General features: G+C 42.9%; 2 protein-coding genes across 4 annotated transcripts; both read right to left on the bottom strand.

Annotated features, from left to right (window-relative positions):
* Window positions 1-8,946: 8,946 nt before the first annotated feature.
* On the bottom strand, window positions 8,947-58,302 carry SCG5 (secretogranin V). 3 transcript variants are annotated; one of them, XM_004751043.3, is made up of 6 exons: window positions 58,188-58,297; window positions 56,508-56,740; window positions 24,723-24,872; window positions 20,508-20,617; window positions 13,155-13,208; window positions 8,947-9,524 (listed from the first exon to the last, which is right to left on the bottom strand). In XM_004751043.3, the coding sequence occupies exons 2-6, from the start codon at window positions 56,731-56,733 to the stop codon at window positions 9,429-9,431; spliced, it is 636 nt and encodes a 211-aa protein (XP_004751100.1). In that variant the 5' UTR covers window positions 56,734-56,740; window positions 58,188-58,297; the 3' UTR covers window positions 8,947-9,428. The 3 variants fall into 3 exon arrangements, with proteins under 3 accessions (XP_004751100.1, XP_004751098.1, XP_044923673.1); XM_004751041.3 differs by having other exon boundaries at window positions 20,508-20,620; XM_045067738.1 differs by lacking the exon at window positions 56,508-56,740 and having other exon boundaries at window positions 20,508-20,620; window positions 58,188-58,302.
* Window positions 58,303-61,010: 2,708 nt separating this feature from the next.
* LOC101684416 (rho GTPase-activating protein 11A) lies at window positions 61,011-85,219 on the bottom strand. The gene is made up of 12 exons (XM_004751045.3): window positions 84,330-85,219; window positions 80,735-80,805; window positions 78,657-78,753; window positions 77,442-77,695; window positions 76,675-76,838; window positions 76,331-76,477; window positions 70,781-70,855; window positions 69,865-70,032; window positions 67,348-67,477; window positions 66,168-66,276; window positions 63,922-64,060; window positions 61,011-63,522 (listed from the first exon to the last, which is right to left on the bottom strand). Exons 1-12 carry the CDS (start codon window positions 84,456-84,458, stop codon window positions 61,928-61,930), a joined length of 3,078 nt encoding a protein of 1,025 aa, XP_004751102.1. The 5' UTR covers window positions 84,459-85,219; the 3' UTR covers window positions 61,011-61,927.
* Window positions 85,220-144,179: the final 58,960 nt, after the last annotated feature.

Genomic DNA, 144,179 nt, shown 5'->3' on the forward strand with positions numbered 1-144,179 from the left:
ACTCTTCATGTGTTTGGTTGCCTCTGCTAAGAGTTATTGAAAACATTTTTAGGTTTCCTGTGTATACATTTTTGGTTTCTGTTGGTTTCTGTTTCTCAACAAGGTCTACTGCCATATTATTAAATTCATCAAACAATGGAACATTCAGTCTGTTAGGATGAGCTCTTAGGTCTATCCCATTCCAATTTTCAGCACTGCTTTTCCTAAAAGAATCTTTCCTTCTAACTTATAAGTCAGTATTCTGAAACCCAAATTCAAGGACCTATGTCTATTAGAATCTTCATAAACACCCTGTCTTTGCTCACAAGTTTCAGAAGCCAAGGTGCACCATCCACATATCTCTTACCAAATTTCACCATGGCTCCTTCTGCGCCCATTAGCAATCAAGTTTTCTTTCAGGAAATAGTTATGGTAACTTGGGCCACCCCCTTCTCGCAGGGCTGGTGGCCACCAAATCTGCTATATTTGTACACATTTTATTTTAATTGCCAAACTGAAGTGTATTTTAGAAGGAAATTTGATCCATATGTTTCTGATTCATCCACAGTGAAGTCACCAGACTCTTTGGAGAGAACAGCCCGACAGCCACAAAGTCTTTTCCTTTAGAAACAGTAAGTTAAGTAGGTAAAGAGCCAGCATCTTGAATCTCACCATGTTTAGGCAGTTGGTAAAGCCCAGGCTTCAGGGAATATTACTTTTTTAAGATATACGCCCCTTCAAATAGGTCTGGCTTTCAGTGGACCTCATGAATGCCCTGGACATTCTTTTGAGGAGCAATGGAACTGACTCCTTTCAAGGACTTCTCCTTGGGGCTCTCTTCCAGGGCTCTAGGAAAGCTCCCCATCGACAGGCCAAAGTTTCCCAAAGTTTCTTTGTTCTAATTCCCAAAGCTGTTACCAGAGCACTTGATATAGTTCAAGGCGGCGTATGCCCCATTTGCTGCCGACATGGTTCCCAGATATTTCCAGGGTCAGAGGTCACGAGCAGATGAAAGCCTGTGGTGTAACCTGATGTGGAGCCTGCCCACAGATTCACCCTCAACGTAAGCAGGACCACTATAGTGGTCCGGTCCCCTTCGCTAAGAAATAGGTCACCCACAGCACTCCCTGGGGTGCAGCACATTAAGATATTTGGTTAGAATTCTGAATTCTGTGCCCTGACACTTTTTAACGGCTGCCATCGGGCAATGCCTCAGGAAAGAAGGGAGACGTTCTACTGGCTGGGTCTGGAAGGATTTGAGAACCGTACACACAACTCCATGCCCGTCTGTCAACCCTACCGAAGTAAGAGGTGAAAATACCACCCTTCCCTCTTTATGCATACTCTACGTGATCAAACTTCTACGACTTCTTTAAAACATCCCACAGAGTTCATTCTCAGCAGCTACTGCTTTTGTCAGGCCCTTAGCCAGGCCCCCGGAGAGAAAGAAAAAATGGGCAGAGTGAGGCAGACATGTGATAAGCAAATAAGGATCTAGTCGCAATGTGTATAGGTGGAGGAAGAGTGTCCAGGAGACCTCAGGGTCAGTTCCAGCTCTGCCCCTTCCTAACCGCGGGGGTTTGGTTAAGTCATGTAACCCTTCAGCCTCACAAGCTTCATGGGAAAAACGTGAGGAGGGAGGATGATATGAACCGCGTATATGAAATGTGCCCTGTGTAGATAGTAACACTTCTTATTATGGCCTGTTCCAGAGAGTGTATGGAAGCGTGTGTAAGATCTCCCAGGAACACGGAGGAGAGTGCTCAGAGAGCCAGCGCTACCTGAGTGGGGGGAGAAAATGACCTCTGACCTGACTGTATGTCTAGGGGAAAACTGCTGGGAAGGATATCTACCCACTGCATCGGGGTTCCTATTCTCCCAGGATTAAGCTTTGGTACACAGCGAGACAAAGTTGGTAGATGCACCCAACATCAAGTCTGTCTGCTTCGCAGGTAGCTTCCAGGGCTCATAAGACGGGGAATTTCTCTGTGCCCTGAAATGTCAGCATTTCGAGTTCCCTGGCTCTTGCCTTTCTATTCTTTCTTGTCTAGATGACAAACTTGAACAGCCTTCGGCCTCGCCTGCACACTGTCCCTAGGGATCTTTCTAAAATATGAACTTGATAATGCCCCGACCCCTTACAGAATCCTCTTGGGACTCTCGTCCTTCTCGATAAAGCCCACACCATTCAGTATTACCCATTTGGCTCTCATAATGCAGTCTCTGCCTCTATCACCAGACTTACCCCACAGCTTTGCCCGACCTATTACCCTTTACATGACCACCAGACTGAACTCCCCCATGTGCTTTCGTCTATGGTTTTGCACGTGTGCATGTGTTTATTTGCCTTAAGCATTCTCCCTCCTGGTTTTGAAAAACTCTTGGAGACTCAGCTTGGGTGTGACCTTCTGGCTTCCTCTCCCGATCCATCCATTGTGGGTCAGCTGCCCCTTTTGTGGGTTTTCGTTATACCTGCACACATCCTACTGTGTCTCTTGCTACTCTACTGGGCTCTGGCACTGTGGGTTCCTTGGGCTCATAATTAATTTTTTCTCCCCACCTGGCACAGCCATGATGCCTGAGGTATTAGTGGATGAATCACAGAACCTCAGAAAGAATCTCCGCCCTCCTCTCCACCCGTGTGTGCGGAAATCCTCTCTGCAGAGAGTCAACTGGGTGCCCCATGGAAGGGCTCTTTCCAATGCCAGCTTCTCTAGTATCGTGGATCCCAGTGTCCTGAGAGAGGGTATAACTAGACCTAGTTTAATTATGAGGGGTCCTTGGAGGGAGGGGGACGGAAGAGGCTGGCAGGATGGCACATACCAGAGCAGTTCTGCCAGCTTTCAGAACTGGATTGTCCTCTAGAAGGCAGCTGTGACTGGGCATTCAGCATGTTTTAACTTCACATCAGCCATCCGGTGGACTGAGTCTGGCATCTCACTAGATAACTGTCTAGACATTAGGCAAGGCCAAGTTTCAGTGGTAACGCTATGGCAAGAAATGCCTGCGGCGGCTGACGGTGCTCAGGCAATCCCCACTCCCCAATTCCAGACTGATGACCTGGACCCTGGGGTTCTTAGGCAATTGTTTGGAGGAGCCCTGGGGAGGGAGATTCTGGACCACCTGCCGGGGATATGCTTGAATAACTACTGAATACATAAAAGACTGCTGGGTTTATGGAGTACTCTTGCTGATCGCACAGTACTGAGGAAACCAGTAGCCCACCAGGTGCTCCTTGCAGCTTGGATGCTCTCATGGATAGTTCCCTCTGCCCCCTTACAACAGGTGTTTGCTGACTCCCACCACCATTGCTAGAAAAGGGCTCTAGGTAAGGTCTGGCAAAACAGGTGCTATTCTTGGGTGTCAGAGAAAGAGCAGTAACTATTTCGTTTTCTTTTGCTTTAGTTTTGTAGTAATAATGAGACTAGAAATGGGGGAATGGGGACTTTCACAGATGAGGTAATAACTAGGCTTTGGACGGGAGCTGCTGCAACATTCTGCCCAATGGTGTGCCAGCTTGGCACCCTCTGCCTCCATCATCTTTATTTTACCCTCCATTGGACCCCACGACGCCACCCCTGAAACGTTCACTTTTGCACACCACACTGGCTTCCTTGGTCTAGCTTTACTGCCGCTGCCTTTGTATCTCTTCTTCCCACACACTTACCTTATACCTCCATCAGTATTTGCTACAAATCATTTAATGAAAACCCCCCAGGATAAGTATAATGGTCAACCACACCCCTCCCCCACCGCCCCCTAAGGATTCTGACAACTGCCCCACAGTTGTCCCAGGAGGACTGACTTCCTCTAGCCATCTACCTGACATTTGCTGTTTGCAATAAACGTTTCTGTTTTCTTGGCTCCCTTGTCCCTCTGGGCCAAGGCGGTGGCACCTTAGTGATCACCCTGTGATGCTGTGGCAGATATGGAAGAACTGGAGACTTCTGGTCCCAGGGCCCCATGCCTCTGGCTGTGGCTGTTATCTATGACATTTCTCAGGGAAGCTTGGTATCTCTGAGAGATTTCAAAGGAAGGGGGAGGAAGAAAGGATGGTTCTGCTGCCCTTTGCGTCTACCTGAGTAATTGGAAAAGTCCTCTCTCTCTCTCTCTCCTGGCAGTCAGAATGGAGGTAATTCTCTTCTAGAACGCTCCCATTGTAAACTCCTCCAGTGCTAGGGTGGCCTGCCCTCCCCATGCTGTGTTAACTGCTCCCCGAGGTCTCCCGATGGTTATGCCCACAGTGGGAGTTCGATCTGATGGTGATGGTGCTAGCGCTTAGGCCTTACATTCTGGCCCGTGTTAAGTATTCTTTTTTCTTCCTTCTTTCATCTTCTTTAGTTCACTGTGTATGTGTGTTGGGAGCAGATGGGGGGAAGAAATAACAACCTTCCTGACTTTTAAGATCTTTGGCTGGAGGGGCACCTGGGTGGCTCAGTGAGTTGAGCCGCTGTCTTCTGCTCAGGTCATGATCCCAGGGTCCTGGGATTGAATCCTGCATCGGGCTCTCTGCTCAGTGAGGAGCCTGCTTCCTCCTTTCTCCTCTCTCTCTCCGCCTGCCTCTCTGCCTACTTGTGATCTCTGTCTGTCAAATAAATAAATAAAATCTTTAAAAAAAAAAAAAAAGATCTTTGTCTGGAGCATGGCAGAAAAACTGACAGATCCCAGAGGTTAGTTAATGACCCAGCTCCCAGGAGAATTGATGGGTTTCTTCTGTAGATGCAGCCCAGTCTCCCCCAGAAAGAAATGGCCCTTTTGAATTGATCAGTCTGATGAAGGTCTCCCTTCTTTACTGCTTCAAGTCACCTTCTGCTTTCTATGAAACTCCCATCTCCACCCAGGGACTCTGACCCTTCACCATCACCACCACCAGATTTTCTCTTCTGGGAAGACACTGCTAGGTCCCTGCACAGAATTTCCGGGGAAGTTCTCTTCATTAATCTTCCTGTTTGGTTCCTCACTTTTTCCATAGCCTTCTCTGGTAAAGCTTTATACCTTATTCTACATTGTTATTTCTAGGTCAATGCTTACCATACATAAACTACTCTTATATTTAAACCATTAATTGTGATTGTATTGTAGAAACTTCCAAATAATCACAGATGTAGGACAGAAGTACGACAAATCTCCATGTACCATGACCCAACCTCAACAGTTATCACTTTATGCCCAAACTTGATCTATACCTCCAAAACCCCTCCCACCATCATTACCAGTGACTTATTTTAAAGGCACTCCAAGACAGCTTATCATCTATAAATAAGTCAGAATTTATCCCCAAGAAATGAGAGCTCTTTTAAAATGTATATATAGGGGTGCCTGGGTGGATCAGTGGGTTAAAGCCTCTCCCTTCGGCTCAGGTCATGATCCCAGGGTCCTGGGATCGAGCCCCACGTCGGGCTCTCTGCTCAGCAGGGAGCCTGCTTCCTCCTCTCTCTTAGCCTGCCTCTCTGCCTACTTGTGATTTCTCTCTCTGTCAAATAAATAAAATCTTTAAAAAAAAATATATATATATATATATATGTATATATAAAACCATAATATTCTGTATTACCAAATATTCAGTCTGTCACTAGTCAATTGTCTCTTCAATGTCTTTTTAATTTGATTTGAGTCGGGATACAAATAAGACTCACACATTGTATTTGGTTTGTTATGTCTCTTAAGTCTTGTAAAATCTATAATAGCTCTCCCCACAACTTTTTGTTTCAATTGCTGCCATTCATTCATTCATGAAAGCTAGGTCCCTTGTCCTATAGTCTCCCCCATTCTAGATTTTGGTGACTGCTTCTCAGCGGTGTGTTTACCATGTTTTTCTACTTCCTGTGCTTGCTATTGGCAGAGACTTCGATCTAGAGGTTCGTGATAAATTGTAATGGCAAGAGTATTTTGTTGACATTGCTTCTCATTAGTCAATCGCAGGAGGCACATAATCTCCACCTCTCCTTGATTTGATTTTCCGGTGGGTTCAGATGCTGCTGGCCTGATCTAGCCATTAGGAATTGATTTCTTGGTTTTTCACCCACTGTTGTAGAAGCCATTGATAATGATTGACCATGACGATGCCCTTTTGAAACCCACATGAGAGAAGTTATTCTGTCCTCTTCTTTCTTTCTCAAGAGCCCCTCATGACAAATTTTTATATTCCACAGTGACTGCCAATGTGGCTCACACCATGCTACTCTTGATAGTGATTTCTAACCTTTTGAGGGTGACAGATTCCTTTGAGAATTAGAACTTTATAAGAAGAAGAGAAAGAACATATATGCATGGGCCCTCAGGAGTCCAATTACTGGCAGAATATCCTGGATCTCAAGTTAACCCTGCACTCTACAAACTTGTGGTACAGCTTTGACTTTGTACAGAACCTGGGTACCTTGACCTTCCCCTCTCTAATTTGACTTTATCTCTCGCATTGATGATTCTGTCTTTTGTTCCCTGACTTCATGGTTTTTCCACTTCTTCAAGTCCACTGGTCTTTAGTTCCACTCAATTCTAACTACTTTTTTGTAGTTGTCTCTACTGAGACATCATTTATGGTCACTTGAAAATTTTCCTTTGTCAAGAATCCAAACTTCCCCCCTCCACCCCTAAATGCCAACTCCTTGACTTGACTTTGGTCCACATGATTTCCTACATTCTTTTGACTTCTCAAATCATTGGTCTCTGCCCAATCCATAACAAAGTCTCACATCTATGACAGGGCATCTCTGTGTGGCTTTCTCTGGGGGTTTCAGATCTGTGAATTATTTACGTTTTACCATGGGGCCCACTCTCTTGTCTGCCATCTGCTTTTCTTCCAAAGGTGTTGAGAGTGGCAATGCTGACAGGGTCCTTATAAATTCAGACTAAGTTAAACTGGTCTCTCGGAGCAGTTCACCTTCTTCCAGTCATCTTTTCCTACTCCCCTATTTCTGTGCTACTCAGATGTTGTTCATGGACCATCACGAACATCATCTCCTAGCAGTAGCATCAGCATCTCCTAGAAACTTCTAAGTAATGCAAAATCTAAGGCTTATCCTGGTTCTATTGCATCAGAGTGTATATTTTTAAGAATAGCCTCAAGTGAATCCTATTCACATGAACAATCAAGAAGTACCATCCTATCTGTTCTCCACCTTGGTTGTTCAGAATTTTTCTCACAGTACTTAATTCTTGCCCCACTGGATGACTCTATCAGGCAAGGTCCAATCAGGAAAATGGAAAGCACTCTAAAGGTTTCAAACAGAAGGAATTTAACATAGAAAATGGGTCACAGGGTGATGGAGGGGCCAGGAAGCCACACAGGGTGGGGTAAATAACCCGGGGATGACCAATATGGCAGAAGCCATGGCCTCCTCCTGCTGCAGGGGACCAGGGGAGGAGGCAACATGACGGGAGCCCGGATAACATGCTCACCTAGCAGGAGATGCGTCCTTAGAGAAGATGCAGCTCCTGGGAAAGAAAGCACAATACCTTGGTTCCTTACACTCTTTCACCCTCTCCTCTCCTCTCAGTGACCTCACATTAGACGTGGACAGAGCTCTGCCGACAAGAGAGTCTTGGAAACCCAGCCTGCCTTTCAGAGAACAACAGGGCACCTCTGAGGGCAAACAGGCCAAACACAGGCACAATGACCTCACCTCCTCCTGCTTCACTTCACTTTCGTCTTCCCGGTCTCAAAACATCTGCTTTTAGCCATTTTTCTTTCCTTCTGTCCCATCACAGAAAAAGAGATATCCTTTGGTTTTTCTGTGAGAGTTAAAACTGGTAGGAAAAAGTAACTAAATGCCAACAAAACACAAGATTCATGGGGTAAGGCCTCCCAGCTCCGCAGGGCTCTAGGACACGCGGGAACGATCTTTGGGAATCCAGTGGCCAGGGCACTTCAGAAATCATGCTGTGAAATGTGGGGAAACTGCCTGCAGAAGCTCTCTAGAAAAAACGTGTCCTGCTATGAAAAAGATGCCAGTGCCTTTCTTGATTTTTATAAATGATCATAACAGACTCACATGTTAACCCACATGTTAACTAAAGACAATTTAGGCTCTTCCTGTTAGATAAATCGCCAACGTTCAGACTTAATGTGCACTCATTAAAATTAAATCAAGAATGATCCATTTTCCTCCCTCAGTGCCTCCTCACTGCTGTCTCCCTCTCAGAGACCAGGGGGCTGAGACCAGTCATCTCAAAGCCTGAAACTGTTGTCGTCTTTACAGTGAAGCGTGGTAAAGGACACAGAAGTAATCTCATAGGTGCGCTGAATCCTGCCAGCCTTCCACTAAATTGGCTTTCTGACTTGGGAGGACTCAGCTGAATGAAAACTGCCCACCTTTTCAGAAATAGGCTGGGGAGGGACACGTGGGTGGCTCAGTCTTTTAAGCATCTGCCTTCTGCTCAGCTCATGATCCCAGGGTCGTAGAAACGAGTCCGGCATCAGGCTCCCTGCTCAGTGGAGAGTCTGCTTTTCCCTCTCCCTCTGCTGCAACCCCTGCTTGTGCTCTTGCTCTCTCTCTCAAATAAATAAATCTTAAAACAACAAACAAACAAACAAACAAACAAAAACAAACTGAGGAGCCCACTGGTCACACAGACTGACCAGCTCTAAGCTCACCGAAAGAGGTTTTGGGACCCGGATTGTAGGCTCTGCTGCCTGAGAACCATGACAGTGTCAGCCCGAGTCCCCTGTGTGCCCGCAGAGCCCAGCCCTGTGCCTGGCATGTGGCAGAAGCCCGATATTTGATGAACAGACACAATAACTCAAAGTCAAAGACCTCCATCCTCATGTACTGACAAGTACCGGTTCCAGCTTCTCACGGAAGCCAGGAGTCTCGGTCCCGCCATCTGTAAAATGAAGACGTGGTGCCAGCCTCCATTCACTTCACAGTATGAGCGTTCAGACCAGATAAGACCGTATCTGGGAGTTTGTTCTCGTAAGCAAATAAATTGTTTTTATAATGCTCTAAATAAAAAAGGTTCCCACACCAGTGCTCGCATACACATTTATTAAGATGTAGCCAAGTGAAATGTGTCGGCTCCTCCTCTCGAGTGCAGTCTCCTTTACTGACGGGTAACGACGCCCAAGGGCTGGGGAACTACATAATCAAAATCAAATGCCAGCTTTTCACAGACTCGGCCAAAAGAGTGTGGCCCAAAACACCATTTTAAACTACAAGAGTTCCGAGGACATTTCATTCATCGTCTTTCTCTTTACTGTTGGTGATATAGACACTTTAATTTTAATGCCCACTACAGATCCACATTTAAAAAGAAAAAAGCTCTTCTTCTAATTTAGTAGAAAGCAGAGCTGTCCGCGTGAAGGACAATGCAATATCAAAATACAGCTGCTTCTCATCCGTACTAGTCTAAATTAGAAACATGCTGCCGTTCACAGGGGCTCTAATCACACGTGCACATAAGCCATACCGAGGGCTAACAGGCAGTGTGGGTTTCTACCCAGCATCTTCACTTTATTCTGTGTCCTTATCCTCTTCGGAAAAATGGGGGACTGACTTCTTGGCGACCACATTGTCCAGTCTCTGTCCTTGTAGGTATGGATTGACACTCTGAAAAAAAAAAAACGTGGTTTTGTATTATTCGTGAACGTCAGAGACATCTCACAAAAGACGTGAGTGAGAATTGCTTCTGGCCTATTGGGTTAGAAACAAGGGAACAATGGTACCTACCACCTACCTAGTGATTACTCCAATACATCTATAATACCTCAGCATCTGACAGATGTGTCTAACTGTTTCCTTCACACAACCAAGGAGTTCTTTATCAGATGCAATATGTCTCGCTCCTGCTTCTTGGCACAAAGATTTGGCGTGAACCAGCTAATAAGTTCTCACTACTTAGATGCCAAGCCCCATTCAAAATAACATTATTATTCTATGGCCTTCTTTAGTGGGAGAGAGCATAGGAAACACATTAAATTAGAAGAACGTTCTAAAGAAGACTACAGATCAGAACCAAGTGGGAATTAGCATCTGCAGACTGGCCATAGGATATCCCGTTGCTGTACTGGTTCTTCTGCGCCAGTGTTCCACCCCAAGAGGACTCAGCAGTGGCCCAAGCAATCACTTCCACCTTCCTCAGTCAAGTTCTAAAGCTAAAGAAAAGAAGTAAGCTAAACACAACGTGCCTTTTTTTTGACTAAAGACTTCATGGTCTGAAATCTTTCATCTGTTGCTTCTCTGAATGAGTCAAGGTTTTTCCAGTCCTCCTCTAATACATATCTATTTTTTGAGGTTTAGATGTGAACTAGTAATTGGAGCTTTACAACATAGTATTTAGCAAGCAGAAAAAATTTCAGAAGTTATGGACGATATTTGTTTATTGAAGTCACCTTCCGGTAACTGAACAATAACATAAGGAAGAAGCAACGGTTGCAAACGGTCAGCAATCCCAAGTCCCCGTGAATGAAGGGTGGCCGTTCACAGGTGGGTCTCTCTTGCCAATGGGACCTTGTCTGCCTTGGTTTTTCTGAAGGGTGAGCAGGTCATTCTCCAAAAAGAATGGACCCTGAGTTTAGTATTTGTAAATGTCTTCCCACATTCTCACAGCTAAAGCCATGCATCATGAAAGGCCCTACTCACCCAGCAGAAATGCATTACAAACAAGCTGAGATTTACAAAGTGTGGGATGTCTTCAAATCTGAGAAAGGATACGTCACCCAAACACAGTACTTTACTGGGAAGGCATCTTTAAAATCCTTAAAATAAGGAAAATACTTTTTATAGCAACGATGGTCCGCTAGAATGGCTTACTCCTGAGAGTCATGTAAGAACCTCTGGGTAGATGAAGCAAGTGGAGACTGGAAAAGTGTACTCAACGCCATGAATGTCTTCATTGTTTTTTAATAATAATATTTATTCTGAAAATTCCAAGATATTAAAAAGGGCATGAGATTTTCATGTTTATCAAGTATGGGAATAAAATGTTGATAAACCCTTTAAATAAGATCAGTAGTAGATTTCAAATATTAACAAGAGACATCTTAACATGAGTTTGCAAAGGTGATCATTTTTTTGTTTAAAGAGGAATTGACCTTTTCCTCATGAAGCAACTCAGAATTCAACTGGGTTTGAGTGAATACAGAAAGTTACATAAAACCCACTGAGGGGTCTGTTGTAACTCCAGGGAGGATACCTCTTGGGAAAGGGACTTTCACAGGAGGAAGTTCTTCTCCCAGACCTAGAAAATGACAAATATTGGAGGGCAGGGGAAGTAAATTAATGAGGAAGCAAAGGGAGCAATCACTTGAGCTTTTTTGATAAATGTTCATTAGTACTGAATCCTATACATAAGAGGAATAATAGTAATGATACTTGATCCTCTGAAGGAATCAAGACACTTATATATTTGTCTTCTCTCCTGGGTGAGAGAAACTGGCTAGGTTACAGAGAGAACGTTCTTTCCATTTCCTACCTAGAAGAACCACTACGATCAGATGTTTGATCCTGATGTCCCTTGGAAATCACTGGAGAAGGCTTTGGTGATTGGTGCACTTGAGGAGGTGAGTAAATTCTTTAGTTAAGTGGAAACATCACCTGAGGCTTTCAGTGAGGTAGAAGTATCACCTGAAGTAAGTTCTGTTACCCCATGGGTCCTGAGAGGGTCAGGATTTATGGCATGGCCATGAGTTTTTATTACTGTCTGAGAATAGGAAGAACTTGATACCACTGGGTCAAAATGACCCTTATTTTCATAATTTCGAAGCCTTTCCTATGTGGAGGAAGTTGAGGCCAAAGTACAATCTTTTATAACATGTGTCCTAGCCAGAATTCTGAGTTTTGGTAATCATGGGTCTCATGGAAAAACGACCTAAATCCTGACCCATGGTCATTAACCAAGTCAGGGCAAAAGGAATGGTGAGCCAGGAAACAGAGACAATTAAAGCTTCATGCTAAGTTATTCATTTTGGGTCCGTCATTGGTCTTATTTGGAAATGTTCTTGTTGTGCCACGGGGAGATATTCAAGCCGTCCTACTGGTAAATTATGTGTATTCTGAGCTCCTGAAATAGAATTTCTTGATGTTCTCTCAAGACCACAATATACCCTTTGGACCCTCTCTGCCACCACTGGCCATCGGAAACTGTGATCACCAAGAAAAACCCCTAATAATCCTATGAACTCTGGGGAAGAAGATCTGTCAATTAATGTTACAACCAGAAAATCGACACCTCCTCGAGTACCCTGACCGGATCCAGCAAAACCATGCAGGACAGCCACAACTACCGTTGTCCGGATTCCCAGTTATTGCCGGGATCCAGGCACTTGCTGTTCTAAAAAATCAGTCAGTGGCCTTGGGTCTATGGCTTGGTTTTCGTATCTAACATGTTACTCTCTGGCAGCACTATGCCACAGAAAAACAGATCTTGAACTTTCTCCTCCACCTGATCAGAAGGCAGGGGACCAGGCACTTCTGTCCATGAGGGCACCAGTGGATTATCAGAACAGACACTGACCACTGATTCAGTCTCCAGGACATAAAATGCACTGGAAACTCAGAGCAAACTTGACCTTCAGCTCTACAAGAAGCAACACCACAGCAACTCGATGGGCAAGACCCAGACCGACGTGCCACCCTGGGCAGCCCCAAGATGGTAAATACCTAAGCCTGCCAGCAAATTCACCAGCCAGCAAGCAAATACAGCAGATCTCATGGACTGGACATCAGTCTGGCTAGGCGAAGAAAAAGGTATGCAGGAGGAATGAGGTTTGGTCATCTCATCTTTTGCCCCTACATTCCTTCAGAATTACTGCCTGGAGCTTGCAGTGCAGCAAGTGCTTCCTTGTTCCTGTCTTGTGTTTTTATATAATTGGTGCAGATGTATAAGCAGTTGCCCCCAGCAGCCGAGAGCCCCTCTGAGGACAGACCCCCTCATGGGCTCCCTGAACTCCCACAACCCAGGGGCTGGATGCAATCCACATTTCGCAAATGCAATGGAGGTGGCGAGATCACCACCAAGGAGGGCTCCTCGAGGAACCATGTGCTAAATCGTGGGCAAGCCAACGCAGGAGGCAAGGGCATGGACCTTGCTCTCCGGGACCCCAGTCGTGCCCTCCCAGGAGGGCACATGAAAGGTTTCGGCTATTTTCCAACAACGGAGAGCGAGTTACACTCCGGGAAAATAACAGCTCTGGGAAAGCTCCAGGTGTCCCAGCAACGGCCCCGCCAGGCACACGTTACCCTCCGCTTCCGGGTCTGTCTTCCCTTCTTCTTCTCATAAAGGAGTTTCTTGTTCTAGAATGGGGGAGAAAAAGAAGACACGAATGCACTAGTATGGATCAAATTTGGTGAACGTCTAGTTTAGAAGCAATACTGGTGTGTCCCCCTGGATATCTGCATACACATATTTTGGAAACAAAGCTAGATGAAAGGAAGGTCGTGTCAGAAAGACAGACCACAAGAGAAACGCTGGTGGTTGTGTAGCTTTTAATAAAGTTCTCTGCAATGCCCCGAGGCACCCCAGTGTCACCAACAATCATATAAACAGGAAAATACGACATTCGAAAACACACAGGGCACGGGAAACTCAGCTCCTCAGTTTGAACAAGACTTTGTTTAAAACAAACAGTTTTATCTCATTTTGCTTTTGTATCCAACGCCCTTTTTATGAGCCGTACACATAAACTGTTCTCTAGAGGAGTGTCTGACTATTAATAACAATCCTCTATGTAAATAAATGAGACATTCTGACTTCGGCAACCTTTCCTCCTGTGGCTTCAGTCAGTGTGTGCCCCCAGTCAAGACAATCGGAAAACCATTTGGTCTATAACATTTTTAATAGAGTGAACCTTTTAAAAACTGCCAAAAAACTTCTTGGCAGGAGGAAAGCGATGTTGGGGGAAAAAAAAAAACCAGGCTCTGTTACCACAGTTTGTATAAGTGTTTCCACATATTGCTGTATTTCAAACACATAGTGGGCTTAAATGAGCTCTAGAATATCAGACACATGCTCCGCAGATTTTTCTTCTACTGAAATTATAAAAGACAGAACACTTAATCTGAAGGCAGAACAGGAGAAGGGGCATTGGGGGGACATATTTGAGTTGTTTTTTTTAATTTGATTTTTTTCATCAGAAGGGAAATAATGTATAAAAGAGATGATTCATCTTACTCTAAATAAAATATATTGACTTTTTTTTTTTTTTAAAGAGATGACAGCGTTCTGTTAAAGAACAAGTTTTTACAATGCTTCTATCCTCTGAACTGTTTGGATATAGTGTCTTTTTTTTTTTTTTTTAATGGTAGATTTGGAAATGAAAATCACAAATGCCAAGAATGAGCTTCACAATTTTCATGTGCATTAAAATCTACCCCACCCGCAATTTACAATGCGTATCTCTTGTCCAGCCTCAACTGTGCAGGGAGATGACGCCAGGGAGTGAAGGGGCCTCCGCTGCCGGAAAGGCCGGTACTGGCCGCAGCCTTGGTCTCCCGCTCACTTGGGGAACTGGTTAATCTAATACTGGAAGGGAGAAAAGGCAGACGTGCAGATCACACCCTCGAAGAATGAGCACATCGCGGTGAGGCTCATTCTCGTCGTCTGCAGCTGCTTTTCCGGGGACGTAACCACTCCTATTGCACAGAGAATGTCTGGGAGCTTGTGCCAAGGCTGGGGGTGGGTTGAGGGGGTGGCAGATTGGGGGCGAGGACAGAGGCTCTTCCTGTGTCTCATCAGGGTCCGGGCCCGAGTGCGTGGGAGGGCATGCAGCCTGGAGCCAGGAGGATGGGTGGGGCAGCCCCTCTGCCGGGCCTGAGCTCCACTGCGCCACCAGCAGGGCGAAGGCAGCATCGTTGTCGTTCATGTCCTTTAGAAGGTCCTGGGGCAGATGATACCCAAGAAGAGACTTCCTTCTAAAAGAAGTGCAAAAAGTCTAGCAAGCCTTCCTCTCAGAGATGGTCCCTGGATTTGCCTAAGAGCCAGGGTTAGGATTAGCTGGGATGAAGCTTTCCCACCCGTGCATGGAAGGGCTTGGGGCATTCCTGACTAGCTCTGCTATTGAATGGTTTGGAAGGTGAAGACTGGCAGGGCTCAGCCCCCTCCCCTGACAACCATTCCTTGTAGGTGAGGTGGAGTTGGGGGAGTGGTGAGCCTGTTTTCCACATGAGTAGCAGGTTCAAGTTCACAAAAAGGGCTTTCCATTGTCCCATCAAGATTTTGGACAACTGCCCAGATCTTGGTTTCAAATTCCATACCTAAATGGAACCAGGGACACTTCTCCAAGGTCTGATTCCAGGGCTAAGGCAGGGAAAGTACGAGGATCAATGAAGCTAGAATATCTATCTAATTGAGCCATAAAGTAAGAACATGCTCAGAAAGTGGTGAGTCACGTTAAAAGGAGAGAGAAGCCAGCTAGGAGACTCCCACTAACTAAATCTAGGATAGTCTGAACACCAAAATAAGTAATAATAGGAATCCACGAATCAATGTTGATAATAAATAAATAAATAAATTTTTAAATACATAAATGAATAAATGGGGGAGTAGGGGGGACCCTTGCTTAGAGCAGAATGCCAACCAATAAATGTAGAATGAGTAACAGAGTTGAAAAATCACCAATTGACAACCACCATGATTCTGGCGGGTATCATCAATGGAGACTAAAATTGTTGACTGTGAGGTTCAATGGGGAGAGAACATGTATACAGTCTGAAAGTATCTCCCAACAGATTATTAATTTTAAGGGGGGAAAATAGTAATTTTACACTTGAGAAACCTGGCCGACATCACTTAGACCAAGTCACTACCAAATCTGGGACAAAGTGGCATCACGTGTCTTCTGATGTCAACAGTAACAGCAATTATCCCAGAAAGGCATGACTCAAGGCTAATCACATGAGGAAAACCCTAAGTGTAGAGGGTGCAGCTCTTCAGCCAGGCTGAGATCCTGAAAGACAAAGAAAGGCAGAGAGGGTCCTTGTTGCCACTTCTTTTTTGGCTCAGGCTCTGGCCGTGATCCACTGCTTCCGGGAGGAAGCGACCCTATTCACCCCAGCGGGCTGATGAGAAGATATGAAAAGCACTTGGAAAGGAGAAACATTTGCTTTTCAAGAGAACCCTTTCCTGAGTAGCGGTGAGCAATTACTGGGTGAAGGAGGGGGTGACTGCTACCTACAGTGGCCAGTCTTTGGGCATAGCCTCTCAACACTGGGAGCACACACACTGTCAAAAAGGCAGTCAATGCATTATGAGCCATGAGTCATGAAAGATAAGGGACCAGTTGTTATTTTTTTAAAGATTCTATTTATTCATTAGGCACAAGCAGGGGGAGAGGCAAGCGGAGAGGGAGAAGCAGACTCCCCACTGAGTAGGGGGCCCGATGTGGGACTCAATCCCAGGATCTTGGGATCATGACCTGAACTGAAGGTAGACATTTAACCATCTTGGTACCCCAAGGAATCAGTTTTTAAAGGACTCTAGGAGTCAGGTGGTCCAGTTCGAACCCAGCTCTATTGATCATCAGCTCTGTGCTGTCAGGCAGGCTACCCATGCTCCCTAAGCCTGGATTTTCTCATCTGTAAAATGGGAGTGATTGGGATGGGCAGATCAAATGAGATAATTCATGTACAGTATTTAGTACAATGTCTGGCACACAGTAGGTGCTCAATAAATATTACTATTCACCACCATACAATAAAACCAATGACTATTATTCTTCGTCTTCATTCCCATCATCAAACAGAGGGCCTGGAAGGCATGTGATGTGCATTTGACCAATGTGTCTTGATGCATTAACAAAGAGAAAGTAATGCAGGAAACAAGACAGACGCTGATATTTGTAATATATGAATCACTGCTAAAGACCTAGCTGAGCTCTAGCTAATGTCAAAAACAGGCAAATGTTATTAGCATATAAGGAATCGCGGTGTTGTGTGCCATTCTCTTGTGCAAGAACATTACTTTGTTAACTTGCAATCTCCTGGAGCTTAGGACAAGCTTGAGACCATCATTCTATATAAACAGTGAGGAAGGCCTCTCAACCCCAGTGTAGAAAAGCAAAACATGCAGTAGTTCCCCTTTATCCACGGTTCTGCTTTCCATGGTTTTAAGTTACCCGTGGTCAACCACGGTCTGGAAGCAGATGATCCTCCTTCTGACATACAGTCAGATATTAGTGTTACACCACAATGCCTACATTATGGTATAGTTACAATAAAGATATTTTGGGAGAGACCACATTCATATAACTTTGATTACAGTATATCGGGATAATTGCTCAACTTTATTATTAATTACTGTTGTTAATTTCCTACTGTGCCTGATTCATAAATTCAACTTAATTGTGTATATAAAGGAAAACACACTATACATAGGGTTTGATACTATCTGCAGTTTCAGCAATCACTGGGGGTCTTGGAACAAATCCCCCTTGGTTACAGAAAGACTACTGTACTCAATTCATACTTCCATGTGAAGATCAACCAAATCAGGGCACCTGGGTGGCTCAGTCGGTTAAGCGGATGCCTTCGGCTTAGGTCATAATCCCAAGGTCCTGGGATCAAGTCCCACATTGGCTCTCTATTCAGTGGGGAGCCTGCTTCCCCCTCTGCCTGCTGCTCCAACTGCTTCTGCTCTCGCTCACTCTCTCTGACAAATAAATAAAATCTTAACAACAAAAAACAAATCAAGCCAATTATGTTTCACTGCCAGGTGGTACTGAGAAAATAAATGAGAGAAAATTCAGTTTAAATAAACACATAATTACCAATGATAAAATTGTGTAAACATTGTTCCTGGTCATCAATCTGTAATACCAGTCTGTCCCGGTTTTCAAGAAGAGGCAACTAAAGTTCTCAAGAGAGAAGTTTCCACCTCTCCCGCTTCCTCAAAAGGGCTCTCTGACCTCGCTCACACTTTTCTCGGTCTCTTTCCTGCTTCCTTTTGCTCATTGCCATTCTTTTGCCTTCAGCTTCCTCGTGGGCTGTTGTACAGTGGGCCGTGCGAGGCCTCCATCTTGGATATCCCTTGGCCGTTCTCCTCCCCCTTTGCCAGTCATTGCACCTGGTACTCATGGGATGGCTCGTACATGAGGCTGGACGGCACGCCATTGGGCTCATTGTGATTTCATGCCTTTCATCTCAACCACGCAGCGGTAAGTTTGTTGAAGACCAGCTCCACGTCTTGAAGACTACTGTATATCAAGCATCTAGCACAGCACATAGAAAAAAGCAGGCTCCGCATCTGCCACTTGCTCTTTGCTGAACCTGGCCTTTGCTTCTGTTTGGCCACACTTTGCCCCTCTGTTAGGAAGTCCTTCTCAGGGTTCCTCTGTCCTTTCCTACTTTCCCGCACCTTCTCTGCTCCCCTCATTCTCTCCTACCTCCCTCTCTTCTTCACCCCGTCCTTTAAAAACTTCCCTCAGAGGAAAAGTTTCTTCATGCTGTCTATTTCTAGGTAACTTGACATGGCTCTTCTTTCCTCCTGCTATATTTACACCATATACCGTTCTAGCCAGCTCCCCAGCCGCCTTCGAAATGTCATAGGTTCTTATCACATGGGGGTGGTTCACTTGAATCCACTATATCCGTGGCCTTTGTAGCTGCAATGACTTCATATATTTTTTTCTTGCCTTTAGTCTGTTCTTTCTCTATTGCATCTTTCCACATGCCACCAGAATAACCTCTTTTATAGACTTTCGTGAGTTCAGTCTCCTGTTCAAGAACCTATAGATGTTTGCTTGTATTAGTCAACATGTTCAAATTCTACTAGGAGGCCTCAGAATGGCTCCACAAACAAGTCTCCCTAACAGAACCACTTATGAAAAAGAAGAGAAATAGAATTAATGCATTTTGGAAGAAGCAAAATTAAAGTTGCTGTGGTGTTTTTGGATGGGAAATGTGTCCAGGTCAAGGGTAGAGAGAATCAATTCAATGCAACCTTAAAACAAGGTAATGGAAAAATGAAAGTGAATGTTCATGGGGACAGACATCTCTCTCTAAAACAGTCTAAAAGGAAAGGAGGGATTTTAGTCCTAAGACTACAGTGGTCTTCGTCATGTAGGAAGCAAGGTCAGCAGCAGCCATAAGCTGAGCAGGGACGGAAAACTCTAGAAACACTTAGGCAGGGATATCTGCTCATCCATTCATGCCGTAGATGTACTGAGCAGCTACTTCTACATAAATTAACACTCCTTGGTGTTTCCCACTTTTCCCACAGGGCTTTTGCCTTTGATTACATAGCCCCAACCACCAGAGCACAGCTATATGGCCAGTCCGTTGTGATCTTGTTGCACTCATTGTCTGAGCCTATCGGGATCTTCTTGAATCCCGATTCCAGTCACTCAGTGTTCTCCCTTCCAACTCTGGGTCACCCCTCGAGAAGCTCATAAGTACGTGTTCTATATTTTCTATTACAAACATTTCTAAAGACGTGGAGCGGGGTAGGGCCACGACATGCAGGATACCACGTGAAGTCTCTCTCCCTATTGATGAGGATTCCTTTCCAACCTCCCTTTGGGTGAGGTTCTCTTGCCGAGTGATCCTGCCTCTCTTTACCTATTCCAAGAGGAGATCATGAAAGATCTCATCAGGTAGTTTGCTGAGATCCAAGTGCACCACGTTCACTCCATCTCGCTTGTCAAGCTGACAAGTAAATGAATGACACTGGTGAGTAGAAGAATATAGTCAGATTGACAAAACTTGCTTTTAACAACCATATGCCAAATGGTGATGATTTCTCTTTCCAAGGGCCTACAATCTCTTTAATGGACAGTTAAGAGACTCTTGCCTAGTACTGACAGCAAGTTCACGGCTCTGCATTTGGAATTTTTTCTCTCTTTCCATAGAGCAGAATTACATACGTCTGTTCCTAAGTTTCAGGTTTTTGTTTTTTTTAAAGATTTATTTATTTTAGAGAGAGAGAGAGAGAGAGAGAGCATGAGTAGGAAAAGCAGAGGAAGAGGGACAGAAACTCAAGCAGACTCCACACTGAGCGCAGAGCCTGATGCAGGGCTTGATCTTAGCACCCTGAGATCACAACCTCAGCTGAAACCAAGAGTCAGACACTCAACCAACTGAGCAACCCAGGTGCCCCTGTTTCTATGCATCTGACGTCAATTTTTCTTGGTCCTGCAGAGATCATCTCCCTCAGTCTGGAGAGAGAATTCGCAAATTTTCTCAGTATCCTTTTCTTTCTTTCTTTTCTTCTTCTTCTTCTTCTTTTTTTTTTTTTTTACAAAAATCCCACCAAAAAATAAACCAACTTATATACTTCCTACATGACTTTTGAGAAACCCTGGCAAGACTTTAGGATGTGTTATGACACAGGCTGTGGAGGAGACCAGAGTTGAAGTCTCTGGAGACTACAGCTGCTGAGATGGGTTTAGGTCACTGACTCGTGGGACAGGGAGGCATCTTGCATCCTAGACATGCGTGTGTTTTGGTAATTACATAAGTTCCCTCTCAACCAGAGATTCCTGAAAAATCAGCTTCTAAACAACTTTTCTTCTCTCAAACCACCCACATTGCTCATTCCCGCCATCAGCACCTTCAGAATGCAAGAGTGGACGATCTACTAGTCATTAAGATTGGACTTACCCACTTGCCCAAGCCTGGATAGTCATGTTCTGGATCAAAGAGGTGCTGGTGCAGCTGAAATTCTCGACTGAACTCTGCTGTGTCGGGGGTGTTCTCTAGACATCCATCATCTACTACAAACAACAAAAGGCTTTTGAGGAATGGCCAAGGCATCTATTGTTATTCTAAGAGTGAATTTATTAAAAACAACTAGACATCCAAAGGTCAGCATCTGTCCACATCAGTCACTCTGGAATTTGCTCATCCCAAACCCTCACTCCTCCTCCCACCTGTGGCAGAGACTGGTTGGCTACTCACCAAACCCACTTCCCTTTCCCCCTCGGCACAGCTAATTTCCCAGCCTTGCCTGGCAGGCAGGTGGAGTCATATGCCTGAGTTTGTGCCAGTGGAATGTGGATAGAAGTGATGTATTCAGCTTCCAGGCCTGGCCCATAAAATCCTCCTATGTGATCCCATCTCCTGCCCACCTCCCCCCAACCCCACCTGCTGCTCTGCTCGCTACATGCTGCTGGCCAGGGCAACTGGGACTGTCAGGTGTCAAGAGGAAAGATGGCACTTTGGGGTTGGCAAACCATCCATCCCAGTAACACCCTCACCCACCTCTAGTAGGATGTCACATGGGTGAGAAATAGCCTTCTGTTGTGTTACCGCTATCATCCTTATCTGTTAGAGAGCAAATAGTTCCTTAACGGGTGTATTTCCATTCCACATGACTCGCTGGTGTTTTCTCCTGGGTGAGCTCTTCAGAAACAATTTCAGCTTCTTGGAGAAAGCAACTTATGTAAGAATGATGCCATCACCAGACAGAATCGAGGTGTGTTATGGTGGTGATGGCGTAAGCTTTGAGTTAGACAGACCAGAGCTCAGGGCCCCTATCCTAGCTCATAAGGGACAGACGGTCTTAATTCCATGGGAAGATTAACTTTGTCTTTGACAACTAACAAAGTTGTCTTTGACAACTAACCTTGTCTCTCTAAACCCATGTAACCTTCTGCGAGAAGGGCAGAATCCAGGACTTGCCTTACTGGGTAGCTGTGAGGAAAGGAGATGGTCCCACACAGAACACCTCGCACACGAGAGGTTCCCTCTGCTTTAGTTCCCTTCCCACCATCTCTTTTTAAATGGGAATTGATACTCTGAACCGTTCTTCGGAATAGATCATGTCTTTCGATCAAACCCAAGAAAGGTTATCCCACTTGGCTGCTGCTGTGACCTCAGCCCTATCATTACAAGACACGCTGCTCTAAGATTAAGTCCTTTTTTTTCAGTATCAAATGTGCTTTTAGACAACAGCTTCAAAGGGTTGGGGGCAGAGGAGGGAGAGTGAATGTTGTGATGTCCCGGGGGTGGGGGGGGTGTTGAAAAGAGAAGAGTCCTTTTGCGAAGGGATAATGAGGCATCCAAGTGAATGCTGAAAGGAGTCAGACCAGCCGAAGAGTCTGGTCTCTTGGGATTGCTCTGAAGCCTTCCAGCAGCCTGAAGCCACCCAGTGTCTTCATAGCAAGAAGCTCTCATGGGAGTCATTAGGTTTGAACAAAACCCCTAACGTGGCTCCCCACTCCTCACGGGACTGCTTATCTAACTTCTTCATCTCCAGCAATTACCATGTAGGAAGGAGATAGCCAATCCTGAGAGTTCAGGCCGTCTGCAGACGGCAGCTTAACAACTTCTCATAATTGTTTCTCCAGGATTTCTAAGTGGCCCAGATTGAGATGTAGAGATATAGCCCTGCTCGGGGAACGGCGGTATTTTGGGACCTGTAAACGTGCCCTGAGATTCACATCTTATGTCTGAGGATGCACTCTCTGCGGTCAGCTGCTCTGTCCAGGGTGGCCAGACCGTGATTCAGAAGAGAGCAGGGAAGGGGAGGGGGAAGCCAAGATTGTATTCTTGGATTGCTTGCTCAACCCTGTAGTGTCATGATTCTCACCGATGCTATCTCAAGCAATCTCCTACAAATAATGTCGAAATTTAGCTAGCGATTTCCTTTCTAGAATGAAAATGATGGTTGAACAAGGGGCTTAAACAAGTTTGTGTGGTGGCCAGACAGCAAAGAAAAATGGCAGGTAATGTGCGACGAGAAACGGTCTGGGGGCTGTCACCTGACCCGGCTGCATCAGGATCCCTGGACTGCCCCATCTCAGCATCTGCGTGCATGATTACAGGGATCTGGACTTTCTCCTTTCCCAGGGCAGCCTGGAACCGCATCTATGTTTTCGAAGGCACTCTGTCTTCATTTTACCGATGAGGACACTGAAGCGTGGGAAGCAGGCTCGCATACTAGAGTTAGGACTAGACCTCAGATCTCTTGGCCCAGACTATCCTATCTCCTACAGCAGTGGTTCTCAGACTGCAGTATGTGCCGGAATTGCAGGGAAGGCGGCTTAGAACACAGGTTTCCAGGGTAGCCTACCCCAGGAGTCTCTGATTCAGCGGATCTGGGGGAAAGCCTGGAAATCTGCATTTCCACCAGTTTCCAGGTGATACTGATGCCGCCGGAAACCTGGGACCACACTTTAAGAACTACTATACTGTATTATATCTAATCAGTTTAACCAAATCCCCATGGGGACTGTTGCTCTTCAAACTCTGAACAAGTATTTCCTTCGACCCATCCCAAACCCCGCAAGCACGTAAAAGGTGGCTGCAGGGATTGTTTGTGTGCGGTGATTCAGGTTTTCCCGCAGGTGGCCCTGTATTCCCACCTTGGTTAGGATGCATCCAGCCACTCTGGCTGCCCCACAAGCTCTGTGCCCCAAAGAACGCAGATGCCTACCCCACATGAGAGGACGAGTATCCTTCAGGGAAACCCTCTTTCAGAGAAAGCCCGTGTTGTGTTTAAGAAAATCTGAGGGGCTAATACTGTCAGAGTTTTCAGAGCAGGACACTGTCATGGTGGTTGAGGACACAGTCCTGAATCAGGGAGACCTGGGTTTGAGTCTTGGCTCAGCTACTTGCTAAGTAGGTAAGCTTGGACAGGCTATGCTCTAAGCTTCAGTTTCCATATATGCAAAGTAAGGATAATAAGTGCCAGCTATTGTTATTGTAGGCTTGGGGGAAAAAAACTATTCTGGTGCTGAAAGTTAACACAAGCCCGACAGGAACAATGCATTATTCACTAGCGGTGAAATTAATTCTAATCAGGATGCCATTTAATGAGCCTTTACTTTGTGCGAGGTGTTCTGCTGAGTGCTTAATATGGATCATTTCATTTAATTCCCACAACAGCACCCATTTTGCCAATGAGGAAACTGGTGTGTGAATCAGTCGATTAGCTTGTTCAAGGTCACATATCTTGACTTGGGGTTTGAATTCAGGTAGTCTGGGTTTAGAGCCACTACTCTTAACCACCAAGGTTAACTGCTCGAAGGCCCATGTAAGCGCAGTCCACTCACCATTCATTCTCGCTGGCATCCTAGAGTAGGAAAGTGGGAGCGAGACACAAGCAGCAAAGAAAAGTTTCAAGCTTCTTCCTTAACCAACTTATCATCTTCCCGGACCCACTGTCTCTCATGCCACCCCCTGGACCCCGAAGAGATATTTCAGGATAGATGCTGCTTATGACATGGTTAAAATGTCAATTGTCAAAGGCAGTAAGGAAAACGGCGGACATGGATAATCCGTAAACTGGTAAGTACCAAGGACACTCAATGTGGGCAGCAGTTGTATTACAGAAAAGGCAGAAAGAAGAAAATCTCTCTCCATTTTTATTAAAAGGGTAGCAAGTGCAGAAAAAAAGCATCAATTCCTAAAGAGGGAGAGAGACTGAAGGTAAAACTTTGGCAAGGGAGTCTTACGTGTGTGTATCTAACCGCCAGAAAGCATTGAGGGTTCTAGAAAAATTTCCCTTTCCAATCTACCTACAAATACATGGGTCGGGGGGGAGGGGTCATTAGAATAGAAATACTATCTCTAAGAGTATTTGTAGTGGATGTTAGAATTTTTTATTTTTTATTATTTATTTATTTTTAAAAGATTTTATTTATTTATTTGACAGAGATCACAAGCAGGCAGAGAGGCAGGCAGAGAGAGAGAGGGAAGCAGGCTCCCCGCTGAGCAGAGAGCCGGATGCAGGACTCGATCCCAGGACCCTGAGATCATGACCTGAGCCGAAGGCCTAACCCACTGAGCCACCTAGGTGCCCTGGATGTTAGAAGTTTTAATTTCCTCCCAAAGATTCCACCTTCCTTGAGAACCCTAGGGCATGGCCATTACCTGTTTTTCCAATAGGACAGGGATTTGGAGGGTCTGGGTAGCCTTGATCTTCACTGAAGTCCTTAGGAATGTTGTCACCAGTCAACTCTGCCACAATGTTTGGGATGTTGCCAAAGGGACCCAAATGCTGAAGACCTTCATGAGCTCCACCTGCCAGGGAATCAGAGTCGTTCACTTGAGTGCAGTGAAATTCATTTCAAATAATATGTACTCAGGCAAAGCACTGTGATCTATACTGTGGAAAGAGAATAAGAAATTGAATAGTTTCTGCCCTTTAGGGTTTAAAACTTTAGTTATGAAGACAGACACATGCCCCACACGCACCATTTGCACACAAGGCACATTAGATACATGTCTGAGTAGAAATGTTAATACAGCATCTTGGGAGCATGGTGAAGGGAGAGTTTCATTTGGCTGATAGGATGGGGAGGGCTTCTTGGACCTGCTAGAACTCAAGAGGCACCCGGGCGGCAGAGTAGTGGAAGAGACAGGGAGGTAACTGTGGTCAGGCATGAGAATAGGCTAAAAAACAACACATTTTCACAAAAAAGAAAAGAAAAGAAAAGAAAAGAAAAGAAAGAAAGAAAGAAAGAAAGAAAGAAAGAAAAAAGAGGCGCGTGGGTGGCTCAGTCGGTTAAGCGTCTGTTTCAGCTCAGGTCATGGTCCCAGGGTCCTGGGATTGAGCTTGGCAGGGAACCTGCTTCTCTCTTCCCTCTGCCTGTCTCTCTTGGTCAGATAAATACATAAGATCTTTAAAAGGAAGGAAGGAAGAAAGGACATAAATCACTGTCTTCTTACAATTCTAGAACAACCACTTAAAACTCAGTATATTTACTTCAATCCTTTCTCCTCTGCATTTTTTAAAAAAAGATTTTATTTATTTATTTGATGGACAGAGAACACAAGTAGGCAGAGAGGCAGGCAGAGGGGCGGGGGGAAGCAGGCTCCACACCAATCAGAGAGACTGATGTGGGGCTCGATCCCAGGACCCTGGGATCGTGATCCGAGCAGAAGGCAGAGGCTTAACGACTAAGCCACCCAGGCGCCCCTATGGTCCTATTTTTAATGTCTTTGATTTTAAAGTCTTTTTATACTAAAGTGTTTATTCACTTTTATTTAATATTAAAGTACCAGCATCTCCCCATATGGCTGCACGGTCTCTTCTCACATAGTCATAAATGGCTGTGTTGTTTTTCTAGCCAGTGGCTCTACCACAACACATTAATCATTCCCCTATTGTGGGACATTTAGCGTTTCCTCATTTACTCTTCAGACTTTAATTTTTTCCATGTTTTGGATTAATATTTCTCAGGATAGATTCCCTGAAGTCAAATTACTGGGTCAAAGACCATAAATATTTTTATGGGTCTTTATATTATATTGCCAAGCTGTTTTCCAACCTGGGAAAGGAGGTACCATTTTATAAAATAAGGTCACCAAAATATGAGAACACCATTTTTATAACAGGTCTACCAGCAGTTTTTTTTTTTTTTTTTTAAATGAGGCATTATTTTTATTTGACAGAGAGAGACACAGCAAAAGAGGGAACACGAGCAGGGGGAGTGGGAGAGGGAGAAGATGGCTTCCCACCAGGCAGGGAGCCCAATGTGGGGCTCGATCCCAGGACCCCGGGATCATGAGCCGAAGACAGGCGCTTAATGTCACCCAGCACTGGGTTTTATAAAAATCATTTTTATGTTTTCCTTGCTAATTTAAAAGGTGTTTAGAAAAATTACTGTCTTATTTTTAATGTCTAGAAAAATTATGGTCTTTTTTTTTTAAAGATTGTATTTATTTATTTGACAGAGAGAGACACAGCAAGAGAGGGAACACAGCAGGAGGAGTGGGAGAAGGAGAAGCAGGCTTCCTGCCAAGTAGGAAGCCCAATGTGGGGCTCAATCTCAGGACCCCAGGATCATGACCTGAGCCAAAGGCAGACACTTAACGACTGAGCCACCCAGGTGCCCCTGTGGTCTTATTTTTAATGTCTTTGATTTTAAAGTCAGCTCAAATATATTTCCATGTGTTTATTAGCTTTAATTTCTTTCTTTCTTTCTTTCTTTTTTTTTTTTTTTAAGATTTTATTTATTTATTTGAAAGAGAGAGAGAGAGAGAGAAAGCACAGAGAGAGAGAGCGACTGGGAGAAGCAGGCAAAGTAGACAAGTATGAATTAGCATAGTAATAAATGGCAACCAAACTTTCCGGGCAGGAGAGCAATGTAATAATTGCATGTTACACAGAATGTTAATTTCGCAACAATTTAAAGCCCTTGTTCCCACTTAAGGATGCATATCAGAGGGGCGCCTGGGTGGCTCAGTGGGTTAAGCCTCTGCCTTCATCTCAGGTCATGATCTCAGGGTCCTGGGATCAAGCCCTGCGTCAGGCTCTCTGCTCAGACTGCTCAATTCCTCTCTCTCTGCCTGCCTCTCTGCCTACTTTGATCTCTCTGTCAAACAAATGAGCAAAACCTTAAAAAGAAAAAGGAGGCATATCAGAAAATTCCAATGCCCCCCAGTCCAGAGTCACTGTATCCACGTGTCCTTCTAAAGATTGCTGTAGGAAGACAGACTGGAAGAAACTGAAGAAGTTCTGCTAGAAGGCTGCTGCCGAAACCCAGGGGTGAAGCAAGGAGGAATGGGGCTGGGGTGGTCCTGACATGAGTAGAAAGAAGAGAGATTTCAAACAGTGCACAAGGGGAAGATGCGTCAAAGCCCCTGAGGTCTCTAAAGCATAGAGGCCCCCTGAGTAGGGAAAACAATGCCTTTGGTAAAGACAGAATCTTTCACTGCAGCTTTATGATTATTTCAGGCAATTAATTAATTCTATCCTGTGATGATGCTTTATTTATCTGTTTCGCTCACAGCCCTGCCTCTCCACAAATGTCTCTAGAATCAAGAGAAAATATTCAATTCTGGCCAAATAGGTTTTAGGCTCAGTTTTGCTTATAGAAACTTTGCTTTCTTTAATGCAGTTGGTACCGTGCAGCTGTTTATGCTCAAGCTCTAGGCCACGGGTGGGTTTTCTTCGAACTGTTATGGCCATAAAGTGTCCGTCAGTGGTAGTGTTCAGAGGCAATGGAAGCGGGGAGCGGGAAAGGAGGGAGGAAGACCGAGGTTTGTGCGGTCCAGGCCAGAGCTCTTGGCTCTGTACTGAAACCCTCCATAACAATCTGTTGAGGCACCTTCCCACATCTTGGGGGATTTCTCTAAGAGCGTTCAGCTCTTTTTTGCATTCCCACCCCCTACCTGTGCTTGGATTCCCCGTCCTCTGCATGTCCTTTTAAAATCGGTGAATCTGTTATTTCAGTTGGCCATCTGCTCAACCTCAGTTCTCGCTTTGCCACCCATGGGCTCAGGCAGTCTCAACATGGCGGCTCCCAGCAAGAGTCCTAAGGGCCACCAGCTGGGTCTGTACCTCCAATACTCATTCACCCGGAAAGGGCACTAGCTTTTCTGGTTAACTTAAAACTCTCTTAGTGATTTTGAAGATCAGTTGGCAGTATCTAATAAATGAAAATTACCTATTGACCCAAAAATTTTTGCTTGGCTTCAGTCATGGGGATTTTGTGGTATCAGCTGAGTTGTTTAGTTGTTTAGTTATATAGTGAGTAAATCTCTGGAATGCTGCCTGGTCTTGATGTCATTTGACTCTCTTATATGTAGTGCACTTAAAAAAAAAAAAGAATGAATTGAGTATTATAATTTAATGTAATTAAATTATAATGATATTTCACATATCTCTTTCCTGGAGAATGTGGTTTTCCATATGTACGCACATCCCTGAAGCATCCCCTTTAACATCAAGATTCATTTATTTAACCATTTCAAAGGAAAATTTTCACGATGAATTTCAGGTAAAGACTTGAACAGCAGATTGGGAATACTACGGTCCCCCTCTTGATAATTTGGGACTATTACTGGTGGTATCAAGGACTATGTAGTGTTCCAGCAGTGCGTTCTCACTGTGGGGAAGGGCACACGGTGACATCACCCTATGACACAGTCCCAGCTACGATGGCTTTTATCGTTCTTCGTCTTCTCCCTCCTTGTCAGTTGTTAATCCGAGTCATCCCAGGTCCTTTTCATAATGAAGTACTTACATACATACATAAAGAGTGGGCCTCAGCCTTGCACTCCAATTTGCTTTACTGCACACACAAATCCCATGAAGATCCTGTCAAAATGCAAGTTCCGATTAATAGGTGAGGGGTGGGGTCTAAGACTCTGCCCTTTTAACAAGCTCATAGGGAATGGTGATGCCGCCAGTCCACACACCACACCTTCAGCAGCAAGGGGCTAATAAATGACAGAGCCAAACTTACTCAAATTAGGTATAAAAAAAGGTTAAATTGGGACGCCTGGGTGGCTCAGTTGGTTAAGCAGCTGCTCAGGTCATGATCCCAGTGTCCTGGGATCGAGTCCCACGTCGGGCTCCTTGCTCCACAGGGAGCCTGCTTCTTCCTCTGACTCTGCCTTCCACTCTGTTTGCCTGTGCTCGCTCTCGCTTGCTCTCTCTCTGACAAATAAATAAATAAAATCTTTAAAAAAAAAAAAAGGTTAAATTATCTCTGAGAGATGCCTTGGGGTTATGATCTTGGTTCATGGAGAAACTTGGTTCACGGACCCTGTGACGTCCAGGGTAGCTGTTGAGGGGCTTTCTAAAATTCACTTGCGGTTTCAGATAAAGGAGCTGTGGCTACCACTGACATCTTTTCATTTAAGGTTTTACTCTAATTATAGAGGCACGGGCTCACATTTCACAAGGAAAGGATCCCACTGCACCCTTTTCCATTCAAACAAACCCTGTGAGAATCTGAAGTAAAGGCTTCCATCTTGAAGGTAAGTTCTCACATACAGGTGATGTCGTTCACAGAGCCTGAAGACCTCACCCCATCTAATACAAGAGTCCCTTCTGGCTGGGATGGGTCAAAGTCAAGCTTGGCCAGAAATGAAGAAGATAAATGGGGTCTGGCACCATTGTCACCTTTTGTACTACGACTGTTTCAATAGTTTCAAAGTGCTTTTATATCCTCATTAAAAATGTTTCGTGAGGTCAGTAAGACAAGCATGACTACTCCTAAGTGAGAAAGGGAGTCCTCGGAGGTTCTTACTTGCCTGAAATCACTCAGCAAGTTAGTGCTATCTGGAGACTGGGACCCCGGCCCTGTTTTCATTCCACAGTGGCACCAGGGGAACCCCCAAAACGCTCTACCCAGCCCATCCGTTCCCTTTGTGGCAGGGCGGGGGGGTCATCTTCCCAAGATCAGCTCTAACTCCAGAGCTATCATTGGTAGAATGACCTGTCAGAATAATGGGGGCCTCTCTTATTTTCCAGCTCCCTCTGAGGCCTCAAGCTGTCTATGATCAGGAGGATCAGCTTCCCCCCACCACAGCCGGGCCTCAGCAGGAACGACTCTGGAGTGGAGAGCGGCCATGGTCCCTGCCACTGTGGCTCTGTGGCATCTGCGTGCCAGTCTCATGCCAGAGAGTTAGAGCGTCCAGACCCAGCCCTGGCCCTGTAGACTCTGCCTCACGATTGGGTAACACCCTGATGAGCTCGCAGCCAGCAGTCTCCCCCAGACCCCCACAGCCTGCAGCGCCCCGCCGGGGCTGCCCATGGGGCCACACGACTGGGCAGTCAGCAATAAGGGAGAATTGTGACCGGGAAGCCTGGTGCCAAGGAGCCAGTCAGCCACCTCGTAAAAAGGCAGCTCCGTGAGCAGAGTCTGGCAGGGAGTGGGCACACTCTCCTGAATACCAGCCATTCAGCTGAAGGGAGAGGAGCCAGCAGTTTTCACTTAGGTCACCACAAACAGCCCACGCTAAAAATACCCTGCAGTCTGGGCCTTCGCTTCTCCTGCACGTCCCCGTGCATCGTTTATAAAGGCCCCCCCCCCCGGCTTCTCCTGTGTTCTTGGCCTGGGACCCCGAGACATCAGGGAGGTGATTAGGAAGGACGCTGCCCTGCTCTGTTTTGCCCCTCACACTCTTGAGCCCCAGTGGAGCCAGAGGAAGGCAAGTAAACTGGAACAGAGGAGGCAGGGCCCCGGGCCTCAGAGGCCTCTGAGCAGGCACAGAAGGGGACCAGCAGGACAGGGACAGTGCGCAGTTCCAGTGTGACCACGAGGGGACGAAGAGGAGCCTGCATCCCAGGAAATCCTGAAGGACAGAGGAAGCTCTGGCGGCCCCACAATTTTGTCTCCCTCCCCAACCCGCCACCGGAGGTACACGTATACGCTGTTACACGAAGTACTACCGTTACCCCAAGATGGATGAATCTGTCCCTCCTGCACAAGCTGCACCTCGATTTCTCCTTAGCACAGCACTCGGGGAGTCTGGCTACACGCGACTGTCCGCACAGGAGCAAAGAAGACAGAGGCACAGAGAAAAAGACACACAATTTAGCCCTTATTAAGGGGGTTGGAGGGAACACCTGAAAAAAATGGACAATGTAAGGGTGGGATCTTTTTTTTTTTTTTAAGATTTTATTTATTTATTTGACAGACACAGATCACAAATAGGCAGAGAGGCAGGCAGAGAGAGAGAGAGAGGAGAAAGCAGGCTCCCTGCCGAGCAGAGAGCCCGATGCGGGGCTCGATCCCAGGACCCTGAGATCATGACCTGAGCCGAAGGCAGCGGCTTTAACCCACTGAGCCACCCAGGTGCCCCGTAAGGGTGGGATCTTAAAATGTTCAATGTTCGATATTCATGTTTCTGCCTCCTTCAGGTCAAATAATTTAAATGAGCTAAAAAGAAGAAAAAAAATAGTCATTTTTTTACATGTCCATCCTCAAAATTGACTATATAGGAGGCATTTTTGCTTAGATTCCTGGTAAGAAATAAGAGTCCCCAAATCCAAACATATTATTAAAAAGCAATGAAATTTAAAAATTTTCATTCACTGAGGAAATTTCATTTACTGAGGAAAATTAAAAATTTTCATTTACTGAGAACCCAAAGAAAAGAGTGCATCTTTTATACAGGGAACCTTTTATGGCTTCCTGTCGTTAAGATCCTGGGTTCAAGTCCACTTTCTGCCACACTTCTGAAAACATCCCAATCTCTCTGAATGTCAATTTCCTTTTTCTTTCTTTCTTTCTTTTTTTTTTTTTTTTAAGGATGTTATCTATTTTTTTGACAGACAGAGATCACAAATAGGCAGAGAGGCAGGCAGAGAGAGAGGGGAAAGCAGGCTCCCTGCTGAGCAGAGGATCATGACCTGAGCCAAAGGCAGAGACTTTAACCCACTGAGCCACCCAGGTGCCCCTATGTCCTTTTTCTGAATTTGGGGAATAGTATGCTCACAGGGGGAGGCAGCAGTGCGGGAGAGAGCAAATAAGAGATTATATGCAAAATAGTTCGCAGTCTGGTAGCATGTAGTATGCACACTAAGTAAATATTTGCTCCTTTTATTATCCAAATCAGTTAATTGTGTATATACACAATTAACAGAGCCCCAATTAACAATCCTATGTATTCTTCACTCTGATGATCACAGCCCTGTATTTGGGGCAGTGAGTAACAGGGGCTCGAAACTCTGGAACTTTTTCTTAACAGCAGTGCCTCCTTACACCACTTAACACTAAATAAGTTAATATTTGGACTCAACCTACTCGGTTTTTTCAGGGCAGGCATCCGCCATTCTTGCCCAGGTGACATAATCTGAAGGATCTGTCATCTAGTCGAGGGGGCAAAACACATAAACACATATCCAGTGGAAATGCTGGTTTGTGGAGGGAGACCACCAGCACAATGTGGACGGAGAACTACGTGTCCCAGAAGGAGAGGGTGAATGTAGAATCATTTACCATTAGAGATGGGTGTTAGGGCCTCAACTCTCCTCCGTGGTAACGGAGCTTGGCCGAAGCTGTTTAGAATGGTGAGGACTTATGTTGCAATAGCCACATTCCCTAAACCCATGACAAGTGACCCCAAAGCACACAGCATTTGGTAATTGAGAAAAACAAAGAAATGATTCTATCTCTGCTGAACTGGCTTATTCATTGATTTGCCCCAGGGCAAGGGGGCTGGTCCAGGCAGTTTGCAAGAGCCATCGGAAAGCTCTGAGTGCCAGCCTGGTCCCTCACAGGGACGTCCCCACGCAGCCCGCATCCTCCGCGAGCCCCGTCGTTGGCACGACCCTAAAGGTGCAGGAGAGATCTGGACTGAGTTGAATCTGCTGGCAGATAAGCAAAATATAATGCATTGTTCGGATATTCTGTCTTGAAAGGCATTTGTTTTCGTTCCTTTTCTTTCTTCTTCTGCTTCACCCGCCACCCCCACATCCCCAATACGAGGATCTAAAAAACTCAGGCTCCTTTGGGACCAAAGGCAACATTATCATCATCTACTCGGAGGCACGCAAACAGTGCAGGCAGAAACTCTGAGGCGGACCGCTGCGTCTGTGGTTTTCACATCTACATATGGTCCCAATTTAGGATCACAAGCAGAGTTGTTTATTTTAGAAAAGCTTTTTAGTTCACTTTTAAGGTATTTTGCTTAGGCATTGCTTGCTTTTCAAAAGAAGAAAATGTGTATTTTTTTCCAAAGTGGTGTTTGTTTTGGCTGTTTGCTCATTTGCAAAAGTTCAAATTTTATTCTGCGAATTTAACTAATTCTCCTGCAGCCACCACAAGCCCCACCCCTCCCGATGCAGTCGCACAAAACCCCAAATTAGAACAAAATACATTAATTTGAAAATGAGGCACTTGGAGGATAGCTGCGAATTTTGCAGGTTTTTTTTAAAAAGCCACTTTAATAGGTAATTTGCAGCAGCACTTTTAATCCCTTCATGTAACTTTATTTGTTGCCTAAAGTGAGGTCTCTATATCTGACAATTTGTATGGAGGCCAAGTATGTTTTTTGTACTGAGGTTAAGGCCCATTGGGGGTCCTTTAAAACCTTTATTCTATGATTCTTGCTCCAATTACATGCCTTAACTGGGAGTCAGAGTAGAGCTTGAGTTCAGGTATCACTTATTGGTGAAAAAAATAATGTGATACTTAAACAAAACTGTGGTAGGATGAAGACATGGAGAAAACCATTTAAAAAACCATGTAAGAGGGGCGCCTGGGTGGCTCAGTGGGTTAAGCCGCTGCCTTCGGCTCAGGTCATGATCTCAGCGTCCTGGGATCGAGTCCCGCATCGGGCTCTCTGCTCAGCAGGGAGCCTGCTTCCCTTCCTCTCTCTCTACCTGCCTCTCCATCTACTTGTGATTTCTCTCTGTCAAATAAATAAATAAAATCTTTAAAAAAAAAAAAATAAAATAAAAAAATAAAAAACCATGTAAGAAAAGATTAAAAAAAAAACCATAAAAAAGTGAAGATATACACCTGGGCCCTCAGAACCTGGCCCTGTCTAGAGTCATACTGTCTCCAGCTATTGAAATCTCCCAAGTTCATCTTCGTTTCTGACACTCCACTTACTGATGATGTCCTTTGCGCAGAACAAGAGCCCCACGTCTCTGTTCTAGAAGATGAGCCGAGTCCCATGTGCCATTCCTTTGGGTAAGGCTCTCCACTGATACGGCAGTGACTACTAACTAACGTGGTCCTCTGCTCCTGTGTAATATATCTGCATCTTGGACAATTTCTGGGGTAACCACTGTAACTTAAATCACTGTAATCCCTCACAGGAGTCCTCCTAGGTCCCCTGGTGTAGCAGCTCGAGAGACAAGCAGGACAGCACAGGTTTTTGGGTAAAGAGAAAGGGCAGTGTAGGGTCGGTCCCTGGAGGCAGGCAAAAATCAATGCAGGTAGAACATCAGCGGCCAGACCAGAGCCAAGTAAACGGCCAGAAGGTTTATAATCAGCGATGAGGTACACAAGGAGCTAGCTTCTACACAGGGAAAGGATGAGGGAGGTCTGCAGGAGCCTGGGAGAGCTGATAGATGACATCAACGCCAAGCCACGTGATAGCGGGAGTCATCCCAGCCCCAGACTCACAGCTCTTCGATGGTTTCATCGGGGGGCTGGACTTTCCCAGCCAGCTCAGGTTTTACGGGGAAGTAAGACCCTGGGAACCCACGGCAGAGAAGGTGTGAGTAGGGCGTAGCAGAGACTGAGCCAGGCCCTTGCTACATGGGACAGAGGTGGGAGGGGGTGGAGCTCCGCAGTGCTGGGCCAGCCCAGAGCCCCCTTCCATGAGCTGCTTGTTGTCAAGAATCTCCTTTCCGAGGTTCTGGCCCGGGGTGGGCACTCAGGGATAGCTCAGGGATGCAATGATTTCATACAGCAGTTCCATCTGCTCCTTTGTAGATTAAGACGAGGGGACTTGAGTTGAGTCAGGGAAGGCCTTCTGGACCACAGTGAAGAAGGTCTCCCTGCATTCATGATTGATCCCTCACCTCCCTTTCTCCATCCAAAGTTGCTGTAAATAAGTAAGTATCTTTTATAAACAGCTAGTGTAAACATTTGTTTTGGACAATGATCTCCTTATAGGGCATTCTTTTCTGCTTCCAATTTTCTAGTAGTTATTACCTTCCCCCTCCTCCTCCTCCTTTTTTTTTTAAAAAAATTCCAGCCCCAGGAAGGGAGCGCAGGTGGTGTGCGTGTGTTGGGGGTGGGGGGCCGGGGTGGGGTGTTCACGCCGATGAAATCTTCTACGCAGCTCTGGTACCGTTTTTCTGGCCTGTCGTTTTCCCACTGCACACAAATATCCCCAGCTTCTTCCTTTTGTCTCCCATGTCATCTCTGCCGGGTATTAGTCATTAAGAATAAAACAACATCAGGGCGCCTGGGTGGCTCAGTGGGTTAAGCCGCTGCCTTCGGCTCAGGTCATGGTCCCAGGGTCCTGGGATCAAGCCCCGCATCGGGCTCCCTGCTCAGCAGGGAGCCTGCTTCCTCCTCTCTCTCTATCTGCCTGTGTCTCTGCCTACTTGTAATCTGTTTGTCAAACAAATAAATAAAATTTAAAAAATAAATAAATAAAACAACATCTAAAACAATGAAAACCTGCTGAACTTCTCACCGAGCGTCCGCTAAGTGCCAGGCACCATACCTGGGCCAAGTGCCCAACACCATGTTGGAGGAGACACAAAGGTGATCGGTCACAAGGCTTTGTGGCAAGTGGCAGGCAACTCCTCTCGGTGGAGCCTAGAAGAGGGGCATCCAGGAGCACACACTCGGATAGGCGGAGCACTCCATGTGGGAGACACTGGAATGCTAACTCACGGGTTTCTTTTGAACCTTAAAAATGGCTTTCTTTCTTACCCACAGATGGTCATGGGGGTAAAGAAAGCACAATTCAAATTCACAAATAAACCCAGGCTTCGTGTTTTAACATATACATTTGTAAGGCATTTTTAAAAAAATACCTTTAAAAAATAATTCAAAAAAATTTTAAATGGCTTCAAGCTCTCCACCTACACCCTCAACTAAAATTTTAACTAGAACTACTGGCGAGAAACACTGCTGGCCTGGGGAAAATTCGGTCCCTTGTTACTTGGAATAGTACACAGGAGCCCTGTCAGGTGAAAACAGAACATGAGCCACACCGGTGAGCTGGAATGGCCTAGTACCCTCATCTCAAACAGTAAAAAGAAACAAGAGAAATTAAATTTGTAACTTATTTTACTTACTCCAACATACCCAAATTATTATCATTTCAACATGTAATCAGTATTTTGAAAAAATGAGTGATGAGATATTTTGCATTTTTATTGAACGATGTCCAAAATCGTTTGTGTAGATTGTACTTAGGGCACGTGACCATTCAAATGGGTTGCATCTCGCAGGTCTAGTAGCCCCGTGTGGCTGGTGTCCATGTTGGACAGCTCAGGTACACAGAAGGGGCCTGGTGGGAAAAGTTGAGGCTCTGCGACCCACGTGCCTCCCTGGCCTTAGCTGTATGACCTCATCTCTAACCTGAGGATACAAGGAACACCAATCTTAAGGGGACGCCAGGAGCAGAAAATAAAATAAAATAGTCCTTGTGCGTGGAATCTGGCAAATAAGAAGTGGCTGTCCTTTTACAATGCACGATTCAACACTTGTGTGATCCCGGGCAAAGGGTCTTACCCATTGGGATATTTGTTTTCCTTCTCTGTAAAACACGGGCGATAATAATACTTCATTGAGAAGATTAACTGGTACAAACATAGCACTTAATCAATGTTCACTTCTTTCCCCTTGGATTCAGATGTCAATAAACAGAGAAACAGCCAAAGGGCCAGCGGCGTGAGGACAGAGGTAAATGGGCCCAGATAATGGGCAAAGCCCAGAGTCACGAGTTAACCACGTTGCAGCCAGCATCCAGATGGCTCCAGCCCACCTCGGGCAGTGTGAGTGTACCCACTCGATGTGTTTCTTTGGGAGTCCCTTTATGGGAAGCTGTGGAACTGCAAGCAGGTTCACCGGTCCATAGGCCAGTGGAGGCTGAATCTGCCTCTTCTGCGATCTCTCCCTGCATACACCTAATGCCATAGACAGCCATTCTGTTTTAAAATCTCAGCCACGACTCGACTCCCTTGATGTCAAGAAAACGAAGATGAAAAATAAACTACGTGTTCACTGCAGAATTCAAAATCCCTAATGGTAATGGCCTTGACTGCTTTTCCACTCTGAAGTTTGCTTTTGCATATTTAGCGGCTCAAACAAGATTTTGAGAAGGAACACTTAACAATTTTAATTAAAACCATACCCTAATTATCCTTCTGCTCTTCTGCATATTTGTTTATTTTTTCTTAGGATGGATTTGTTAAGAGTTTTGGAATCACTGGGGAAGAGCTTTTGAGGATGTTTGAAATCTGTGATTCCAAGCAGGGAGGGACCCGGGGGTGACAGGATTGGTTGTGACATCAGCAGTGACAGGCCACTCCTCAACTAGACTGGGAACCCTCTATGCTGCTCTTGAAGAAGATGCCGTAAACCCTCCCAAGGCCTTTAGTGCCCCTTTGTACTTTAATATTCCAGAAGGCTTTTTCCAAATGCCCGTAAGATGGTCATGAAAAATAAAACAAGTTTTGGGTGATCCTGAGGGCCTCAACCATTGCTCCCTCCAACGGAAAGGGGACACAAACAATCCTTGGTTTTTCCCAAAAGGGAACTTATGACCTCGTAGCTCTCTGTTCATCCACAAGAATTCAATACACATGAAATGTGACAGTAAAAATGAAATAAAGCAAACACAACAAAAACACCTTCCACTAAACTCGTCCCACTCCTGACCCTGGATTTATTTCTAGCACTATGTTCTATCTCTCAGAAAGTCGCAGAAACCAGATGTGTGTGTGTGTGTGTGTGTTTGTGTGTGTGTGTGTATATATATATATATATATTTTTTTTTTAATATAGAAACTAATGCAAATGTGATCAGTTAAATTAGCAGAACTGTGTAAAGATGTCTTACCAAAATGGAAATAAAATAAATGTCTCGAGAATATCCATAGAGATTATTTGGGATACTAATGCTATTCTAGTTATTTCAACAGCATTAGGTACATTTTGCGGGAAAGTGGCCCTGATGAGTAAATGGACTTGTAATTCCTTTCAAGGTGGTGATTTGTTATTTAAGGGACTTGGGTGGAGGAGGTGCCCAGCCAAAGGAATGTCATTTTAAACCTGGACAAGTTTTCCATCCATAAACCCCTTAGGGTTTGAGGTCCGTGCCTCATTCAATAGAGGGAGAGGAATGTCCCAGGAGGAAAACTCTCTGAGACCAAAACGGGGACAGAAACAGAGGCTGGGCTCCCTGCAGTGCCCGGGGGCCAGACCACAGCGCCACAGCTGGTGAGGAGGACTGTTACCAGTGTTCACTGTGTGCTCGAGATAAGGTTCAGCCAAACTCCAGCTTCCATCCCCTCTGTGTCCTTCAGCACACTTCACGTAAAACAGACCCTCAATGCGTGTTTGTTTACAGGATGGCCTCCATTCCATGCAACTGGAGGCAGCTAACTGGTTCTCAGCAGGACACACGTTATTTACACACATAAAAGAACCCGGTAGAACACGTATGACTGGGGATCCTGCTAGGACTGCTCCTAGAGGTGGATTTACAGTGAGAAAAAAGATGTGCAAAGATTCCTTTGCACAGATGGCGTCCAAAGCCTTGGACCTAATTTTGCATTTGTAACTTGGCATTTTTTGTCTTTTTTTTTTTTTTTTTTGGCATTTTTTGTCTTAAAGAGGGTTTCTCGATTGCATAAGCTTCACGCCTCACAGAACTTGGATCTGCTCTGGGCTGTTCTGAAAAGCCATCCATGAATGCCATCTTGGATTTTTCATCTGTCATCCTTGCCACTCCCACTCATCCAAAGCAAATATAAATCAATTAGCTCTGTAACACTGGACAAATTAGGCCTGGGTTTCCTCACTTCTGAAAACAAAAGGCAGTTGGGTAGGATTCTCCAGATCCCAGAAAAGAGAGAGGCTGAGAAGTAAGGCATAGTGAGCAAAGAGACAGAGGCCGAGGATCTGACCCTAGCCCTAGTCCCGACTGAATTAACAGCTGGTATACGACCCACAGCGAGGAACCTCCCCTCTCAAGGCCACCATCTTCTCTACATGAAACGAGCAGGTAGACAAGATGCTCTCTAAAGCCCCATGCTGACCTGGGGTTTGGTACCCCACTTCATGCCCTGTGCCACATCTCCCGCTCCTCTCTCACCGGATGTCGCCACGGCCCTTGGGGGCATGCAGTACAATGTTCTTATTCAGTGTTCTTTCTGCTATACCACATTGCACATATTTGCCAGCTGAACAGTAAATAAGGCTGATGTCATTGGCTTTGCTGGCCTTCAACTATGCACTGTTGTCATGCTGAGTCAAAGATGACACTGACATGAGCCAGCGTTGTAGCATGCGACGTGGCAGACGATGAGGGTACAGCTGCTTTCCCAGGAGAGGCATTGGATTTAAAGTTGCAGCTGCTAGTGAGAGCCAGTCTGCAGGGAAGGGCCATGTCATTTCCACGTCTCTGCTCAAACCCAAGGTTCCTTTTCTCCCGGGCTTGACCACCGGTTGCTCACTGCTGACAGCTACGCTATCCGTAGAAGCTCCTGGAGCACCCCTCCCCCAAATCCTAAGCAGCCCAACTTCCCAGAACCATCAAATTTGAATTTCTAGAGATATTGGGGGCCAGGATGTTTTACTTCTAAAAGCTTCCCAGGTCAGAAAACTGTTGTTCTAGGTATTTCTCTCTGTCCGAACGGAACTGGCAATGCTATAGCACTTGAAATCATCAGTTTATCTCACTACCCTGGTGCCTCGTGCCACAAAGTTAACCGGGGTAGCATTGGCTGGGGCAAGCAGTAAAAGTAGCTACAGAAAACAGCCCTATCATGGAAGACCCCCTCTTGCATGTATTATACTGCATATAAATTTGTACATGTATATGAAATGCCCCAAGTAGGCAAATTCTTGGAGATGGAAAGAGGCTTAGTGGTTGCCAGGGTCTGGGGGAAGGGGACCAAGGCATGGGGTAGGGAGGGGTGCAGAGATTGGGGGAATGATGGCTACAGGAATGGAATTCCTTTTCGGAGTGATAAAAACCACACAAACACACATGCACGCACACACACACACACACACACACACACACAGGTGCAGCACGCCAACCGGTGATCACCGGCAGGTTAGTTACAAACACCTAACTGGCAAATGTCCTATGTGTGCAACTGGCCCCTTCTGACCACCTCCCTCACCTAAAGACTACTTAGCAACACGCTTCCCCAGCCAGCTCTTCCGCACCAGAGAAACCGAATCGTCCTGGGCCAATGGCACCACCTGGTGGCCACCATGGGAATTCCCCAAGCAAGTATTTCCGCACGCCTTCATTCACTGTCTGCGAACCTCTATGCAAGCCATTCTCCCCTTTTTGTCTTCCTCCAAGCTCAGGGCTGTTAATTCTGGCTAGGTCATGTACAATTTATACACAAGCATTCCCTTCCATCTCTTCTTCCAACTCCTGCCCTGTGTCTCCCTGTCTCGCTACTTGGAAAGCTTAAGGAGCCTCAGCAGTAAGTCTGAGCTATGAAGAAAGCAGCAGATCTTGAAGTGGTAAGACACACTTGATTTACTAAACCAACAATGCCTCTCATCAACAAATATTTTTGGAGCATAATAAAAGTAAATAGCTATATAATAGATGGGAAGATGGTCAGGCTTTTTTTTTTTTTTTTAAAGACTTATTTATTCATTTATCTTAGAGCACACACAAGCAGGAGGGGCAGAGGCGGAGAGAACCTCCAGCAGAAACCACGCTGAGCACGGAACCCAGTGCAGGGCTCAATCCCATGACCCTCTGACCACGACCTGAGTTGAAACCAAGACTGGGGGCTCAACCGACTATGCCACTCAGGTCCCCCAAGATGGTCAGTGTTTTTGGTCATCCAATGAATGCAAATTTAGACAATGAGTGCTATTTTGCCTGCCAAATGAACAGATTAAAAAAAGGTAATACTCCCAGTGAGGAAGCAAGTTAAGACTCCCATGAACAGATAGGAGAAGGTAGCCAGGCTAGTCCAGCATTTACAGAAAAAAATGTAACAATATGGAGGAAATGGGGCCTAAAAACAGGCATGGAGCTTGACCCAATTTCTCTTTTTATAGAAATATATATATACCCTAGAGAAATGATCAGGAGTCCACACAAAGACGTTTGTGCTGATACGTTCACTGAAGCAATATTTATGATGCAAACAAACTGGAGAAACTCTAAATGTCCAACATTTGGGTAATGCTTAACTGAACTGTGACATAAACATAAAAAAAGATATAATGCAGTTACTAAAAATAATTAATGATTATTTAATGAAATATAAAAAGTTCTTTATATAATATTCAGTATAAAATTCACATAAAAATATGAATATGTTTATAAACATTCAGATACAAAGGTATGATTTGGGCGATACCTGGGTGGCTGAATTGGTTAAGCTTTGACTCTTAGCTTCAGCTCAGGTCATGATTTTGGGCTTGTGAGATGGAGCCCCACATCGGGCTATGTGCTCAGCGCAGAGTCTGCTTAAGATTCTCTCTCTCCCTCTTCCCCTCCCCCTGCTCTCTCTTTCTCTCTCAAGTAAATAAATCCTTTTTTTAAAAAAAAAGTATGATTTTTTAAAACTACATGTATGTGCATAGAGAAAAATACTGGAAGGAAATATATTAAATGTTGAAAGCGGGTCTCTCTAGGTGGTGAAATGATAAACAATTTATTTTCCAAATCATCCACAAGTGGACTTTATTATGGTTATAACAAGAAAAATCACTACAAACAATAGTGAACGGTAGCATCTGTAGTCTTTAAGGGCACCCCCGAATTTCTTTCGGAATGTGCCACAGCAGGAAACACTAATCCCCTGGAGCGTGGTTCTCCACTGCTGACTGGCAGAGGGCAGTATCTAGAGACATTCCTGGCGGTCATAAGTCGGGGGATTCTACCTGCATCTCGTGGGCAGAGATGCAGCCCCCATAACAGAGATTTCTCTGGCCCAACATCAGGAGTGTTGGGGGTGAAAACCTGGCTCTGGAGACTAACTCCCAGGATTGGAATCCAGATCCTATCTCCCTTAGCTGGTCAGTGCTGGGCCAACCGCTCACACACTTTACACCTCAACTTGCCCTTATGAAAGGCAATCATCACATAGGATTTTGAGGATTTTTAAATAACAATATATAAAGCATCAGGCAAATAGTCGATAGATTATAAGTCTTAGTTCTCTTCCCCCTAGAACCACATTTAAAGAAATAACACTTGTACTCAACGCAGTTTTTCTTTTTGTAAGATGTTATTTAAAAAAGTTCCTCCAACTTTTAATCCTTCTCAATTATGCGTTTAAAATATAGATGGGGCTCTCCCTGGATTCTAGACCTTCAATATCCAGGTTGACAGGATAAAAGAAAAAAAGAATTCTTGGGTCTACAATAGCGATTACCAAGTGTAGTTACCAAACAGAGGCAAACGTTCTAAGTTCTGGGGCTAACATAGGGGAAAAGCTGATCTCCGGTTCCAACAGCGCCCAGCTGGGTCTGCCCTGTGGTGGAAAGGCTGAGCTTGCTGAGCACCAAAGGGCACATACACAGGTGTCCTGTGCGCATCTCTCATTATCAGCCAAAGCTACTCATCAGGGATGGGGGCCCGTCCACCCATGGGGGTTTCTTGTACTTTTTCCCTGACACTGAATGATTTGGCTCTCTTTTTAAGTCTATTCGTTGACATTAAAAATGGCCTACGGAGACCAGAAGTCTAGACCCAAGACACCCGCCCTCTTACAGCTTCTACATCAGGACAGTGTCGGCACCGTCTGGGAGGGCTCGGGGACATCCCACCGTTGCCTCTCGCTCCTTTGCCTCAACTGGAGCAAGGCAGTCACCCGTGCACGCTCCTCTAGGCCATCCTGCAGGGACTGAGAGGTGATGCGGCCTCCCCTGGAGCCTGGGGGAACAGAGCAGGGCATCGCAGCCACGGATCTGGCAAGCTGGGAGCACGCCGACCACTCCCTGCCTGCAGACACGTCCTCCTCGTCCGCTGCCCAGACCCCTAGGCACCAAAACTCTGACTGTAAAAAAAACCAGAGGCACTTAACCAGGCTCCAGCGTGCTGTATACAGATCTAGTTAAGGGAGAGCCAACTGCCAAAAATCTCTTCAGTGACCACACATGCAAAAAAAAAAAAAAAAAATACAACTCTCTATGATATTAGGATAATGCATCACTTGCTGTCAGAGTAACTGCTCTTCCCCTTCCCTTCGGAAACATTGCAGACCACAGCACCTGCGCTGCTGCCATGTTTTTGCACACTCCAGTGAGCAGGGCCTCTTCAGCGTCGGCACAACCTCCACAAAATGGTCCCTCCCACCATCCAGGGAAGGACAGAAAAGAAGACGACAACGACGGAAATAAACGAAGAGGCAGGCGAAGAGACGCGCCGGTTCAATTCAGGAGACCGGCGTCTTCCATAGTTTCCAGCAGGGGACTCCTTCCCAGCAGGCCCATCCATTCCCGCTGCTTGAGGGGAAAATGTTAGTCACCCTCCTCGTATCCAAACCACGTAGGGCTTGCTGACCCAGGCCTTCTGAGCTGTGTGTCGTACCAGAGAGTGGCATCGGAAAGGTCCCCTGGGCCAGTCGCCAGGGTGGAGCGTCCTCTGAGCCACGATCCGTCTTGTGCCAAGACAGACTCTGACAGGCTACTGGGGGAAACAGCGGGCGGTGCCGTGAGTGGGAGGGGTCCATCGCCAGGGTCACGCCAGGCTCTGCGTAAGTCTCGCCCTGTCTCGGTCAGGCCACAGGCCAGTGGACCCTTCCCTTCCTGCTGGAAGACTGCCTCATGGAGACCGCCCACTGGAGACGAAGTAGGTTCTAAAGTGCTGGGGGAGGCCAGTGTCTGACCCACTGGGACCTTATGATCAGATGTGTCCCTGTGAAGAAACATGTGGAAAAGGTGGGGCGGGTATGACAAAGGTCCATTTTACAGATTGTACAATCAGTTTATACATTGGAGAGCACGGCAGAAAACATGTTCCCTTGATCTTTCTGACATCCCTACGTGCTGAGTGATAGAAGAAACCCCAATGGTGTTGGCACCAAAGGTGCATGGATTTGTCAAACACAAAGACAAATATCCAATCCCCGCGCCCGCCCAATACCACTGTGACCACCATTCCTCCCGCGGAGGGCATCTCCAGATTCGGGGAGCCTTTCTATCTGCAAAAAGAGAGGACTGGGAAGACACTCTGCGGGTCAGGTGATGGGCGGTGGGTTGGGAGCTTCCTCGGGGCGTCTTAGGGCTCTGAACAATACTGACCACATGCCCTATTCCCCAGATACTCTTAAGTAGAGAAATTCGGTGACATTCTTCAAAGTGTCCAGCCTTTCCTGCTGCTGCCGCCTCTCCCCATCGCTACCCTACACTCAGCACGTACTAGCTAAATAGTGCATTTCTTCCCGCTTCTCGCTGCTGGAACCTGAGTCTCTGTGATCCACCTCCTACCCCTCCTAAAGGAGGCCCAGCTCAAGTTCAGCTCATCTGTAATGTCTCTTCTGGGCCAACACCTTCCCTGGATATCAGTGTTACTGATGTCCATTTAGCCAGTCCCCTCACTAGGGTGAGACGGTACGTGAAAACACAGTTCATCCTTCCTGATGTTTCTTGTGTTGTCACTCTGCAGGTCTGGATGCCTCTAGACTGACACACCAATGGGAAGCCCAGCCAGGGATGGAGCAGTACGGCAAAAAGCAGCCAAATCTTGCTCCATTCTAATTATCTCTAAAACAACTCCATTCCTCCAGAATTTAACCTTTACTAACAGGTTAAAAGAAGATAATGCCTGACTCCTGCTTATTTTATGAAGATCAATGTAATGATTTAGATGGGTTGCTTACTGGTTTCAAAAATGCATGAAGGCAATAATTCCTGGCCGGTAGTAGGCGCTCAATGATTACTTATTCAATAAACAAAACTGGAAATGTGTTAGACGACATTTTGATAGAATGCATGGTTCCAATGCAGCTCTGATCGCTGCCTCCCAGCCATGCCGACACGCGGACAGCCCACTCTCAAGACACGAAGGGCACGGTTTCCAGCTCCCCTGTGCTCACCCCTTATGCTGCCATCCCTGACGTCTCCAGAACCGTGCTTCGTGCTTGGCTTAGCAGCTGACTAAATATACTTCTTGACTTTAAAGATGTTTCTGGGGATGCCTGGGTGGCTCAGTCTGTTAGGCGTCTACCTTCAGCTTGGGTCATGATCCCGGGATCCTGGGATGGAGTCACGTACGGCGCTCCCTGCTCAGCAGGAAGCCTGCTTCTCCCTCTGCCAGCTCCTCCCCACACTTGTGCTCTCTCTGACAAATAAATAAATAAAAATCTTTAAAAAATAAAAAAAGATGTTTCTATAGCCTATCTCATGTTAAAAGACAGTATTTAAACAGCCACAAGGACAAGAGAAGGAACAGAGTGTGGTTGAGTGTGAAGAAGCTGCCCTTTACCAGGGTTTCTGGAAAGCATCCATCCTCAGGACAGTCACGTGGCCCAGACTCCTCAGGAGAACACTGAGAGGGCAGAGCACTTCGTAAGACCAGAGGGAAGCCCATTCATCCAAAGATTCACAACGTTTGGTGGCAGTTTTCCAAGGCCACACTTAGGGGAAGGATGTAAGGAAGAGAGAACACAGAGTATGACCACAGTCAGGACCATCTTCTACCCCCGGAGCCAACCACCAGGAGATACATGTGAGGGAACAAAAGCAGCAGCTCCATGAGAATGAGGCTTTGCATTTGTGTGATGCTCTCTATTGTCCCAAACACTGTTCTATCCATTATTTAACTTGACTTTCCTATCAGCCCCATAAGACGGACCGGATCGCTTACCTCCGTGTGCAGAATGGGAAAATAAACCTCACGGAGCTTAAAGGGACTTGCTCAGTGCCACCCAGCTGGTCCGAGGCAGGACCGAGCCCTGGGTTTCCTGCCTCAGTGCGCATCCTGCTTCACTACCCACGCCACACACCCCCAACACCACGTGCCCCTACCACTACTCCAACTCCATGGCACGCCACGCTCAAAGATGCACGCTTAATTTTAATTGTGGTGCTAAGCTGGGGTCTGCTAAACCCTTCCAGCCTGCTTCAATAGCTTTCTCTCCAAATCATGGTGCCCAAGGTATTTGTACCAATTTGTTCCAAGAGGGCAGTCTGTCAGATAATTTGCTTCCTGAAACTTCGCGTCCCAGAAACACCATCTGCCTGAATCCTCATGTGGTTTACCACGACTCCCAGCATCATTACAGCTTCTCAGCTAAGAATCACAGGATTATACAAGTCTACGGGGATGGAAGACAGCTGCTGGGAGACACACACTCAAGCCTGACACAGCTGGCTTGCCCACCAGCTCGTAAAGCTCAGGCTGTGTGACTGTGGGCAACTTTACACTTTCTTCACCGCTATAAAGGTTCTATCAGATGAGACAGAGTACTGGAAAGTATTTTTGCAAACCATAAAATACTCGTTGCTACTACTCCATTTCCTCCACGTGCGTGATCCACTTTGGTCAATTACATCTGGAACATTGTTCACTTGGCTTCCCTGGGGACGCCGCGAGCTTCTGGCTGTCTCGCTCTTGGCCCAGACTGGGTGTCTCAGGTGATGGGAGACAAGGGCCTGGCTTGAACCTGCTTCGGGCTTGAGACAGAACAGCATGTCCAGGAGGACACCTGCTGGAAGCCAGTTTGCACGAGGACCTGGGCAGCCCCCACCCACTGAAACAGCCCCTCACCCCCGCCCCCAAGGATACAGCTCCTGCTGAAGGAAAGTCAGGTCTGGCTTGCCCAAACCGTGGCAGGAACAAGTCTGGCCTCTGAGGTCAGCGGGAAGGGAGGGATTCTTAGCGCCCCCTGCTGTCTGATGCTTAGATTTCCCTCCCCACCCAACCTCTCCTGTGGATCCTATGAAAAGCACAGAACAGTGAGGAATAAAAGGGAAAGCGGTTTTCCTAAGAAGTGTGTAGGATTTAGGGGCATGAGGTACACTGAGGGATATCCCCAGGCCTCGGCACCCGATACGTGCTAACACAAATCCCTGAGGCTACAACCGCCGGAGGCCACCGGAGGCTGCAGGCTGGCGCTGAGGTGGAACCCAGCTGAAGGAGACCAGGAGAAGGGGGAATCCGGTAAGTGCCCATGGCAGCCCATCAATGCTTTCCAGTCAAGGTCATGCCTGTGCTGGGCTCTGGGATCTCAAGAAATATTTAAGGCATTTTGAGGGGACCTGGGTCCTGAGTGAGGAGGTACAAGCAAAGCCAGTCAATTGAGGATTCTGAGCAGTGTATTCTGTTCTAATGGAATGACTCGGGGGGCGAGGGGGTGGGGGAGGTTCCTGGGGGGCTCTTCCATGAGGGCCAGTCAACAGAAAGACGAGACTGTGATTAGAAGCTTGGGATTTTCAGTCCCGCCCTCATTCTCCGGAGAGGGGTGAGGGCTGAAAACAGAGTTAATGATTGATCCTGCCTATGTAATGAAGCCTCCATAAACCCCCAAAAGTACAGCGTTCGGGGAGTTTCCAGGTTGGTGAACACATCCACATGGGGAGGGTAATGCGCCCCAACCCCATGGGGACAGAAGCTCCTTCCTTCTGGACCCTCCTGAACTCGCCCACTGGCTGAGTTCCTGAGTCAGTATCTCTTCCGCTGGTTGTACATCTCTCTCCTCATCATATCTTTTCATAAACCAGTGAATATAAGTAAGTGTTTCCCTGATTTCTGTGAGTGGCTCTAGAAAATCAGTGCAACAAACAAGGGGTGGTGGGAAGCTCAGATTGACAGTCAGGCAGTCAGAAGCACAGCTGACAAGCTGGACTTGGGATTGGCGTCTGGATTCGGGGAGCCTTGTGGTATCTGACACTACCTCTAGGGAAGTAGTGTCAGAATTGAGTTGAACTGTAGACTACCCAGCCCGGGTCACAGAGCAGCCTGGTGAAGGGAACCTCTCCCTCCCCAGCACATGCGGTTTAGAAGTGTTGTGAGTGTGGTGTCCGTGTGACACAGTAGGGAAACTGAGTTTTTCTAATACAAATTCATAAAACATCAAAACCCGTATAGGCCAGGTGTATGAGATCTCTAAGAGAGCAAAGAATAGAGGTTTGGGGAGCCCACTGCCTTTCCTTCTTGTATCGTTATTTTAATTCTGAGCATGCGGCTTGAAGTAGTACAGAGTGACTGCAAATACTGAGACCCAAACCTCCAAACTTCACTGCACACCGACGCCCCTCTGCCTCTTCCCTTTCTTCCCAGCAGAGGAAGGGCCGGACTCAGGCCACCTGCGTTCTAGGTCTCATTCCGCCCCACCTGCTCAGGAGCTTACACCCCTCGGTTATCTGCTTTTCATGCCACGTCTTCCGAGCTCCCCCGCCAGTTTCTGGCCCATCGGCACGTAAGCAAGTTCAGATCTCTCCCTTCCTGGCACGATAACCTACACAAACACCTTCTTCAGCCCTATGCCCCGCATCCCTGCCATTCCCTCTGTCAGGATGACTCAGTCTTCTGTCTCTTACCTGACCTCCAGGGTCATCTTCCCTGTCTCCTGCCTGACAGTTTCTGCCCGAGGCCCCCCAGTAACTTTGGTGCTGTCCCGCCCATTGAACACTCTACACCAGTGGCCCTGGTTTCAGGTGACCTCTCTGCAGATTTTTACCATGCAGAGCACTCCCCATTCCTGAGACACTCTTCCCTTGTCTTCTGTGCACATCATCATTCTGGTGCTTTCTGACCTGTCATTCTGCTTCCCCCGCAGGTTCCTCTACCTGGCACTCTGGGAGGAGACTTCCAGGCCTCCTTCTCAGGCGCTCTGCTTCTTCTCCTTGACCCTCACCCAGGGTCACCTCCTCCATTCCTACGGCATTAGCCACCGCGACCCTGGGGACGCCCGTGACATATTTCCCTTCGCCCCAGCATCTCTCCTGCGTCATATACAGCTACCCGCCTCCTGGACGCCTGCCTCTGGACGGCCCAGGGTAACGTAAACCCAACACAGAAAGACACCCACTATTTTCATCTTCCTGTCCTGCCTCCACGTCCCCCTCACTCCAAACGCCAAACCTCCCCCTTCTCCTTTTGAATTTTTCATTCTGCATGCAGTTGAGCAAGATGAGAAACTGGAAATCATCCAGGGACTTTTTTAAGGATTTGAGTTGAGGGTGTGCTGAATGCAACCCCAAAGGGGACAAACAAGAAGCCCTCTCTTCCTAAAGAGCCAACCCAGTGTTCTCGATGGCTCGCCCAGGATGAGGGCAGCCTAGACGGATTTTAGTCAGGATATCAAGAGTCAGCCCCATTCTTTCCCCCAACTGCAGAGAGACTAGCCAGAAACAGAGGCCCAGGTGCTGGTCAAGGTTGAAGTCGCTCTCCCGTCCAACCTTCAAATGAGAAGCAACTGCTGCCCCCCTGTGGCACGATGGAGGCACTGCAGTCCTTTACAGAGGTCAAAGGCTGGCTAAAGCTCCTTTAGGATCTGCCCCTTCAAATAGGTTTTACCCTAAAAGGACTCTTTCTCCCTTTGATATTTATTAAGAAAACAATTTTGGTTCTCTCTATTTTGAAAAGAGAAAAACTGAGGTCCAGAAGTGAGCATTGTAAAAAAAATTAGGGCCTTTTTATGCTTAGCAATATAGCTTTAAAATTATTTGAAACCATCAAATGCCAGTGTTTACAAATTTCTAACCGGTGGTTTGTTACCTGGTCTTATCACAGAGCTAGGCATCTGGTGTCCTAGAATTGTGGGGAAAAATGAACCGGTGGCGCTGAGGAGACTCTCTTTTACCTGAGGCTGTTAACATTCTGAAAACCAAAGCATATTTTCTGGTTGGGTTCATCCAAGGCCAAGAGTAGTTTCAGCTGGGAGAGCCACTCCTGGCTCCCAGGAGTCTCTGTCCCCTGGCAAACGGCTCTCTGAATCACCTCGGCCGGCTGGTAGCCTCACTTGTTTCTTGGGACAAGAGAACCATAGTAGCCATTCAGGTAGGTCCCAGGGACATGTGAGCAACTTTGGGCTCGGGGAAAGACCGCCACTGCTGAAACGCACTGAAGCCTATCTGAACGGTACCGCTAACCAGATGAGTCGTCAGAAATCCTATCAGGGGAAAGCCAGGAGAGCCTGAAAATGTGCTGTTAGTAATCCACTGAATGAGAAGTTACTAACAGCACCTGCCAACTGCCCGTGACCCCACTGGACACAAGAGAAGACGAAGGCTCACAGAACTTGCCAAGGTCACACACAACTAGTGAACAATATGGCCAGCCCTCAGCCCCCGTGTTCTGTTGTCTATAAAACCACAAGTTGGTCCTCATTTATTGCAAATGTTTGTTCCCCAGTGACCACTGAACAATTAGCCCATCAACCAGGAGGCTGGTTACCAAGTTTTGGGAATCCTCCGATGTCTGGTTGGCCCTCTGCTGGTTCAGTGCTGGAACTGCAAAACGTCCTTCCTGGGTCTCAACAAGACAGGAATACAAAGGGAACCAACTTTATACACCTCTCAGTCACCATCGAAGTCAACAGACTTCTTGCTCAGTGCATATCACTCTGAGCTCTGGGAAAAACCTTCTAGACAGAGTAAAATAAATAAATAAATAAATAAATCATGGAACAGAAAAGAAACACCTGCCTCGAACTGAAAGAAGAGAAGAAGCCTCAACAGATCCAGATGTCAAATAGTATTTACTTATCTGTTGCTGCTAGATATATTTTCCCCTGATAGTATGTATTCGTTTTTCAAATATTAACTGTGTGCCTACTCTGTGTCTGGATTTAAAGCAGTAAATAAGAGCCTCATGGAGTTTATACTCCAATGGGGAGACAGACAATGGGAAAGGAAACAAATACTAATTATAAATTATAAAAGATACTATGGGGGTTAGAAAAACAAAACAAAACAAAAACCCCAAAAAGGACACCGTGACGGAGAATAGGTGTTACTCAGAGCAGGTGTGGTCACGGCAGCCTTCTCTGAGTAGAGGACTTTGAAACCAAGACCTAAGAGGAAGATCTGCCAGCAGAGAAGGAAGAACACAAGGTGTGAAGCTGGAGTAAGCCCATTGGTGTGACCAGGGTGAGAGCGAGGTGGGTGGGAGTGGACAGCAGAGCGAGGTTAGCGGGAAGAGTGTGCAGGAGGTGTGTATCCTTGCAGGACGTGGCAAGAAGTGTTATTCTTCTTCTTATTATTTTTTTAAAGATTTTATTTATTTATTTGACAGAGAGAAATCACAAGTAGATGGAGAGGCAGGCAGAGAGAGAGGAAGGGAAGCAGGCTCCCTGAGATCATGACCTGAGCCGAAGGCAGCGGCCTAACCCACTGAGCCACCCAGGCGCCCCTCTTATTCTTATTTTATTTATATTTTTAAAGATGTTATTTATTTATTTGAGAGAATGAGAAAGAGAGAGAGCATGAGAGGAGGGGTGGGTCAGAGGGAGAAGCTGACTCCCTGCGGAGTGGGGACCCCCCCCCCCACACACACACAGGCCTCGATGCTGGGACTCCAGGATCATGATCTGAGCTGAAGGCAGTTGTTTGACCAACTGAGCCACCCAGGTGCCCCCTAGAAGTGTTACTTTTAACCCAGGTGCAGTGGGAAGCCATTGATTGAATTTTAACCCTGGAGAGTGACATTAATGGGATTTAAACTTGTATTTTTAAAGTGTAACTCTGCCTTTCCTATGGAGAACAATTTGAAAGAAACAAAAAGTAGAAGTGATGAGGTTTCTCACAGACACTTTCATAAATTCATTGCCAGGCACAATGGTATCTTGAACGAGGGTGTTTGGAGTAGAGCCAGAGGAAAAAGAGGGCAGGCAAATACAGATGTATTTTAGAAACAGAAATGAAATAAATTGCTAATAATTTGGGTATGACATGAAATGGATAAAATGGAGGCTTATTCCAGGTTTTTAGCCTGCATGCATGGCTAAGTGGTGGCACTATTCATTTAGACAGAAAAGACTGACATAAACAGGTTGATGAAAGTGGTGGTAGAGAAATCAGGATTGACATACGGTAATTTAACAATTCACAGGAGTCTCTAGATATACAAGAAACAAGTTTGGGTTGAAAATACAAATGTTGGCATCATCAGCAAAGAAATAGCATTTGGAGTCAAGAGAAGAAACAAAATCCTCTTGACAGAGAATTGAGAAGAATAAAAGAAACAGAGCCAGAACTGAGCCCTGGAGAGCGGATTAACTTAAAGCGGCCCTTAGAGCAGCAGCAGAAAACTGCCAAGGAGACAGCGAAGAAAAGAGTTAATGGGGAAAAGGGCAAGGAGGAAAGCCAAGAGTGTGCCATCTTGGTGCAAAACCCAAGAAAGGCAAGGGTTTTAAGAAGGTCCAGTGTGCTGAATGCTGCCAAGGCTGAATATGATGAAGGCAGAACGTCGGTGAATGTGGCAAGAGAGTGGCCGGCCCTGAACAGAACGGTCTAAGGCATCTCAAAATTCACGGTGGAAAGCTGAACGTGAACTCTTTCCCTGGAGAGGCTCAGTGTGCTCCTCTGGGGAAAGAAGTGTTCCTTTTCAGTTCCTCAGGCCAAAATCTTGGTGTCACCCCTGACTCCTCTTTCTTTCAGTTCCTGCCTCCCACCTACCAGCAAAACCTGTTGGTTCTAGCTTCAAAATATACCCACCAGCTGTCTCACTGCCTCTCTACCTATCGTGCTAGTACATCTCTCCCTTGGATTATCACAGGGGCCTCTTAAATGAGCTCCCCCATTCTAGTCCTCCCTCCCCGTAGGAAGACTTTATTTCAATAGAGCAGATGGAGTGATCCTTTTCGAGGATAGACACTCAGAGGACAAGCCAAAGACCCTGGGAGGAGTTCTGTCTCCCCGTGCCCAGCCTCCTCCCGCCCCAGGCTCCTTCCGACCATGCTCCCCTGTCTTGGGCTCTGGCCACACTAGCCTCCTTGCTTTTGCATGTGCAGCTCTCTGCCTGGGATGTCTTTCTCCACCTACCACCCAGTTCACTCTCTCTCCAGCTCTCAGAACTTAGCTTGTCTTCCCAGGGAGGAGCCCCGACTCCAATTTTGAGTTGTTTCCTCCATCCCCCTCCTCTGCTTTATATTTTTAGAGCACTTATAACCATCTGACTTATTACATATTTTAACTTATCTGTTTGTGTAGGGACTGTATCTCTCCTGTCCCGCCAGTCTTTGAGGTTCATGTTTCTTTCCCCGGCACCTAAAACAGTGCCTGGCATTCAAGAAATACTTGTTGACCTGACAAATAAGGGGCAGGAACCATGGACTAGGAGAGAATGGGTTGGGGAGGAGGGAAGACCATCAGTGCATGGTGAACAGATGCTGGGAAGAGCAGCAGCAAAATGGTACCATAGCTACAAGGGGTATGAGATCAAAGGAGGGCAAGTTTTCTAATGAGACATATGGGTAATTTATACTGATCTTATATCCTATACTGAAAGGCTAGTTTATAACCCTATGTTTGAGAGCTAATATGTATCTTTACTAATGAGATTAATCTGAGGATCGTAAGATTAATTAATCAAAGTAGACAAAAGAAGGGAAAATTATCTTCAACCTGCCATTTGTTAGATACTGAACAGACCTTCCTGCAAGGGACTCAGAGTCCAGTCATAGTCATCTCCAGTGTGGTAGTGATTCATTCAGAAATGATTCCATGGTAGTGCAATTAGGCATGCAAACACCTTTTTTCTGAACCAGAATATTACCAGCTTGCAAGTAATAAATTCATATTCAAGCAGTAAATTCAGGAAATTCAAATTCTATCCCCAAGCTAAATGGAAGCACAGAGAAGTTAAGGAATTTGCTCAACGTCACATCACTAGTAAATAATGGCGCTGGTACTGAAACTCAGGCGTCTTCGCCAACAGTCTGTGTTAAACGTGTGTCAAAATTCACACCAGAATACACGCATTAGGTCTATCCTTTCTATAAAAAATGAGAAAGAAAAACCCCTTTTCTAACTGGGTCCTTCAGTGGCTCACTCAGTCAGTTAAGAATCTGCCTTCAGCTCAGATCATGATCCCAGAGTCCTGGAATCAAGTCCTGCACTAGGCTTCTTGCTCAGCAGGGAGCCTGCTTCTCCCTCTCCTCCTACTGCTCCCTCTGATTGTGCTCTCTCTCCCTCTCTCTCTCTGACAAATAAATAAATAAAATCTTGAAAAAGAAAAAAAAAGCTCCATGCCTTTTCCTTTAGTATTATTCCCTGCTGAATTCCAATTCAGACTTCCAAACCCAAATCAAATGTAGCTTCTCCACAGAAGTATTTCCTTCTAGCCATGCCCATCCACTCCCAAGCAGAATAAATTACTCCTATTCTTCGCTTCCCTGACGGCTGGTTGTCTCGACATCTCCCCCAAAACCTGCCATACATGGTGCAGGGTGGTAACCTCTCCCCAGCTCCCACTCCCAGCCCGAGATTCTCTGAGGACACAGCTGCCCCAGGCCCTGCACCGGGGCTGGCATGGAGTGGGCGCTAAATAATGGGATTCAGAGTCCAAGGAAACGAGGCTCTGGAAAAACACAGGCTTTGCCCGCCCAGGGAGCTGCTCTTTCCCTTCCACACAGATGATCAGGCATCAGGTATTAATGGAAACTGGGAAAGCTTTCTCCATGACGACGGCGGGGGAACGAATCAAGCACTGACTGTGGTAAAAGGGCAGATATCTACTGTCTCGAAAAAGCTGGTCTGAAGTGGATAGTTATGCTAGGAGCGACAGGCGGCGGGTGCTGGGAAAAAGTGAGATTCTCCCTAAAGAGGTGGCAATGATTTACTCCGATTTAAGCCCTGTGCTAGGTTTGCACGCTTGCTGATTCAAATTATCTGTTAATCTGATGCCAACCTACACAGACAACAATCCCACAGAGGTAGCTCTCCTCTTGATGGCTTACAACTACGGGTTAACAAGACAAAAACGAGAATCGTTTATCAACAACATCCACGGCACTGACCAGTCTCCAGGGAAAATGGCATTTGTAGGAAATCACAGACTCAGGAAAAATGATTCATCATCCATCCATACGGAAGAGTATTTGCTGGTTACGCATTTTGACAAAACGCGGAGAGAATTCACATTTTTCCTCAGGACCCACTTACACGGGCAAAGATTTGGAGTGCTCCCTTGCAGTTAACCTAAATTAACCAACTTACTGCTGTTGGCTCCTCCTCACTGGAGAAAGAGATTGTTCAGAATCAGAGAGCATACAAAGCAAGGCATGGAAATAAGGCACCTGCTTGTCACCAACTTGTAAGAAATAGATTCAGATTCTCTCTACAAATAAATCATGAAACAACAAAGTACCGCTTTTTAATATAAGTATTACAGTGACATTTCCGGAAACATCAAAAAAATTCGGGGGGGTGGTCTTGCCACACTAAAAAAATTTAAGTAACATTTGCTACAATTAAAACTATTTCAGGGCACCTGGGTGGCTCAGTGGGTTAAAGCCTCTACCCTCGGCTCAGGTCATGATCTGGGGTCCTGGGAGCCCTCCTTGGGCTCTCTGCTCAGCAGGGAGCCTGCTTCCTTTGCTTTCTCTCTGCCTGCCTGCCTCTGCCTACTTGTGATCTCTTGTCTGTCAAATAAGTAAATAAAATCTTAAAAAAAACCACAAAAAACTATTTCAAAAAACGTTTTTTGACAGAAATTCAATGTCAGTACGTCTTTCAGCTCCCTTCATATTTATACGATATCATCCCTAAGAGTCAAGTCCGAACCCATAGGTCCTGCGTTTTAAGGATTTTTCACAAATGCTGGTTGGCAATGACTCAAAGAGAGAACCAGCTGGACACAGCTCCGTAAAGATCAGTATGGGAGGAGACGAGGAGTCTGGGTTCCAATCTTTCTTTAGGGATAACACTAGATGTTCCTTTATTCGTTCAAATATTAATGTACTGGACTGTGCAAGGTGCTAGGGCTCCAGCTGTGAGTGAGATAGATTAGGTCCCTGTTCTCTTGGTACTTCTATTCTTTCTTTCTTTCTTTTTTTTTTTTTTTAAGATTTTATTTATTTATTTGACAGAGGGAGAGAGATCACAAGTAGGCAGAGAGGCAGGCAGAGAGAGAGGTAGGGAAGCAGCCTCCCTGCTGAGCAGAGAGCCCGATGTGGGGCTCGATCCCAGGACCCTGAGATCATGACCCGAGCAGAAGGCAGTGGCTTAACACACTGAGCCACCCAGGTGCCCTGGTACTCCTATTCTTAATGTGGAAGCATGCATGTATATACTGTTGAGAAGAGGAAGAAATGGGAAACAGAGGGAGGAAATAGTTTCTTCAACATGCGTTATTTTAAGTACTACTGGAAGCTTTGAACTTGGAGAACACAGTAAATACCTTCGATACTCTGTGGGCCCACAAGATTCATGGCCTGGTGAGCTGGATACTCTACCCGTGGTCTGGCAATGCCCAGCTGCTCCATAACGCCATGGAGCAGCCTCTGGATATCTGTTTCTGAGACCCTGTCAGGGGTCCGAGGGCTATATGTGGATGCTGGAGTCCATCCAAAAGTCAGCCAAAATACTAGGCCGCAGAGCATGGTAGAAACCATTGCAGAGACCATTTTTCACCTGCAGAAAAAAAGACCAAATGTGTATCGATTGGCCCCCATTGGCCACTGTGATGATCAATCACGCAGGTGAGTGATTCAAGGACCACCCACCCAGTGGGGGCTGCATCGAAAAATCCTTAGGGGTCTGCGCTTGCCTGAAGTGTCCAGTGTGGGCAGAACATCTGCTGTGGAAGGGTGTTAAAGAAACAGGACAACCCGAGATAGCCAATTCCCTATGCACGTGGCAGCCTTGGGAAGACCAGCCAGGAAAGACGGTTCTCACTCCTTGTTCTCTGCTTGCAGCTCCCTGAAAGGGCTTCATGACCCCTAACGCCACCACCCTCTCTCCTCTCTTAGTAAAGCAAGCAACCCAACGACAAGAACTTGCTTCCATTTTGAAAGCAGGAGAGGAAGAGGGACATGGGGAGTTTTCCCAGTCCCGGGGGAGAAAAGAGGTTCCAAGGAAGGAGTCAGGAGGACACAAAGGGGAAAGGTGCACAGAAAGGTTAGGAGCAGTGGAAGGGAACATCTGAGCTCAGCAGACATCCACTACATTTGAGAAGCTGAAGGGGCTGAAAATGCAGCCAGCTCAGGCCTGTTCTGCAGTCCTGGAGGCGGGAAGAGGCAAGCTGAGGGGTCCTGGCCACATGCCCCCGTTTGGTCTGCAGGGCGGGCATGAGGAAAGCACCTGTGTGACAGGGCTGCTGCGGGCGGGCATCAGCGCTGAGCCAGGCAGAGCCCCCGTGCTGTCAGAATGACGCTGCCAATATTGTCTCTGGGTTCCAGAGATTAGAATTTGAGGACGTGGCAGTGGTGAGGGGAGAGGGAGAAAACTGCACTGGGGAGTCAACCTGTCTTAAACGTTGCCTTCTAGGGAACCAGAAGCCTACAGAACAAGGGGACAAATGTTCCTGCCGCTTCCCTCTGCAGCTGCCCAACCTGTTTAAGACGGACGCTTCAGGCAATGGCTGTGCAAACCCTCCTTTTGACTCTTCTTCTATGCAGGCGGCTGGGGGGATGCATTTTCTTCCTTGAAAGTGCAATATTCATAACCTCCTTTTTTTCCCCCCCCCGTAAAGGCAAGGCTTTTTCCAAGCCACCCCTAGATATGGAACCTTGTTCCCCAAATTGCTGAGGCAGTAAATTCTGACGTGAAAAGCTGGAGGCAGACACCAACCTCTCCAGCCACCTCCATCTTCCCCTGGCCTGCTGTGAACGCAGGATGTCTTTGTTTCATTTAAACCCCTGGCCAACACCGTTCCGATCTGATGAGCTACCTAATTTCCTCCCTCCATACTCTTTCCCTCCTATTATAACCGAACTCCTAGTCCCCACCCACTCTTTGTCTGCTCCCAGCCTCCAGCTCAAGGATTTCAGCACAACGCCCGCTCCCCTCCCCATCCTGTAAAACCCGCGCGTCTCGGGTGGGCTTCAGGGGGGCGAGCAGGCATCACTGCAGGACTCACCGAGGGGCAGCCGGAGGACTCTGCAGCGGTCTGCGCTCGGGCGGGGGTCTAGCCGCCAGCGGACTGATCCGTAACGCGCGTGCGTCACCTCCCTCCTCATCCTAGCTCCGCCCACACCGCTCCCCCAGCAGGTGGAGGGCGCCTCGCTCACCAGATGCTGGTGGCTCCTGCTCTGAGCCACGCAGCGTTCAACCCACGCATTCCACGTACACTTGTCCTGGAGCTCATTTAGCTATCGACCCTTGTGGAAGTAATTCACCTTTTCTAAGGTGAATAAGCGATTATCTAAATGTGCTAAATCACCACTTTGGCCCTTCGCCCCCCAACACCACATGTTTAATTTTGCCATCTTCGGGTTTTTTCGTCTTTTTGTTTTTTAGCCTTCTAGCTTGAAGAAGGGAGTAATGATAGGTGAGACGGAAGATGAGATCCTAAGAACTTTTAATGATGGCAGTGATAGAGTACATAGTAAGTATGCTTTTAGGAGCCCTTTCATTCAGCAGAAAAACTATGGGGTTATTTAATACAAGATGTTAGAAACTTCTGTTAGAAGGGATACTCTAAAAACATGAAGACCTCTTGGAACATTAGTTCTGAGTGTTATTTCTTAAACTTCCGGATCAGTTATCAAGTAAGATTTCTTTGGCCTGAAGAGAAACTGAATTCCCTACACATTGCAGAAATTTATCCAGGTAGACCCTGAATTTTTTGTTAAAGACTTATGGGACAACCTTAAACATGTGAATTTAGTTCAAATACAATATTGAGATGTAAAACCATAAAATAGAGTGTGGCAACTTTCTTTCAAGACTAGGGATGAGTAAAGTACCTGGGGGCCAGAAAATAACTAACTTGACGCTAGAATCCAAGATTCCTTTACCCTGGCTCTATGCAGCAAATCCATACTCAGCTAAGGCATCTTATGCAATGAAGAGGAGCCACAAAATTCATTCACAAGACACACAGCCTTTTGGTCTAAAGCCTTGCCCTCTTCCCAGTGTCTTTTCTTTGGTGGACTCCCGTTTCCAGCTTTTTGTTTCAGTCATGCAGATTAACAGGACAAATGCTGTTACTGGTTTTAGGCTCAAAGATCATGCTGGGATTTTTAGTATTACTTACACATACTGAAGTTTTTCAATTCAGAATTCTATCTTAACATTGCTTAGTGTTACCTTCACTTTGTGCTTGGAAAAATGGAGAAGACATTACATTTTACTGCTTTTGTTTTGAATGTAAATTGAGATACACCAAAAGGTTTGCTTCATAGTAAAGTTAATATTTTTAAAAGACAAATATACCCTGGGCTTGATGCTGATCAAACACCAATATTGAATTCTTAGTGATCATAAAATGTTGCCAAGCAGCCTTCTAATTTAAGTCCTGCGTAATTGTATTGTTTGTTGCTCATGGTAATTTGTATGAGATCTTTATTTACACTTATTAAGAACAAAGTAATCCTTGAAGTTAGTGCCTATGTCCATACTTTTAACTGTGTTAAGTATATTCACCTATCATTTGACCAGATATTGAGTAACATTATCTCCATTTTATATAAAATGAAGAGATTAATCTAAAATTAAACTTCTCTAACTGTCCAAACTACTCACCTTCATAGTCCTGCTATACTGTTAGCTTTCAGAAAACAAAAATGAGTGACATCTGGGTAGTTTTCTTTTTTATTTGTCAGAGAGATCCAGCACAAGCAGGGGGAATGGAGGCAGAGGCAGAAGCAGGCTCCCTGCTGCGCAAGATGCTCAATATGAGACTCTATCCCGGGACCCTGGATCACCACCCAAGCTGAAAGCTTATGCTTAACTGACTGAGCCACTGAGGCATCTCAGGGTAGTTTTTTCTGTTTTTTTTTTAAATAAATATCTTTCATTATTATTAATCTCAGAAAAGCCACTAATTCAGGTAATTGTACAGTTAATCTCCTGTGCCACCTTATTGCTCTTCCAATTCAACACTTCACCCATTCCCAAGGATATAAAATGACAGCAGTACATTTTTAAAAGTTTATCCAGAGGGGAGGTGAAGTTTAAATAATTGCTTTGATTCAGAAAACATATATTTCAAGAGTTTATGAGTGTTTTCTATCACCACTTACTATCAGAAATATCATAAACACCCAAAGTGCATATCTGGTTTATATTACACACCTGTTTTGATGTTATAAATCATGGTATTTGTATCTACAGGTTTTCAGTCTTTAAGTCAAATTCTTACTAATAGTGAGAAAAGGTGGATTCCTAGGTCATATAGAAATAGGAAATAGCTTTGAAATGAAATATATTATTATCAAGTAGAACCTGGTGAAGCAGACACATCTAATTACTTTAAATTTCTCTGTAAATATGACTGCTCTGAGTAGATATGCTGTTGTATTCTCCTCCACTATCAGACCGTGCCATTCTGGGGCACCTGGGTGGCTCAGTGGGTTATAAGCCTCTGCCTTTGGCTCAGGTCATGATCTCAGGGGCTGGGATTGAGCCCAATATCAGGCTCTCTGCTCAGCAGGGAGCCTGGTTCCCCCTCTCTCCCTGCCTGCCTCTCTGCCTACTTGTGAGCTGTCAGAGAAATAAAATCTTAAAAAAAAAGGAATGTGGCATTCTAATAACTGATCAAAAAAACTATCTTTAGTGGATCATTCTGCCTATAGCATTCCTTCCTCTAAAACCTCAAGAATATCTACCATTGTTGACATGATTCTTTTCTTAAACATTTGTAACTTCTAATAACTTAAAATATAAATTTAGACAGATTTGCTTGACAATTTGGGTCAAATTCTAAAAGGCCCTTTGAATTTCATCAGATTCAGACAAGTTATTTTCCAGGTTACCTTTAATGTCTATGCTAAATAAATAACATTTACACATCAGACAAAACCATTATAGGCTTTTATAAGAATCAAAAGTTAAGAATCCAAGTTAAATATACAGAGGTACATCAACTATTTTAAATTATAAAATCAAGTATGTGCATGTAAGAAATCACCTTGATTAAAAATTTCCAAGCTTAATTATTCCTCCTTAGATAATTTTAAAATTCTCTATCAGACAAAACAGCGAATGTATTTGTGCAAATTAACTTTAAAAACATAGTATGGCTCAAAAGTCAACAATTATTTCTGCAGCATAATTCTATAAGAGCATACTTGGGTCATTATTCTGCTTTAGCCGTTATTCTTAGTCCAAGTGAACACACTGTACACAACTACAGACAATATAAACCTAATTATTCTGCCCCACATAGGAGTACTAGATTAAGAGGCTATTGAAGGAAGTTAATTTTTAGGGATTTTGGCAAAAACCATAAATATCAATGTAATTTAAGAAATAAGATTTGTAAGGCTTATCTTTTCCCTTTATGTTAGAAATTTCTTGTAGAAACCTTCTCTGACTTAGGAGGAATAACAGGAAATAGACAACTCGTTCCACTTTTTCTATCACACGTAGTACAAAATTCATACAATTTTCAAAAATTGATTTCTCACAAACCCAGCCAACAATTTCTTTCAAAAAGTAAAGTATAATCTCTGCTTTAAGAGATCACAAGTTTAAATACTGCCGTAATTAAGAAAAACAAGTCATTTATACAAGCATAAGAATTCAAGTTGCTTGTTAAGTGAAACTAAAATCACTTAATCTTCCTGAGCTAACAAACTAACATGCAGATTATCCTGCCAGTCCTATCACCACCCTCTAATTTTATTTACAGTAACAAGTATTAACATCTGTCAATTACAAGTCTACAGGTTTACTCGTTGGTAGTAGCTGACCTTTGCCAATAGGATTTTTTGGAGAACCTTTATACCAGACCCTTTCTTTTTCTGATGGTTTCCTAAGGACCCTGTTATTTATCCCAGGAGAAGAGCCTGTATTATTATTTACAACAGATTTTAATATGTCATGATTTGTCAGGTCATCCAAAGGAATCTTAATTTGGCCATCGGATACTACTTCCTGTTTACAAACTCTGGTAGACCCAAGAGAAGCAGCATTCTTGGAGTCTGGGTGCCTCTTCATCCTTGAGAAAGACTTGTAAGTTAACTCCATGCCTGATTTTGAAATTGCATCACTATTTGGCTGCTCACATGCTGTAAACTTCAATTCCTTAGGACCTGACTTGGTACATGAAATCAAGGAATCCTTTGATGTACTTTCTAGACCAGAGGAAAGAGCACTGTCACAGCTTATGGATTTAACCAGAGGAGAAGCCGCATCACCAAGACTTGCCAATTTCTGCCTTGCAGGTTGTCTGCTGTACTCCAACAAGGAGTTAATCCTTCTGACAGACTGACGGACAGGTGTACGCTGAAACTTAAGAGGTGAGCGAACTTTGGTTCTGTTTGTTTCATTGAGAGAAAGCTTATTAAACCACTGTATGTGGTCTGACACCCTTCCGTGCTCTGCCACTTGTAAGCTCGCAGAGCCGGCTGTGTGGCAGGTTTCCACCAGTGACGGCTGCTGGACAATTCTCATAGGCCTCGGTTTTGGCAAGTTTGTTCTATTACATGTAATCTGCTCTGAGGAAGAGGTGTCAGCTGGATCCTCCCTAGAAGCTGCACGTTTCAGCAAGTTCTCTCCAGTCATATTCTCATTCTCATTCTCCTTTAACGGAGCATTCAGCTTGTCCCTTGTGGGCTGCTGATTCTTTATGTGTTCATCACTAGGCAATTCTGGCTTGAGTGAATGATCTCTAAGTATATTCGAATGGATGCTTTTCTCATATTCAATCTTCATATGACTTGAGTAAAATGTTATAGTTGCTTCTCTATCCAATTTCTGAGTTTGATGTAGTGAGATGTCTTGTTCTGAAAAACTATTTTCATCTGTTTTAGTCTCATGTTCATTTGATTCTATCACAGTCAAATCATTAGTTTCAAATAGATTTTTCTCTGGGCTATATTCTATAGAAGATGTTTCATTTAGCTTCACTTTCCCCACATTAGTTACTGATGACTGCCTGTGATTTATCAATGCATGAAGATTACTTCCGGATTCAGAAAATGCTTTCTGAATTTTCACCAAAGTCTCTGTGGTCAAGTTATTTTCATCCCCACTAAGAGAGCTTCCAGTTTTGTCATTATTATGCTTATCATGTACACTAGAAGGAGTGAGTCCAAATGAACTAAGAGGGGACTTTTCAACCGTAGTATCAGGCTCCAAAGAAGAGCTTTCCACCTCAACATTTCCCTTGATTGGAGAACCTTCACTTGCAGTTATTTCTTGAAAACTGGAATTACTTGGTCCCGTCCAAGACATCCGATAACTTGTTCCATCTAGACGCTCTGGAGTTAATAAGTTTTCCTCAGACTTACTGATCTTTTTTGAACCTAAAATAAAGTAGTTCAGCATTTTTAATCATTTATATTTGAAACATATTTGAAATACTATTCAAATACATAGCAGATAAAGGTATTGGGCATTAAATTTCAATAAATTAAGGATTTGTTAAAAGAAATAATTTTTTAAATAAAAAGGTCAGTTAGTTTTATACTTATAAGCATCTTCCAATTGTTCAGACAAAAATACAATGCCAATTCAATTATTTTCACTATTCAAACATGAATTTTAAATTTCTAGAACAGTAAATTAAGATATTTTATGATAAAATAACTGAAGCTTGTATGTAATTATATCTAATTATATCTCAAGAAAGCCAGAAAAACTTTTTCAGAAAAGCAATGAGAGTAAGCTTTTTGAGTAAAATTAAAAATATCATGTAACTCTACCTTTCTTTGTTAATCTTTCATCAATATCTGGGCTAAAAAGCAGACCTGTTTTTACAGACTCAATCCTATTTTTTAAACTTTGTTGATTTGCAAGTCGTCGACCAACATTTTCACGTCGATCAACCCCAGAACACCCATTCTGTACAGAAAAGAAAAATTGAAAATGTTTTGGTTAAGAAATAAATCTAGTTAATTCAAATACTAAGACAAAGTAAATTTTTATAGTTATCAAAATCCTCTACAGCTGATTAAAAAAGGTAAATAAAATTAAACAATTTCATACCAAACACAAATATACTTGCATGCATGTTGACAAAAACTGTAAGCATTTGACTTGGCTATTACTTGATATTTTATGACCTAAAATAAAAACAGCCTCGCATATTAACTAAAATAACTTCTTTTGTGATGACTCCGCGCTAGGACCTGCTCACAGCAGTGAGTGAACAAAACAAAACAAACAGACCAAAATCTTACCCTCAGAATTTACATTTTAGATGGGGAGATTTTGAGCAGGACAAGAAAAACGGTAAATTACATTATATATTTTACAATATACAAGGTGAGAAATGTTATCCAGAAAAGTTGAGCCGAGTAAGACGGGTATGGTGGGGTGTCATTTTAAATAGAGTGATCAGAAGATGATTTGTGAGTAAAGAAAAATGTGAGGGGCGCCTGGGTGGCTCAGTGGGTTAAGCCGCTGCCTTCGGCTCAGGTCATGATCTCAGGGTCCTGGGATCGAGTCCTGCATCGGGCTCTCTGCTCAGCAGGGAGCCTGCTTCCTTCTCTCTCTCTCTGCCTGCCTCTCAGTGTACTTATAATTTCTCTCTGTCAAATAAATAAATAAAATCTTTAAAAAAAAAAAAAAAAAGAAAAATGTGAGAAAGTCATGAAGATAAAAGAGGAAAGAACATTACTCCAGAGAGAATAAAGGCCAGGGTACTGTCCAAGACTGAAAACAGGTCTGGCACATTTGACAAACAGCAAGGAGGCAAGAAGCTGAGTGAGCAAGAGGGAGTGGGTGAGAAGAGGGCTCAGAAAGAGGCAGGCTGGTTCCCGTCCTGTGGAGAGGTACATGGAAACATAAGAATTTTATCTTTTTTTTCAGAAAAAGATTTTTTTATCTATTTTTTATCTATTTTTTTAAATCTATTTTTTATCTATTTTTTTTATCTCCTTATTTCACATGAGGAGTCACTGGAAGATTCTGAGCAGAACAGTGACAAGGATCTAAAAGGAATTTAAAAGGATCATTTTGGCTGTAGTATTGTAGCAAGGTAGACGCAGGCAGACCTACTAGTAGGAACTTATTGCAGTAATCCAAGTTGGAGAGGCCAGAATTTATAGAACATTAGAAATGTAGTACCAGTGAGAATTGGTCAGTCTGGATATACTCTAAAAGCAGAGGAGACATAAGATTCCCTAATGGTTTACACAGGATGGTGTGAGAAAGTGAGGAGTCAAGAACACCTATATGGTTTTTGGCCTAAATGACTAGAACAATGAGTTGCCATAGCAGAGATAGTGAAGACTGCAGGTGGGAATGTGGTTGGCAGAGAGGGGGAAGGGTGGAGAATTAGCAGCAGTGAAGAAATACACCTTGCGAGCTCTATTTGGGACAGGTTACACCTGAGCTATCTATTGGATGGCCATCAAGTAGAGAAGTGAAGTAGACAGTTGTTAAGAAACAGTCAAGTTGTTCAGGAAAGCATTTTGGGCTAGAGATAGAAACTCAAAGTCTTAAGTAACGATATGATGTTTAAAGCAAATGAGCACCTTGAATGAGTAGAAACAGAAAAGGGAAATCCAAGGACAAAGCTTTGGGCATCACAATGTAAAGAAATCAGAAAAGTAACCAGTGAAGGAAGAAAATCATGAGTAAAGTGCCCTGAAGTAGGGAAGGAAAGTATAACAAAGAGGAGCAAGTGACTAGCCAGGTCAAATGCTGTTGACAAGTCAAGTCTAACAAGGACTGTTATTTGTCAACTGGTTTGAGCACCACTGAAATTCTGGGTGATTTTGAGAGCAGCTATATTGAGTGTTGGGGTTCAAAGCCTCATTGGGATTTAAGCAGAACAGAAAAGGAAAGGAGGGAACAGGAGATATTAATTCATGTGTAAGAGTGTGGTATAAAGGGGAGTAGAGAACGGGACAACAGCTAGAGAAGCAAGGTTGAGTGTCTTTTACCATCCATTCTACAGCTTTATGCTAATATGAACATCAATGAAACGCTGAAAGACACTTACCATGTCTTTGCAACTTTTCCCCAGACTAAATTTCAAACGAAGAGATCTTCGGACCTTTTCTTTACGACTGATCTTAGGAGAGAAGCAGCCTGCTTTTCCTGATTCCACTCTAAAAAAGCATGGGATTAAAAATGTCAGCATTGGGGCACCTGGGTGGCTCAGTGGATTAAAGCCTCTGCCTACGGCTCAGGTCATGATCCCAGGGTCCTGGGATCAAGCCCCGCATCAGGCTCTCTGCTCAGCAGGGAGCCTGCTTCCTCCTCTCTCTCTGCCTACTTGTAATCTCTGTCAAATAAATAAATAAAATCTTTTAAAAAATTAAATAAATAAAAATGTCAGCATTAAAAAAAAAAACAAAACTGTTTGCATAAAAACTGGAAGCATTCTTACAAAATGCAATTTGAAAGTCCAGAGCAAATTATATTGCTAGTAATTAAACAGAGTAATAGTTTTCTAAAATCAGTTAAGTTTTAAGATACCATATATGAACATACTATATTTGTATAATAAATGGCCTCTCCTGTTTATCACAAGAGTTACTTCATCACTTATAAACCAAAATCATGGGGCTCCTGGGTGGCTCAGTGGGTTAAAGCCTCTGTCTTCGGCTCTCTCTCTCTCTCTGCCTGCCTCCCTGCCTACTTGTGATCTCTGTGTGTCAAATAAATAAATAAAATCTTTAAAAAAAAAAACCAAAAACCCAGAATCATTAGAATAGACTAGCATTAGGGTGCCTGGATTGGCTCAGTCAGTTGAGAGTCTGACTTTTGATTTTGGCTTAGGTCATGATCTCAGGGTCCTGGGACTGAGTGCCTTGATGGCTCCACACTCAGCGGGGTGTCTGCTTAAAGATTCTCTTTCTCCCTCTCACTCTGCCCCTCCCCCTAAAATACATAAGTCCTTAAAAAAAAAAAGAATAGACTAGCCTTTAAATAAAAGGAAATTTAAAAATCACACATTATCAACATACAATAGAATTTTCTAAGCAAGCAAAGTGGCCTCAAATTAGAAATCATTCTCTGGAGAGCATATCAGCAGTCTGACTGATAAGACAATAAAGGCAGAGGGAATTTTTAAAAATTGTGACTCAAATATGATTCCCAGCAGAAAAACAAAATATTTTATTAACTATATACTCCAAATGTTTATCCAATGAAACGAAATGTCCTGGACTTATTACCTGCAAACCTTTTTGCTTGCAATCCTCTTACTTCGTCTTAGTACACCTGAACTGATCAAGTGGTTTCCACTGATGGCAATGGGAGAGAGTGAACTCTGAGATGATCCTTCTGGGCTTGTATCAAAGGGAACTATAAAAATAGAACCACATGAAATGTACCACCCATACTTCCTTTTTAAAGTATAAAATATTAATAGCAATTAGATTTCAAGGCTTAATTTCCAACCCTATGCAACAACAAAATCACATATTTCCGGGTAGAAAATTCAGAAGCCAAATAAACCCAATTCAACTTAAAAAAAAAAAAAAAAATCAGTTTCTTACACTTTGTCAATTAAGTGTCAGACTAAACATGACCTTTATATTAAAGTTTTGCTTTAACCTCATTTAACAATGGATTGTAGGGGCTCCTGGGTGGCTCAGTGGGTTAAAGCCTCTGGTTTTGGCTCAGGTCATGATCCCAGGGTCCTGGGATCGAGCCCTGAGTCGGGCTCTTGCTCAGCAGGGAGCCTGCTTCCCTTCCTCTCTCTGCCTGCCTCTCTGCCTGCTTGTGATCTCTGTCTGTCAAATAAATAAATAAAATCTTAAAAAAATATATTAGTAAATATAAACTACATTATTGTTATTTTTCTCAGTAATATAAACATGGTGCTTGGTAATAAAAACTTATATGTTATTGCTCCCTAAGTTATTAAAATATAATTATTATAATTAGATTAGACAAATTTTGAAACTGAATCTTTCAGGGTGCCCGGGTGGCTCAGTCAGTTAGTTAAGCATCTAACTTTGGCCCAGGATATGATCTCAGGGTCCTAAGATGGAGCCATGCGACAGGCTCCACGCTCAGCTCCACGCTCCCTCTCTCCCTCCTGCTCATACTTCCTCTCTCAAATAAATATAATCTTTTAAAAAAAAAGAAGAAAAAAGAAAAATGGTGAGTTAAAATAATAGGATTATTATTTAATAATTAAATTTAATTAATTTTTAATTTAAAAAATATCACTGATTAAGCAGGCTTATACTAATGTTCCAGTAACACAAGAACGTTTAAACTACTTTTTAGGAGCTTGGAGAGAAGGAAGCAAGAGGTTCATTTCTTGGAGCAAATATTACAATGCAAAGACAGATAGAATTATAATTCATATTGGCCATCTGGAAACAGTCCTCCAAAGTGGAAAATACTTTAATAATTAAGAAAACACTAAGTTGGGGCACCTGGATGGCTCAACTGGTTAAGCATCACTCTTGATTTCAGCTCAGGTCATGAACTCAGGGTCACTGAGGTCAAGCCTAGTCTCAGGCTCTGCACTGAATCTGCTTGAGATTCTTTCTCTCCTTCTCCCTCTGCTACTACTCTTTCTCTCTCTAAAATAAGAGAGGAAACACTAAGTTTAAAAGAATTTAATTCTCAAATAAATTAATTAATAGAATTTAATTCTCCAACCTCTGAATACTGAAAGAAATACAGACAAAACTTCAGAGTTCTTATCATTACATTTTAACAAACTATACACAGAGAACATGTGAAGGACCATAAAAAACAAGTTGCTATTCTGTTCAACTTTCTAATAAAACAAACAAGGAAAATCCAAACTTCCTGGATAACAGAAACCAAAGGGAGGCTTCTGGAAAGATCTAACTTAGCCAGCAAATTTAAAGGAAAACTCTCAACATTGTCTGAAATCAATAAAAACCTAAGAATTAGAGATCACTCACTTGTTGATGATATATGAGACAAATAGAAGATAGAGGACTCTGGGCTTAGTTAGGATTTCATTTCATTTTGGGTTGATCATAACATTAACTTATAAGATTGACCATAAGCCAACTTGTATTCTAAAGGAGCCAACTCAATCTAAGACCATACTAACAAAAATCTGATAGTCAAATTGGCAAAATTACATCTTTCTCTGGAGGCTCTGGTTGGCCATGTTAGGAACTTATAGGTCATTTGGAAGAAAATGGCTGAGCGGGCAAAGAATCTGGAAACTATGTCATAAGGAACAGCGTATACCAAATTATTAGAGCTTTTATAAAATCTACTTGAGTATAAAACTAAAAAAATGCCCCCCCCCCGCCAACTACACAATGGTTCCTCCAATGGCGGTACCCCACAACTCCATGGACGGGAAAATCAAACGTTTTGACAACCTCAACAGGAGACAGCAATACAATCATAGCTATAGATCACGAAGTAACTAAAATAGAATTCAGGATATCCCATCACCTAAAACCTGAGCACCACTGCTATATACAGAAGCCCAAACTCTCATTCCAAGTTATTCATATCATAACTTTCAATAGGCATGGTCAATCAACATACACATACACACATTTATTATACAGACCTAGCGTCTATTTTAAAAGTTAGGGGACTTTATAAAAATTAAGAGATTTGATAAACAGAATAAAGCCATAGCTCCTAAAAGGGGTGACATTAATATGAAATAGCACTTTTCTCAAAATACGCATTCATGTTAATGTTTACAACTCAGTAATATAAATTCTATTTGCTACCTGATACTGGTGTAGAACTGCTACTGAAGAGGTTAGTTGGCAACAACTCAAAGTTAAAATTGTGCTTGATGGACTTCCTCTTCTTACTTGAGAAACCATGAGAGGAATCCACTGGCAGTTTACGTTTAGCATTTGGTGTAAGAATCGTGGGTGAGATGGATACCTGGGCTGAAAAAAACACTGTTTTATTTTATTAACTCTATGGGGGAAAAAAAAGCTTTATACAATTTCTTCTTATAAAGCTATTACTTAGAGCTGACCAAACAATGAGGGATTATGTTTATATTACCAAATATATCAAATTAATACCATCCAATTATTTAAAATGATAATAGGAAAGGCACAAAGAGGCAAGATTAATAGTAACTTAAACCAAATAGACTGAAAGATGCATATAATCCACATTAAAGAACATTAACATATGGAATAAAATCATAATCAAGGAGCTCAAACTGATCTACATAATAGTTTTGCTTTTTATCATAACTGAGTATTAACCAAATAATTTCTTCAATCTGAAAAGCAAAACAAATGATCATATTGTCTATTATTCTGTTATTGGGCTGACTACTTTCAGCCACAAGCAAAGCAAGATAAAAATGGGAATATACACTAATAAACTTCTGGTTCTAAAACAAAAATGAAATTTGAATTATTTTCACATATTCAACAGCATCCAACTTACGTTCAACAGAAAAGCATGATTTGAAAGACTAAAGACCTAACAACAGACTAAAAAATTCTTACCTAAAATTTTGGGTTATATACAATGTAATTAGCAATGTCACAACACAATTATACTACAGTATCTCCATTGAAAATAAGATCTTGATTTGATGTAACCAAAGTAAGTTAGGTAATGGTTACTTTTTGTATAATACACAGAAATTTTCACTTAAAAATACATAATACCTACCAATTTTTTCCTGTTGAGGTGTAACAGAGGGTGTTCTGTTAGATTTAAGTTTATTTAATGCTCCACTAACAAAATCTGAAATGCAAAGCACATATAACCATATAATCAATTATAATTTCACATTTACCTACCTTTCACCAGTAATTCATATGATATTTGTGACTTTCCAGCATCTAAGTTTATGTCAGCTTATACATTTTAAAATCACTTAAGGTTATGTGGAAGAAATTATTTCAAAATTGGAAAAAACTAAGATATATTTTGATTACATTCCCTACTTATACACCTCTTTCTCTCAGAAAAAAAAAAAAAAAGACATACAATATAGAATGTGTGTAAAACAAAATGTGTATAATGTACAGAAAGAGAATGGTAAAGAAAATCATTACTTGTTGAGGAAGAGAAGAAATGGCAACAAGAGAGAAAGCTTGGAAGGGGAAGCAAAACCTGGACAGTGTTCTGAAGAATCAATAGGTGTTCATTCAGTAGGAAGGTAGCATTGGGCAAGGGGAATAGCATATGCAAAAGCATGTAGGTGAAAAAATAGGATTTATGTATACTAGAAACCAGTAGTTTGATACTGCTAGAGCAAACAGAGAGCCGTGGTATGGTAAGAGATAAGTCTTGTGCATTAGACAGAAAAAGGCCTGTTGTCATTTTGAAGAACTTGAACTTCTCCAAAGGCAAAGGGGGACAAAATGGTCAAATCTGCATTTTTTAAAAAATAACCAGCAGCAGTATGACAGAGGATTAGCAAACCATATGAAGGTTGTTCTAAGTATGTTATTTAGTCATTCAACAAATATTTATTTTGTACCTACTATGTGTCAAGCACATGTCAAATCAGACATGGTCTTCATTTTCATAAAACTTATTCTAACAGAAAAAAATATATAAATACCAAGGAAATAAAAATATGACAAATGAGATCTGTAGTCTGACGTATAAATTTAATAAGCTTTACAATGGGGAATTAGAGAAAGTGCTAGTGAGGAAGTGATATTTGAGATCTAAAGAGTGGCAATTAGCCAAGCAAAAGATGAAGATCTGAACTAAGCAGGAAGAGTGCAAATGGAGATGGGAATAAAGGTATTTCAGAGCTCAAAGTGACAAGACTTAGTGATCAGTGAGATGTGAGAATGAGAAAAGAATAGATAAGAATATCTAAAATGCTGATTTTCATGACGGAGTAGACAATGATGTCACCCAAAGAAAAGGAAATTATGCAAGGAAAAATTAGCTATGTCTATGGAACACTGACTGAAATGGGTATGAAATCAAATTGTGGAAAGATCAGGAATACAGAAGTAGATTTGGCAGTCATCAGCCCAGCAATGGTCGTTTTTAAAAAACTGGGTGGCTCAGTCTTTAAGTGTCTGCCTTTGGCTCAGGTTATGATCCCAGGGTCCCAGGATCAAACTTCACATCAGGCTCCCTGCTCAGTGGGAAGCCTGCTTCTCCCTCTCCCACTTCCCCTGCTTGTGTTTCCTCTCTCACTATCTCTCCCTCTGTCAAATAAATGAAATCTTTAAGAAAAAAAGAGAGAGAAAGAAAGTGAATGAGGTCATTTAGAAAGAGGGCAAAGTGTAAAAAGAAAGTCAAGTATAGAAGAATGGAACATTTAAGAGGTGGTAGAAAAAGAAAATCCAAAAAATTAGACAGAACAAGCGGAGGGATGCCTGAGTGGCTCAGTTAGTTAAGTATCTGCCTTTGGCTCAACTCATGATCCCAGGGTCCTGGGTTCAACCCCTGCATCAGGCTCCCTGCTTAGCAGTGAGTCTGTTTCTCCCGAACCCCTGCTTGTGCTCTCTTTCTCTCTCTCTGTCTCATAAACAAATTTAAAAAATAAAAAAAAAAAAAAAAAAAAAAAAAGAACAGGTGGCTAAAGATGTAGGGAAACAAAAGCATAGTGTTATAAAAAAAAAACAAAATAAATAAATCAGGAAGGAAATAGTTAAGTGGCCAAAGAGATTCTGAATGATATGGGAATAAAAAAGTACCCAATGGATTTAGTGATATGGAAACTGTGACTTCAACAGTAGTCTCAGGCAAAAATATATCCCGAATTTTCAGCCACAATAAAACATAAAAGTTCTTTAAATATGTCTGTTTACCTGATTAATCACCATATATGACTCAAAATAAAGTTCAACTATAGCCCACTTGTGTATTACTTAAAATCTTACACCTTCAAGTGAAACAGGTACAAACCAGGAGACTGAATACCTTTGAAGAGCCAAAAATAGGCTATGGTCTAACTGGCAGGTAACGGCTAATAAAGCCAATCTTCATGGCACCTGAGCAGACAAACAAAGTTAATATGGGGAGAGGAAAAGAAGAAAAATGTAAGCCAGAGCTGAAGAGAGAAGAAACAACTGAGCAGCCACAGCAAAAGAAACCACACAATTAGAATAGCACAGCAAAATCAGAAGCATGGAAAAACTATTCCCTCCATAATTTGAAACCATCCTGACTGCACCATGGGCCACACTGCAAGTACAGACCATCTTTCTAGAGAAATGGAAAAATATGTCTCCTGACATACGTATTTCAGGAAGTATTAGACCATTAAGAGCACATTAATCAAATCAGCTCAACAATGTACCACTGACCATGAAAGACACTTATTTAGCACAATAACAATATGGAGGAGCACGCACACTAGTAAGCACAGGTAAAACCAGGAACATATGATAAACCAAATCCTTCTTACTTATAAGAGTTTGCCCATGAAATACTATATAGATTCTTGGGCAAAAGTTTTACTGAGAATTGCCCTACCCAGCATAAAACTATGCTAAACTAAGTAAGTTTCAGAATATCAAAAATAAAAGTAAAAGTTCCTGGAGTTTGGTTGCACAACAAAGTTAATATACTTAACAGTACTGAACTGTTCACTTAACACTGGTTAAGTGTTACACATTTATCTATAATTTAAAAGAAATCAAAAGATTCTTCAAAGCAAATACAATCAGATCACATGGATGCTTGTAGCATTGCAGAGTGAAATGAAATAAAGGCTATGGGCATTAAGGAGGGCATGTGATGCGATGAGCACTGGGTGTTATATACAACTGATAAATTACTGTACGCTACACATCTGAAACTAATGATGTACTACATCTTGGCTAATTGAACTTAAATTAAAAAAAGGGGGAAAAAAGCTAGCTATAACACACAAAAAGTAAATACTAATGGTCTAGAACTCCTGAACAATTTCAAATTGCTAATGAAATCAATGCATTTTAATGGTGCTTTACAAATGCTATCTTAACCTGTTTGATAAAGTACCTCTGGGTTTAAGCCAAATATTAATAACTTGACTTAATGTATTCATTCTGTATTTTATGCCCATTAAGTAAAAAACACTCGGCTGGATACAATGTATAAAACATGGCCTTTACCTCCAAAGAGCATTAAATATAATAGGTAAGAGAGTCATGAATGAGGAGTAAATATAAAACCATATAAAAACTGTCAAAGTCTAGAATATTATGGAATGCCAGTGCAGAAAAGAGATTATTTTCCCACTAAAAAAATAGCAGGGGTGAAGCATGCCTGACGAAACACTTAAACTGAATTTGACAACTAGATATAATTTGGACAGCAAGGGTAGATGGAAGTAAAAACATTCTATCAATAAATAGGATAAGTAAAAAAACAAAACAAAACAAAACAAGGTCTCTAAAAAAAGATAAAAAATGCAGTTGGACTCAAGTACAGTAAACACTGCACAAATCAGAGAGAAGAAACAGTAGAAAGGCATGCTAAAAGCAATCCTATGAAAGACCTCTAATATCAGGCTATAAATATCAGTTTTATCAGTGAAGTTTCTGATGAATACTGTGAAGACATGGCTGGAATTATATATTAAGAACATCAGTCTTGACAACAATAAGCAGGGCAGATTCAATGAAGATCCATAAGGAGATTCTTACAGTAAAGATGATCAGTATTATTTCATCAGTAAAGATGAAATACCACAGAAAGCATCTTACAGAACCTGAAAACCATGAATATAAATGGTACATTAAGAGTTAGGCACCCACAGTTTAAAGCCTGAGTGACTAGAAAATGATGGTGCTGTCAACAAAAAGAAGGAATTCAAGAAGAACCAGTTTAAAGCGGGTGAAGATGATCTTTTCAAAATGCTGAGCTTAAAGCACCAAAAAAAAAGAAAAAAGAAGTGAAGATATCTTCCTAGTAAGCTGTTATTAAAGTGAAACTGACATTTGCGAGACAATATTCACCTATTCCCATGTTATAAATGAAACTCTAGGAGTGAATAAAATCACAAAGGAAAAGAAGGCAATAAAGAGGCTCTGTGTCTAAGAATACCTGCACTTGGGGTAGGAAGTTTATGGGATGAAAGTATTTGTTCCGAAAATATACGTTTAAGTCCTAACTCCAAGTACTTGTGATTGTGACCTTATTTGAAATTAGGGTCTTTGTAGATGTACTCAAGTTAAGAAGAGGTCATTAGGATAGGCCCTAGTTCAATGTAACTGGTGTCACTATAAGATGAAAACTTGGACAGACTGACACCCAGTGAGGAACCCATGTGACAACAGAGGTAGAGATCGGATGCAGCTGCAAACCAAAGAATGACAACAATCAACAGCCACCACCAGAAGCTAGAAAAAGCAAGATTAGTCCCTATAGGTTTCGCAGGGAACACGGCTCAGACAACAGCTGGATTTTAGCTTTGGGAGGCTTCAGTCTACTTAATCAAGGAAGTTAAGAAATCTTACAACTGATTCCATCATGACGGAGCTTTAGGTCTTTTTTTCTCCCATGGTAATGTTTCCTTCATTAGTTAGTTCATACTTCTAAATGATTCACATCACTATTTCAAATCATGATCTCATGCCTAACTGTTCTCTCTACTCCCAAATCTGAGCTCACCATGATATCCTCCTAATCCTTAGGATAAACCTCTAACCCTAACCCTAACAGATTATTTCTACCCTACACAAATCTTTCTTTAGAGCGTCCTTCCTACCTACTATAGGATACAAGTATTCTGATGCTCTACCCAATTCCCCTGGACTCTACCGATTTTTTTTTTTTTTTTTTTAGATTTTATCTATTTGTTTGACAGAGAGAAAGACCACAAGTAGGCAGAAAGGCAGGCAGAGAAAGAGGGGGAAGCAGGCTCCCCGCCGAGCAGAGAGCCCGATGTGAGGCTCGATCCCAGGACCCTGAGATCATGACCCGAGCTGAAGGCAGTGGCCTAACCCACTGAGCCACCCAGGCGCCCCTCTACCGATTTTCAAGAAGGTTCAGTTTGGTTTCTTCTTTGGAGTCCCTGATCACTACAACCCAGGGAACTTTTCTCTTTTGAACACGTTTCACATTTATGCTAGAGATTTAGCATTAATATTAGATTGTATTGTCATTTTGCTTTTCACATGCACATGTCATGTTTTTCCAACTATGCTCTAAACTAAGAAGGCACACACCATAGTGTGTGCTTCATTACATTTAAACACACTTTAGAGAAAAGCAAATTGCTATACTTCCACAAGTGAGACTGCCACTGCCACTTACCTCCTACACTTTGTCTTCGCTTTCTTTTACAATCACCAGGAGTTTCACATTCACCTTCTTCAAAGCCTTCTAATGACGGAGTAGCACAGAGACCGTCAAGACCCAACATAGCTGGTATCTTTTCCTGGATAAAATCTGGAACATGCCCTAAACAAAAATGTTCAGAGTTAAAATTTTTCAAAATTTTTCCTCTACTCTCCTTCAAAGTGTTCAAAGAGTATATACCAAAATGTTCAAATAGTATATGTATTTCTAATAGCTGTCTTCACAGTTCAACTTGGGGGAATATGGGATCTCCTTCATTTAAACTAATCCTGTTACTTTATAATGTAACTACCTCTTACCAATATCTGATGCATAATCAATGAGAGTCTTCACCACCGCAGCCTGTAATCGTAGCTTTTTTTCTGTGTTAGCAGACATCTTGTCATGTCCTTCACTTGTCTGAAGCAGATTTGGTGCAAATATTACTGCAAGATTGCTGCTATCCATCTTATTCTCACTGGACCTTAAGTGGAACAAGGTTTTCTCAGAATGAGCCAAAGTGAAACATACAGAGGTAAAATACCATTTTGAGCACACTTTGAAGACTTCTTACTTTATCAGTCAAACACAAGTCAAAATAGTTATCCTTTATCTACCCATCTACAGAACCAGAAATTGCTTCTGTGTGCTTAAATATACATCATAAAAACCATGTTAACTAAATAATCCACATTGTTTTTCCACACAAATTGAACAGGGATATTTGATTTTCAAACCCACATACAGAAAAATTGTATTAAAAGGCTGCAAGTATGTCTAGAACAAGCAGGCTCACTGACAGCAAACAGAGGGAGGGGACAAATTTGAGAAGCAAGATACAAATATATCAGAAACACAGTCATTCAGTGGACAAAGAATCCTATCAACAACAACAAGCCATTCATAACGATGACCTTAAGACAGTTAAGAAAATACAAATCATTTGGCATATAGAGTATATTTCTTATAGTGAGGAAATTATTTTTAAGAAAAATTTCCATTCTAAATTTAATTTTAAGTTATTAACTATACCGGCAAATCTATCTAATTAACAAACTGTCATTTCCTAAGACTTTTACTTACTTACCTAAGGGAAACATTCCTGAGAAAGTTAAAGAAATATCTTAATACATCAATTGTGTGGTCAGCCATAAGACAGGAGAGCAACATTGTAGCTTTACTCTTCTCCTCTGTTCCTAACTGTTGAGCTTTGAAAAATGCTTCATGCAAATCAGCTGGAAGGATGGGTTCTGGCAATTCTCTAAAAAACTGCTTAAGAAGTCCTGCAACATCACAAGGAGGTGCAGAAGACAGGCAACTTTCACCATGATCCAGTTTATTCTGAAATAAATATAATAATCTTGAGCATTTGAGGGCTTAAGAGTTTACTGCGAATAAGATATCCCTTTGTGTACTTTAGAGAGCTTTAATAAATTTTGCTTAACTCTTGTTTTAATATACATCATGCCATTTTAGAAGGCTAAAAACTAAATAAAAAAACATTTTTTCATTTCCTATAGTACTTTATAGGAACAAAGGACCACAAATTTGAAAGTACTCTAAACTTTTAAAGCATTATATAGATTGTAGCAATTATTTCATAATATATACATATATTAAAACATCAAGTTGTATACCTTAAATGGTATTTGTCAATTATATCTCAATAAAACTGAAAAAAAAAAAAAGCATTGTATAAATAATGAATCGTTTTTTTTTGAGAGAGAGCATGACCAAGTAAGCGAGCACATGCTTGTGCATGGTTGGAGGTACAGGGAAAGGGAGAGGAAGAGAGAGAATCTTAAGCAGGCTCCAGAGCCAGCATGGGACTGGACACAAAGCTGGATCTCACAACACATGACCTGAGCTAAAATCAAGAGCCAGACACTTGGGGTGCTTCGGTCTCTCAGTCAGTTAAGCTTCTTTCTGCCTTTGGCTCAGGTCATGATTCTGGGTCCTGGGATCAAGCCACACAATCAGGCTCCCTGCTCAGTGAGGAGCCTTCTTCTCCCTCTCCCTCTGCAACTCCGTTTGTACTTCCTTGTTTGCTCTCTCTGTCAAATAAATCAATCTTGAAAAAAAGGAGCCACTTGGGCACTTAATCCTGTGTTAAAAAAAAGTTTTAAAAAAAAAGTTTTTTAAAAAAAAAAAGTTTTAAAAAAAAGTTTCTTTTGCCATGAAAAAGGCTCTTTGCAAATTAAATTTCTGTTAATAATTTATGCAATAGTTTTAATATTTCAATTCTAAAAACCAAATAAAAAAGTAGTACAAATGAAAAATTATAGTTCAAGAATATGCTTACCTTTAGGGCTCTTAGACGAATAACAGATCCTGATTTCCTAAAAAGCCCCTCTGTATGAATATGCTCTTCTAAAGATGAGCAAGCATCAACAAGAAAACTGAAAGAGAGAAATCTTTTCAGGTGGCTGGATACACATCTTACTAAATCTTATTCTTCTATCAAAGTACATGGACCAAGCACTATCCCCCCTTTGGAAGTTCCGATGTCACATATTTCTTCAGACTTTGTGATAAAAGGTTAATTCCAGTTGTTTTTCTTGCTTCCTAAATTCTTCTGTCCAGTTCATCTTTTTTCTGAGACAATTTCAGTAAGCTCGCTTTAATCCAACATCCTTCTTGATCCTAGCTCATTTCTCTGTTTCTAGAGCACAAGATGTGTCTTTTTTACTGCCTTTACTTCATACCCCAGTCTCTCCTCAACAGTCTCCAATCAGACTCGCACCCCTATTAGTTCAGCAAAACAGATCTCATTTTAAATATCATGTAGATATTTAAGTAGATATTAAGGTCCTGCCAGCATCTGACACACTTAACCACCCCCTGCTTTTCTTGAACAAAGCTCTTTTTCATGACATTTTGGGTTTTCCTGCTGTCCCCCAACTATCCCTTCTCAAACTCTGTTTCTGACTTCTCTTTTTCTGTCAGGCCTCCTCATGCTAGTATGACCCCAGGCCCTAAGACCTTCTTTTTTTTAAGATTTTATTTATTTGACAGAGAGAGAGAGAGAGAGCACACGCATAAGCAGCAGGAGTGGCAGGCAGAGGGAAAGGAAGGAGCAGCAGGCTCCCCACTGAGGCTAGAGCCCAATGTGGGGCTCAGTCCCAGGACCCTGGGATCATGACCTGAGCCGAAGGCAGGTGCTTAAACAACTGAGATACCCAGGCGCCTCCATAGCTTTAAATATCTATCATCTGTTACATTTGCCCCAAAATAAGGCAATGTACTTTTCTCACTCTAACACTGCCTCTCAGAAAAGTCCGATACAGCCTCATCCTTACAATCCTTCTCATACTTAGAGGTGTGGGCTCTATTTCTTTGTACTGAACAACTTTTTTTTTTTGGTACTGAACAACTTTTAATCATCAATGTTGGCTTTAGTAGTTAACAACTGATACCACAAATTAGAATGGATGTCAGCAGCAAGCAACTGATAGCATTGTGCTGCTACACAATGACTGAATGTCACAGGGGGTAACTGACAGAATTTAACTTTTGTCTGTTTGTTTAAATCAGGCAAAGAAATTACAACAAAGATTTAGTCATCTTGATTGGGGATATGACTTTGCAATTCTAAAGGTAGAAAATCATTAAATAAACAAACCTTTTATAGGACATTTGAAAAGCAAAATAGTAAGTGCTTACCTGATAGAGATTGTCAATCAACACCTATATGCTGAATGAGAGAAAACTGTTCTAAGGTTGCAAGATATTCAATAAATGCTTTTGGACAATGCATCAGTTAAAAACTTAGGTTACTGAACTAAAGTAGCCAGAATGAACCCTACGTTGGACAGAGGGGAAATGAATTAGTAACAGGTCAGATAGTTGCTTTGCATGCTTCCTCAAACTATTTAAAATGTTAACTTCTCTACTAATTTCTGATGCACTTAGTCTAAAAGGTTAATTTTAAATAGTGACACAGGAAAGCTCAAGTGTTACGTAATTTATATTCAGAAATACTTTATTTAATCTTAGCTTAAATGTTCTTTTACCCACAAAAGAAAAAGAGGGTAGTGGTGGGGAAGGGGGGAGGAACAGACTCTTAGAGAACTGCTAGGTCAAAACAAAAGTTTAAGTCAATCAGTTATTTATTTTTTTATTTATCTTTTAAAAAGATTTTATTTATTTGAGAGATTGCCCAAGCATGAACAAGCAGGGAAAGGGGCAGAGGGAGAGAGACAAGCAGACTATCCACTGAGCAGGGAGCCCAAAGTGGGGTTCCATCCCAGGACCCTGAGATCATGACTTAAGTAGAAGTCAGACACTTAGACTGAGCCACCCAGGTGCCTCTCAACTATTTATTTTTAAACGTCTAAATACCGGTTTGAAATATTTTTCTTCATCCCAGACTTAGCTTACCTTGGAATGTGTCCATATTCTGGTACTACAGAATGGGGCAATGCATTAAAAGGTACTCCAAATATTTTACCCTAAAATGGAAAATTCAGTTATTCTAACACAAATATTAGGCATAAGGTAAGTTTTCTTAAATATTAAGCAAATTTAAAACATCAGGAAATTAAAAAAATAGAAATAATTAAGAAAATAAAAATATTACAAGTAACTTTGATAAAGAGTAACAACTATATGCTAAACATTCCCTTAGGCACTGGGAGCACAAAAATGGTCAAGATAAAGTCATTGTGGGTGGGGGGGGGGATGGGTGAGATAGATGAAGGGGATTAAGACCACACTTATGATAAGCACAAAGTAATGTACAGAATTGTTGAATCACTATACTGTACACTTGAAACTAATGTAACAACTGCATAGTAGTTGTTCTGAAATTAAAATAAACAAATAAAGTCATTGCACTAAAGCAACGTATTGCATTCCATCAGTTTCCATTCCCATAATGGAAAATCAATCCATTTGGTCCTCAGTCAGGAAATCCTTAAATATTAACATGAACAAAAGGCTAAGTTGATTGGTAATGGTAGTTCTTGTCACTCATTGAATACTTCTTACAGGTACATTTGAGGTGGTTTTTTTTTTTTTAAATATTTTATTTATTTATTTGACAGAGAGAGATCACAAGTAGGCAGAGAGGCAGGCAGAGAGAGAGAGGAGGAAGCAGGCTCCCTGCCGAGCAGAGAGCCCGATGTGGGACTCGATCCCAGGACCCTGAGATCATGACCTGAGCTGAAGGCAGCGGCTTAACCCACTGAGCCACCCAGGCGCCCTGAGGTGGGTTTTAGACCAGATTTCTTTTCCACACTCTATGGAAAACTGCCAGTCAAACTGTTCTGACCAAGGCAGGGATTCCACAAACATTTAATTCCAATTTCTTCAACTATTTTGAAAAATATTTTTTAAAAGTCATATTCAAATGTATTACTCATACTCAAATTTAATACATTAAGATCCCAAGAGTAAATGTGTATGTTACACACTTCTTAATAAAGAACCTGCCACTATCTTTATGCATGTATCTGAACTTCCTAAAAATGTATCATTGATTAAGAAGGTAGTAGTTTGCACTGTACTTAAATACAAGCCTATATATATCTTATACAAAATTAAATAAGTGGGTCTACCCAATCTCATAAACATTAATTTAGCTTAGATGTATCTGCTCTCCATGAATGCACTTGAAGCACTGATGTTAAGAAATCATTCAGCACTGTTAATTATTCAACAGAGTAACAAAATCTTACTAGTCTTTTTCAAGCATCTGGCTCCCTTTAAGTGATAAATATAGTATAGAAGACAGTATAGTGCTTAAAAGAGTGTGTTCCTAGTGGCAAGGCTGCCAGAATTTAAATCCTGGCTCTTCCACTTATTAGCTGAATGACCTTGATCAAATTAATTCTTTATGCCTCAGTACCTTCACATAGGTCCTAAGTCAAAGAGTTGTAGAGAAAATTAAATAAATTAAAAGATGTAAAGCATTTATATTAGTCTCTCACATAGTGTAACTATTCAAAGAATATTTGTTGCTGTAACAATTACCATTTCTAGGTGAGCTATTAAAAAAGACGCTAATGTAGAAAACCCTTTTTTTGGGTAAATCAGAATTTTCTTGATACTGTGCACCCAAACAAAATGCAAAAATCAGATGCTGAAGCTGATTATAAGTCTACAGAGGTCTTACTTACCTAGAACTCGGGGGTTTTTTTTGTCAAGTGTATTATTCTCAATATTGGCCTCACGATAACAATTTCATAAAATAAAACGAATAGCACGTTTCTAAAATTTTATATACTGCAACATCACTTACAATTTTACCTTCAAAAGGTTTCTAGCACTTTTCTTTAATAGCTCAAAACTATTATTAGCTAACAAACACGAAAGAGCCAAAGAAATCTAGTTTTCAAATATAACTTATCCTGTTCCCATTCTTATAAGATCTTCTGTATTTCTTTATTAGACTGTTTCTATTGTGATTTCCAGCCTACCAATTAGGATGTCAACCACTGATTACCATAACAACTATCATTAGCGGAATAAGTGGCATGTGACAGGTACTGTTCTAGTCCTATCTACAGATCTTACCATTTTTAAATCCCCTAAATAACCCAAGGAGAGATACTATTATACTATTATTTCCACTTTATGGAGTAGGAAACTGAAGCATAGGAAAATTAAACAGCCCAACTGCTTACATCTACAGTAGGAGTAAAGCAGGATTCAAACTCAGGTCTATCTGACTCTAGAAGTATGTATGAATTTTTTTAAAAATTTTATTTATTTACTTGAGAGAGAGAGAGAGTGAAAGAGCCTAAGCAGGGATTGGGGAGAAGGAGAAGCAGGCTCCCCACTGAGCAGCAAGTGGGACCGGGGGCTGGATCCCAAGACTCTGGAATCATGACCTGAGCCAAAAAGACAGACGTTTAACGGACTAAGCCACCCAGGTACCCCAGTGAAAAAATCCAGATTCAAATTTTTTCGTATATTGACAAACCAACTATATATTTGAAATCTTGAAAAAATGGTTTTTCAGTCAGAAGAAATCACACTTAGTTTATAAATATAAATATGTATGTTGTCAGTAAGCTGCAAACAACAAACTTTTCTCCAGAATGTATAAGCAATTAAGAGGTATACAAATTAACTGTGTTAGTAGCTTTCTTATCCAAGTACTTATTTTCTCAGAAATTGTAAATTAAGAGCTATGCAAATTTTATTAGTTTTCATCTCTAAATACTTAAAAAATACCATATAATTAGGCAAATACATTTAAAATAACCTGCTTTATATTCAACTTATTTTTCACAATGAAATTCTTGGTGATACAGCAGATCATAAAATTTCATTCAAAATCCCCTTACTTCGACCACCCTCAGATCAAATAGCTTTTTAATTATCCCATTGTGCCATCGCAACTTACTCACTTTAAAAAACAGCTTTATGACCCAAAAATTACCAAGCAGCAAGCTTGTTTTTTTCAAATTAGTGAACACGGAGGTATTATCTGAAGCCTATTTCTAATACTCTTTCACACCTTATCTATTGACTCATTTAGAAAATTTATTGATCCTCCTTGTCCCTTTACAAATTATATTCTAAAACAGTGGTGGTGGTGGGTAATGTTCCTCTCTCTTCCCACGTGGTACTTGTTCAAAATAAATTGGCAGTATCTGGAGATATTTTTAATTGTCAAAACTGGGAGATGCTACTGGCATCCAGCGGGTAGAAGCCAGAGATGCTGCTAGACATTCTACAATGCATAGGACAGCCCCTAAGTCTCATCTCAAATAGATAATTTTCTAGTTCAACGTGGTGAGGTTGAAAAACCCTGCAACTTTCTCAGTGATCAAAAATCCCTGTAAAGAATCAACAATGTCATTCTTTAAATTTCAGTAGTCGACCAACTGGATTGAATAAGTCACGCTTAGCCACATTCTCATTGGGATCCACATATAAACATTTCAGCATGAACCATAATAGTGATGGTAAAGGGTGCCCCCCCCTTTCTTTTTTTTAAACCCAAACCTCTTCCCCCAGAACTTACCACTATTTCCGTGGCTGCTGTTTCATGTCTCCTGCGATCGCACTGCCCACGGCCGCTCTTGACCTTAATGCCATAGACCGCCCGAAGCTGCTGCAACAAGGCCAACCTTACCAGCCTTGGATCCCACATCCCGGACGCGTCGCTCACTCTCCGAGGCAGGGTCTGAGTCCTGACCCTCGTTCGCCACCAGGTCTTCCAATTTCCAAACACTCTCAGGTTTGCACTGTGCTCCGCTGCCTTCTGGCCAAGTCTGGCACTGTTCCGGCCCCGGGCCCCAGCCACTTCCACGGCTTTTCCCTTGGTCCTCTATCCACTTCCACAAACCCTTCTCCTACTTCCCTCTGATCTAACCGCACCTCACCTTCCCCTCACTTACACCGACCTTCTTTCTCGTCACTTGATTCCTTCAGCTCCTTACACACACTTCCCTTCTTTCTTCCTGATTCTTTCGGTTCCTTGTCCGACGCCTGTTACCAGCTTCTCACCACTTCCGGCCACTTCCCAAGATCCCGTTTCCTCCAAACCTCACTTCGCCCTCGTCCTTTCCCAACGGTAAAGACCCTTCTCCTTGGCCCTTCTGCCCCGGCAGGCTCAGCCGGGCGTTGGTCTCTCAAGTCCCGGGGCCCCCAGCCCTAGCCCAGCCGCCGGACCAGCCGGCTGCTCAGGCGCCCTTTCCAGTCCCGGTCCCCGCCCGGGCTGGTCGCCGCCGTCACCCCGTTTCACAGGCTGCTCCTGCCCTCCCTCAGCAGCCGGCCTGCGGCCCCCGGCCTGTACATCCCGGTGTGCTCACTCAAGCCACGCAGCTCTCCTCATGCCTCCGCCTCCGCCTTCTCAGCAGCCCTGGAGCCACCACCGTCCCACCCTCACTTCCAGCCCAGGCTCAAATGGCAGCGCCAAACAGGGCTCCGCGCTCTGATTGGCCCGCGTCTCGTTTCAAAATCAGGACCTCAGAGAGTGGCCAGGAGCTGCCTGTCTAGTGAGACAAGGGCAAAGAGGGTGCTCACGAAGGGCGTGGTGGGCAAAACTAAGAAATATGGGGGGAAAAAAAAGTTACGTTGCACTTGCTTCTTCATAGCCAAATTTTTGGAGGAAAACACTTTTTAGAGCGTATTTTAATACACCTGGCCCCCGACGGAGACAATACATTCGGGGAAATGAAATAGACACCCATACTTCTTGGCTGAAGCTAAAGGCCCCCTAACGGAGAAACCGGTTCTACGGAACCCGAGGTGAGACAACCTGAGTCAGGGTTCACAAACGCTGATTTGGATAACCCTAAAGCAGGGTTTTTAGAGGTTACCTCGGCTTTAGAAACTGATCCGTGTTTGGGGAACTGATAGTGATGCTCAAATCTTAGCACACAGGGAGTTAGACACCCAAAGAAGACCTGTCATGGGGGACTTGAGTGCGGGAGGAATGCGAAGTCCGCGGGAGGCGGCAGCTGCAGAAGGGGCACTCGTTGGGATTTGGAGTAAGGTCCATGCATGGCTGAATTGTTGGTGATGCTGTTGAGAGCAGGACTGCACAACCGCACCGCTGTGCCTGGGCTGCTGTAACATTCTCAAACAGCAGCGATCCCAGCAAGATGTACACTTTTTTTTTCTTTCTGGGACGTGATTCATTTAGGGCAAGAGACCGGTACTCAATTTAAATACAAGCAATAGAGCGAACGTTTACTGTCACTCCGCCTCGCCCCCAGGGAAACTCGGTGCGAGTAGCGACAGAACTTCACCTGCCTTATCCACTGTTGCAGCCCTGTCGCCTAGCAATATTTGTCCAATGAACGAATTTAAGTAGGGAAAGTTTTTTTTTTTAGAATCATTTTGCCCCTTTTGGAGTTCAGTCCTTGGGTAGTCTACCTTTTTCCCAAATCTAAAGATGATTCCCTGAAGAAAGGGAACAAAATGGAAGTGAAGCATTTTTCTGTGTTGTAACAACTAGTGAGCGCCTGCTGTGCAATATGGGATAAGATAAAGAGCAAAACCGGACAGTTTAGGGGAAGAGAAAATTAAACAATTGTATTAGTGGGGGTATAATTAATCAACAGAAAGGTGTAGTAAGGCAGGGAATACTAATCGATGATAGAGTATAGTAAAAGATCCTTCGTGCGCGGAGGGGCAACACAGCAATGATTGATCAGAAGAATCAGTAGAAATTGGTAAAAAGTGAAAGTGGGGTGGTGGAGTGGGACCAGCATTCAGGAAATAAAAGCACTGCAGAAAAGCCATCGATTTTTAACAGGAACCAGTGCATCAGAGACTAAACTGAACCTACTCCTACTCGTTTCTTTTTGCTAAAGAAATAACTTTTTAAAATTACTTAACTTGGGGTGCCTGGGTGGCTCAGTCGTTAAGCGTCTGCCTTGGCTCAGATCATGATCCCAGAGTCCTGGGATGGAGCCCTGCATCAGGCTCCCTGCCCAGCAGGAAGCCTGCTTCCCCCTCTCCCACTCCCTCTTCTTGTGTTCCCTCTCTCGCTCTGTCTCTTTATGTCAAATAAAATCTTTTTTAAAAAATTACCTAACTTAAAAAAAAATTACTTACGTTGTCTTTAGCCTCCTCCCCCCACTCCAAACTTCACATTGTTTTGGATTTTAGATGTCTCAGATTTCCTTTTCTTAAATATGGATACTGCTCTTGAACCTTAAGTGCCTTTTCTGTGTCATAATCTTTTTTTCAAAGCTGAGCTCTTTGATTTTATTTCTTTTGTCTCCTTCCTTTTAACATGAAATTATTGGTTCTTAATGATAGTAACATAATTACATATTTGCCTTATCCATGTATACATGTATACACACATACATATATATATAAATAATAACAATATTGCTAAAACTGCTGAGTGAAGCTTAAGTTTGTGTGTTTCTTTTTGTCCTCATGCTGTGTCCCATTAGGATATACTAGCAAAGTACCCTGTACATACCCTGAACTGCACATAATTCTTCTCTTTAGTTATATGTAGATGGAAGTTTATTCAACTATGCCTCTATGGCTAGATACATGGGGTATTTCCAGTCTTTTGGTATTACAGAAGTTCTGTGTGCATAGACAATATGCTTTTGCTAATGGCTCATTAGCATAGAATCCTACCAATGGAATTGCTAGGTAAAGGAACATGTTATTTTGTTTAATATTGCCAAATTCACCTTCATAGGGGTTGTGTGATTTTATATTCACACTTGCAACTTATGAGAGTTCTTGTTTCCCCACAGCCTCTCCAATAGAGTGGATTTTTGCTAATTTGATAGGTAGCAAATGGTATATGATTACAGTTTTACATTTATCTTTTTATAAGTGAGGTGGAGCATCTTTTCAAATGACACGTGCATACAGTGAAGTATGATGAGTCTTGAGGAATGTGGCGGATACACGACTATGAAATGAAGTGGAACAAGCAAGGCCCAAAAGAAGGTATATAGTATGCTACCTTTTGTGTAAAAGGGGGCTTAGAAATACATACACAAGTAGGCACTTGTTTTTATTTCCAAAGTAAATATAATAGATAAGCCAAAATCTCATAAAAATGGTAACCAACAGATGGAGAGCAAGGCCTGTTTTCCAACGGATGATCTCTAAAAAAATTTTGGAAACATTTTACATATTAGCCCAATGTGAAATACTCTGAACACTTTTAATGACTTTTATTGGACTTTCTGCTTTTGCATTTTTGTTTGTTTAAATTGTAATCAATCTCTTCCCTTAATACTCTAGATTCTAAGTCATAGGTAGAAATGTTTACCCCCCTCTCAGGTTATAAAGGACTTCACTTATTTTATTTTTTTAGTACTGGTATGGTTTTCTTTCTTTAAAAAAAATATATCTCTGATCCATTTGGGATTTATCCAATGTAGAATAAAGAATGGAATTTTCCCTTTTTCCATATGGCTATCCAACCGTAGACATTTTTATTTCATCTCACTTCAGCAAACTCCCACACCTATCTCCAAAAGTAGCAAAACACTACTACTGAAAGCCCCATAGAGTACAGACAGTCCCCAACTTATGATTGTTCAACTTAAATTTTTTTATTTTATGATTGTATGAAAGTCATATGCGTTTTATAGAAATCATTTATCAGCTTTTGAATTTTTGATCTTTCCTGGGGCTAGCATTATGCAGTGAGCTATTCTCTCACAATGCTGGGCAGTGACAGCAAGCTGCAGCTCCCAGTAACCACACCATGACCAGAGCAAACAACCCATACACTCCTACCATGCTGTACTCATACAACCATTCTGTTGTTCACTTTCAGTACAATATCCAAGAAATTACACAAGATAGTCAACACTTTATTATAAAGTAGGCTTTGTGTTTGATGATTTTGCCCAACTTAGGCTAACGTCAGTGCTCTGAGCATGTTTAAGGTGGGCTAGGCTAAGCAATGATGTTCGGTAGGTTAGGTGTATTAAATGTATTTTTGACTTAGTGTTTTCAACTTACGAGTTTATTGTGATGTAACCTCACTGTTAAGTTGAGGAAAATCTGTATATTGAAAAAGTCAAGGGTTATCATCTTTATTGAATCATAAGACTTTGCTTTTAGTTAGTGCCATCATATGGCACACACCATTTTCTTTATCCAGTAACTCACGTAGCTCTCTTTTCTGTGAAATCAATCAAGTTTCTGTTAAACTACCTCCCGAAAACTTCTTCCTGTATCCTTGCTTTGAAAAAAGGTGACTGGTTTAGCTTCTCAAATCAGATCCAGAGGTGATTGTCCTTGAAATCACTGCCTCTGAGGCCTGACACTTTGCACAGGCATGAGACTCATTTATTAATAAAACAGAACCATTTGAGGAAACATCTGTCTTAAATTTGGACTTGACCTAGGTGGAAAACAATACGGTGATTTCCTCAGGTCACTGGAGTTCTCACCAGAATAATGGACACTGTGGTGCTGCACCTAGATCCGATCCCTCTAGAGCTGAGGTCCTTGTTCCCCCACTTGCAAGAGTGTTAGCCACTGATGGCTCATAGCCCAACTCTGAAATGACTGACAAAAATGCCAAACATAAAATAATAGCTTCCTGAGACTATATAAGTGTTCTGGAGTAAGAAACTGGAAGACTTTTTAATTTTTTTTAAGGTACAGGAAAAATGAGATGGAAAAGGATAATGATAGATAAACACAAATGACTAGGGATGCCTGGGTGGCTTAGTTCGTTAAGCATCTGCTTTCAGCTCAGGTCATGATCCCATATGAGGTCCTGGGATCCAGCCCCAAGTCAGGCTCCCTGCTCAGCGGGAAGCCTGCTTCTCTGTCTCTCACTCCCCCTGCTTATATTCCTTCTCTTGCTGTCTCTCTCTCTCTCTCCCTGTCAAATAAATAAATAAAACCTTTTTAAAAATGACTAAATTAAAACTGTAAGTATATAAAGACTTAGAAGTTTTTGGTCTTTTACAAAGCTAAATAATGGGCAGTTTATAGTGCTTTCAATCATAGGACAGACCTGATTAGATAAATTACTGTGTATCAATTACCTGGGTCATATATATATTTACTGATTTGGAAGATATTTCGGATATAATTTGAGAAAAAGGAAGTCACAACATTGTATATAGAATATGTTGTTTCTTATACATGTGTATGTAAAGAAAAATAGAAAGTTATTAACAGTGATCATTTTTCAGTGGTATCATTTGCATCCTTCTTTGTGTTTTTCTATTATCATCTGATTTTTTAATAGTGAGTATATGAGGTTGAATTCTGTCCCCCCAAAAGTTATGTTGAAGTTCCAACCCTCAGCTTGTCAAAATGTGACCTTATTGATGTATGTACTTCGTTAAGATGAGACCACACTAGAATAGTGTGGACTTAGAACACAAGTAGTATCCTTATAAGAAGAGGAGAAACAGCCGTGTAAAGTGAGAATGCCATGTGATGATGGAGAAAGAGATTCAAGTGTTGTGTCTAGAACCACCAAGGATTGGGGCACTTGGGTGGCTCAGTCAGTCAAGCATTTGCTTTCACTTCAGGTCATTATTCCGGGGTCCTGAGGTCGAGCCCCATGTCAGGTTCCCTGCTCAGCAGGGAGCCTCCTTCTCCCTCTCCTTGGCTGCTTCCCCTGCTTATGCTCTGTCTCTCAAACAAATAAGTAAAATATTTTTAAAAAATAGAACCACCAAGGATTGATGCTTGAAGGCTCCCACCAGAAACTAGAAAGAGGTAAGGTGAAATCAATACCTCGATTCTAGACTTCTAGTATCCAGAATTGAGAGGGAATAAATCTCTGTTGTTGAAAAGCCATTCATTTTTTGATATCTTGTCATGGTAGTCCTAGGAAACTAATATATAGGTGTTACTTTATAATCATTAAAAGTCAAGTTATTTCCATTTTGAAAGTTAATTGGAGTTATAATCCATATGAAGGAAGACAACCCTTGAAGGCCAGCACAAAGATGATTTTTCTCACAGAACATTTCCTGTTGGTCCCAAGGAGCAACACTAGGGCCCTTATCCAGAGCAGCTCCTGTTGAATAATCTATTTGCATGCCTTACCTTTCCTTTTCTGTATTTAAGTCTCTCAGGAAGTTAGGGACCAGGTTTATGTTTACTTCCCACAAAGTATAGCCTGAAACTTGGACATTCCCAGTGAATGCTTTTTAGATGGATGGTTGAGGAATTCCTCTAAGTAAGAAAATCTTTCAGTTGCCACTCTTAGAGAATAGGGTCAACAAACTAACACATGAAAGCAAGAAAACACCTTGAGGGTGGAAATTAAGACTAGATTTGGGATGAGAGGAAGACTAGATGTGGGGATTGAAGCCAGTCTCTTTGCCGTGGGATCCGTAGGGGTCTTTAATACACCATTGAGTATTGGGACGTTCCAAAAAGAGGAGGGAATTAGGCTGCATATCCCAGTATTTGCTGAATTCTTTATACTTTTTTCTGTCATTTCAAAGCATTTGGTGCCTGGTGTTTGGGGAATAGCTTCGGTGCACTCTGCACCGTGTTTGGATAAACCTGGTAAGAACGCCCTTCAGGGCTCTTCTCATTTTCCTATCTCTGCACGAACACTATGTCTCTAACCTTTAGTCACATGTTTTTGTGGTCCCTCAGATCTAAGAAATGTCACCGTAACTGTAGATCATGTTTATTTTTTTAATTAAAGAATACAGAATGGGGGAAGTAATATTTTGAAATCATCAAAGGTCTTTCGAAGACAGGTATTCCATCAATCTAAAATGTGACTGGCCATGCTTGCTTGGCCCTTGGAGTGAGCAGATAAGGATAAGGTTTATGTCAGAATATGGCAGGGGTAGTGTGTTTTTTGGACCCTCCAAAAAGCAGACACCAAGACATGATTAGATGTGCAGGAGATTTGTTCAGGGCAATGCTTGTGAAGGAGAAAAGAGGAAGCAGGTGTAAGGGAAGAGCCTCACATCGTGATGCAGGTCGCACACCTGCAAGGAGAGGGAAGGAAGTTTAGATGGGAAAGAATCTCCAATTACAGAGCTGTTCTAAGAAATTCTGGCCGGGCTGATGGGGTGTTCCTCACATAAAGTCACATGGAATTCTATACCTCCATAGGAATGGGTTAGCAAACCCTTAGTAACCCTAAGTCATGGTCTGGGAGTAGCCCATAGTGCAAATACCATGGTGGATCCAGAGGGCCAGCAGCTGGGACGATCCACCAACTGTGCTCCTTGTAGCAGGATAGCTGAGGGGTGAGTTTTTATGGCCCCCAGAGGGAATGAAGTGAGATGACCAGGGTTTGAATCCCAGCTCTACCACTTAATTACGGGAAAGTTATCTAACTTGTCTAAGCTCCAAATTCCTCATCTGTAAAACAGAAATATTCAGGTATTCACCTCAGAAAGTTATGAGAATAAAAAGATTCTAAAATTCTTAACGTTTTGCCTGGCACACAGAAGACCTCAGTAAATACAAACTATTATGATTACAGGTACTTAGAGCTGCCACAAAGTCAGAAGGCACCTGCGTGGATCAGTTAGTTAAGCATCTGCGTTCAGCTCAGGTCATAATCCCAGGGTCCTGGGATAGAGTTTTGTGTAGAGCTCCTTGCTCAGTGGAGAATCAGCTTCTCCCTCTCCCTCTGCCCCTCCCCTGTGATTGTACTGTTTCTCCCATGCTCTCTCCCCCTCTCTCTCAAAATAATAAAATCTTTAAAAAAGAAGAAGAAGAAGAAGAAGTCTCAGCCCTCAGGGAGTTCTGACAGCTGGATAAAATGCTAAAAGGTGAGAGAAAGTCTACACTGTATGTGAGGCTCTATCTTCAGGTTCTTTCTTTCTTGTTCTTTCTTATTCCTTCGTTCTTTCTTTCTTTCAGTTTTTATTTATATATTTGACAGAGAAAGACACAGCGAGAGAGGGAACACCAGCAGTGGGAGTGGGACTTCAGGATAATGATCTGAATGGAGACAGATGCTTATCAACTGAGCCACCCAGGCAACCCTCCAGGATCTTGCATTTTGTGATCCCTTTCCCCCTGCTTCTCTGAACAAAGACTCTCTCTGCTGAACTTCCCTCCCAAATGCTTGCTGTAAGAGGAAAGGATAGCATTCCCATTCCTGCCCCCGCCCCAGAGTCACACCACATCTGGTCTTAGCGAGTTTCCCTTAAACAGTTTAGAGTATTTATCTATTTATCTTGTGTACCTCTTAAGGAGGTCAATAATGCTGTAAACAGAGTAGAGCTCCTGGCTCAATCAAGCAAGTAAGAATATTGAAAAGGTCATGGCTGTAAAGTACCTCATCACTATAATGCACAGAATATATGAGGCATTAAAATCCCTAATGCCTAGACTTTTGATTAGAATTTATGGATGAGCAGAATGAACTACCTCAGTACATTTTTTATGGCTGAAATTAAAACAGGGGTGGATTCACTTAACCTCTGCCAGCAGCCTTCACTTCACTGAACTGCCTTCAGTGTTCAGAGAATCCTGTCTGTACAGAACCCAACGTTTTGGGTAGTAGTTACTGCTTTGGCGCCTTCCCTGAAAAGAGAGAGAAAAAAGGATAGGTGATAATAGAACCAGCTGGTGAGACATCCTTACACATTCGAGACCAGGCTGATGGTGAAGGGAGTGCTGATGGTTTCTCAAGGACTTTGAGCACCCAGCCCCTGGCGTCCATAATGGTGACCAGCTCAAATGCACTACCTGTCCTTCCACTGGCCATGCAGCAGGGACAGCTCTCCACAGATTCTGTTCCTCTGCACCACACCAAGCAAAGGTGGTCGTTAACTAAAGATAGTGGCCTCCCAGCCCAGGAAGAGTGGACATAAAGAACATGAAGTCACGTGGATATTTCAGGACAAGAAGAGAGTCTTTACTACTTGAAGGAATTCTGGATGAAGCAGGGAACAGGGCCTGATTTGGAAATATTTCTAGGAAATGTTTTCTATGAAAAATTATGGAGGAAAGAGCTTATTCAGCCGCATAATCTTAACACCAAAGTTATCAGGTGTTAGTTTGTAACCTTTTGAAAACCTTGGATTCTTCTGCCGTGTGAGGCACCGTCAAGGGAAGAGACAGAGGGAACAAGCATTTATTATACACAACATGCCAGACATTAATCCTCACAGCAGCCCTATGAAAGTAGGTATTGTCCCTATTTTACAGATGAGAGAGCTGAGGCTGAGAGAGGTTAAGAAAGTTGTACAAGACCCTAAGATGTTAATTGGCAGAGCTGAGATTCCAATCTCATCTTCCTGGCTCCAAAGTCCATTCCCAACGTCATACACAAAACTGATTGCAACAACTTCCCTGTGGGGATCACAGGCAGCCTTGGGAGCAGCCTTGATTCAAAAGTCACCACCTTTTGATTTGAGTGGCAACCAAAAACCTGTCTTTCTAAACATGTGTCTCTCACTAATCTCTGTAATTTCCTATGAGTAGCTGGGTACTTTAGTTCTGGTTTTCTTTTAAAATGCAAATTATCCAGAGAGATGAGATACTTCTTATAAATAAATCTTTCAGATACCTTTTTCTTTTCTTTTCTCTTTCTTTCTCTCTCTCTTTCTTTCTTTTTCTTTTTCTTTCATTCTCTTTCTTCCTTTCAGAGAAAGAGAGAGGGCAGTGCACCTGGGTGGCTCAATCAGTTAAGCCTCTGCCTTCGGCTCAGGTTATGATCCCAGGGTCCTGGGATAGAGGCCTACATCAGGCTCCTTGCTCAGCAGGGAGCCTGCTTCTCCCTCTGCTGCTCTCTCTGCTTGTTCTCTCTCTCTCTCTGACAAATAAATAAATTAAATCTTTGAAAAGGGATGGGGTGGGGAGAAGGGGTGGAGGGGCAGAGGGAGAGGGAGAATCTTAACAGGCTCCACACTCCACACAGAGGCCAAGGAAGGGCTCAGGCGCAGGACCCTGAGATCATGATCTGAGCCAAAATCAAGAGTTGGATACTAACTGGCTGAGCCACCCAAGTGCCCCAGATACTTTATTTTCTCAAGGACAATCTTGATAGAATTAGACCATGGTTCACCTGGGGAGGAAACAGAGGGGTTTACAGAGGAAATGGCAAAAAAGAAACAGTTGGAGGTGTCAAATACATGAATCTATTTCAAAATTTTACCTGAGGCTGACCTCAGTGATCCCTTTTGCTTTTTAGGAAGAGTAAGTTCTCTATTTTAAAATGTACATGCCGATTTCATTGTATTGTTGTAGGACAAGGGCCATGGGTATGTGGAAGACTAAGGGATTTGTATAAACGAATCAATATAAGGAAGGTGTGGTGTGGTGCTAGTTCAATCTGTAAATGACTTCATTTTTTGTGACCAAATTCACTCTTCCTAATCCACATGGCTTCATTCTCTTGACCATTTATCAAATGTGAGGAAAAAAATATCTGGACACTAGAAACACTAGAGACCAAGTTATATAGACCAAATTTGTCATCTAACGTAAGGTCTAATATTGCAAACTGAAAGAATTGCCTTCTAGGAAAAGACTGAACACATTTTTTTTGTGTGTGTGTGATTTTCAACATTATTTTCTTGTATTAGAAACATTGTTTCTATCAATCCTTTTTTTTTTTTTCTTTTAATAAGTGCTGTATTAGAATTAACCAGCAGAGGGGAGTAAAGGAACACAAAATACCTTTCAGTTTAGGATACGTGTTGTGCATAAACAGGGTGGCAAAGTCGGCAAACCCATGCCTTTTTATAAGCCAGTGGATCCAGATGAACACATTAAATTTTATGGACATCTCAGTCATTAATAGAGGCAAACAGATCTGTAGGTCATAAAGGCATTATTGACCTTCTTGATTGGCAGTTTAAGAGATGAGAAGAATGGATTTTTTTAGTGCATTTTGGCCAAATTTGCCAAGGATAAAGTTTTATTTTCCAAGTCTCCTGAAGCTGTAGTGAAATCAACTGTACTATACTCAAATAAAAATTTTTCTTAATTTTGTATGCCTATTTCTGAGTATTCATTTAAAAGGAAATTCCGATGAGATGGATTTCTTAAGACCACTCTATATCATGGTGGATGGAAATATGACTTGTACAAACTGTACCTCAAACACATACAGCCTTTCCTTAGACGAAGAGTGGATGTGGGAACACAATCTGATGCCAGTTTGAAATACACCAGAAGTGCATGAGCACACACACATGCACCCACACAACCTTTGGGAAGCCAGTTATTCACCTTTAGATGAAAGCTAGTTAATGTTCCAAACCCTATTTCCCTGTATTGTGAAAGAAGGAGACTTTGGGGATTAGAATTATGAACCCTTACCTAGACGGAATAGATTGCACATTCATTGTCAACAACCTGAGATGCCTGGTGAGTGATTCGTGTGCTGCATTAGAGACAAAAAGGTACTGAGGAGGCCACTGAGAGTGTATTTAGCAATGAGATATCTCTTGTAGGAAACCTGAAGGCCAATCACCAATAAACGAGAATCCCGATATCTAACCAAGGTGCTATTCACCAACTTTCTCCTTCCTTTTCATTCATTCCGTAGTTCTCCTAGAGTGGTGTTAAAAGATAAACTGAGACGTGTTAAATAATTTAAGATTTTACTTGAACAAAAGTCTATTGGAATCCTGCAGTTCCAAACTGGGAGTGGTTAGGTGTGTTTCACCGACAGGCGCTCAGGGAGAGACTTTTAATAAAGAAAAGGTGAAAACAAAGCAAGGAAATTATTGATTGGCTATAGCCTAGTTGGCTGTTTGTGATTGGTTGTTCTTGGGTTTTGACTTTGTAAACTTGCTGCATTTACAGGCTTGGATAAGTTCACTTAGGCTGCCAAGGCATGAGAGCCACTTCGGTCCAACGGTCTCTTTATTTAAATTAACAGTGGTAACTAGAGTTTTGTGCTCTTACCAGGAGTTCTATCTGGTAGGCCAGAGAAGGAAAATGTCAGCTTTAGATTTCACTTCATGAAGTGTCCACTCCTCAGTTTCATTCTCATTGGCTCTTTATACAGGATCTAGGAGTCATACCGTCCTCTTTGTCTTAACGAACATGCTGTATACGTTGTTAATTACCTGGTTTAACAGGTATGAAGGTCTTATATTCATATGATGTTTTCCAGTCCCAGCATGTCAAGTCTTGGTAGAAAGACTTAATGTATCACCCATGGACCCACGGATGGTTCCAGAATGTGTTGTCATTTGCTAAGATAGGCTTGATTTGTTCCTGGTCTTAGTGAGGGTTTTAGAGCTCAGCTTACCAGGAAATCAAGGAATTCTGGAACTTCTGGGGAAGGGTGAAAAAAATGGAATGTCAGCTAGGCTTCAAAGATAAAGAATACGAGTATTAAAAGGGGAGTAAAAAGGCAATCCATGTAGGAGAAAGCGATTCGTTAGAGCACAGTTCTACACTAGACAGGACCTGATGAGTTATGAGGAATGATGAGTGATAGCAGTGTTCAAGTAGTGGAGACCCCTTAGTCTCCCAGAGTTGAAGGGATGCCTGAGCAAAAAATATGGAGAAAAGAAAAGACACTGTTTTGGGTCTAACACATATACACGGGACTGACTCCAGCAGGTTTCTCTCTTTCTCCCTAAATTAATAAATCTAGATGTATTGAATGGCTAAGGATAATGACTGTTTCAGAGTTTGGGAAGTAAATGAGAATATGTATGCAAGCCTCCCAGGCTCCAGTGGGTATCTAACTGATATTAACTTCCTTTCCATTCCCCAGTCATCAAAATCTATCCCCCAAAATACCATTCTCTAAGAAAATGGCAGTTGGTAAGCATTAAATGTTATAAATCTCAGAGTGTTCCACAAAGCACATTATCCTTAGGAATTTTAATAATAAATATAAACATAAATAATAAATACTATATTTCTCTCTCACCCTCTTGTGCTCTGTGCCCAAGAAAATAGTCCCTTCAAGCTCATAAAAAAGGTTCACACTTAAATTCTATCAATAATTCGTTAAGACAAATCTTTTCTATTTTTCTCTAGCAACAGACGCGCGATGCAAATGTACAATGGTTGGGAATGTTTCTAAATGAAATCACTCTAACAACTCAAGCATTTCCCCGGCTTCTGTTCTGGAACACACATAGGTACTATTTTTGTAATGTGGGCTAAATGCCTTAAAATGAATTTCACTGTTAAGGAAACAATTATCCCTTGGTTTGATGGCAAATTTTCCCTTTCATAAGGACCGCCAAGTTTATGGGGGAGAAGGGGAAAGCAAAATGAAGTATGGTGTTACGTTTGCACTTAGAGTAAGGTTATTTTGTGTGTCGGGCCATTTTGATAGATAATGTTAGATAGTGACATGGTCGCTTAGCAACCCTGTCATGGAGAAACCCAGGATTCCTGTTTTACCGGGAAATCATAAGGAGCGATACCTAGGAGAGTCCATCTATTGTTTTTGGTGATTGATTTTTTACAAATCACCAAATTGAACTCTTTGGAGTTCAAATGAATCGGATAGGGTTAGAAATTTAGATAGTAGGATTTGTATTGGTGGTGGTGTTCTAATAATGGAGAAAAGATATTGATCGATTTTTAGTCTTGGCTGAGTACTAAAAGACTTGCTCTCAAGTACAAGAAGGAGTGATTTCCCCTTACACAGGACAGCTCCATGCCCAGAACAGCTGTTCTTACCTCCTCTTGCCCAGTGCTAACGTCTCCACTTGGACTTTTAAACCTGGCAAATTTTTCACTTCAGGATTCTGTTAAATCAATTTCTCACCCTTCTCTTCCATTTCCAGTTTTTCCTTCCAGCCTAGAAACATACTCATCTCAGAAAAAAGCCAACAAAAAAAGTAAAAACAGAAAACGTGCTTTCAGCTCTCCAGTTACCCTCCCATCCTTTCCCACCCCCCCCACCTTTGTTTAAAAAAATATTTTATTTATTTATTTGACAGACAAGAAATCACAAGTAAGCAGAGAGGCAGGCAGGGAGAGAGAGGAGGAAACAGGCACTCTGCAGAGAGCCTGATGTGGGGCTCAATCCCAGGACCCGGGGATCATGACCTGAGCCAAAGGCAGACACTTCAACCCACTGAGCCATCCAGGCACCCCACCTCCCCTTTTGATAAAAACCTTGAAGAGCATTCCACATTGATGGTTTTCAGCTCCTCACCTCCCTCGAGTCACCGCAGTCTGAATCCTACGGCCTTTAGTCCACTGAGAATGCTCTCGCCACGGTGACGATAATCTGGCTGCCAAATTCACTGGACAGTTTTCAGTCAATCTGTCACTTCTCTGGCCAACCTGAGACCTCTTTCCTTCTGGCTCTTCTGACCTTTCCACAGGTCTCTCTCATCCTGTCAATGCTGGGCTTCCGTGAGTTTTATCCTCAGTCTTCTCCTCCTGTGCTGTGTGGTCTGCTGAGTGAGGTCATCCCCTCCCGTGGGCTTCACTCATTATCTGTGGTGACTTCCAAATCTACATTGTTCTGGCTCAGACCTCATTCTGGAGCTCCAGGCTCATTTCCAGCTACCCTTACAAATAGCTCTCCTTCTGCATCTCCTCGTCTTCCTAGTGCCCGCACCTCAATAGCACCAACAGCCTGCTCGCCCCCACCCTTTTGTCTCATCTCAGTTAGGGCCATCACAAATCAGAAGTCTGAGTATTCCCAGATGCCTTCCCTTCCATTATACGCCACATCAAGCAACTCGTCAGGGCCCATATTCACCTCCCACATTCACGTTCACCAGAGTTCATATTCAACTCAAGTATCTTTTGAATCTGGCCTATACTAACATCCCTATTTCATTCAGCCTGTGTTCAGGACAACTGAAATTTCCCAGTTGTCCTCCTCATCATCAGTCTTGTCCTCTCCACCTCTCCCTGCACCCATCCATCTCACTTCCCTGATGATGGAATTAACACTTTCTGGAACATGGCATACCAATGCTTCACATTTTGTTCTTGCCTACATGTTAGCATCAACTCTACTATTTGCCTTGTCACACTCCACTGCATATCCTATGCTCTGACCATCTCCAAGAGAAATATCCTGTGGTTTCCTAAATTAAATGTCCTTCCATTCCTTTGTACTTTTACATATGCAAAACCCTGGGCCTCCCCCTTCTGCTTCTCTGCCTTAAGAAATTTATACTTTAAGAATCAGCTCAGCCATCACCTTCTTGGGGTTCTCTCACCAGGGAGGACTTAAGTACTCCTTCCTTAGTGCTCTGTCACAATTTATCTGAATGTTTTTTTTTTAAAGATTTTATTTATTTATTTGACAGAGAGAGAGATCACAAGTAGGCAGAGAGGCAGGCAGCGAGCGAGAGAGGAGGAAGCAGGCTCCCTGCTGAGCAGAGAGTCCGATGCGGGGCTCGATCCCAGGACCCTGAGATCATGACCTGAGCCGAAGGCAGCAGCTTAACCCACTGAGCCACCCAGGCGCCCCTATCTGAATGTATTTTGACATTTATCACTCACATATGTGATGTAAATGTAATGTACTTACAGATGTAAGTATTTACAGATATGTCCTTGATGAAACTGTTAGCTGTCTGATGGCATGCAAGAAGTCTATTTTTAAAAAGTCCTTATATCCCCTGTAGGTGCTGAGTGAATTCACTCAGAAGACTGAGTGAATGAATGAACAAACATAAATTATTTCAATAGTGAACATTAGAGGACAGGAAAACAGACCCTAGTAGAGATTGTGTAGCCTGTTAGTTAAAAATCAGTAAGATTTGGGGTGCCTGGGTGGCTCAGTCAGTTGAGCACCTGAGTCTTGATTTTGGTTTAGGTCGTTATCTCAGCATCATGGGATTGATTTCCACATCAGGCTCTACACTCAGCAGAGTCTGCTTGGGATCTCTCTCACCCACCTCTCTCCCTCCCCCGCCACCTCTAAATAAATAAACAAGCAAACAAATAAATAAACAAATAAAATCTTTTTAAAAAAAGAATGAAAAATCATAAGATTCACACCATTAGGACAGCTATCAGATAAACAGAAACTAGCAAGTCTTGGTGAGAATTTGGAGAAATCAGAACCCTTGTGCAGTACTGGTGGTACCTCAAAAGGGCTCAACCACTATGGAAAACAGTATGGTGGTTTTTTTTTTTTTTTAATTGAAAATACAACTACCAGCAATCCCAGTTCAGGGTACGTATCCAAAACGATTGAAAGCAGGGTCTTGGAGAAATTTCTGCACACCTGTATTCATAGCAGCATTGTTCACAATAGCCAAGAAGTGAAAGCAATGCAAATGTCCATCAACAGAGGAATGGATAAAGAAAACATGACTTACACATACAATGGGGTATTATCCGGCCTTCAAAAAGGAAGGTATTCCCGTCATGATACAACATGGATGAAATTTGAGGACATTATGCTAAGTGAAAGAAGCTAGTAACGAAAAAATAAATATTGTATTATTCCACTCATATGATATATGTGAACCAGTCAGATTTTTAGAAACAGAAAGAAGAGTGGCGATTACCAGGAGCTAAGAAATGGAGAAAAGGGGAGTTGTTTAATGGATATAGAGTTTCAGTTCTGCAAGATGAAAAAGTTCTGAAGATCAATGCAAATATACTTAACACTACTAACCTGTACACTTAAAAATAGTTACCAGGGTAAATTTTATGTTTTGTGTTTTGCCATGATAAAAAAAAATCAATAAAAGCACAATACACAGTATATTTGACATGGTTTAGATACTGTCTGCAGGCCAAGGGCTTGATAGGAAGACATTTATGACTTTCGCTTTCATAGTTCATATCAGGCTGAATGTATTTATATTATTTACCTTGAATGCTTTTCTTTGAAAAAAATTCTATAATACAGATAGCATAATATTTGGATAGAATAATAAAACATAACAACGTGAATTGCCTTGGATGGATTATAATATGGCATGAATAACCAAAAAATTCCATTTCCTTTCTCAGGAAGGGTGCTGTACCCTTTCACCATCTCATCTTTTTTACTCATCTTTGAGTAGCATGTAGTGATTGATAGAGTTCAACATTAACAGACCCAGCAGTAGTTCTGTTGGAGCTTATAGTCTGAACGCTATGACCCAATGCAGACAATTACCTAGAAAGCTTAGACAGTCGACCAAAGGGTGCACATGAAAATATACACACATGCACATGAACATGCACACTCGCACAGACACACACCCCACTTGGGGAAGCTCTTGACGCATCCATGAGTCAGGTTCTTGAATAATTAAGTAATATTGAGAAAATACGTATCTCCCTAAGAGGCATATGTTGAGAAAATGTTTCTAAAGAAGAAGGTAAAGCAGGAACTTCAAAATGTCTCTACCCATCTTCATTGACCTAAAAAGGTTGACATGAAATCTACAAAGAGCAATCAGCACTCATCCAAAAAGTGGACCTCCCTTTGAGCTGAGTTTTTGGTCTTTAATGATCCTTTAACAGCAGGAAACATCTCACATGTTCCCTTTAGGGTTTCAGAAATTTCCTTTTTCTGAACCTATACATTTTTTATCTCTCCCATGGAAAACATAAACACCAGGGGTAAAATGGAATTCAGGCTTCTTAAATGATTCCCTACTCTAATGTGGCTCATTTTCCATCATTGAACGTCTGGGGTTACTTCAATTTTAAAAAAGAAAACCTGTTAGCTACTGAAATTGAAGTAGCTGATTCAAACTGGCAAAACTGACAAGGAGGGGACCTGTGAAAATTGCCATGTGCTTAGGGTGCAAGGGGAAATCCCTGATATAATACTGCTTTCCTTTCTATGTGCAGCTTGGGGATGCAGCACAAATGCCAGGCCTTGCTTCTCATCCCTCCCAAATCTGTAGGAAGTGCTTCTCTGCTAGTCTGAGCCCTGCCATTTCTGAATTGCCTGGGAGCTATAGAGAAACATCATTAACTCAATCTGTGTTAACCTGAAAAGCTGAAAATAAAAAGAGCATCGAGGAGTCCACTTCCGTAGATCCCTGTTATTTTGTATATTGTATTTTTCCTTGAGCTACTGTTGCTTGCTGACCATTTCCTCATTAGAGCTGCTCTTTTCTTTGCCCGGCTTTATTGAGACATAATTGACATATAACATTGTGTAAGGTGTGAACACTGTGATGATTTGATGCTGTCTATACTGCAGAACGATTACCAACACTAAGGTTATTTAACACATCTATCACCTCACATAATTGCTGCGTATGGGGGCGGGCGGTAAAAACACCTAGGATCTACTCTCTTTTCAGCGGTTCTTTTAAAATTTCATTTTGCATCTAGCTCTGCCTGTCAGCAAGTTTACTCGGAAGAAAGAGAAATATCCTCCTTCACTCTGTGCAGAGGCAAGAAATGGAGGGGAGCAAGTCTATGATACTGTGAGATCGCCTCCCTAGCCCCACAGATATTTATGCAGATGGCACTACATAAAATTGAATTCCTTTAAAAAGCGGGCTTACTGGGAGAAATCACAAAAGCTAAAATCCTTTAGAAACTCTTTGAAAGAATGTGGAGGAAGAGATGTGAGGCAGTGGAGGGTTTCTAGACTGATGGCATGTGTGGTACAAAGACTTATGATAATATGCTAAATCTTGCTTTTTATTTGCTTCCTTGCTTGCCTCTTTGTGTTTTGGTAGGAGCCTGCCATAGAGCCACTGATATTTGATTCCTTTTCTCCCTTAGCAAATCATCCTGGAAACTATTGCTTGGTCTTCTGATACCAGCTGGAAGAGATTTCTTAAAGATTTTATTTACTTATTTGACAGATAGAGATCACAAGTAGGCTGAGAGGCAGGCGGAAAGAGTGGGGGAAGCAGACTCCCTGCTGAGCAGAGAGCCTGATGTGGGGCTTGATCCCAGGACCCTGGGATCATGACCTGAGCCAAAGGCCAAGGCTTTAACCCACTGAGCCACCCAGGCGCCCCTGGAAGAGATTTCTTGTAGAGAGCCACAGTACCTCAATTTTATCTAAGAATGATGACCGTGTAACTTCTCACATAAACCAAGACAGATTTCAAAGTCAAAGTGGTCAGTCGGAAGAATTAATGGACAGTAATTAATCGACAGCTGGTGAAAACCAGGACTGATGGGCAATAATTCACCACTAGGCCCCTGGGTATCATCAGTAATCCAGATCAGGAATTGGCCCACTTCAGTTTCTCAGGGAGCTCATGGAGGATGCTCTTTCCTTCCAAAGACCCTGCAAGCAAGGGTGAAACTGCAAAATCTCTGGGCGATTCTCTTTCTGGTTCACACTTGACTCAGAAAGAAGTCTCTTGTTTTGCTTCTTTGAATGCTTATTAGCAATTGTCTATTACCATCTGCATGAGTGTGCTAGGGCCACCATCACAAAGTACCATGAAGTTGGGGGTATGAACCACAGAAATATATGTTCTCACAGTTCTCAAGGCTGGATGTCTAAGATCAAGGTGTCAGCAGGGTTCGTCTCCTCCAAATCTTCTCTCCTTATTGTGAGATCACGGCTTCCTCACTGCATCCTCACGGGGTCCTTCCTTCAGGCATGGGCAACCCGGGTATCTCTCTTGAGTCCTAATCTCTGTATCCTATAAGGATACCAGTCAGATTGGATTAGGGGCGATGGTAAAGTCCTCATCTTAATTTCCTTGCCTCTTTAAAGGCCTTATCTCCAGAAACAGTCACATCCTGAGGCCTTAGGGTTTAGGGTTTCAACATATGAGTCTTGGGGAGAAACAATTCAGTCCATAATACTGACAGGTCTCTGTCATGTAGTCATTCATGAACCAAGAATTGGACTCACCAGACACCTACTCTGCCAGCACCTTGAACTTGGACTTCCCAGCCTACAGAACTGTAAGAAATAAATGTCAGTGACTATTTTTCTGATATTTTTGTTATAGTAGCCCAAACACACTAAGACAAGATCTGATCATTTGGCAAGTAGCAAATAGGTGGATTTATAGGGAAAATCTGGATGAGGTGCACACAGGACTATGTCAGACCTGAGCCACGTGCTGAGCTATAATAAAATATGAACGGGGAGACTGAAATCACTTCAAAATACTACAGTCAAGTTGCCTGGATATCAAATGCTTACTGAAGTCAGAAAGTCTGTCTGTTTTCATTACAGCCTCGAATGAGGGAGCCCCATGCAAGCCTTCCAGGCTGATGCCTTGATGCCAGCCAGCAGATCAGCACTCATTCTCCTCAGGGGGTGGCGGCTGGGGAGCTCCTGGTGACATTTCATTCTTTCCATGAGAGTGTCAACATGGTTTCCTCTGATACAGAAAAGTGATCTACAGGGATCAGAAATTTGAAAAGAAATAATCCGAAAAGTATTATTTAGCTTTCATGGTTAATAGCATTTATGGGCTGCAGATAATTAGATGTAGGGAGGAAACCATGAAGTCATCAGAACTGGAGGAACTCTGATAGTTTCCAAATTCATCTAGAAAGAACTTCAAGAAGGACTGTGCCAAACCATGACTGAGGAAGGATGGAGGAACCCTTATGATGAGAACTTATGATCCTAAATGACCAAATGGGAGGGACTGGTGGGTCAGATTGTGTGTTGTTCAACACCAGGGAATTTTCTAATTCTCAGCAGACACTGACTAGGTGTCCTATAATTTAACTTAATTCTGACCCTACCTACCTGGAGATAGTGTCAGATACCACAGGTTAAGGCCATGGTCCCACAAGGCTGCTCCCACTTCAACTGCCATTTGCAAGGCCAGGTTACTATCTGTGTTTCTTATGCTTACCAGTTTATTATAAAGTATATTATAAAAGATACAGATAAACCGCCAAATGAAGAACTACAGAGGGTGAGGTCTAGAGGGTCCCCAAATGCAGGAATTTCCATTCCCAGGGAACTGGGGTGTGCCACCCACCCCCATGTGGGTGTATTATCCAATGTGGAAGCTCATCAACTCTTGCTGTTCATGAGTTTTTATGGAGCTTCATCTATAGCCCCCCCCTTCTCCTTCCCAGAGGTAGGTGGGTGAGGCCAAAAGTTCTAGCCCCTAATTGTTTGCTCTTTCTGGTGCTAGCCCTATATTGAGGTTACAGGGCCCTACCCTAAGTCACTCCATTAACATAAACTCAGGTGGGCTCAAAAGGGGCTCCTTTTAGGGGCGCCTGGGTAGCTCAGTGGGTTAAAGCATTGGCCTTCAGCTCAGGTCATGACCCCAGGGTCCTGGGATTGAGCCCTACATCAGGCTCTCTGCTTGGTGGGGAGCCTGCTTCCTCCTCTCTCTCTCTCTTTCTCTCTCTCTCTCTCTCTCTGCCTGCCTCTCTGCTTACTTGTGATCTCTGTCAAATTAATAAATAAAATCTTTGAAAAAAAAGGGGGGGCTCCTTATAAATGATAGAACGCACAGCTATGGCTGAAGAAATCCCGAGTTTTAGGATATTTGTGCCAGGAACCATGGACAAAGACCAAATATATTTCTTATTACACCACAGTGGGGACAAAAGGGCACATAGTTTTTCATTCAGTTGTGTTTTAAGACAAAACAAAAATAACCAAAACACCTTTCATTCGAATAGGTGAGCAAAGGCATTTGAAGTTTGTGTCATGGACTGAAAAAAACAAAAAAGTCCACAATATACACCTGCTTGGGGACGTAGATATGAAAGATACAAAAATGAGGTATGCCCAAAAGGAATGATCTAGAAATCTCCATTTTGAGGAGAGATCCAGATGTGGCTTTGAGTGGAAAAGGAGATTGAGTCGGCAAGGTGGAGTCAGAGCCAAAAGGAGAAAACAGGCAGAGCGAGGAAACGGACCAAAGTTTGTCTCTGGTGCGTCTCAACAGATTGACTAGGATAAGCGTCTGAGGGTCGGGGAAACTCAAGGAATGGGCAGGGAGTAGACACCCAGGCCTCAGCACAGAAGGACAAGTTCCACATTGCCAGTCTAACAGTTGTCAGATGGCTGATCAAAGTAGCTGCCTTTTTCTCAGCTCTCGATTAGCTCTCCCCCAGTCTGGGTGGACAAGGCTTCTGTGAGCTGGCTGGCATCTCCCAGCCTGCACCAAGCTTCAGCGGGATCCAGCTTCTGCGGCCTCAGTGCCTCTCTGTTGCCCAAGTGTGATTCACGCCGCCTAACGGTCCTCACCCTCCCGACCCACCTGCAACACCCACATCGGGCTCTCTCTTCAGCGGGGATCCTGCTTCTCCTTCTCCCATTACCTCCCAACCTCATTTGTGTTCCTTCTCTCACTGTCTCTCTATCAAATAAATACATAAATCTAAAAAAAAAAAAAAAAAACCCAGTGATTTCCTTATAATAAGAAATTATACTCAGGACATTTCAGGTAGTGTGCATTTCTTCTTTTTTTTTCTTTCTTTTTTTTAAGATTTTATTTTTAAAATAAGTGCTACACCCAGCATGGGGCTTGCACTCTCCACCCTGAGGTCAAGACCCTGAGATCAAGAATAGCATGCTTCACTGACTGAGCCAGCCAGGGGCCCCTCAAGGGGAGCGGATTTCAAAGTTGTCTATCAATCACCGCTGAATCCAACCCCACCCTTCCACCCCCACTGACTCCAGAACTGAAATAATTTTGAGACCCCAAGCGTATGTCAGTTCAAAATCTGTTATACAAGAATAGAAGGAAGTTACAAACTATTGACAACTTGTGATTTATTAAAAAAAGACTTGCTTTCCATTTTCTTTGTTCAAGTAAAAAGAGAAAGATCTCTGGCATATAAACAAGCATATCAACAGGAAAGGCCTTGATCTCCTTTTTTCCTATTAGGGAAGAGGCACTTGACTTCTAGCTTCTCTTCGCCTTAGCTCTTTAGCCCCTGAAGATTTGTTATTTCCAACATGACACCAAGTATCTCCTTAGCAACCATCTCAAATAGGGTCAGATTTATCTTTCCTGATGAGGATTACTACTTCTTTCCTTAAAAAAAGAAAAAATCATTTTTAAAAAGATTTTATTTATTTATTTGACAGAGAGCACAAGTAGGCAGAGAGGTAGGCAGAGAGAAAGGAGGAAGCAGGCTCCCTGCTGAGCAGAGAGCCTGATGTGGGGCTTGATCCCAGGACCCTGAGATCATGACCTGAGCCAAAGGCAGAGGCTTTAACCCACTCAGCCACCCAGGCACCCTGAAAAAAGCATTTTTTAATAGTTATAAACCCAAGTCTAACAGAACATGATTTTTTTTTTTAAGATTTTATTTATTTATTTGACAGAGAGAGATCACAAGTAGGCAGAGAGGCAGGCAGAGAGAGAGAGAGGAGGAAGCAGGCTCCCTGCTGAGCAGAGAGCCCAATGTGGGACTCGATCCCAGGACCCTGAGATCATGACCTGAGCCGAAGGCAGCGGCTTAACCCACTGAGCCACCCAGGCGCCCCAGAACATGATTTTTAAAGCAAACAAAAGTAAAACGTAATTTTACAACAGAAGCCCCTCTAATTGGAAGTCTATACCATAGAGTGTATAACTGGTCTAACAACGAAGTCAGCTATGAAATAGCTATGAAATGACCAAAAAGTCAGCTATGAGGAAGAGTACACAATGAAAGAAAAGCAAGAGGCCTCAGCTCCTGGTCCCTGAATTATCTAGAAAGCTGAGCCTTATCATTAATGGGAGACTTTAGTGTTTCTTCTGGAAGGAAAATGAAGATATTACATCCTCTTGTTGCATTTTGGGTCGCCGTGAATGCAAGCTCCTTCAAAGGGCTGACGTTTTATACCCTAAAGGGCAGAACAAGGTTTTACAGCTGTGGGATCAGAGAAGGGCTGGGTGTTCTGTCTTCCAATTCATTACCACACATCATCTATGGCTTTTGGGTAATTGAGCAAATAATGCCCTTGACAGCCATTCTCCCTCTTCAACGCCAAGGCAAGGTAATTAATTAAGGCCAGAAGGGGATTGTTAACGGCTGTTAATGAACCACAATTGAGGGAATTACCTAGGAGAGCACTCTTGGTGTCTATAAAAGTACATGAACAAGAGTAGTTTGGGTATCGAACGTTCCCAACCCTTCTCGTTGCTTTTCATCACGGAAGGGCACATTAAAGATGAAATGACTGGGGAATTTTCAGGACATAGCCCCGCCTGATTACGCTTGTATAACTTTGAGTGGCTATTTATTCTCAAACCCCATCATCTCCAGAGAAACTTTTCTAAGACACACACCTAATATGGAGCATGCACTAAAATATAATGACTTGGACAACCAACGGTTTAGACAGTATTTGTTCAACGGTTTGTGATATAGTTTGAGTGTCTCACAAACATCCTGAAACAGGAGGTGAGGGACCTTCTGCCCTAAAGAAGTCATTATCTCAATGGGGCCACATGAGGGAAATAAGAAACAACTGGAGACCAATATACCCTGATAATACATAATTGTGAAAATGAGGAAACCTCACTTAAAATGGAGCTGGAAAGCGCTGAAGGGGGGTGGCTCATGCTCTTACATTCCTCTCAGCTTCCAGAAGCAGCAAGAAGAAGGAAGAAAATTCTTATCTTGAAAAGGGTGAACACTTTTCACATAGGAATTTAATTTCCTGCTTTTGAGAAAAAGAAGGCAGGGCCCCTGGCTGGCTCAGTCAGTAGAACATGTGACACTTGTTCTCAAGGTCATGAGTTTGAGCCCCATGTTGGGTGTACAGATTATGTAAATAAGTAAATAATTTTTTAGAGAAAGAAAGAAACATTGCACTAAGACCCACTTGTGGCCAATGAGAAACCACCCCAACCTCAAACTGTCCTCTAAAAAACTTTTGTTTAGGGCACTTGGGTGGCTCAGTCATTTAAATGTCTGCCTTCAGCTCAAGAATCATGACTTGACTCCATTGAGTCCCATGTCAAGCACCCTGCTCATCAGAGAGTCTGCTTCTCCCTCTCCCCTGACCCCGCACTCGTGCTCTCTCTCACTCTCTCAAATAAATACAATCTTCAAAAAAATTTAAAAACTTTTGTTCAAAACAATCCTCTCCCATTCCCTCACAAAACCGAATAAAAGCTGACCTTCCCTTTGTCTCCTCAGACTTGCATATAGTGTACCATAGCTTGCATGTCCTCCCTCGCAATTTCTCAACTATTCTGGAATGGACACATTTTGCCGGAAAGTAACTGACTGTTTTGGTTTTAGTTGACATAATTGCTAAACTGCATGGCATTGGCCCCGAGTACTAAAGAAGTTCAGAGAAGTGAGAGACAGCTGTGTGGGTGGGGTGAGCAGAGCAGGTTGAGAAGGAGAGGTGGAATCCAAACTGGCAAAGAGGAGCAGGGGGCAAGTAGGAGAGAAGCAGGGCGAGGATGGCCTGCAAGAGAGTCCTGTCTCCCTAGAAAAGAATTTTATGCCAATACATACAATACATACGTACAATTCATACAGGATAATCCTTCCTTCTTCATTGTCCTTTTCCCCTTCTCCTTTTTGCCGAGATGTAAGAGATGATTTGAGGTTACCGAGTATCACTGCATCTCCTCCCAACACACACACACACACACACACACGAGGAGATAGGCAGAATGCCGCACACCGCACATAGTTCTTCGGTGACAGACATGGAACTACGCTCAAACAAATTAGACCACCTAATTGTGAGTCTTGGCATTTTTCTTTCTTTCTTTCTTTTTAAAAGATTTTATTTATTTATTTGACAGACAAAGATCACAAGTAGGCAGAGAGGCAGGCAGAGAGAGGGGAGGAAGCAGGCTCCCTGCCAAGCAGCGAGCCCGAAGTGGGGCTCGATTCTAGGACCCTGGGATCATGACCTGAGCCAAAGGCAGAGGCTTAACTCACTGAGCCACCCACATGCCCTCAGATGTCAGTTGAATCGTTGTCTCGGGGGCAATCCTGTTGCTTAAGGGGGTAGTTTCCATCCTAGCACTGGATGTTTTGCCCACAGAGCAAGAATGCTTTGCCCACAGGGTCTTTTGCCTGAGTTAAGAGATAAGGAGAAAAGAGGGACTTAATCAATTATAAAGTTTGAGGTCAACACAGAGGGTGTTGAAGTCCTCTTTCAAGGCAACTATGTTGTTAGGGTATACGTACTTATTGTTTGAATCGAAGCATTTATTAGATGGAATAGATAGGTATTTCTTTTGGTTTGGGGACACAGGAAGTTTACTGATTTCTTAAGGGTGCTGTGAAAGAAAGTTCGGGAACATCTGTGTAAGTGTTATGAAACAGTCTTCTGGGTTGACATATTAGCATAATAAATATTAGTGTTTAATATATCAAAATAACTTTGATAATTATTAAAGATAAAAAGTAAAAATTTTTGGAAATGCATCTCTAGTCAGTGTCCCTCCTCCACATTAACCATATACCTGTGGATGAATGGTATTATGTACCCATTGATGAATATTACAAATGAATATAAAATTATATTCCTATTGTTAACCCTAAAAGTAAAAGACCTAGTTATTTTGCCAGTGAGATGAGTTTATTCAGGAATAACACAGGAATTGTAATTCAGGACATGCAAGCTATGGCAAGCCGCAGGCAGGTCCCAAAGTCAAAGGAGAGGAACTTGATAAAGAGCTTTGTGAGGAAAAAAAAGTTGGGAGGGGCTGAGACCAGAGTTCAGATGGTGCTGGCTTCCCATTGGCTAAGTTGGTGAGTTGTGGGTTTTTTTTTGTTGTTGTTTTGTTTTGTTTTGTTTTTAGAGGGAGGTAGAGAGCACTTGTGCAGTGGGGAGGGACAGAAGAAGAGGGAAAGAGACCATCTTAAGCAGACTCCATGCAAGGCACAAGGCTTGATCTCATGATGTGGAGATCACAACAAGTGCCAAAACCAAGAGTTGGATGCTTAACTGACTGAGCCACCCAGGTGCCCCACCCCACGGCAACCCACCCCACCCCACTCCATTTTAAAAAGGGTTCCTTTATTTAGCTCCACACTATTTCTCTTTTAATAGATGTAAGCAGTGGATAATCTTGTTTACACAACTACCTGAGAAGTTTTATTGTACCAGTGCTACTGAATTATATGCCAACAGTCATGTCGTGCTCAAGCATCAACAACGATCTTGAATGATCCTTCAGCTCTACTAGTGTTTTGTCGAAAGCAAAGCTGGAAACCTTTTAATTCTAAAAGAACATGCTCTGCAGTCATTAGAGTGATTTACTTTCTCAGTTCCAGATTTTCCAAGTGTGCCCTCGCTTGTACCCTAGAGGTTTCTAACCTGGGGTAATGCACCTTATCAGCCTGTGGGAAGGATAAGAGGTGTACTTGCAAATGAGAAGAAGGGCTAGTGTGGAGGGGAGGTGAGAGGGAGAGGCTGCCAGGCTAGTACTGGTAAGCTCACAAGAAGATCCGTGTTAGGCAAGTATGCATGGAGGGTGAAGACCTGGAAATCGGTCCCCTCAAAACTGACTGTACTTACATCAATCTTGGAAAGCCTCTGCATATACCTAAGAGTGCTGAGATCCCAGTGTGAAGACCACTGCCGACCTGAGGGAAGAGTTTTACTCCAGGATATGGACACCATGGCATCCTTGGACACACCTGTATGGGCTATGGAGTGAAGGAGCAAACATTTTGGGATCACTCCTTCCTTTTCTTTCTCTTCCCTGGGTTGCAGATGAATATTGCCTCTGAAGTCAGACTGTAAGGTATAAGTTTTTAGTTTCCCCATTTACCAGTTTTCTAAATATGTACAAGTGATTTAACTGTGTGCTTTGGTCTACTAATGTGTGAAGTGTTGGTTAGTACAATATTTAGCTTATAAGATGGATGTTAGAATTAACGGAACCCAAGCACATAAAGCTGACGCAGGCTGGCTGGGACCAAGGACCCAGTGAGGGCCCCTCAGGATCAGCCAAGAGGGTTCTTGGCTTCACACAGTATGAAAATCAAATGTGAGCTGAGAGGAAGTGAAAGCAGAGTTTATTAAAGACACAGAGCGTAGATATGGACAGGCCGTCCAGGAGACTCAGAAAGGAAAGGAGAATGAGTCTCATCTTTGCTAGGGGTCTGGGGTATGTATTAAGGATGGTGGGTCTGATGCAGCGTCTCCTCAATAATCCAGGAACAAAGACGCATGTTTACCAGTCTTTCTTAAGTCACTTATGCCCAGGAGCAGGGGCCTTGATGTGTCAGTGGTCTTGGAAAACTTTTATGAAGACCTTCCCTGTCAGGCCTTAGATGGTATCTATTGTGCTGGGAGACTCCAAAGAAATGGTTCAGTCTTGAACTTTATGAGGAGGACATATATTACCTGTTTTATAAGGTACGCATAAGGCAGGGGCATAAGTCCTGGCCAGAACAGAAGCCGGGAAAGAGACAGTTCTTCATGGGCTCCCTTTAGATTCAACTGTCTCAGAGTTCTCAAGAATACCGCCTGGCGTATGACAAGGACTCCGTTAAGGTACATGATTACAGAGGTTCCACTGTGCTCCGTTAGGGGGAATCCTGCCCTCCCTCCTGGGAGGCCTAGCAGGACCAGGGTGGGGTTCAGGAAAAAGGAAGCCTTTGTGGCCAGTTCCTAAAGAGAAACTCTACTCCTGAGGCTCAGGAGTAAGGAGATTAAGAGAACAGACCCACAATAGACTCAGAGGAAAGGAGTGAAAGAACCAGCCACTGGAATTTTCTTCTGTTCTAGACAAAAAGAGCCTTCCTGAGTTCCCACGAATTTGGAGGTAAATTGCTGATCTATAACAAACAGTGGGCTTGTGCTGGACACTCCAAGGGAACTGGGAGGTTTCCATCGGGCTCCTCAGTTAGGCTGACGAGACTGGAACTCGGGCTTTGGCTTAATGCTTCTTCCCTTTCGTTCTCTGCCATTAAGCAGATTTATATCCCGGTATCATTCTGCGTTTCCTTACTTACTCAACAAAGCAAACTCTTCTGGTTTTGTTTCTTTTTTTTTCTTAGAACCCCGCTTTTGGCTTCTGCCTAGTTCATACTACATTGCAAACGATACAAGTTTGCATTTGTCTGATATGCTGAAGCTAGGCATTGGGGAATACAGGAGGGATCTTCAGTGCCAGAAGGTGAGTTAAGATGAGGAATCTACGAAATGAGATGTCTTGAGATGCCGAGGCTTCCCAAGGAGAAGGATTTGTGAAGACAAACATCTCTGAATTGGGGCAAAGATTGACTCTTCCTCATTTGCTAGTTCCCCTGCTGCTTTGCTTGGTCAATAAGGCAGGTGGGGTGATGGAAAGAGTGCACACTGGGAAGGAATCAGGGTTTTTGCAATCAGAGGCCTTTTGCGGAGGTCTTTCTTAGGTTAAGGGTAAAAAAAAAAAAAAATCCTCCTGTAATTTTAACACACGGATTCTTATTCTGACCTTTGGAGCCACACAATCTGCTCTGTCCCGCACGCGCAGGCTTGCCCAGCATGGCAGCCAGCTATCACCACCCCCCCCATAGGCAATGTCTCCTCACTGGCCCCAGGGAAGTTCTGGGACTATTTTCCTGGGCTCAGTCAGGCCTTGTGGGAAAGGCACCAAACCCATGCTGGAGTTTGTCTGTCCACGGGGATGGAGGCCCTGTTTATTCCATCCATGATACAGCTGAAAGATATTTCAAAATTCTTTTTTAAAAAGTCAACTTGTGCTCTGGGGTTTTTCTAACCTGACTGAAAAACCAAACGCTTCTCTGTTGCCTCCAATCACGATTAGGCTTCAATCCACTCATCTCAGCAGGTGCCATGATGGAACGGTCTGGTATTCACCTTCCCTTTTTTTTTTTTGTTAAGATTTTATTTATGTATTTGACAGAGAGAGATCACAAGTAGGCAGAGAGGCAGGCAGAGAGAGAGAGAGGAGGAAGCAGGCTCCCTGCTGAGCAGAGTGCCCGATGCGGGACTCGATTCCAGGACCCTGAGATCATGACCTGAGCCGAAGGCAGCGGCTTAACCCACTGAGCCACTCAGGTGCCCGGTATTCACCTTCCTTAGCCTGAGCCCCCTACGTGGGCAGCAGCTACTGTGCCCTTGGGCTTCTTGCTTGAGTCTGTCATCAGGGCTGCTCTGGAAGTGCTGACTGTCCTGTGCTCCAAGAAAAGGGGGGTCAGGCTGAGGTATGCATGTGAACTCAACCCCCTGGGATTTTTCCCTTCACCAGCACCCACATGGGGAATGCTTGCCACAGATCTTGCCGGTTCCGACTGCTAGAAGTCTACTTACAGCAGGCATGTGCATTAGGCTAGAGGGTTCCCGAAGCAATCTGTCCCATGTCCCAGGGACCACTTTCTAGTGTTTTCTCAGGATAAGGATCATTTATTGAAAGCTTCCTAGGGCTTGGCACTGTGCTAAAGATTTCTTTAACTCACACAGTGAGTTATGCTCATTGAACCTACGCTATAGGCTTTATTATGACACCCATTTGGAAGCTTAGTGAGCTAAAGCAACTTGTCCAGTTAGTAGCAGAGCCAGAGAGGCCACCATGCTATCCCAGGAAGTGTCATCTAGTCAGCTCTATATGCTAGTTAGCCTTTTGTGCAAAGAGACAGAAAAGTCAGAGGATGAGGGCAGTGTACAAACCCCCATTCACAAGATAGAATGTGACTGACAGACGGATTCTTGAAGATTCTGTAGCAAGGAGCCTGCTTTTCCCTCTGTCTGCCTCTCCCCCTGCTTCTGTTTTCTTTCTCTCTTTCTCTCTGACAAATAAATACAATCTTGGGATGCCTGGGTCGCTCTGTCAGTTAAGCATCTGAAATGAAGATTCTGGAGGGTTGTCATTGCAACAAGATCTATAGTATCAGAAAAGTCCTCAGGCTTCAGAGGACCCTTTATTTCCTTTAAGGATCATCTCACAGAATATGATTCTTGGATGCCAGGCACACATGTCCAAGGAAGTCACCTATGACCTTTTTTTTTTTTTCTCCTCACCTTCCTTTTTTAAATATAGAAGATAGAATTATTGTAGGTGAACATTTTTGCTTTACCTTCGGGGAGGGAATGGAAAGAGTGGAAAGAGGGACAGAGAATGATAGGGAGCATCACAGACTGATCTGTGAAAAAGGAAAACTAAAATCATCACCTCCATCACACACGCACAAATCCCCCGAAGTCATGAGCATCTTGGCTATAAGAGTACAGCAAACACAGCGTCCAGAACCCAGCTCCATTTAAGAATGTAACACTACGGTATGCAGACTAATTTTAAAAATCATCTCTTAATATGATCTCCCTGATATGAGGAAATGGAGATGCAATGTGGGGGGGTTGGGGGGTAGGAGAAGAATCAATGAAACAAGATGGGATTGGGAGGGAGACAAACCATAAGAGACTCTTAATGTCACAAAACAAACTGAGGGTGGCTGGGGGAGGAGGGTTGGGAGATGGGGGGTGGGGTTATGGACACTGGGGAGGGTATGTGCTATGGTGAGTGCTGTGAAGTGCGTAAACCTGGCCATTCACAGACCTGTACCCCTGGGGCTAATAATACATTATATGTTTATAAAATTTTTTTTTATTTATAAAAACCATTATCTCTTAGTTACTAATTTGAAGGCGGTGTCATCGTACATATGACTGAATTTCTATGAACCTTGGTTTCCTCATCTATAAAATGCAGAGCACAGTATCCATCTCATAGGGTTGTTGTAAAGGTTAAAAGGAGTAAAGTTTCTAAAGTGACTAGTTTGGTGCTCTGTCCCATCATTAACACCTTCTTTCTCTTTCCTTCTTTAAGCTTATTTTAATGCACACACAATCTAAGACGTTATCAGTAAAATTTAACCTTCATAAAAGCCCATACGTGAAAGGAACAAAAGAAAATGCTTATATTTATCTGTTATTCATTTTGAAAATTTAAGTTTCTAGAAATATATGCATATATACGTATAAGAGAAAAACAAATATATACATATATATGCAGTGCTTATTCACTAACAACTCAGCACAATTCATTCTGAGTTCCTGATCTCAAGTTTCAGAGGGCAGGAGGTAGTATTATTAAAGGGTAATATTACAGAATATATGAGGAAACCTAAAGTAATTTGATTATTTGGCCAAGGAAAGAAGGCTAAGAGGGACCAGAGTACAGACAAGAATATTGTCACTTGATTAGATGAGGTGTAAAGGGGGCTGTGTGGGATGAAGGACACAGGCTCTGGAGTCAGGCCAGGTTCCAACCCTGTTTCTGCCACTTTCCAGGCATCTGACATGTTACCTAAGCCCTTTGAACTTCATTTTTAAATAAAAATAACCTCTATGTTGCAACGTTGGTGGGGGAATTAAATGAGGTGGTGTAGGGCGCCTGGGTGGCTCAGTGGGTTAAGCCGCTGCCTTTGGCTCAGGTCATGATCTCGGGGTCCTGGGATCGAGTCCCGCATTGGGCTCTCTGCTCAGCAGGGAGTCTGCTTCTTCCTCTCTCTCTCTCTGCCTACTTGTGATCTCTCTCTGTCAAATAAATAAATAAAATCTTTAAAAAAAAAATGAGGTGGTGTACATAAGGGTTTAGCATAGCAGCAGCCCATACAAGGCTCTCAGTAATGCTATAGGAAGGTGATGATGAGTACTGCCATACTGTGTGGGGAAGACAACCACGTTCATGGCAAAAATATACCACAGACATCAGTAAACCAATGCTCTTAGCTATGTGATTTGGGACCAGCTTCATCTTCCTACACCTCAGTCTCCAGCAGATGTGCCTTTCTGGTTTATTTCAGTTTTCATAAATTCACAGGAAATAATGTGGGGGAATCTTCTAGAAAAATATAAGGTGGGTCACAAATGGCAGAGATTAATATGAACGATGATGGGCCACTGTCGTTCGTGAGGCACGAAGTCCAAGTATTCTAGGGTTTCATCTTTGAATGAAAGCCGGAAGATGCTGTATTAGTCTTTCTGTATAGAACTCAGCCTTCTCTCCTCACAGTTAGAATAGAAATACCTAGTCTTCAGAGGTGAGATGTGCAGGTCACAGAGAAGAGGTGTCTGTGATATCCATACAGGTTATTTCAAAATCTGACCCGCCCAGTCTGCCTTCTCCACCCAGACTAGCATTTCTTTGTTTTTCTCCATGATTGTCGGATATACTACCATTCTCCAGGTTCCTGGAGGCCTTGGAATTTTCTTGATTCTACTTCTGGATCCTCATCCTATCAGGAATCCTCACTCTTCCTTTAAAATGCATTTGTGGTTTGACTTTATTCTCTTCGCCCATTGCTCTTTTCCATGTCCTTCATCACTCGTGCCTAAATGACTGCCCATGTCCTAAGGGGTTAGATCTTGTGTTCTTCTTGTCCTGGGCGTGCTGCAAAACAATCCCTTTATTAGCTCACTCTGATATGTGATTCAGCCACATAGGAACCTTCAGTGGGGTTACATCAGAACCCCTTTACCCTGATACTTGGAGTTCTTCATGGCTGGGTCCCTTTATCTCTCGCCACTGTATTGTGGAAGTGAAGTTAGTCTCAGAGCTGTCCCTTGTCCACTGTGTGTTTGCCTCTGCCTCAGTGTCTTTGCTCTGGAAGTTCCCTGATCGTATATCTATATCCTATGTTTAAGGCCCAGCTTAAGAATCAGTTTTTTCCAGGACATAGTTCCTAATTTATCTCACCTAATACCCTTCTTTCCTTCAGTTGGCACATAGCACTTAGCCATGCAGTAGATCATACAATGACACCCAGGGCTTTGTAATTATTCTCTAGTGCTCTGGGAGCACAATATACAGTTAATAGACACTTGCTTTCATGCCTTGTCTCCTCCATTCAACTGCAATTTCCTATAGGGTGATGCTCGAATTTGTATGACTTCTTGCATCTTTGGATGGCGTAGAATCTAGTGCAGGGCTCTGTTAGCCATGGGAGCTTACTAACATTTTAAGTGAATGCATGAATGACAAGGGGGAAGAGCTGAACCCTGAGTTCCCAGAGGCTTCACATCAGGGGTTTTTCAGACCCATCTGCTTCACAAGTTCATAGGGAGGCATTTTACAGCAGAGAAACCTCAGTGGAACTCTTAAACTACTGAATATGGGTGACCACCTAGCGGTCTTTGTAAGGCTTATCCAAGCATGTGTGCCTATTTGCTTGGTAATGTGTTGGGGATTTCTCTGTGTATTTGAAAAATAGGACAGGTGATCTGTACAGAATTGGCCCGGCAGGGATATGGCAGGTAAAAATGAAGGGCTTCTAACAAATTGAATTACATCAGAAAAAAAAAAAAAAATTCCAGTCCTGGCCCTTCAAGAAATCAACTGTTTCTTTACATCTGCTGTCTCCTGCCCCAGTCACACATCCTTTTGGCAAGTACTTACTGATAGGGCAAGAGGCAAGAAGACTGCCTGGGTAGCTGACTCAGCTGCCCGTTCCTCAGTTTCCCTGCAGCGGAGGACACATTCCTGTGTGGGCTCGAAGCAAGGAGAAAGGGTAAAATGAAAGCCAGTATGAGCAGTTTATAAGGTATCCTCACGTGTGTTATCTTGTGTAATCCTTATCATAATCCTGAGATGTGGAGTCTAAGCCCCATTCTGCAGATGAGGAAGAGGAGGCTCCCACAGGTTGGTGACTTCTCAGTGAAGAGGAGAGTCATCATGGAAGCCATCCCCAGTGTATGTGTTTGCTCTGATCGAGTGTAGTGAACTTAGCAAACAGCGAAGGATATAGGAGAAAGGACTTCAGATCAGTCTTGCCTCCAACACGGTGCACGACCAGCCACAGAGACAGCATTTTTACTTGCCTTGAATGTTTTATATTGCTTTGCATTTCCTGAAGCTAGTTGACCCAAGGAGATCCATTGGGAAAGTTCAACCAATATTCGTTAGCTTACCTGCCACAGTCTGGCTGCTGTTGCTGCTTCTGCTGCCGCTGCTTCTTTTTCTTCTTCTTCTTCTTTTTTTTCTTTTGCAGTAGGAAAACCTATGTGGTGCATTTTCATTTCTCCTTGCGTGCCATTCTGACATGAAAGTTAGCCTTAATCTGCCAACTCGTTCTGATGAGATTGCTTTGGAAGTCACTCCAAAGTCACTGTGGCTAAACGGGATATGGCTGTTAAGATAGAAATGCATTTCAGTTAATACCTTGGCTGCCCTGAAGCTAAGCCAGCACCAGCCCTAATTCCTAAAGGAAAACAAATCCACAATAATCCATCTTCTAATTCTGTGCAGACTGGCACAACACCAGATCATGTCAGTCGTGAGTCCTCTTTCCCTCTTTCCCGTGGCCCAGACCAGTGCTTCACAATTTGAGGTCAGCAAATCGCACAGATAGAAGTGTGAGGCCAAGACATCATCAACAACTTGCTTGATTTATTTGAAACGGGGGCTCTACTCTGATAAGAGAAACACGCTCATTCTTTTTCAGTGGGAAATCACTTTTTCCTGAGCAGCAACCCAAATGAGCTCTGTTTTGTAGGCTGCAGACAAACAAGGCTTTGTCCAGTTAAACTTGGTTTATGTCTTCTTGCTTCCTTTGGAGTATCTTTAATCTTCACTATCTGCCCAGGCTTTAAGGCAAAGGCCTTGATATTTACTCATTCACATTGAGCTGTAAATGACAGATCTGAGAGTCCATTGCTTTCTAAGAAATAGTCACATTTGAATATCATTGTTTACTGGAGCAAAAGGAATAGACAAGGAAGGAAATGGACCAAGTTGGGAACAGACAAGGAAGGAGATAGACAAGGAAAGGGAACGAAATTTTGGAAACAGATAAGGAAGGAAATAGACAAGAGAAAGAAACAAAAGGTTGGATACAGACAGGGAAGGAAATAAATAAGAGAAGAAAACAGACAAGGTTGAGGGGAAGGTTCCTGCTTTAGCTCAAGAGCAGGCGAACTATAGCGTGTGGGCCACATCTGGCCTGACACCCATTTTCCTACAGCCCACAAGCCGAGGATTTTTTACACCTTTGAAATGGTAGGGGGAAGAAAAAAAATCAAAACAAGGGTATTTCGTGACTTGTGAAAATTATATGAAATTCCAGTTGCCGTGCCCATAGTTTTCTTAGAACAGAACCACACTCATTACACAAGGTCCAAGGTTGCTTTAGTACTACAAGGGTAAAGTTCAATAGTTGCACCCTGGGACCCACAGGGCCCACAAAGCCAGAAGTAATTACTGCCTGGCCCTTTAGAGAAAATGCTTGCTGCCCCCTTTTGGGTAAACTGTCTATACAGCAGGCAAGGGGCTCCCAAAGAGAAAGCAGTTTAGAAGGGGAGAAGATGTACCCTTTTAACAACCAATGTGTCTGAATGGGCCAAGCTTTTACTTCGCTTACCATCTTCCTTGCTGGCATTCATTAGTGGGCTCATCCCAGGGACAGGCAGCCACAGAAGATTTCCCAGAGCATGGGACCTTGACTCAACCCTCCACAATGCTTGCTGAGTTAGGGTACCAGTTATCTCACTCGTGACTACCAGAGGTGTGATGGCTTCTAGGTGGCTCGGTCCAATGTCACTAGCTGCCACAGCAACGTTGACCGAACAGAGGAGTAAATAGTAAATCCCCTGGCGGGGGGGGGGGGGGGATCCAAAACTCCTTCACGTTATCTTTTAGTTTAAAGTATTTCTATTTTTTCTATCAATCTATTCATTTATTAAATCCTTTATTCCATAAACATTTGTTGAGCACCTACTGTGTGCTAGGAGCCAGATGTGCAAAGGAGACGCAAATACCACCCTCCTCCTTGAGGGGCTCATAGTCTGGTGGTGGAGGGACAGGCTGGACATAGTTTTATAACATAGGCACAAGTAAGATGCCGATGGGAACTCCAAGAAGACATAGTCATGGGGTGGCAATGACGAGAACTAATGTTTCGCCGTTGATGAATCTCTCGGTTACACATAGAATTTTGAAGAACTCTAAGACTGACACCACCTAATGGGACCCTCAGTACTACTTAGAGTTTTCCGAAGTCTCAAGCTCTTTTTCCCTGTATTAGTTTGCGAGGGCCACCGTAACAAAGTACCACAGACTGGGCGGCTTAAACCATACCCATTTATTTTCTCACAGTGACAGAAGCCAGAAGTCTGAGATCAAGACATGAGCAGAGTCACCATCTTTTGAGGCCCCTCTCCTTGGCTTTTAAGTGACTGTCTTCTCCCTTTTCCTTTTGAGATAGCAATTCTACTTTTTTAAAAATTACTTTTAAAAAAGTAATCTCTATGTCCAATGTGGGGCTTCAACTCATGACTCCAAGATTAAGAATCACATGCTCTACTGAGTGAGCCAGCCAGGCTCCCACAATTCTACTTTTTGATCCAAGGGAAAGAGAGCCATAGGTAAAAACTGTTTTGGGGTCCCCCCCTTTTCCTTTAAATAGAAAATCTGTAAGATGTTAAAGCACAAGAGTTTTGGTATCTTGCTAACACAATATTACATTAAAAACGGGTAAAATAAAGGGTGGGGTGGACAACAAGTCTTGTACTTCACTGCCTTGAACTCCAGAGACCAGAGCATCAGGGGTGGTGTCCTGCAAAGTGACAGTAGTCCTGGGAGGACCAGTCTCTACAGAGCTACAGGAGGCTCAGAGAAAGAAACAGTAAACAACAGATGATATCTGATCAGGGATGTTTGTGATCACCTGTGAGACCGAATACACCCCAAGGTATTTGGTTAGGAGGACTTTGCAGGGGGTGGGGGTCATGCAGTGAAATAGGTTACAACAGATTTTATTTTTTATTTTTTAAAAGATTTTATCTATTTATTTGAGAGAGAGTGTGTGCGTGTGAGAACCAGAGAGAGAGCAAGCAGGGGGAATGGCAGAGGGGGAGGAAGAAGCAGTTTCCCCGCTGAGCAAGGAGCCAAATCCTGAATGCTAGGGCTGATCCCAAGACCCTGGGATCAGGACCTGAGCTGAAGGCAGATGCTTAACCAACTGAGCCACCCAGGCACCCCCAGCAGATTTTAGATAAAAGGATTATGAGCATTAGTCCTGAAATTACATCAATATTAAGTAAATTTTATAGTCTGTATTCTTATTTATAATGTTATTTTCAGATTTTTTTTATTTGCAAGTATTCAGCAAGTCTACCTGGGATGATGGGAGAGAAATATGGCCAGTAGCCTTCTGGTGGAGGCGGGGGAAGTCTGGTACAATCTACCTTCTCATCCTGGCATTGGGATAGAAAATCTAAGTCTATTGGGTCAGCCAGGCTCCAAGGTCGTATCAGTCAAAATCTGAGGTTTCAATTTGCTTGGTTTTAAAAGAAATCTTCTGGCCCTGCATTTCCCAAAAGTCCAATGGGTGAAGCATTTTTAAAGGAAAAAAATAAGTGCTCAAACGAACTAACATTTTTTTTTGAAAGATTTTATTTATTTATTTGACAGACAGAGATCACAAGTAGGCAGAGAAGCAGGCAGAGAGAGAGAGAGGAGGAAGCAGGCTCCCCGCTGAGCAGAGAGCCCAATGCGGGGCTTGATCCCAGGACCCTGAGATCATGACCCGAGCTGAAGGCGGAGGCTTTAACCCACTGAGTCACCCAGGTGCCCCCTGACATTTTTTTTTTAAATGTTATCCGTGTATTAACATTAATATGCTTATGGCTCTTAGATAAATAAAAAAACAAAACAAATAATTATTTGCAGAAGCAGAACAGCTGATATGGATGTAGTGCTAGAAAGAATTAGCCTCTAAGTGATACCTTTTTATACATCAAAATAAAAACATTAAAGCAAAGAACACTAATAATCAAATTATTTCTATTAAATCAGGTATCCAGTATGGACTCCAACATCAGTGACCTTTGCAGGCTTTGATTATAAACAGAAGCCAAGTTTAAGTGGCATATTAAGCATAAGGTAGTTATTCAAATGATTAGAATTGGGTTACACATACCATTCAGAATCAAGTGATAGCATAATAGTAAAAATATTTATTAAAGAAAAACCCTTGGACCCCTGAGGACATATCGATGGGCCCAGACCCCATTTTGATAAAGCCACTTGTATAAGTTTATCAAAGACTCAAGAAGAAGAGGCCTACTTCCCCAAACATCTGGGGTCCTACAAGGAAGGTACTGGGCAGGGCTAGAAGGTAACACTAAATGTTCTCTACTGGTGGGGTGCTGAACTTTTTATTTCTTGAGCTCCCAGCCTTATCATGTTAATACCTAACCCTTGGGAAATGAGAAGCAGGTGATCTACTAAAAAATGTTCATTTCCTGTGATGTTCTTTCTTATTGACTTCTACTTTAGCCCTGATTCTGAAAAGTCTTTGACCCTAGCTCAGAATATTTAAACTCTTAATTTTAATTTAAAATCTTTAATTAAAAAATTAAAATCCCTATGAGGCAGCATTTATTTGCTGGGGACAGACCATGTGCTTGGTCTGAATGCAGCGACGGCAAAGGTCTGTCCTCTTGTTATTCCATCAGAATTCACATCTGTTAACCTCTGGGGCATCACAACAAAACCATCTGCTTGACCAGTATTTGCTAGGGGGATTGGGAGTAGAGGTGAAAGGGACAGAGAAAAAGTAAATTGGGAAACTTTATTTTGGCGTTTCAGGGTGCTGAGAGGTATCCCGGTTCAGTTGGTACATGTGAACCACAGAAAAAAACATTCCTGGCCTCTTTAGATGTAAGCAAAGCTGAAAGCAGAGACTTGGGGAGCCAGAATAAAATTCTCTTTTCCTTATAATTTTTTGAAAGAATAAGAAAACTCTTAAGAATTTACAGATATGAGGGCACCTGGGTGGCTCAGTGGGTTAAGGCCTCTCTGCCTTTAGCCCAGGTCATGATCTCAGGGTCCTGAGATCGCATTGGGCTCTCTGCTCAGCAGGGAGCCTCCTCCCCCACCCCCACCTGCCTCTCTGCCTACTTGTGATCTCTGTCTGTCAAATAAATAAAAATCTTAAAAAAAAATTACAGATACATAACATTTTATCTATACATGCATGGATCAGCCATGATAAGTGAAATATCTCAAGTGATCAAGCCACATGAGTGAAAAAAATCTCAAAAATCTCTTGATTTAAATAGTCAAATGACCCCTGGGGGGGGGAAGGCATTGCTACACTGCATTGATAGAAATCACTCTCTCCCTCTCATAACTGAGTTCTCTGTTTATGGATACATGAGTAGCATAGCAAATAACTTTTCTATGTGTTTAGATTCATGGTGCCTGTCCCTGGGTATACATAAAGATCACTTGGGAAAGTTGTTTTGTTTTTTAAGATTTATTTTTTTATTTATTTGAGAGAGAGAGAGAGTGTGAGAGAAAACAGAGGGAGAGAAAGAAAAAAAAATCCTTATGCAGACTCCCTGTTGAGCGTATAGAGCCCAACATATGATGAAATCCCAGGACCTTGAGATCATGATCTGAGCTGAAATGAAGAATCGGATTCTCAACCAACCAAGCCACTCAGGCACCCCCTTTTGTCAAAAAAGATTTTACTTATTTATTTGAGAGAGGGAGCGAGTAGAGAGAGCATGACTGGAGGGTGGGGTACAGAGGGAGAGGGAGAAGCAGACTCCCCACGGAGAAGGACCCAGATATGGGGCTCCATTCCAGGACCCTGGGATTATGACCTGAGCCGAAGGTAGACACTCAACCAGCTGAGCCACCCCGGGACCCCTAAACTTGGGATAGTTTTAAAACATGCTGTGATCTGGTTCCATCCCTGAAGATTTGGATTTAATTGGTCAAAGGGTGGAGTCCAGACACTGACATGGTTTAAAAGTCCCTCTAGGCGATACTAAGTGTAGAAATGTTGAGGACCACTGGTTTGGGCAAAAACTTGGTATTTTTCTGCAGTCGTTGTTAAGATACTTTCCAAAACTCATCATTCAAAAGCACCTGTCAGGGGGCACCTAGGTGGCTCAGTGGGTTAAGCCTCTGCCTTTGGCTCAGGTCATGATCTCAGGGTCTTGGGATTGAGCCCCACATCGGGCTCTCTGCTCAGCAGGGAGCCTGCTTCCCCCCCTCTCTCTGCCTGCCTCTCTGCCTACTTGTGATCTCTCTCTCTCTCTGTCAAAATAAATAAATAAATAAAATATTTTTTAAAAAGAGAAAAAGCCCTTGTCATGTCAGGAGAAGGAGGTTTTAGAAAAAAGAATCCAGAAAATGTGTGGTTCAGTGAAGAAAAGCAGTAACAGTGAAACCAGCATTGATTTTGCAACCTCAGTCATCTTAACATCTTGGGTCAGATAATTAATTCTTTGTTACGGGCAACTGTTCTGTGCATTATAAGACATTTAGCAGCATAGCTGGCTTCTACTCCTTAGATACACACTACCAATCTTCCCCCAGGTGTGAGAACCAAAAATGTCCCCAGGCATTGCCAAATGTCTACTGGTGTGTATCCCTAACTTGCATTTGAGAACCTGTGATCTAGACAATTAGAGTGTGGGTTTTTCCTTCTTATTTATCTAAATCTGCTTTATCTTCCCTAAAATTAACAAATCTAATGAGTTCTTAAAACCCATCTGGAACTGGCAGAAAAGTTAGCAGCTTTGCCGAAAGGCCAGGAAGGCTCTGTTTAATGGTGAAAATAACCATCTTCGTGGCTGCTTTGGAATTAAGGTAGCATTCAAAATGAAATGGTTTTTTTTTTTTTTTTTTAACGTGGAGTCATGAATCTTACCATAGATTAATCTTTTGGAGGAAAAAACCTGAGATCCAATTAGCTTTTTAAAAATACAAAGCACAGTAAAACTGTACTCTAGTCAAACCAAGAGGACTTTTTGAAACACAGACATATTTCGAGATGCCAGAGAATAGTTTTGATGCATTTGTCCTAAATTTACCTCTTAAAATATCACTAGATTTACTAAGACCCTATTTTTATATTTTTATTTTTAAAAAAGATTTTATTTCTTTATTTGACAGAGCAAGAGAGAGCACAAGCAGGGAGAGTAGTAGAAGGAAAGGGAGAAGTAGGTTCCCCACTGAGCAGGAAGCCCGATACAGGACTCAATCTCAGGACCCTGGGATTATGACCTGAGCTGAAGGCAGATGCTTAATCAATTGAGCCACCCAGGTGATCCTAAAACCCTATTTTTAAAATCCTAAACCCCTAGTTTTAAAACCCTATTTTTAAAAATCACAGAATAAATTATCTGTGAACTAGTGTAAGGAGGAAAGCTCTAACAGAAGACTGACAATGAAATCATTCATATAGGACCATGACCAACCTCAGGGAGACTGCTAATTTTCTGATTTCAGAATGACTTAGTTGATTCCAGATGTTACAGAGAGTGCAATATAACCCATGACAATAGCACTTGATTTAAAGCTGTAGGCTTACAAGTGAATCAAGGGTTGAGATAGTTAGGGTAGAGACTAAATACTGCTTCTGTAGTTCCCAGAGTTCTGTGGATCTCTATTTGCCTGTTCTTATGGATTACTGAATGGCACCCCTGTGCTGGGCCCCTGACTTGCATTCTCTCATTAACCTTCGGGATAGCCCTCAGGGCAGTTAGTCCTATTCTCCCTATCTTATAATAGAGGAACTTCCGGTAGAGCTTAAGGTGTTAACCTTTCCAAGGCCACAATGCTGGTAAGTAGTGGTACGCATCCATCTCAAGTTCCTGGACTTTTTTGGTTCATAATGTGCTTAGTGTTTCAGTGATATTTTCCCAGTGTACCAGGGCCAAGAGAAACACCCAACAGTCCCACTTATTACATAGTTAGGTGTAAACAACTTTACAAATATTTCTGTTCCAACAACCTAGTAGTCATCCAAGGAAACAATACACATTAACTGGAAGAAAACAAAAGAAAGCATGGTTTATTTCATTCCTAAAAATCCCAATCACTTACTAGTGGGATGGGTGTAACTGACAAGCACGGCTTCTCAAACTTGGAATCAAATCGGATACGACCAGCTTCACCTTCCGTTCCATATTGAGTTTTGTGTGTTACTTGCATTTTAGCTCAGCAACCTCCAAAGACCTAGCTTTGAAAAGATACAGTGCTATCAAAAGGAGTGTTTCAATCTCATGTTGAAGCTATGAATGAACTACTTTGAGTGAGTTGTTTGCGCCATATCTGACAGATGTCAAGTCTTGCTGTGCTTTTCTTGAAAATATAAAAGGTGCTCACTGTTGGGGAACTGCAAGTGTATCTGCTTCTTCACCTAGGCTGTAAGCCATTTGATCAGCTGCTGTTATTCTCTTATTCATCCCTATCCACTCACCCTTGGCTTAGGGACGGGCACACAGGCACACAGTGGGCAGAAGGAGAGCTCTGAGTTTTTCCTGGTTCTTGGTTCCACCTCTCATTCTCTACAGAGAAGATCTGAACTCTTCCGAGTCTTCTAAGGGTGACTTTCTTCCCAAAGTTCTTGATTTCAGATCCCTCCACCTAAAGATGAGCTGGAATTGGCCTCCAAGGGCTAGGGAACACAGAGCTCCATCACCAAGACCTGTTCATTCTAGCAAAGTCAGAATCAAGCAAACCTGTCTGCACAAAGTCAAACTCTCTGTGTCCTTTATGATATCCACAGCTGTCCCCATAAGCAGCAGCTCCAACAGTCACACATGTTCTCCTCCAAGGTTGTGACATAGCTCTTTTTAGAGAATGAGAACAGGGAGGGAGGAGGGGGAGGAGTCTGCAATTAGGACAAAGAGTGACCTTAACAGGAGTGAATGCTATTGCATTGGTTTCTACAGTCCTTTTACGGTCAGTGAATTTGTTTGAATAGCAGAACAAATTTTCTATCCGTCAGCTTCCCATGGTCCCATTTCAGGGCTATGGGTAAGAGCCACCACGCACTCTCCCTTGAGACCATGTTCTTCATTTCATCTCTCACAGCACAGAGTTCTCAGTTCATTCTTGCTATTGGTCTAATGTCTGGCCATGGCCTTCCTTTATATCATTAACCCACCAGATTAACACATACAGCTACGAAAAGCCCGTGACATTGCTTGTTCGGTAATCCCACTCCTAGGTACTTCTACAAATAGTCTTGCAGATGGGAGAATGACATGCATGTATTATGAATTCAAGCAGTATTTTTAATGAAAGATTAGAAATAACTGATAGATCCTTTAATAGGGGACTATTAAACTATGACACTTCACACACAGACTATTAGGCAGCCTTTTAAAGCAGGGGTTAGCAAACGTTTTCTGTAGAAGCCCATACAGCAAGATCTTAAGTTCTGCAGGTCACACATTCTCTGTTCCAATTATTCAAACCTGCCATTGTGAGACAAAAGTAGTCACAGACAGTGAATACGTGAATGGGCATGACTGTGTCCAATAAAACTTTATTTACAAAGCAAGTACAGACCTGTGGGCTATAGTATGCCCGGATTTAAAGGTATGAGGCAAGTCTATACATACTGATACGGAAAGATTCCTAAGATAGGTCATTATGCAAAGTAAACCAAGGAGGAAAAGAAATACAAGGACATAAATAAATACACAGAATACTCTGGAAGATTATATAAGAAACTAAATGTGGTCACATTGGGGGATGGGATCTGAAAGGCTGGGAGAAAGGGCAAATGCTTTCCATGGAATATCACTTGGCCCCATTGGAGTCTATATCGTATGCATGCATTACTTATTCAAAAGCAGCCAACTATTAAAAAGTGAATTCACAGGAGCAGAATTCCAATTTGTGATATGAAGGCTGACCCTTTGTATCCTTCCAAAGCCAGCGTTCCTCTGCCTGACTTCCTCTTATGACTGAGGCACATCTGATTTCCGATGTAAATTGCAAACTCTTTTGAAGGCCTATTTTTATACTTGCAGCCTTTCTTGCTCCTTACCGCAATGATGTTTTGCACAAAGCAGGCTTTCTTTATACACTTACGACAGGAAAATGGTAAAATAAATACTCAGTTATGAAGGTAACGGTGGGAGGGAGCCCTTCCTCCCACTCTCCCTATGCTTCAGTTACTCTCATATAAGTAAAATCAAATTAAAGCGCACACTGCAAGGACACTGAGGGAGACAACATCCCCATCGTGGGGCTCATTCCGTGTTGCATATCCACCTGAATTAAAGAACTGTTGTGGCACAGTGGCTGCTGCATGTGTCCCATGCCACTTCTTCCTGAGCACAAAGGAAGACATTCCTTGGCCACCCTGGCCGTCTGTGTCTGAGTCATCCTGGGGCCCACAGGGAGTGTGTCTACAAGTGCAGGGGGCTCACAGCTCTCTGGACACCTGCCCACTAGGGACACTAGGCATGGTCCAGCGGCACACACATGCCCCTCCCATGAGTCAAGGCAAAATGGGAAACACCCCCTCCACCCTCAAAGCAAGGTTATATCCAGTCACAGAGGATAGCGGTAAGATATTTTCACCCCCTGGGGAGGTGGTGTGGGTGGGAGACATTTGGTATGACTGTACGGATGGCTGCCTTCTCATTCTCCTGAAGGACTCACTCAGCTCCCTCCCAGAGAACCAGAGGACGGGCAATACGATTCTCAGATGCTGGCTTTCCAGTGATACTACGACCCTGGTGTGAGTTGCCATGACAATTTCCACATATTAGATCCACACTCTTTGGGGCTTTTTATGTCCTTAAGGGGAATAAAACTTGAGCTAATTCTGCGTTGCAATTCTATCCATTCTTATGGTCTCTCCAGGTCAGAGGTTTTGGGTTCAATGACACTGACATGCTTGCTCCCATTGAATAGCAGGACACTCCTCTTGCTGATGGCCAAAGGCAGCTATATGAGTGGGGCTCTGGGCATGGCTTCAGGCGTTTGGGTATAAATCTTGAGCGGGGGGAGAAAGAGAGGACAGTAGTCTGTCATAAGAAAAACAGAATTTCCTGATTAAAAGTTAACCACAAAATCTTGGATTTGGAAGCAATCAGAAAAACTAACTAGCTCTGGTGTAGCATTCTGCAGATGGAGAGTGAACACAGAAAAGGGGATGTCACTTGCCCAAGGTCACAGAGCTACTTGGTGGCAAAACAGAGGATTAAAACGAAGTCTGTTTTGACTCCCATCTCCAGTCCGATGCCTTTCTAGATGACGCGTTATAGGAATACCATATAGCATAGTATATTTTCTCGAAAAGCAGAAAAGAGGGCGTGCCTTCTCCTTTAATTTGTCGTTGAAGAGTTGCATGCTATTGCCTGGTGCTGGAGGCTGAGGATTACGAGGGACATTCGAGAGTATTAATGAATTCTTTCCTCTTTAGCTGACTATGCCCCAGGTGCAAGTGGGGCTAATTCAAGGGGATTGATCGCAAGTGATAACTCTCCCCAGTCTCCAACACATGAGTTCTAAAAGAGCAGGCCAGGGGGCGCCTGGGTGGCTCAGTGGGTTAAAGCCTCTGCCTTCAGCTCAGATCATGATCTCCTGGGATGCAGTCCCAACATCAGGCTCTCTGCTTCCTCCTCTCTCTCTCTCTCTGCCTGCCTCTCTACCTACTCATGATCTCTTTGTCAAATAAATAAATAAAATCTTAAAAAAAACAAAAAGAGTGGGCCAAACAAAAATACATTTTTTAATGTAAAAAAAGGCAGACACAGTATACTTGGTTCCAGATTTGCCAACTCTGAGAAACTGCTAAGTCTTTATTGCTTCTGCAGTATGTAGAGCTTGAGAATTGGAGCACTTAATAGCACGGACATGCCAGGTGATGAAGAGGAAGGGGAAAAGGGAATATTTCTTGAATGCGTCCTCTGTGCTAATCACATAACTAAAACGAAATCACATGGGAAAGGCTTTATGTTTATTCTCTCCTTTTGTCTTCTCAGTAACCCTAAGAGGTAGATATTGTTATTCCCATTTCTGGAGGGAAAGCTGAGACTTAAAGAAGTCTCATGACTACAAAAAGGTAGAGGCAGTATTTATAGTCAAACGGGCATGAGAGCCTGTCTACACCCTATTGTTCCTGTAAATTAGAAACACAGCATTTCTAGGTGGAAGGTACCTGTCTTATCCAAGAGGCACCTTTAGTAGGTGAAGAAACAGGCACCCAGAGAAGTGGAATGGTTTGTTCTAGTTGCATAATTAATGACAAACCCCAGATTTCCAGGCTTAGAAGAATGCCTTCTACTGGATCATTGAAAAGTGTTTCTGTCCCCACCCTTTTTTTTTAAAACGACATTGGCACTGCATTTTGCCAGCAGCTCTCCCGATCTTCAAGGAGAGCTGTTTAGTGGCAGATTCATCCAGATCACCTGCACACAAAAGGGTAGTACCGTGTCGTGGTTAAGAATTTTGGTGCCATCAGCTATGGTTTTGGGTTATTTATTGATCCTCTGTATGTCTTACTTTCTTCATCTGTGAAGTAGGGGTACTGACTTCCTGGCATTGTGAGTATATGTATACAGTGCTGGACACAATGGGAACTCTGCCTAAGTATAAGCTAGCTTACATAATGATCTGTTCTTATAAATATGGGGGAGAGGAGACATGGGGGTGGAAGAGGGATTGTCCCCACACCAGGCAAGTAATGCTTTGGCTGGTTATTGAGACCACGTGGCCACCCTGTCCTTTTCCCTTGATGCCTTTTAGAGCTGTATCCAATCTGTTTGCTACTGCCTGAGCTCCAGTCCTTTGGAGCCATGTATTGTGTCTGCCACACAACCAGCAAGCACTCCCTGCCCTCACTCCATCCTCCTCGAGAGTCTTGGGTAGGGCAAGTCACTTCGCTGGCAACTCACTTCCAATGGGCCTGGGTTTACCCATCATTTAAAGGAGCAACTGAAGAGAGTAAAATGCTATGAATTAATTTAATCATATATTAAATAGAATTTTATTGGGAAGTTAGGGACGTGTGGGTGGCTCTGTTGGTTAAGCATCTGCCTTTGACTCAGGTCATGATCCTAGGATCCGGGGATCTTCCTCAGAGGGAAGCCTGCTTCTCCCTCTTCCTCTGCCCCTCCCCCTGCTTGTGTTCACACACTCTCTTTCTCTCTGTCAAATAAATAAATAAAATCTTAAAAAGAAAAAAAGAACTTTATGGGTGATCTCCATATCTGTCAAGCATTATTTATCTGGGAAATGTGCTTTGAGTTCCAAAAAAAAACTATTCAGCAAAGAAATTTGGGGATAGGTCAAGCAATCTGGAATGAACTGCAGGTCATGACCTGGAATAGGTCATGCAATTTTGAAAAGAGGATCTTCAAAGGGTGAGGATAGAGATGGTGGGTGGGGGTGGGAGATGGGGGGAAAAAGTGATTCGGCTTAGAAGCTGTATTCAAATAGGAGAGGTTAGAAAATGGAACCTGACAAGGGGCTAGGTCCTGAGCAGTCTGCCGCCTTTCTGCACAGACAATTACTCTGATGACCTACGGTGAATCCAAAGTGACAGCTGACAGGATGCGGCCGTCCTGAAGGTTGTCAACCTGAAGTAGCGCAGATGCTGCTGTGGCCTCAGAGTTAGGTGTCACACAGACCTGAGATGTGTAGAGGGAGTGCACAGAGAGGGCAATGTTCTCAAAGCCTGCCATCAACAAGCTCCCACTGCCCTTTTAGGGGAGCTCCCTATCACCCTCCCCAGCTCCAATTCTGTTTTCTTCCCTTCGCTGTGTTGGTTGACTTAATGGCTGCTCAGCCTGGCTGACCTTTAGGAGCATCTGAAAACCCAGGGGTATCTTGGTGGAAGTTCCCTGGGTGTTTCAGCAGTTTCCCAGTTTGGGCACAACCCCGAGATCACGCCCCAAGCCAAACCAAGAGTCGGACGCTTAACTGACTGAGCCACCCAGGTCCGTCTCCTATTCTTAACCTCAGAAGGTTGGGTTCTAAGAAATAGACTGTTTTTCACAGAGGGAGAAAGTGTATGGTTTGGCTCCCTCTGGTAGGTAAGAAGGAAGGAGTTGAGTTCTATCTCTGCTCTTGGGGCCTGGCCACAAGCCCTGGCAGCCCACGGGAAGGGCCACTTACTGTTTTCTCACTGATCTGAGGGCTGCCTGTGTCTCACTGGCAGAGCCAGTGGGTATGCCTCTTTACAATTTGTCTTCCTGAAAGAGGGCGCTTTTCCTCATTCACAAGGTAGAAGTCCTGCTAAGTGCGAGAGGTAGAATGGGGCTCACCTTTCCCCATGGCTTCTTTCACTTAATACAGATCCAAACGCACATAATGAAAACAGGCTGAATTCGTATTTTCTACTAAAATTTAAATTATGATCCACTTATATAGGCATAAAGGCCTCTTTTATAAAAAAAATGAATTTCTTTCATATTATCATGTATAATATATGAGGACTAAAAGAAACTCAGCCTTCCTACCTGGCCAGGAAGAGCAGAATTCTCCCACTTAGTGGGACTAAACCTTATGTGCTTAATGCCATAAGATGCTTATTGAAGTTCTCAGTCCTTGCCTGGGGCAGAGAGCTTGTAGAATCTGCTTGTGAACCCCAGGTACACCCCCACTGAACCCCAGGTACACCCCCACTGTGTGACCAGAGGGCGGAGGGCTCTACTGCAGCTGCTGGTTGAGTTCGTTGCTGACCTAGCATGTTCTGTGGGGAGGCAATTAGACAGATCAGAATGAAAAGCCGCCCCAGAGAACATATGAATTAAACACTGGGGACCCGAAGTAGAGAAGTTACTTCCCTTAGCATCAACCTCACTTTTTCATCTTTAATTTGGGTTGAAGAGTTCTGAGATGTTGTCAGCATTCCTAAAGGACCTTTTCAGTTCTCAGATACTCTTTTTTCTCAAAGTTACTGGCTGTCTACTGCAAATATGTATGTGTTTTTTAAAATATTTATTTATTTATTTATGAGAGAGAGAGAGAGAGAGAGAGAGAAAGAGAGCATGAGCAGGGGATAGGGACAGAGGGGGAGGGAGAAGCAGACTCCCCACTGAGCAGGGAACCCAATGTGGGGCTCAGTGCCAGGACCCTGGGATCATGACCTGAACCAAAGGCAGACAGATGCTTAACCGACTGAGCCACCCAGGCACCCCTCATTCATTAAACTTTCAACAAATACGTATAGAACATGTATTCGGTGCCAGACATCATGCTAAACACCAGGAATAAAGATATTTAAAAGTCCCTTTTTCTGCTCTTATGGAATATGTAGTCTCTCAGGATGGACAAACAAGTAAACATCAAACTATAATACAGTATAATAGGTACTAAGCTGCTTCTAAAAACAAAGTACCATGAAAACACATGGGACATGCCCCTAACGTGGACCAGGAGGGAGCTATCAGGGAAGGATTCACAGAGGAAGTGATGGATGAAATATCTAGAATAATGTTTGAGCAAATATCTGGGTAATGTTGCCAAGCCAAGGTGACACATAAAATTAACCACCACAGTCTTATAAGCTCAACAAGAGACATCTCTGTTGATGGTGGAAGCAAAAGTGTGATTATAATGTATTAAAAGCCTAACGGAAAATAAGGAGGTATGTCACTGAGATTCATGGTTCCCAAACCTGGCTCAATTTGAAAACACCCAGGAAGTCTTTAGGAATCCCAGTGCTTGAGGCAGCACCCAATATCAACTAAATCAGAATCTTTGTTCATTGGTCCCAGGCATTAGTGTTTTCTAAATTTCCTCCATCGATTCCAATGTGCCAAGTTTGAGAACCCCTAAATGCCTCTCAAACTTTGAAGTGCATATAAATTACCAGTAGGCCTGGATTGGGGCCTGTGATTCTTCATTTCTAACAACTAGAGTCCCCATTGATGCCAATGTACTAGTCTGCCAATCCATAGATCATGCTTAGAGCAGTGAGGGCAGAGATAATTCTTTTCAGAAAGGTTGACTATGATAAAATACAGTGAAATAAGACAGATGGCGAGAAGGAGATATGAAGTCAAGGAAAGATGATTATTATCATTTTAAAGCATAATATAAAAGCATGTTTATACAGTCATGGTAATGGTCCAGGAAAAAAGAGAAGAAAGTTAAAAAGGAAGAGAGATGGTGACAACTAAAATTAGCAAAGTTCTTGAGGTAGCAAGAGGAGTAGGGTCCTAAGTGCAGGTAGAGTGAATAGAGTCTTAATGGAGAGGGAACCAGCGGGGGGAGAAGGAAGGAGGGGGAAACATGCACACAGGCCTAGAGGAAGAGGCCTGGAAGACTATCTCCTACTAGAGGAATTCTAAATGATTCTGTATAAGAGCACAGGAAGCATCTGGAGGGCTGATGAATAAAGTTCAACCTCAACCTCAGCCCGTATGTAAAGTTAATTCAAAATGGGTCATAGACTTAAAGGGCAAATGTGAAAATACCAAACATTTGTAGGATAAATAATAGGAGAAAATATTCAAGATCTAGGGCTAGGCAGAGAGTTATTAGGCCTGACACCAAAAACACAATCCATGAAAGGGAAATTTGATAAACTGGACCTCATCAAAATGAGAAACTTTTGCTCTTGGGAAGTCTATATGAAGAAGACAGAGAGACAAGCTACAGACAGATATATAATCCATTTACCCAACACAGGACTAGTATCTAGTCTATATAAAGAAATTTTTAATTCAATAGTGAAAAAAATCAAATATTGCAATTAGAAAATGGGCAAAAGAGGGGCACCTGAATGACTCAGTTAGTTAAGCGTCTGCCTTCAGCTCAGGTCATGATCCCAGAGTCCTGGAATCAAGTCCCATGGCGGGCTCTCTGCTCAGTAGGGACACTGCTTCTCCCTCTCTCTCTGTCTCCTGGCTCTCACTTTCACTTTCTATTTCAAATAAATAAATAAAATATTAAAGAGAAAATAAAGAGAAAATGGGCTAAAGATATGAATAGACATTTCATTGAAGTTGATATATAAAAATGCAAAAATATGTTCAACATTATTAGCTAACATGGAAATGCAAATTAAAACCACAATGAGCTATCTGTACACACTTACCAAAATGGCTGAAATTAATAAAATATATAGTGGTATCACCAACTACTGGTAAGGATGCAGAGGAAATGCATCATTCATACATTGCAGATGGGAGTGTACAATGGTGCAGCCACTCTGGAAACACTACACACCTATTAGGATAGCCCAAATTAAAAAGAGTAACCATACCAAGTATTGGTGAGATATAGAAGAAATGGAACCCTCATCCAGTGCTGATGGAAGTGTAAAATGGTACATCCACCTTGGAAAACACTGGCAATTTTTTTTTGAAATTGAATATATTTTTAGAGCTTGACTCAATCATTCTATTCCTAGATATTTATCCAAGAGAAATTAAAGCAGGTCTTTGTAAAATACTTGAACACGAATGTTCATGGCAGCTTTATTTATAATAACCCCCGAAAGGAAACTACCTGCTGACATCTCTTGCCCCTTCCACCACCTGAGGACACATCAAGAAGGTCCTTATGAACCACAAAGTGGGACCTCACCAGGATGCAACCATGTTGGTGCTTGTAACTTGAACTTTCCAGCTTCCAGAACTGTGAGATATACATTTCTGTGTTTAGAAGTTGCCCAAACTGCAGTATTTTGATATAACATCTTGAATAAACTAAAAGACAACCCAAATATTCATCAGATGAATGGATAAATAAATTGTGGTATATTCATATAATGAAATACTAAGCAATAAAAAGAAATTAACTATTGATACATTATAGATTTCAAAAAAAAATTGTGCCAAATGAGAGAAACCTGTCAAAAAAAAAAGTATGTACTGTATGGTTCGATTCATATAGAACTCTAGGAAATTCAAACTAATCTATGGTGATAGAAAGCAGATTAGTGGTCTCTGGGAAAGGGTAGAGGGTAATAGTGTGGGAGGAAGAGTGGAGAAATTACAAAGGGGCACAAAGAAACCTTTCAGATGATCGATATTATCTTGATTGTGGTATTGGTTTCCCAGTTGTATACCTATATTAAAACTTACTACATTTTACAATTGAAATTTGTGCAGTTTATTGTATGTCAGTTATACATCATTGTTTTTAAAAAGGAGTTTTAAAAAGAAAGGGATGTTGATCTTATAAAAGACCCAATAAAATGTATTTTTATTTTAAAAATCTTATCAATTTAGGTGCAGGAGAAACAGATTTTAAAGATCAGGCATGCGTAATGATAGTGGATGGGCGGAATTTATAAAAATCTAGAGGAAGATATACTTAGATAGCTTTGCAAGTGTTTTAAAATTATTTTTCCACTTGAGGGAAAAAATGATTATAAAGGAAATAAAATGCATTATAAGTATGATTTATTTAAGAAAGGTAATATAGAACTATAGTCAGCAGATGCTCTTCAAAGTAAAAGGCATTGACTCTACATTGAATGATTGGTCAATGAATATATATATATCATATGACCTAAAATAAAATGTTTAAGGCAAGCATCATTTTGAGTCCTCAGTTTAAGAAAGTCTTCAATCTTGCTAGCAGTGTCGATGTTGTCAAATAAGAGGCCTTTAAATGATGATGGTTAAGAATTTTGTAATGAGCCCCACATTTCCAGCTAAGCCATTATGTATCTCACCTTAAGTGAAAATGCTGAGCAAGTTCCATCAGAGTCCTCATGCTGTCTTCTCTCCCTTGGATGAAGCTCCCAACCTCTAGAACTTTCAAGTATCTTGTACTCTCAACCTCCAGAAGTTTGAGTTGAGGCAGTGGAAAGACAGGCGCAGAGTCCCAGAACTCTGCAAAGACATGAAAACCATTTTCCACTGCTATAAATAAAAGCCTGAAACCTGTCACACTTGGTTAATATCACCCACATTAGGAGACATGGACAGAAAAGAAAGAGGCAAAAAGAAAACATCTGTTGCTTTATTTAGAAACCAAGCACAAACCAGAAAAACAAGTCTCTGATGTTCAGGCACGTGGAGATTTCAAACCAGAAGACGAGGCTAGGGAGCACCATGTTCTGTCCCAGTTAGCGTCCACAACACTCAGTGCCAACTAGAGCAGAAGGAATCACAGTGAGAGTTTCTTTCTCTGCCCCTGTTGACACCAGCCTCCCAGGGCAGGAAAAATCTGCATCTCAGACCGAAGCTCTTCCTTCAAAGACTCACCAGAGAGAAAGCACTGCCCATCCAATGCCTATGGGTTATTATCATCAGCCCATTTCTCAACTCAGCCATTCCTAGAGACTGAGAAGCAACCAGAAGATGGTCAGTACTCCTCTGAGAGTCAAGGCTGCCACCAAGCTGGCTGCCTAATGAGGGTATACTAAGTGATACCTTAGAATAGGCAGTTAGTTGTGTTCCAACAGGATAGCTGGAGGCCAAGCAACAAAGTCATGGCCACCTATTGGCAAAGTCAGAAGTCTGTCCTGGCAGCACACCACAAGAAGCTAGATCAAACCGTTACAGGATTATAGGGTTCTTGTCTCACGGAATTGAAGAATGAATCTCATGGGTGGGAAAGGGTGATGTGAAAGTTTGTTAAGTGAAGGTGAGAGTGGAAAGGAGACCAGAAGCTCTCTGGAGTGAGAAGGGTCCCAAAGGGGTTGGCACTGAGGGGTTCTAGTGGCAGCTTTTATTAAGAATGGACTAGGAGGGCGCCTGGGTGGCTCACTGGGTTAAGCCGCTGTCTTCGGCTCAGGTCATGATCTCAGGGTCCTGGGATCGAGTCCCGCGTCGGGCTCTCTGCTCAGCAGGGAGCCTGCTTCCTCCTCTCTCTCTGCCCGCCTCTCTGCCTACTTGTGATCTCTGTCTGTCAAATAAATAAATAAAATCTTAAAAAAAAAAAAAAAAAGAGAATGGACTAGGAAACTTGCGCCTTGAGTTTCTCATGCCATCTTGGTTTGAGCATGGACTACTGATAACCCCCTAATGACTTAATTCCTTGAGGTTTGGCTATTTTCTATGATACACTGTAGCCTCCAAAGAAAAATACCCCCAATCGTCCAAGGCCAGGTGGTCTGCCTCCTTATCTTTTGTTCTCTCTGTCTTTGAGTTTCTGCCCTACAGAAGTAGTTTCAGAGCCCAACCAGGGACCCCCCTACCTCTCCCTGTCTATACCTTAACCCTTTCCTTATTCAAAACTATACAGGCCCAATGTGGCGGATGCCATGACAGAAAACCCCCAACCAAATTAGGAAGAAAAAGTGGGAAACCCTATTTCCCACTGCAAGTAATGAATATTCTGCCTTTTAGTTGACAACTGTGAATAAAAGGTAGAAACCCAGCCTCCAAGACATACAGCTCTCTCTCTATCTTGCCTGGTCTCATATCTCTCGAGTATACATTTTGCTCTAATAAACTTTCCCACTTGTGTCAATCATCTGCTCTCTTGTGTACCTGTCCTTGAATTCTGTCTTGAGATAAGGCCAGGAACTTTCAAGGACACCTTTGGGAGAGGTTGAGTCAAGGATCCAGGGCCTGGGGGGATCTTCAATTCACCTGGTAACAGACCCACCCCATCAATCGAAATTTGGGGCACTGCCCCTCAAAATATATTTATATTTTCTTTATAAGTCATATACATGTTCTCCTGCATCAATATATTCCACTCATTTTCCATCAAACACATCAAGGGGATGAGAAAAAGATGAAAGAAATGTCTTTAATACTGAGATAGCCATGATCACTTTATATCACCATTAGCAAATACCCGAAGGGATGTTACATACTTAGGACAAGGTTCATTATTAAAAATAATGAATGTTTTGGGAGAAGGGGGTGGGATTATGGACATTGGGGAGGGTATGTGATTTGGTGAGTGCTGTGAAGTGTGTAAACCTGGTGATTCACAGACCTGTACCCCTGGGGATAAAAATATATGTTTATAAAAAATAAAAAATTTAAAAAAAAATGAATGTAAGTCTCAGAAATTCATTCAATTTGAGGATCTGGGGAGTGGGGGACAGTGCAGGGCATATGCTTCAGCTTTGATGTGATCTCCATTGTGTCTTACTTTTAAATGAGGCTGATGAAGAAACCTATTAAAGGACAAAAATTCAACAAGTTCATTCGAAGATCAAATTGGCTTTGTTAAGTGATTCATGAATGGGGCAGCATCTCACCTAGCAAGCAGAGGGGAATTTGGGAGAGCTAAACAAAATGGAAGGCTTTTATAGTTAGAGTGCTAGGACCAGGACGTTATTAACAAAAGGAAAGAAAGGACTGTTCCAGGCAAGGTCACTTTCCCTCAGAAAGTAGAGCAGAGGGCCTTATTATGCCTATTACCTCATCTTCCCTTAGGGGACAGAAAGAGCCCCATGACACATTACCTCACTGGTGCTGACTGGAAAATTCCTGACCAGCTAAGACTACTTTCTGAGGAAAGTTGAAACTGCAGTTAGGTTAGGTATGAAGACCTGGTTTGGAGATTTGGCCTGTGTCACCTGACTATTGACTTTCTCTTGTTCCTCTGTGCTTACCCTAATGGCAATTTCCTCATAGAAGCTTCTTGGAAGCTATTCCTCCCCAACTGAGAGAAGGTATTCTGGAACTGCTTGCACACCAAATAATTCTCTCTCCCGACTGGCTTTTTCTTTAACTGTTGTCTTCTTCTCACCCACCTCTTTCTCTTATGAATCACTTAGCTTCTTGCTATGGCCTCCTCTCTTTCTCCAGCTTTTACCAGAGGCTGCCATCTCTAGATATTCTCCATCTTAGTTAAAGAAAGCTTGTGTGTTCCCCTTTACCTGGTTCTAGCAGGAGAGGGGAGTAGGGCATGGGGAAGCTGAGGACATACACACATTAATAAATCTGTTCTTTCTCCACCTCTGTGAATGTGGGATTTCAATGAGAATTAGGAAGAGACAGCTCTGTGAACAACCCACAAAGAAATCTGAAAGAAGAGTGGTTTTGAGTACTTAAAGTTTGGGAACCGTTCTACTGCAATCAGGAAGGTGTTTTAGAACAGAACCATAACCATAGCCTTGGGCAAAAGTGAAAGGAACATGACCTAATGAAGTGATCCGTAGAAGCAAGTATTTCGTCAGAATGTCAACAACATGAAAGGTTACTTATTTATTGTGGTTTGGCCTTTTGTACTTTACATTAAAAGGGGAGTGAGCTAGGCGAACTGGCGCAAGATCTGATTTGTAGAGAGTGTCAGAAAATCAGCACATTTCTACTAGACTAGGAAAAGAAATAAGGGTATTCAAGAGATGGAACAAGTGAACATGTGGTATATAAAATCTCTCAAGGAAGAGAATAGAGCCAAAGGATTTACAGACCAACATAGACATCCCTGGCTGGGTGAGAATTCACTGAAAAACACTGATGGAAAAAAAAAAAAAAGGGCAAAACAAAACGAAAGCAGATACAAAGTTATAAGTCAAAGTAATGAGAAAAGAAGTGAGAAGGGCAAGGAAGAAGGAAATGAAATATCCTTAAAAATGCAAGAAAAAGGAAGAAGAAAGATGGTAGCAAACTTAAAGAGAGGAAGAAGAGTACTGTTCAAATGCTGCAAAAAGAGAAACTTCGAGTGTCGAGGAAGTTTTTGTGTAATGTTTTCAGAGTATCAAAAGTCAGGTGAAAATATTTCCCCAGCCTCGAATTTCTTTCTGAATGATGAAAACCTAGGGGTTTTGAGAACTGGTTGAATGCACTCTCTCAGCACACGTCCGGCTGAGGCCTGTGACAGTCTATGACACAACCCACAAGGGAACTGATAATAAACTTCCTTTCCTTCTTTTTTAAAATTTTATTCATTTATTTGAGAATGAGAGAGCACGCAAACGAGCACAGGGAGTGGGAGAGGGAGAAGCAGACTCCCCAGTGAATGGGGAGCCCAATGTAGGGCTCAGTCCCAAGACTCTGGGATTAGGACTTGAGCCAAAGGCAGACTCTTAACCGGCTGAGCCACCCAGGCGCCCCTCATAATAAACTTTGGTCATCTCTGATGTGTGTCTGGGCTCGCAGTGCTCCTGGCCTATGCTCTCTGCAGAGGACATGCCTTGCACTGGGCTGGCCCTTACTTCGATGTTCTCCGTCATCGTGGTGTGCTCCCTCAATCAGCTTTTGGGACCCAGAGGTTTGGTTCCCCCCGGTGCGCTCCACTGAGCACCGGCTACCTGCCTGCTCAGGGCTGCTCATTCTTCTCAACCCAAGTAAGTGCTCTGTGTCTGTGTTTACGTAGCCTGGTTCAATCCCGATGTGGCAATGGACTCAAGAAATGTTCGAAATGCTTTTAGCAGGAAGTGTCACCTTTTTCCCCCTAGAGTAGAAAGAGATGTTTTCTTAGTCACGTCACTTTATACCTCCCCTCTTCGCCCCTCCTGACCAAGAGCCCAGTGAGTGGCCAACGTGCTGTCTTAATGGTCACGTCAGTTCTGCTATCTGCCCCTGACATCTGGAACCGCGCCGGCCACCTTGAGGCCTCCAAGGACAATGGAACATATTGAAAATGGCAAAGCAGAAAAAACAGAAAAAATCTTGCATTTTTGATGCTGATGTCAAGCCACAGAGTTAACCAACAGGGTGATTGTCCTATCTGTGGGTTTTGTTCTGTGCTTTAGTAAATTTTTTTCATTAGCCATGTTTTTGTGGGGCTTTCTCTTACCGGCAACTGATGACATCTTAACTAGTATTTTCCCTGGACATCAATATTGGAAGCGACCTCTGCCCACTTTGGATTTCTGTAACATATTAGCTGTATTTCTCTTATGTATCTCCTTACCTGGAAAGGATTTGTGTAAACACAATTCTCTTTTTACCAGTCTGCACTCCTCATCTTAGTTAACAGCATTATTCTCCACAAAATACACCTCGAGTACTCATCCTGTGTGATGCTCCATAAATGCAGGGTTCTGTGGTCATTTAAGTTTGGGAGACACACAGGCTATACCTTCCCTTCCTTGTAGATTCACCATATCCATTAGCACATGGAAATGATATGACGCAATTGTTAAGGATGAGATTCTACTCCTTGCTAGATGTGTGGAATTTTTGGTTGGTTGGTTAATCTTTATGACCCCCGATTTCCCCACGTGTAAAATAGGTACGAAATACATACCTCATTGTGTTGTTAGGGGGACCTAAAATAATGTGTATTCAAGATTTAGTTTTTTATCTGCCCATGTCCCACAGTGCCTTTGGCTCATATCACCTGCATTGAGAGCTTCTCGCTTCATGACCCATATTACTACATTATTAGTTCATTATTTGTGTATTTCCTCACACATTATTTTCAAGTTTTAGGACAGTTTTCTCAGGAACTTTGGTTCTTTCCAAATTGCTCAAAGCACACATACTAAGTAGAACTTCTGTAAATGTTTAACAGTGATAGTTATTATTATTAGCAGGGGCTGCAACATATTAAAGGCTCTGAGAAGTCCTGCAGCAGAGAGCTCTGGCTTAGTTTTGTTTAAGTTGACATTTCACAAACTTATCTGAGGATATAGCCACTTTTGATGCAATACCATCACATATCCAGTAGAGCTGGTGTTACAAGGCAAATATTTTGCAAAATACAGCTCTACCCACTGCACTCAGGCAAGAAACCTGGCAGCCTTCCCAGGCAAATCCTTCTCCCTCATCATCCCACTCCCTGTATTTAGTCCATCCTCAAGTACTTCTAGTTCTTCTGATCTTAACCTCCTAAATACTTCTCAGACTCACTCCCTCCTTTCTGTTTCTAACATGACTGCTTTGGAGCACTGATATCTTCACATAAAGCCTAATGGATCTGCCTGCCTTTAGTCTTACTCTCTTTAAACCCATCCTCTCCCCGCACCAGAGGGATCTATCTATACAAATCGGTTATATAATTTCCTTACTCAGAACTCTTCGGAAGTTCTCAAACTCCTGCAGAACAGAGGTCAGTTTCCTTCCCAAGGCTTTCAAATCCCTCCCTCGCTTGGCTGCTTCCTCCCACTTTAGCTGAGTCTCCAGCCCTGTTTTCCAACTCTGCGTCCTTCTTAC

This window comes from Mustela putorius, unplaced genomic scaffold, assembly GCF_011764305.1.
Source record: "Mustela putorius furo isolate JIRA1106 unplaced genomic scaffold, ASM1176430v1.1 tig00003898_pilon_pilon_pilon, whole genome shotgun sequence".
NCBI lineage: Eukaryota > Metazoa > Chordata > Mammalia > Carnivora > Mustelidae > Mustela > Mustela putorius.

Excerpts from the sequence above, each read along its gene's own strand:
- SCG5 (XM_004751041.3), bottom strand. The coding sequence starts at position 56,733 with ATGGTCTCTGCAATGGTTTCTACCATGCTCTGCGGCCTAGTATTTTGG. Across the intron at positions 24,873-56,507 it reads GGGCCCACAGAGTATCGAAG|GTGGAGCTCATGAAGGTCTT; the intron begins GTATTTACTGTG and ends ATTCCCTGGCAG. Across the intron at positions 13,209-20,507 it reads ATCCAGGCTTGGGCAAGTGG|AACAAGAAACTCCTTTATGA; the intron begins GTAAGTCCAATC and ends CCCCCATTCTAG.
- LOC101684416 (XM_004751045.3), bottom strand. The coding sequence starts at position 84,458 with ATGTGGGATCCAAGGCTGGTAAGGTTGGCCTTGTTGCAGCAGCTTCGG. Across the intron at positions 77,696-78,656 it reads TTCGTCTAAGAGCCCTAAAG|AATAAACTGGATCATGGTGA; the intron begins GTAAGCATATTC and ends TATTTATTTCAG. Across the intron at positions 67,478-69,864 it reads CAGTTCTACACCAGTATCAG|TTCCCTTTGATACAAGCCCA; the intron begins GTAGCAAATAGA and ends CTATTTTTATAG.